Source organism: Pelmatolapia mariae, linkage group LG20 (genome assembly GCF_036321145.2).
Source record: "Pelmatolapia mariae isolate MD_Pm_ZW linkage group LG20, Pm_UMD_F_2, whole genome shotgun sequence".
Taxonomy (NCBI): domain Eukaryota; kingdom Metazoa; phylum Chordata; class Actinopteri; order Cichliformes; family Cichlidae; genus Pelmatolapia; species Pelmatolapia mariae.
This window is the reverse complement of record NC_086244.1, coordinates 30,021,766-30,143,661: the sequence shown is the minus strand read 5'-3', so window position 1 is coordinate 30,143,661 and position 121,896 is coordinate 30,021,766. Positions and strand designations below refer to the sequence as shown.

Here is a 121,896-nt window from a genome sequence, read left to right as displayed (position 1 = left end):
GTGTGTGTGTGTGTGTGTGTGTATAATTTCTTTTTTTTTTTACTGAGTTTGTTTCTAATTCAGGTTAAAAAAACAGTCTGAATTAATGTTAATGAGGTATGTTCACAAAGTTACATTTGCAGTACTCTGTACAGCTTACATTCTTTAAGAGAAATAATTTGAAGAATTAATTTGTTTTTCAGTACTCAGGCAGCAACTTAAACACTGTGTGGATAATACCTCTATATGTTGTTGACCACGATGCAGGAGCAGACTGAACCAGGACTAGAAACCTGCTCCATCTTCCCATCTCTGGAGATTTCCATTTACAAAACACCGAAAACTCGAAGGTAAACATTATATTGGAAAATCTTTTCATATATGTTATTTATATAGTATGTATAGTATATAAGGCTTTGTCCTTTTTAAAATAAACAGCTCATATCAGCTGTCAGCAGAACTGTAGAACTGAAAAAATGTAAGAGTAGAACTTGAAAGTGTGTGAGGACAGGGAAGGATCAGCTTTATTTCACATTTGAGAGATAAACTTTTCAGTTTGTGATGATTCTGTTCTCTTTGTGATTACAGGAACTGTCCTCAGATTCAGACCTCAGCACCACCCAGTGACAGCAGACAGATCATCCAACATGTTCACATGTTAACTGATGAAAACAGTATAAAGGTTAAAGTACCACATGTGCTGTCAGTGAAAGCTGCAGCTGTTTTATTGGTAAAGTTAAAGACAAAGTCAAAGGGATTAATCACCCATGTAACTGTGTCACTGTATATCAGCATTAGCACTACCTCAGCTTGGTGTTTCAGACAGCTGCTGATCTCAGACCTGCAGAGCTTCTGTTTTAAACACTGAATGTAATCAGCTGCATGAAGAGCACATGTTTTCTCTGACACAATTAAATAAAACCTGATGATGGTCAAAGGTCGTCATTTGTATGTTAAACTAAAAACTGTTGATCTGGAATTCTTTCACAGTTTTTTGCCAATAGTGTGTTATTTACCATAAAGTAATTCAGTCAATCATACCAGAGTAACCAGAGAGGACAATATATTTTTAAATATATAACTTTCTACAGGACTGAATATCTTTATGTAAAAGTCCAGAGCATCTGAGGATTATTTGAGTACTAACAACATTACACAAACCAAAGGTCTCCATCACAGTGTTCCTGAAATGCTGGGGTTATCCATCTTCTGGGGCGTTCCTACAGTGAAGTTCTGCTGTTGATAATAATGTGGACTCTATTATCAAATGAAAAGAACAAATTATACTACACTACTGAAACCTTCTGCTGCTGTTTTTAAAGTTTCCTTGATACCAGGATGTAGAGGGCTCTGAAGATTTAAACCGTTTTAAATCCATTACACTCTCAGTCTTATATTAAAATCTCAAAGGACAGCATTATAGTTTTGATATTAACAGTAACTCCGGGCCTCTGTGGAGTGTGCAGCTGATCTCATTACTGTCTAAAAATGGATAACAAAACCTAAGGCGTGCTGAATCATTCAAAAATACAGACTATTAGAGTAACAGGTGTGTAGCATGCTAACCAGCTAGCAACAAGCCTCTAATACAGTGCGTATGCTAGCCGCTAATCTAGCAAACGAATTAACAAAGTGTGTTACGTTCTTAGTCTAGCCGTGCATTGAACACAACAAGAAATTGGCCCCACTCACGCACCACCCAAGAAAGAACACAAACAGTAGTATCTTTTAAAGTGCTAAGTAGCCATTTATTTGCTTCAGCAGTGAGCAATGCCAAAAATAACAAACAAAACTCCCTAATGGTCCCTATGCTTTCCTACACAAATGAAAACCAACCAAAAGACAATTCACTTATCTAACTTTCTAACAAAAAACAGGAGAAAACTTGAACAAAAATGGCTTCTCACGCCTACTAGGCTGCTGCAGTGAACAATATGTACAAGGTGAAAAAAAATACACAATTGCTACTTTACAAATTCATTTACAGCTATTTACAAGATTAAGGTTCTAATGCCAGACACACACACACACACAAACACACAAAAGGTTGTACTTGGTTATACTTGCAAATCAATGGGCAAAGACACTCTACAAAACAACTAATCAAAAACACATGCTCTTTGTTGGATGGTGGAGGCTAGGAGAGGCCAAGTGGTTGTCATCTGGTGGTTAAATACTGGAGGTGATCAACCAGTTATCCAATCCGAGGACAGGAAGAGACTCCACCCAACTACTCAGCAGGCACGCCCAGGTGTCCACCCCCTAAGAAAGAAAAGGGGAAAAAACCCACAGCCATCCTCTGGTGGGAGGAATCACACATAAAACAAACACTGACAACATTGGATCATAACAAGTGATTTTAGGTATTTCAGAATTATAAGATGATAAGCTGTGTGTCTTTTTCATAATAATGACGTGGTTGTATTTACCTTGACCGAGTCAGTCGCCATCAGCAGATAAACTGTATCAGTCGGGCTACGTAAAAAGTGTGAGGAGCATGACCCAGTCGGCTTTGTGGTACCTTGAACACCTTTCCACCCAAAAGTTAACAAGGGATTTGAAGAAAACGTAAAAGACAGAGTGAGTCTGGAGCTCTACAGACTCTGCTGGCTGAAGTGTACTGAGGGCAGTACAGAGCGGATGCAGATGGGACTCGAACCATCGCCGCTCTAGTTCAAACTCTGCTTACAGGCCTTGTCGCTTCCCATGGGCCAATATTGCTATATTTAAACTACACACCGTGCACAGTTGCGCACCCATGTCTGCTTTTCTTATTAGCTGGGCACGAGGTAGTGGTGTGAAATACTACATATTTTGGTATCGATCCGATACCAAGTAAATACGGGCTAGTATCGCTGATACCAATACCGATACTTTTTAATAAATAAGGTGGATGCCATATTGAATTGCTAAATCTCAATTAATTTTCATGACCTTAAGTGTTTTTTTGTGATGTTTCCTTTTTTATTATTAAATAGTTAAAACCCAGGACATAATTAGGACAAAGTTTATAATTAAACTAAAAAATACTTTATTATTGTGGCGGGGTGTGGTCTGCGATGGCGCTGCAGGTGAGATGGACTCACCGGCATCTAAAATCATGCCTCGCTGGCTTAAAACCTGTGCTCTGCTTTTGCTGTTGTTGTTTTTTGGTGGTGATGTGTTGAATATACTGTTACAGCAACAGTGTGATTATTGTAAGGGTGGACAGCGCGTGGCTCGAGGTGAGCCGGAGGCTGGCGCGCCAGCGGGACCTGCCAAGCTGGAGATGGAGGTCGAGGTGCGCGGGGGTCCTGTGGCAGTGCTGAGATGGTGCTTTCTCTCACTTCTCTCTCTCCATGTCAAAAACGGGATGCCTGAAACACATGGACAGTTCATCAGAGCTGCATAATGTTAAAAAGCCACAATCTTCTGATGTTACAGGTCCAAAGCCTACTGTAGTTGAGGTTTGGAACCAAATTATATATTTTATGAACCATTATGTAACTCTTCTGGACAGTGGTCTGTGTCGACCTGGCCTTAGAGGGAAAAAAGGCCATTTTGAAAATCATAAATTTGGCCGTCCCAGCTGCTCCACGTTTGTCCCCATCCTGCTCTTGTAGCTTGTCAGTACCATCATCCTGACCATGATCACTATTGTCATTCCATCTTAGCGTCTCATCCTCTGTTCATTGTTGGTGTTTTCCTCTTCTATCCCACACTGCGTTAGTTTAGTCTGTGATATGTTGTCACTGTAACCACAACTGTTGCCACAAACATTTAACAACCTGTGATCTGACGTGTGCACTTATCTCTCAGGCAACAGACCGACCAATAGGAATGAACGGGCTGGATGTGGCAAGTCTGAGACCGTTTGACCTGGTGATACCATTCACCATCCAGAAAGGAGAGATCACAGGTAACAAGTCTTCTTTATAAACAGATAGTTTGATCATAGTGATGTGTGAGTGTCATTGTTTTTTGTCCTCTGCTTTAGGTGAGGTCCGAATGGCATCAGGCAAAGTTCTACACTTCTACATGGATTACATGAACAGTGCCTGTCAACAAGCCAGCTGTCTTTACTGTTAAAACCAAAGATGCTGGAGAAGGTAGGTAACAGTCACATGCGGAATGCAATTATATTCGCTATGACTTACCTGCTCCCTCTGATTTTAAACACACGGGACACTGTCTGTTCATATCACATCTTTGTAGGTGGTTTGTCTCTGGCCATTGAGGGGCTGTGTGCACAACCAGGACAGAACCTGCACGGTGTCTTACCTGCCAGTGCTGCCACGAGACTACAGCATCCTTGTTAAATACAATGACAAGCACATCCCAGGCAGCCCCTTTTCTGCTAGGATTACTGGTAACTGTCTTTCTACATAAGTGTAGACCATCCATGCAGCCTCTAAGATGGCAGCCCAAACGCTACAGTAAAGTAATTCATTTTCTTCTCTAAGTGACGATACCATGAGGACGTACCGTCTGAAGGTGGGTTTAGCTGCAGATATTCCACTGGACATAGGAGAGCTTGACCTCAGCCAGGGAACAGCCTCTCTTACAACACCATCAGGGCCAGAGGGGCCCTGCCTGCTGAAGATGCTATGTAACGCTCACGTTGGTGAGTGTCCGCCTGATAAGTGAGAAGTGTGCTAAACAATGAGACTCAGCAGAATCCAAATACTTTATTAATCCCTAAGTAAAAGGCAGAGGGGGAAAAGTAATAAAAGTTAAAGCATGGAGAAAGAAGCAGGAGCAACTGAAACGGGCTGCATGCACACACAAGAATAAGTGTTGTTAACCCTCATCTGTTTTGTCTGTCTGTCTTAGGAATCTCGTTTGTTCCCAAGGAGATTAGCAAGTACCTTGTTAAGATCAAGAAGAACGGTCGTCATATTCCCAGCAGCCCAATTGCTGTTATGATTAAGCAGTCAGAGATTGGTGATGCAAGCCATGTGCGTGTGAGTGGACCGGGGCTGAGCAAGGCCAGGACTTTTGAGCCTACAGACGTCATCATTGACACTCGTGATGCAGGTATATGCTCAGTGAAAGAATAAATACTAGAGATGGCAAAATACCACGTTTTTATGTCCGATACCGATATCATAAATTTGGATATTTCCTGGTCGGTACAGTGTTATCCACGTAGAAGTTGATATAGTCTGTTATGCAGGTTGTTAGACCTTCTACGGCAGCTGAGATCCTTTAAGGTGAACAGGACTCTTCTAAGGATGTTTTTTGACACTGTGGTGGTGTCTGCTATCTTTTATGCTGTGGTCTGCTGGAGTGGTGGAACGGCAGAGAGGGACAGGGGGAAACTTAACAAACTGGTCAAGAGGGCCAGCTCTGTCCTGGACTGTCTGCTGAAGTCCATTGAGCAGATTGGGGAGGAGAGGATGTTGTCTGAGCTAACATCCATCATGGACAACACTTCCCACCCCTGCATGAGACTGTACGAGCACTGAGCAGCTCGTTCAGTTGTAGACTTTTACAGCCAGAGTTTAACATGGTTGCACACACACACACACACACACACACACACACACACACACACACACACACACACACACACACACACACACACACTTGTGTACATATCTCTGTACATTTTTATCTGTACATACAAATTTCAGTTGCTTATGTATATAGGACCACTTTGTGTCTTCCTTCTATATTTGTATTTGTATATGTATTGGAATGTAAAAATAATTAATCACGATTAAAATGTGTCCATGACTTGCAAACTGATGATGATTCATCTCATTAATCATTACACACTGCTCTCCCCTACATAAGCTGTACTAATAGGTTAATCGTATCAGTATCGCCCCTGTGTTTATTTGGTATTGGATCAATGCTAAAATTAGCAGTATTTTTATATTTTGTCTTCTTTCTTTTTTTTTAAATGAACAACAATAAAAAAAATTCCTGGCCCAATTTTTCTTCGTAATATTACTGGTATAAATTTTTACATGATATAAAGCTCATATCATGATATAGTAACACCATCCGATTCCAGTTCCTAGCACACAAATTGGTGAGACAAGCCGACTCACATCTGACAGTGAGAGCTCTGTGTGGCTTTCCATGAAGATTTAATAAAAAGGGAGCTAGTTAAACAACTTCCACCACAATGCTTCTCATAATATGCAAGAAAACGGTTCTCGCTAAAGGTGGAAATGACAAATTAGTTTCACTACTTGAGGCAAAAACACACTGTTTAGGACAACAACGCATTGAAGGAGGAGAAACTAGTAGCTGATAATGTGCAACAACAAAGTAGGATTCCACCGAGCATTGCCTGAATGCTCGTTAACTGTACTGCATATGACCCGAAGACCAATTGGTCGATGGAAATTACTTGTGTGGTTACATACAGGTAAAGGATAGCTTAAAGCAGCTGGCGGTACGGTTGTTGGTGCTAGGCAGGCTGATCTGACTATTTCAGAAACTGCTGATCTTCTTAGAGTCTCTGACAATCATCTATAGGGTTTACAGAGAAGTCATTGGAGAATGATCAAACTTTAAACTCCACAGCCTGCCTGAGTATTGTTGGAGTTATGTCCATCCCTTTAGGATCACAGCGTACCCATCTTCTGATGGCTTCTTCCAGCAGAAAAATGCACCATCTCACCAAAGTTAAATCATCTTAAACTGATTTCTTGAACATGAGTTAAACAACATGAGCACTCAATCTTTCCTTTTCCTTTTTAATAGAAACTTAAATAATTATTGTTTACTCTCACTACAAATTCTGCAGTCGTCGAGCATGTTTAAATGTGATATTTTACAGCCTTTCAAAAATCCTAATGGGAGCATTTCCAACTTTGAAATCCTTTCGATGAAATTGGTAGACATTTGCAGCTTGAAATGTCAGCTGTAATTCAGCTACAATACACCAAGAATCAGTTTGTGGCTCTCATGCAACATTAACCAGTATTTGTGAATTCACATAAAAACACATTTAGAATGAAGTGATAAGTTAAAAGTGACAGAAATGCCATTACTCTCTTCAGATAATGTTTGCTCTGGCCTTAACTGAAAGAAATATCTTTAATACACTCAGGCCAGCTCAGGTCTATTCATCTAACTGACACAGACACAGAAGGACTGAGCTGTGTAATGCCCTAGAAAGGCTCAACCAAAAGGTACATATTAACCAGCAGCCCAGCATGTCTCTCAAGTGTTAATCTGCACAATCTCAGCTTTTGATGGGAAAAGTCTAATTAGCAATTTTAGCTGTAGGTGAAGCTGAAAGACTAACAGTGGTGCAAAGAGTGGCACATACTGAGTAGCCTTTAGTATAGAAGAACAAGGAGGAGTTTGTTGGAATCTGTCAAGACTCAATTTTGTTTGTGTCATCAGATTACTTCTATCATCGGTCTGCAGGAAGAATGTACTGAGCCACCTTGATGCTAATGGAAAATTTTCTGTACAAGCCAAAAGAATGTGGAAATGTGGAAAATGACCAGTTAATCAAATGGCCTCTCAACATTTTTAAATATCATACAAATACTCTCCACTTTCAAGATTGAAGCATGTGGAAGCATACAAATAGAGCATGAAAAAGCTATATATATAGTAAGTAATTAGTAGCAGACACTGCTAACACCAAGATGTTTTATAGGCTTGCCACATTTTCTTTTATCCTCCACTTGTCCAGTTTCCTCAGTTGTTGTAAGGACAGTGTGCATTATGCAGATATTTCCCAGGTTTTTAGCAATTAAGTGTTTGGGAATCATCTTATTGGTTTAAAGATATTTTTTTAAGCCTGTCAAACTTTATCTTTGGAAATTTTTGTCAAGATGTGTACTAGTAGCAAAAGTACCTAAAAATACAATTTAAAATATGCTCTTTGTTGTCTGTTATGTGAAGACACAATAACTGATTCATCCCTTGAGTTAGATGCCTTATTTATGCTTGGGTGATTCATAGGTCAGTGCTAAGGAGCTTAAAAAACAAAAAACACTTCTCTGAAAATGGTCAGATACAAGGACTAAACTGAAAGTTAGTGGAAAACCAATGTCCAGAGAAAAACTTTGAAAGACCTTCAGAGAGCTTGGAGAATTCTTGCTCAAGACCACAAGAATAGAAGAAAGTCAGATTCTTTGGAAGCAAAATATAAAGAATTGAGAGGTTTCTCAACACTTCTTCACAGTAAAGTAAAACAGCATGAAGAATGTGCATGTGAATAAATGATAGAAGCTGGTAGTGAGTTGCAAAAGTGTTGCTCCTGTTGATTATATATCTTGTAAAATTAAAAATGCTATACTACATAACTGTTTTTTCAAGAATTGGGTCCTAGGATGGGAACTGTGGATATTCTTCCATGCACCAGAGACGAATAGTGCCCCCCCCCTCTCTTTTAGAGTGCAGAAAAACATGAATGGATTTTTCAAACAGAATGTGGTAGTGTGGTAGAGATGCAGTGGTATTACATTATTATCTACCGTTCTCCTCAGTTATTTGCCATTCCTGAAGTTAAAGTAAGGAAAGTGTGCCACCAGCTGGCCATTGTTGAACACTTTCAGAACACAATCTAAAGGCTGCAGGTCTTTACTGGGATTCTTTAAACTCAACTTGATCCATTAGATAAAGTTTCATATAGACTCCACAAAAAGCTTTAACATTCTCAATTTATTCTGAACACTTGCTCGAAAAACAAAACAAAACTTTAGTGCAAATCATACAGAGAAATTGTTCAAAGACTGATAACATGATTTTTAAATTATTAATAAATATACATGACTCAATTTACACTACGAAATGCTACAAGCACTTTTCACAGTAAAATAACAGTCTCCCAAACCGTTCTGTACATCCAAGATGTTGAAGACTTTCTGAACGAAAGCAATATTATCAATAATGAGTTTGAAAGTCAAAAATGTATAAGTACCATTACTGTCCCTCAGATACAGGCCATTGTCAAGTTTTAGTTTGAGCAAATTAATAACCCTCAGTTCAGTCATAACACAATTACTACCCTGTATAGCGCTGGAGCAAACTAGTAGCTTAGAAATTTTTAAATAAACAGATACTTTACTGACATGATGCCACAAACATTTTTATATGCCACTAGAGGTTTGCTGCACAAAAAACAAACAAAACAAAAACCAACCAAAAAATGATCATATTCCCATACTGTGATTGATACATGTTGGACTTCATTTTACGCACTTCACACATTGACAACTGCTGCACAGATTATAAGCAATGATGTAATGCTTGTATGTTACAGATGGAAATATCTTAACTGACTGCACATTCAGTGGGGCCAACACTACAAAAAAAAAGAAAAGAACAAAAGCACAAAAAAGCAAGCATTTGTAGAATAAGTGCAAAATCAGGTGAGCAAATTAAGACAGCGAAGCCAAAACAAAGATTGGCTCTGTCAGTGTTCTTTAGACATGAACTTAAATGTAAAGCCAGCAGTGGTGCATCAGAATATTAGCACAGTATTTCTGTTTGGGAGTGCACTGTAAATTCACCAAACTGCAGAGCTTCCCCAGACATTAAGAATTTATCTGTGGTGTCACACATTCAAAACGGCTGCAAAGGCAGCGCTGCGTTCTCAAGCAAAAGCTTTCCAGGTACGTTTTTTATCTTGTTTTTATGACAAGAAATGTCACATCAATGCAATATTTCAAAGCAACTTCTGCAAGGCCTGAATATGCAAATTGAGCTACAGTAAGTGATGGTGACTGTATTTGGGTGAACCACCTAAGTAAATTCTTTACTTGGGAAACACAGAATACTTGTTTTCACAACTTTTATGACACATTTAGTCATATTATATACATTAGATGGCACATAGAGCATTATTAAGAGAACTCCCATACATGTATATACAGTAGCAGCTGGGCCAATGACAAAATACGGTTTTGTACTGAGAAGGCTGTAGCATTAAATCAACTTAATCTTACATTCTCATGATGAAAAATGGACTTTCCCAAGTATTAAGTGATGCTGCTCAAATCCATAGTTGCAATTTATCATGATGCTTGTCACCAGTGTTACATTACACTATGGTTTTGTATGATTCTGTAGGCTGAAGTTCAGAAACAATCATACACATTTACATTTTCTTATCTCTGGCATGTCTTCTGGGTACTTACGCTGGTTACTTCCTAACAGGCCAACAAATGATCAGAGGCAGTGTTTAAGGCCTAACTGCATCTCCAACAACAACAACAAAAAAAAAATCCATCCTAAATGAATGCAACTTAAATCACAAGCTCACAGACAGCATGCATTAAGAGTTTAAACCAAAAGGCCACAGACAACAGTTAAGAAAAAGTGCAAATGCATGCGGGAAATGATTGCCACCTGCCATCGTCTAACCTAATGAGCAGAGCAGCCCTTCCAGCTCAGTTCCCCCCCCCCCCCCCCCCCCCCCCCACTTCCTCTTCAGTTTGTGACATGTAGCAGTCAGATTAACTTCAAGTGCAAATCCAAGCCGTTGACAGAAAGTTTCTGCAATGAAGGATAACTCTACAAAACTCCAAAAATACTACAAAAGCATTCAAAGACTTGGTTATACACAAACCTACTCACTGCAGAATCCTTCATGGTCTGTTGTAAGTGTCCTGAATCCAGTTTATTATACAGTATTCTGCAGCCTACAAGTCTGCTGGGTTTACAGTGTCGTTACCAGTTTTCTCCCTTTAAAGTCACTGAAGGAGATCCATACAGCAGAGTCCTGAGAATAAAAATAAAACAGATTTCTTAACACAGCCGTGCCGAGAACTTACACACAAGCTACATGTGCTACTATGTTTGCTACCTGCTGATCCCCGATCGCCTGCTGTGTAGTCATCAGGCTGAAGCACTCTGCTTAGCACTGCTGGTAACGGATCCGGTTGCTTCTTCTCTCCTCTGGGTGGGAGGCAATTCATCCTTCTGTGGTGCTGTCTGCCGAGGTTTCACAATAGTTATTTTAATGGGAACTCCTTTGACGGTGTGCTGCACTCTGCTATACTGCCGCATGGAGGGGTTAAAAGTGCGAACAATGGGAAGCTCATTCAAGGTGGGCGTCTCTTGTTTTGGCTGCGTGCTCTCTTTTATAATGATTTTACTTCTTTTGCTTGAAAAGACAGTTTGCACTGGTAGGATGGCAGGCCTCTTTGCAGAGGCGGACGTCTGGAGTCTCGTTTTATGTGGAGGTGAGCCTTGTTGTTGCTCTTCACCATGAGGAACCCCTCTATGCAAGTGTCCATCGTTTTCCTTCGTCACAGAGATCCCACATTCTTTCCTTTTCTTTACCTCTTTAGGTTTCTTGGGGCAAACAGCCATGTGTTTGGTTCTGCTGCGACGCATTGTGAATTCCCTGCTGCAGTGTGGACACACAAATAATTCCTGCTGCTCACCCACCTGTACAGGTGACATTTTATTTGATGAATGCACGGACTTGTTCCTCTGCGGCATGACCCTTTGGGCAAACCTTTTCTTCCTTTTGTTAAGTACTTTGAACTTTACAGGTGGTTCCTGGCTAGGTTTGGACCTGTTTGACTGACTGACTCTGTTTGAAGCATTTAATCCATTTGTAGAATTGGTAGTAGACAGCACTCCATTTTGAGATTTTGCAAAGTGACGTAGAGGTATGGGATTCTTTCTGGGTGTGTATCGCCTTTTATCACTGGCATTGGCACAAGCCAAGATGTGCTTGTGGAGCTCTGGCATGTTATCAAAGCTTTTCCCACATTTGGTGCACCGAATGGCTGTACTGAAGGTCTGTGGGATGTTGTGTGTAGTGAAGTTTGTGGCTGAAGCCAACGAACCAGCAGGTGATCTGTTGTGGTAAGGAAATGGAGGGGGCTTGAAGCTGGGATAGTGCTGGTTAATGCCAAGACGAACATCAGGCCCTTTGATTTTGCCTCCATCTGAAGCCATGACTTTAATTGTTGTAAACAGTTCTTCAGCACCCACGTCTACTTCACCCTCTTCCTTTTTCACCAATTTCTTGAGTTCCTCTTGAGCTTCAGGTCCTGAAGCATCTGTGTTGACTTTAGCTGAATTGTTGTAGTTCTGAGGTCTTAGTTTGCCTTTTTCTTCTTCTGTATGAGTACACTGCTGGCCTGGATGCAATTCTTCCTGATGCTGCTTCAGATTGCAAAGATAGACAAATTCTTTTGTACAAGCACTGCAAACGTAAGTCTTCCCAACACCGTGGAGGCTTGATCGATGGTCAAGTAAAGCAGAGGGTTTGCCAAAGAGCAGCACACAGAACTCACATTTGTAGGGCCAGTCATCAGCGTGGTCAGCCACATGATGACTAAGTTCCTTCATTGAATGGAAAAGCTTATCACACACATTGCAGATGAAATTCTTGGTGAATGTCTGCTCCTGGACATCATTTTCTGGATCATTTGAGGATTCATCTTCATTAACTTTCTCAGGAGAGGGAGCGGGTTCAGATGAGATTTCAGGTGCGGAAGCAGAACTGTCAGTGGCTTCCTCAGGTTTTGTGGGTGGTGGCCCTGTCCCAACTGAAGGCTCTGGGTCAGAGTTTGACTCACCCAGAGGAGGACAATCTGATACCACTGAGGTGGAAGTGGACAGAGTTACCGATTCTGCGATGGAGGACACAAGAATAGTGGGTTCCACAGTTTGAGCACTGGGAACAGATACAAGCTGTTGCTGTTCTATGTGATTAACAACCATCTGTGTAGGTGCTGGAGGCTCAGCTGTATTTTCTTGTAAGGTAATTGCAGCAGGAACTACATTCCCTGGGGCTTCAAGAGCTATTGTACACTCTATTAACACAGTGTTACTGGCAATGTTGTAAGAATTGAGTAGGGAATCACTTAAAGTTACAGTGGGTGTGAACGGCACTTCTGTGACAGGTGCTGAATCAACTATTGGTGGGTTGAGAGCTATTTGATCAGTAAGAAACACATGGCCAGGTAAATTTAGTGTTGGGTCAAGTGGTTGGGAAAGTGTGACGAGATTTGCAGAGTTTGTAGTGGCAAATGTAGGCGTTAAATCACTCTCAGAAGAATTTAATGCATTTTCTGTGCAGATTACCAAGGGTTCAGTAGTTATATTTGGGCCCAATACCTGGATTGGTTGGCTCGAAGCGGTGGAGATAGGTGGCGGTGGTGCCAAAACTGTGATTAATGAAGGAGCAGTAGGGAGCATGGTGTGTGCAGCTGGGGAAGCAAATGCTATAGTGCATGGTGAAGCTGGTTGCAAGGTGACAGGAGTCAAGGAGGCAGATGATGGAGTGAGAGAACTGTGGGGTAGGGTAAGTCCATAGACAAGTCCATCTGCAACAGGCTCCACTGGGGTAACAATGTTTGAACCCGTTACTATGGTGAAGTCTGTGACTAAAGGAGCCTCAGAATTTGCAAGACTTAGGTTTTGGTTTCCGATTTTTATCAAGGATTTTTCCATCGCTGCTTTTTGTTCTGCTTCATTGGAAAAAGCCTGTGAACCTGAATTTGACATAGTTTCAGATTCATAAAGGCTCTTTTTTTGCAAACTCAAATCAAGCACAGCATTAGCTAAAGCTACATCTTCTTGTCTTTTGACTGTATTAGAAAGATCCAGAGGTTGTTGGTTACAGGAATTACCGCCTGTCACAGGGGGCCAGTTGTCTGGCAAAACAGGTTTCACTGCTGTCTCCGTTACGGATGCAGTAACGTCATCATTGTCACTAACTGTTTGGTTCACAGGTGAACTATGCTGGTTTTCTACCTGCCCTGTACTTACAATATCAAAATCTCCCGGATCTGACAATGATGACTCTTCATTAGATGTTGGAGTCTGTTGTGGAGAGCCTGTTGGAGAGCCAGTTCTTCTCTTAAACTTTCCTGTTCCAGAAGGTAGGACAGAGATAGAGACAGGTGAGCATGGCTTCTGGCCATCTGTAATGAGTGCAAGTGTCGGTTTAAGGCCATCCTGCTTTTCCAGGAGCTGTTTTAGCTTTGGCGACAGAAACACTGTTCTTTCTTTCTGCACAACTGTAGACTCTGTATTCTGAGGAAGTAAATTCTCTATTAACGAAGATACAAGTGATGATGAAGATGAAGACACAACTACCTCAGACTCCAATTCAGTTTTAATTTGTGGTAAGAGAGGTGGTGTTGCAGTTCTCCTCTTGGCAAGTGGTTGACCAGGTATTTCACTGCTTATAACTGAATCTGCATTTAATACCTGGCTGATATGAGAGGGGTCCAGAATCAGGGCATCCAGTCCAACTAAAGTCGAAGACCCAGAATGGACCTCAGCTGCTTCACATTTACTGACTGTACTTGTTGACACTATCTTTCCATCAATGTAAAAACTCAGATTCTCTGAAATATTGCTAGAGACATCTAACATATAATGTTCTTCATGTTCCCCTTCATTCTCCACAACAGCTGCAGGCGGTGTATTGTCACCAAGCCGTGTTTGCTGCTGAGATGATTCACTGACTGTTCTGTGAAGGTTTTCCTCTTGAGGCAGCTGAGCTTTTTCCACATGTGTGAACTGCAGCTGGTTCTCATGAACTCTACGCTCATGGCGTCTCTTGTTGGTGTGGGTTGTGAATATTTTTTCACAGTACTTGCACGCATGATGCCCCTCTGATACTTCTGATGTGTGTGGCTGATCAGCGAGATCTCCAGCTGACAAAAGAGAAGTATTAGAGCTAGTCGTGGATGACGTATGAAGCTGCGTGACTGAATCTTCTGAATCCAGAGCATTTGACTTTTCATGCTGCAGCTGACTTAAATTTGACGGAAAAGACATTTTGTTTGTATTGTTTTTGTATAAATGTGCCTCATCATTAGCCAAAGCATGGACCTCCATGTGTTTTTCCAAGGCTTGCTTGCTGGCAAACTGTCCTTCACAGTGCTGACAGGGGAATGAGCTCCCATCTTTCTCAACCTGATAATGAGACCTCATCATGTCAGGTTCCATGTTGGAGTTGACTTGGTAGATCTCCTCTTCTTCCTCCTCCCCTATCTCCTCACTGCCTCCAAATTCTGGTATGTACACATGAGGAGAGTGCTCCATCTTCTGTGATGTCTTGATCCAATTCTCTTAAGTATTTCTGTGACAAAACTTCGGCAGTTGTCACACCTATTGAAAAGAAGAAAAAAAAGAAAGAAATATTGACAGTAAATATGCCTCAGAAAACCATATGAGGGACATTCCTTTTCTTTGACACCAAACACACCCAAGAATAGATAAAAGCAGTTGGAAGCCGAGTGTTTAATGTGGTCTGAACTAGGGCTGTGCGATATGACCAAAATCTCATATCCCGATATTAAGACATCTATCGTCCGATAACAAATGTAAAATGTAACATTTTCTGTAAATTCTGTGAATCTCGGGCAACTCAACTTGCGTGATGCGTTTCCAGCTGGGCGTCGCGTACCTGGAGTCCAGTGTTTTAACTGATGCATGAAACTACACATTTTTAGACATAGGTTGTAACGGCCGCGTTTTCTTTGTGAGTATTTATTACACAGCGTGCTGCGGGGAAAAGCCTGTTCTAACGTTTGAGTCTAAGGTTTATTTTTTAGCACCTGACGGCTCTGTTTTGCTTCTCATCCGTAAACACTCTGCATCTTTCACGTGATTCAGTTTATTTTGAAAAGTCTCAACAGGATCTTGAGCTTTATTGTGAAAGGTTTATGTGGAACAAGCGGACACACCGTGGTTTTACCGTCGTTGTTGCTAACGACAACGCATAAAAACAAGCACTTGTCTGTCTGTAGTGTGGTTATATTAAATATAAGAGAAAGAGAGAACTTTAAGAAATTAATATAGCCACTACAGTGACCATCAAAATGATGAAAAAATATTGCCGTAAACAGTTTATTTTGCGACACCACAAAACAAACGATAGCGTAAAATGAAACGATAGACGTTTTTATATCGTCATCCGATATATATCGTTATATCGAACAGCCCTAGTCTGAACTATGAGGTTTTGGCTCTTGTTATTTGAAACTTTGGCCATATTTAATATGAACATGGACCTTAGACACAGTATACATTGAACAAAAATTAAGATAGCATAGCAGATCCCTTTAACTTCTACTTGACATATCTGTCATTTCAATTTTAAAGATGTAAAGCTGTTGAAGACAAATTGTTGTTTTTTTTTTTATTTATTAATAAACACACATCAAATTGCCAACACCTGATTTACCTCAAGAGAAGCATTATTACTAGCAATCAGGGTATTCAGATTAATTATACTGTAATTGTATGGGACCGTACATAACTCCAACCATGGAAATCCCTCGTGGATTCAAAAGTATTTAAAGACAAAACAGACAGACAACATATAATTAAAATAATATCTAGATCAGTCATCACTAGAATATCCTCTCAAATGTCACCACCTGCTTGCACATCAGGGGTGGTCTGACTGTTGAGGTTCACGCTCTAATATTGCAGCATCTCTGGATTAAAATTAAAAGAGTGCGTTCAAGGGCACAATTTTTGTAAAATAAAACCCAAATGAATTGCAGCATCTTACCATTTTCACGTTTAGTACAGAGCAGATGTTTTCCTTAGCAGATGATCGCACTGAGTTTTCTTTCTGATGGAAGAAGACAAAACACACGGAAAAAAAAAAAAACTATCAAGCCAGTTCCATAACACTGGATGACAGACAAACTCAAACTGCTAATGGGTGAGAAGAGAGAAGTGATCAAAGTAAGCAGAAGTGGCATGAGAGTAGTTGAGCTGTATGCTTTTATCTTTCTGGCTTACTGACTGCTGACTATGCTTTCAATGTCTTGTTAAGCTGTGCTGATGTGAGAAGGATCATGAAGCATCAAATGCAACATAAGATAAAAGACACTTAAGGGGAAAAAAAGCTGCCATGTCAAAGTTATTTTCTGTAAATGTTTAATTTCAATTACAAGTCCAAAAATACTCCTAATCTTTGTCAATGATGACCTCATTTAACCTGGGTGCCTTAAATTACCTGTTAAACTTATTACATTCAATAGACCTGGTGATGGCCGCACAGCTTTTGTTTTTCCTGCCTTTAATTTGAGAAATAAATTGGTGCATTTGGACATTCATCTTCTTGTTGGTTTAACAAAATGGCAGGCCCATCGTGTCCCTGATTTGTCGTAGCTTCTTAGGACTGCACTCGCACTAAACAGCATCAAAATTAGCATAAACCAAGCGTTACGTCTATTTAAACAGTTTTCCCGTTTAAAACATGTATTTTTATTCATTCAGCATCACTGTTGATTTACTAGCGCACTTGCACCGAGAAGAGGAAACGTAAACAAAAACTCACTAATGCACAGACAATTTCTCCTATATTGCAGATAATCCCGTGGTGCGTTTCTGTAGCACAAATATATCAAAATCGTGCCGTTTTCACAAAACAAAAACTGTTCCAGCACCATTCAAGGGCCTGCGCACTGAATAATTAGAGGCAGTCTCCAAACATTCAATTAGGATATTCATTAAAAATGTGCTGAAACGCGTTTATTTAATACATATATCACGTAAAATGTAATTATAACACACATTTGTGAATATTTTATATTACTATAATTGTAATTCGGAATATCTTTGGAGTGCGTTCGCGCACATCTGCTTCACCTGGTTTGATGACGCTCCCCGTCCTTGCACCATTGCTAACTGGTCACACAACACGTCGTCACATTACTGTTTTGCTACACAGGCTGCTAGCTCGTCCACTTAAAGGTCAACTCACTTTTTGAGTACACACATTTAACTACCCCCAGGATGCAAGAAAGTTGCTTGCAAATTATGCACTTGTAAGTGCCAAGGTCTCGTGACAATGCTGTCAGCAAAGTGAGAGAAATCAGCTGTTATCGTCCATTAAAGTATTAACGATATGCTGCTAGCATGAATGCTAGCTCGCAAGCCCTGGCTAAATTTATCGTCGAGTTCGCGACACAACCTTCAAGAATAAGTCAAATGAAAGTGCACGTAAAGGTTTCGCGTACATACTCGTGTTTGCAGACAAACCGCCGCAGATGGACTTCTAATATTCCTCTTGAGCTGCTAGTAGACAGTTGTATTTTCTCCCCTTCCTTAATGCACCAACAAGGTTCTGGCTTTCTGATTGGTCAGACAAAATGGATGTCAAAATTGGTCCAATCAAAAGCAGTGTTGTTAAAGCCCATAAAAAACTTGAAAGCAAAAGCCAAACTGTCGTTTCAGATTTAAATGTGAATATTAATGTGGAGCTTGTTTATTTATTTTTTAATAATGTTAGACATACAGCTCCAGTTCTGCTGACTTTTACTCTTTAAAAACAAAAGCACATTACACAAAGTCCCATCTTCATGTTTGTGGTTGTGAGGTGTGAGAAATCCTCTGTTGATATATTTTTTAATTTATTTTATTATTGTAATTGCTAGCTTTAAAAAATTACCCGGTTCCTCTGGTCCTCAACCGGAGGCCTGGGAGCTTGAGGGTCCTGCGCACTGTATCGAGTGCTCTTCTCTCAGCGCTTGGTACTCGCCCAGCTTGTCGTTTCCTTCTTATATTCTTACGGCCAGATCAGAGTGCAATATTTACAAAAAGACACAGTGGTACCAAACAGCCTCTTTGGATAATGTGCTGGCATCCGACCCCTAGAGTGAAAGGGGATAATGGCCATTTCAATCTTGCTGAATCTCATAATGAACGATAACAACAGGGGATATTTTAATTTCTTAAAAAAACACAAAAACCAAACAGTCAGTGCAGTGTATTCATTTGACCTGTAGAGGGCGGCATATAATAAACTCTGTGGGCTCTGGGTGCACCTTCCATGCGGGTAATTCTGAAACTTTGATCATTTACAGTAGGACCAGCGCGTTTTTAGACATTTAGAATGAGTAATTCATCCTAGTTCTAACAGTGTTTAGTAGAAGCGTAATTTCAGTTTTTAATTGATAAACGTATAAATATAACTGTTTACAAAAACGTTTCTAAGGATGGAAGGTAAATAGGCACATATTTTTTTGGTTCATTTACAACTTGCATTGATAGTTAGCTGTTAAATAGATGTTTCCACTTGAATTAGTACATTATTTTCAGGTCTCCTTCATTACAGTTGTCATGTTGTGTCAAGAAAACAGAATTCCCAGTGTGCTGGAAAGTTGAAGTTTAACGATGTGCACTGAGCACTTCTCTGTTTTCCCTTACTAGACAAGGCACTGGCTCATATTCAGCTCACATCTACATTGACAGACACTTGGCATCATGTCCACTTTAGCGTAGAGGTTTTTGAAAGCATCTGAACGAGTTCACCAGACTCTCTCATGGCACATGCATGACATGTCTCTTTTAATTTTATATGTTCTAAGGGGTGTTTCATCATAAATAGCAAAGCTTCATCTATTATATATACATTTCTACTCTATATTCCCCCTTGTAAATTCCAACTTTGAAAACGTGAAGTAGTTGGTACAGTGTGGTATGGTGAGCTGATATGCAGTGGCTCTTTAGGGATAAACAGCATTAGGTGGCACATAGCTCATTTAATGGCAAGTTGACTATGATGATGTTTATTTATAGCTTGTCATAGCGAAACTTACCCAGAGCTCCAGCATGCCTTTCACAGCTGATGGCAATTCCAGCTGTGGAATTATAATGAGAAGTTTCCAATTGAGTCTGCTGGTCAGACACATCTGTCAAGTCATCGTCTAAGCAGGTGCTGAGTGCCTGGAAGCTACGTCAAACACATGGCTAAGCAGTTGGAAATGTGGAGAGGAGCTTTGCAAATAAAAATGCGAATGAGCACATAAAATGTAGAACACAATGAGTGATCAAGCTGTACTGTCACATCATCGCTTTATTAACTCAGGGAAAAATGTTAGCTTACACATAGAAAATCTTTGCAGTGACACTATACAAAAAACCCTTCTGTGTGCTGACTTGCACAAAGATAAAGTGTGTTTTTAAAGTTGCTTTTGTATCCCTGAGTTTATACTTTCTCCACTCCAGACATTTTATCGGGGAAGAAAAATAATTTAGTCGGATTAAATTGTGAAGTGATTTTGTAATTTATACATTTAAGATAAACGTGTTTCATGACTCTATTCATTGGTTTAAACTTGGAGACAGTATTTAAAACAAGGGATACTTAAATGAGTTCATGTGACAATAGTAAATGTAACAGCTAGTTTGTGAGCTATAAGGTAAGGCAGTCTATTATCATAGTCTAAAATTATTGAAAAATATTTTCTTTTGTATGTTTTGTTTTTCCTTTACTGTTAAATACAGTTTTCTGTTAGTCTTTGTTAAATTTACTGTGCAAAAGTCTTGATCCATCCCTCATTTCTTGATATTTTGTAAGAAAACTGGGAAATAGATGGAGCAGTTCATTAAAAATGCAAACATATATGGAAAGAAATACAGTATATATATTGTCCAAAAACAGAGTTTGCATAATTCTAGCAACGTTGAAAGTCAGTGTTTGTTACGACCAAAAACTATTCTGTCTGAACTTTCTTAGACAAGCTTTCTTGTAATTTGTGTAAGTAGTTTTCATGAATAATTCTCCAGGCTTCTTTAGATTGATACTGTCTTTTGTTCTGTTCTCTGTCAAGATGATCTCACGTTGCTTCAATAATGTTTAGGTCTGGGGTGTGGTGATACCAATCCATGACTGTGTGTTTTTCTATCAGGTAGGCTTTTACTACATTAGTAGTGTGTTTTGAATCATTGTCATACTAAAAAAATGAAGCCATTGTATTCCATGGTGGATCAAAACTCTGACAGTACTTTTCTGTGTTCATAATTTCAATTTTGACAAGATCACCAACACCACTGACGGAAATTAAGCCTCAAACAATGACAGAAGCACCAACAAGTTTTGCAGACACTCACTACTATACCGCTCTCAGGATCTTCTCCGACATATTGATGATAATTTCAATCAATCAATGACCCTAAAGTTAGGGCATCCACTGGCTATGTTATGCTGTTGGGAATGCTTGAGTACTATAAATCGTATGAAAGTTGTACAGTGCGGTCCTGATTATAAAAGGAAACATTTCTATCCTGATAAGGTGAGCTTTTTTCCACAATAACAACGCCTCTGTCTACGGGGTAACTCAGGTCAGTAAATTCTCTGTTGAGTATGAAAATTAAGTTAAGTTGAGTATTAAGTTCTTATGGTCAAAAAATAGAATAGAATATTTTTTTATGTCAAAAGGTTGAACATTTGCTAATATTTTTGATGAGCGATTAAGAAAGTAAACTAAAGAAAAGTGTGTCCTGTGCAGCAGGAGCCAGTTTGTGCCAATAACACTGTGCACAATGAAACCTTCACCATCATACAAGGCAAAGAAGGAAAGAGAAAGACGTGTCCTACAACATTCTCATGTATCAGACAGATTACTGAGCAGAACACTGGTACAAAAACAAAAAAGGGTCTCTTATAGGAGATGCGTGCCACACACCCAGACAAAGACTTGCCTGTAATCAGACAACATGTCACGTCACTCGGACCAAATAAAAATTTTATTGCTCCGTGTTGTGGCATGCCAGATGTTCAGTGAAGAATATGTAAATGTCACACACAAGTACAAACTGTGCAGCATAAAAACTTGATCCTGCACACATGTGCATACAACTCCAGCCCACTGTATTATATCTTGTACTTGCACACATCACACTTACATGCTAATAATCCCCTAAAGTCCATATAAAGCATGTGCCCTTCAAAATCACAGCCCGATTTACTTTTGTATACAAACACACATTCAGAGGTCACACTAAACCCCATCAAGGAGCATGCTGTGTATATATAGACACCGTACACACATATATAACTCATAAAGGCACACACATCATCAATCTTCTACCTGCTCTACTATCTCCACCTCTTTGTGAAAGCAAATTCAGTTTTCTCCTGCATTATCCATAATATATCTCACCACACACACACACACACTGTTTCTGCATGTCACTCAACTTTGAGCACCCTTTCTTTACTTTTCCACCCCCACTTGTGGGCACAGCTGTCTGTGCCACTCAAAGGTCTATAGGCTGACATTTTTTCATGACATCACAAACCCCTGAACACTGGTGAACCGTAGGATCGTATTCATTCAACTCCAAGAGATGAACACTGCAGATGCACAGGCACTTATCTGAGAGTACGCTCATGTTTCAGCTGACATTTGGCAAGAGGTAGGTCACCAGTCTAACACAGGGCAACAAGCCAACCAGTTCAACTAATTACTGGTAAAAATTTAGTGGTCAGGTAAGGATAACTGAAACCTGTGCACCATTGCCACAACACATTTTACTCCAAGATTGTATCATGTAAGTACCAATTATAAACATCTATTTTCTTCCTCTTATCATATTCAGGGTAGCAGGGGGCTGGAGACTATCCCAGCTGTGAGAGGCTAATACAGAGAGACAACAACCGCTCACACTCACGTCTTTGGACTGTGGGAGGAAGCTGGAGTACCTGGAGAAAACCCACCCAGTAAGGGGGAGAACATGCAAACTCCTCACAGAAAGGCCCCAGGTAGATGGTGGAGTTGAACCCAGGACCTTTTTTGCTGTAAGGCAAGCGTGCTAGCCACCATGCTGCCCGCAATTATAAACAGTATAGTGACATCTTTTTTTTTTTAAAATAAACTGTTATACTTTAACAGTATTTTATATAAAAAAAGAGCTGCCAAATCTCATTAATTTCACCTAAACACTTTTATTAGTTCCCTTCCTTTTCCGTGTCTTTCTGTGTGGCGTGCTGTGTTATTTAACTATTTAGATAAGTGAATCCCAAAATGTTGATTCTGAGAATCTGGATGTAACGTTTTCAGTGGGAGAAACGTTTCGTCACTCATCCAAGTGACTTCTTCAGTCTCAGCTGACTCAGGCTCCCCCAACCTTATAAACAGCACATTTGCACAATAACTGAAAGCAGCCCACTGAATGAACAATGAGTGACGAAATGCTTCTGCCACTGAAAACGTTACGTCCAGATGAACAGAATCAACCTTTTGGGGCCATATAAGGTAAGCAGCTTCACTTGTAAACAGCCAATCTAACAGAATCAGCCTGGTGCTGATTTTCAGGCTTGTATTTAGAAATTCTTTTATTGTTATACCATCTGTGCTTCAGTTGTCCTGTTAGGATTACATTTTGCTGACCGAGCCAAACATGATCCCACAAATAATAAAGATAATCAGTTTTCTCCTTTGTGGACTACGTCGCAAAAACAGGCAGCTCACAGTCAGCTGTGAGTGATCGGGAGTGATGTGGCTGCCACAAAAACAAACTCACATCCAACAGTCTTAAGTTTAAGCGAAAGATATCACCGTATCCATCTGTCCGCTAAAGGCGAATGATTTCCTCCTTCCTCTCAGACAGATTTTCAGTTATCCCCCCAGACGCGTACAGGAAGGGGAGGCGGAGTAGGAGGGGGACTTTTTGTAGTGACTAAAATCTGATGACCACATTACTTGGATTTGGTTAATATATGAAACCTGTACAGTCCAGACGCACGGAGTGTGCCCACACAAACACAAAGCTCACATTTATGCCTGCACGCCATACAAACAGTCAGATGATACACAGACCTGTGTGCTGCTTCAACCATGCGTCATGATGACTTTGAATTGGACTCTCTCTGTAAATGACACACTTTGATTGGTGATCTTAACAGCTGCCTTCCCTGAGACATTCTGCTGCTGGATGACTGTTATAATGCTTCTAACATGTGTTCATCGGCACAAAGTTGGTGATTTAGATCTCTGTTATTTCTCTGTGTGTGTGTGTGAGTGCACATGATCAGGGCAGGGGCCCACCCAGGAAGTGACTCCACCCTGTAGCGATGTACAGAAGTCTCCCTTGCTGAAGAAAAGAGCAGCTTCACAGCCACAGCCCATAGGGTCTCCATTTGCCCTTCTCAAAAGACTCCATTGTTCCCAGAAGTCTGAGGCGAGAGAGTGAGCTAAAGAGAGTTATGAAGTAGCCGTTGGGGCAGAGGCTGGGGTGGTGGGTGTTGGGCCGCTGCCTAAAACCACACGGAGGAGAGGTTGCCAGAGACAGAGCATCTCTGTGCGGCTCACAGCCTACTGTTGGAGCCTTGCCCCAGCTTAACAGCACCGTATGAAAAGCCCCGCAACACGACACAAAAAAACACACCTAACTGTCAGAGGACTCAACAGACCCAATGATTCAAGGCCGTATGGTACTCCATATTTGGTTCTGTTTGTGTGCTTGCTAATAGGGGCTGTTTTTTTTTTCTTTTTGAAAATCTGAAGCATTACTTAAACGGGCCAATCACAGTGGGCAGTTGGACACTGCCCCCGGGGAGGGTTGTTAATAACGTTGGCATTTTGAACATGGAAACAGAAAATAAGTGTCATGTGATTTTAACTGTCGCAAGTATTTTTCCAAGTTAAGAGTGGATAAAGCTCTGATAAAGAGTAAATTCACTCGGAGGCGTTTTCAAGCCATCTATATGATCATCTGTAACTGATAGGATCCGAACAGGACAATAAACAGAAAAGAGATATTTTCCAAAGACAAAGGGCAGCTTTTAGAGAATAATTTAGTACAAAAAATATTGTGTTTTAAAATTTTTTTATTGAAACAGTATGACCAAAAGCACTGCAATTAAATAAACGTTTTGAACGAATCAGACGGCACAAATTAAAGACTCAGAAGTGATAATATGCAGCAAAGCAAAAGGGGTGGGTGGGACGGGGGACACGTATCGTTGCAAACATTTGCAGTGTCTGAAGCTTGTTCATTAAATATTACACCACTCAGTCAGTGCACATATTAAATACGTTTTTAAAGCAAGCAGGGGTAAGCCGAGACGTCATTATTTGTACATCCATGTGACACACTCTTGCAAAAAAAAAAAAAAAGGCATAACTGCCAAACACTTTGCACTAAAACAAAGTGCAATTATAAATTGTCATCCTATGCATGCAATCTAGGGTCAGGTCAACTGAAAGGACTGGATGGCTGTTCTGGTATTAACAGAAGCACTGTCAAGACAATGTCACTGCTATGTCTGATAACCAAAAGTGCGAGCCTTTATAAGCCAACGGGCCAAGTTGTTTGTTTTGGAATGGGTATCAGTTTAAAAGTACATTCAATTCACATTTTTAATGCACTTCCAAAAAAAAAAAAATCCTCTTAGCTAGCTAGAGAATACCAGAGACAGTGGCACAAACCCTTCTGCTAAATTTCACAGATATGTATTAGGTTTTTATATGTAAGTGTTAAACTGGGCAGAATGTCACGTTACTCTTGCAAACGAGGGGTGTCTTTTCGTGTCTGATGACCCTCAGAGCTCACCAGGGCCAGAAGCTTCATCCAGTTGGCCAACATATTAGGGGCTGTGGCTGCATGACAGCATACTCTATACCGGTGCTCGTGGGTGCTTTAGCCACAACAATAGCCTAAGGCTGCCTGTACATAGTGTACTGCATATTCCATAATATCAAATGCCTAGCCTATGCAAGTGCAACATATGAGAAAATGAGTAACTGAATGCTGTATAGTCTTTGTCTAGCACTGTATATACATCCAGCAAAATTGGCAACAGTATTTCTTGTTTTCTTTCCTAATCCCAGCCTCCTTATGTCTTTGATTTGTAAGTATTTCTAATTTTTATGTCATTTTTCTTTCTTGATATTAATCTAAGTCAGTCACTAAATCGCTTATGTGGAGGACTTACCCCTGTCTTGTCTTTTTTCTACAAAATGCATTTGAAAAGCCTGAAATTCTTCCTGACATCCTGTTGTCACCTTGTTTTGTTCTCTTTAACAGCTCCTCGGGATCAGGAAGTTTGCAGGGGCAGGTGAGGATTTTGGCTCGTGTACCCCTCTTGTCTCACATACATGCAATATATACATTAAAAAAAATAAAGCCCCACCCTCCCCACCCCGTGCCCCTCGCCCCTCGCTTTTGTTAACACAGTCCAGAGTGCTGGTTAGGTTTGCTTAGTTCTGGCATTGCGTGCTTGTTTTTAATAATCAGAAATGACGTCACAGTTCAGTAGTTCAGAATTTCCAGAACTTCGCACGGTCCCGCTGCTTTGTAGGCTTTTTCCTCAAGGTCTGTGGGATACAAAGAGAGATCCAGTCAGAGATGGAAAAGATTTTTTTATATGATTGGCAGTTAGGGTTTATATTATTTTAAAGTTAATTCATCGGGGGACTTGTTAAGTAAAATTAGATAGTGAACAAAGCTGGGTTTTATGCATAATTCATGGATTACGCAGCTTCAAAAGTTGAAGAGAGTTAAAAAAAAATACACAATTTTCAATTTCTGTGAAAAAGTTTTTGTTTTTTGTTTTTTAAATTTCAAACAGAACAATAACTAAAGAAAATCTGATTATTGGTTAACTTATTAAAAAAACAACAACAGATGGCTATTGCTCTGGTTAGCAACCCTGTTTCTAATGTACAAAGCCCCTGTGTTTCTAGGGATCAAATCAAGTTGTTAACACAAAACCACTCTAGCTGACGGCCATGGGCCACATAGACCGATACTAAGTCAATAAACAAGCTCATTTTAAGGCCACTTGTCACCATGAATGCTGGATTTTCCACCTAGAAGCATGGGACTCTATGTCAGCAGACAGAGGAACAACTATGGAGCCTTGTCAGTAGCTCTTGGGAAAAAGACGGCTGTAAATAGGTGTGTGAGGGGTTAAAATGATTAGCTGAAGGGGTAAAATAGAGAACTTTACAAAGACCATAACACTCTGCTTTCTGCCAGGCTTTTTGTTCCTTGCAGACCTGTGACACAAAAATTCACCATCATTATTAGCAGTAATTATCATCATATGTTCACAGGGGACAGAAAACTGTCACTTCATATGGACTTGATCTACTTTCAGGAAGGAACGTCTGTGTTCAGATGTGCTCAGGAACAATTTTGATTGAAATGCTGGTTTGGGAGAATTCGTAGTCACCTTTTCTTTCCTATGTGACTTCATTCTTGGATGGTTCAGTGATGACTCAGTGCCCAACATCTGTGTAACACTGCCATGGATTTAATCTTTGTGTTTATGTACATGCGGTGGTGAGTTACTTACGAGTATTCGCCCATCCTCTTCAAGACAACAATGACCACTGCTGTGATGACGGCCACTGCCAGCAGGGCGCCGACTACAATGCCCACAATCTGTCCAGAGCTCAGGGCCTCTGTTAGATGAGAGTTAGTGCATTTAGATCCATAGTTAATATATTTAAACAGCAATGGTTATTAAGTGTATGTTAGACTTATTAAGTGTCACCATTATATCTATTCAAACTGACCTCTCCTTTCTCCCACACTTTCCTCACCTTCTGTGTCCTCCTCAATGATCAGACCAGTGGTTTCTGTCCCAACAGGGCCCACTCTCTCAGCAGTGCCCTCTGTGTCAGCAGGGATCACTGTCCCAGTAGGGCCCATTGTCTCAGCGAGGTCGTCTGTTTGGGGCTCACTGAATACTTGCTCAGTGGATGATGGGGTCTCCTCAGATGTATATTCAGTGTATTGGGTAGGTGTATTGGGAGCTTCTGTTTCAGTGACTTGGGCTCGAGCTTCGGTTGTAAGCGCAGGCACAGTCGTATGGTCATTGAAAACGTGTGTTGTAATTTCGACATGGACCGTTGTTGGTTCAGATGGAGGAAGACTGGTGACAACAGGATTATTCACTAGAGTAACACCAGCTGTGGCTTCTCCTTCTGTAATGGCCACAGCTGAAGAATAAAGTTCTGTAGGGTCTGTAATTGGATCTGGGGGGAGGAAATAAGAAATATAAGATCACAAGCAGGCCAAACATTCAAGGCAGAAAGCTGTTTAACCCAAGCCTCCCAGGTCACAGGTTTCCATCTATCAAAATTTGTTTTTTCACTATCACAGAGTGCTTTCTCAATGGGTCATTTTTGGCTTTCTCCCTGTGATATCGATGTCTCTGCTGATTTCTTTAATTTAACTGTGAAAATCTCCCAGTATTCAAAACTCATCAAATTATAATTTGTTTTTGTTTTTTTTATTTGGATGACTCAATGTCACCATTTTTAGCAAACCATTACCTTTTTTGTATGTGTTAAACATCTTTTCCAAAGTTACGTTAAAAGTAAGTTCAAGTTTGAAAAACAAGAAAGGATGTATTTGGTGCAGCTGGGTAAAATGCACGCAGGTGCTGGGGTTGTACTGCTAATGCAATTCCACCTGATCGCGAACTTTTTCAGTGATGAAAAACGACATGTTACAGATGTCGTTTTGAATACTGACAGATAAACATCTGGCTTTTGTTAACATTAAGTATTAGCCTGATGGACCCTAGCATTAAAAATTCAGAATGGGTGATTTTAAAACCGTGAGCGTGTACTTAAAAGAACCCTGACACATTTTTGAGACTGATACTGATATTTGATCATTTAAAAACTCCAGCCAATGTTTCTTTCTTTGAGAAGACACACACAAAACATAAGCAGGTTTCCCTAACATTCATTATCTGCCGTTATTTAAGAGTGCTTACTAAGATAATATCACAATTCAGTTGAAAAATAATCTTGTTTTACAGTTTCAGTAAGTTGAATAAATTACTCGTTTACGCTCTGACAGACTACGTGGATCAGCTGGTTGTGCGTACCAAACATGGGGCGCAAAAGGGAAGTTGAAGAATGCCCTCTGATGGACAAACCGTGCAACATCAACACTCATGGTTGAAGGGTGTTTCTCCCGTCACTTGCTTTCATTTACTGCCCGATTATAAATGTAGATACCAACATATTGGTATTTATGTCATAATACCTTCATCATTAACCTGTGCATTAGTACATATCCAACACTCGGCAAGATGACAGCTCATTTAAAAGTGGACATTAAATGTTATTTGTTTAAGCTCTGTTTTCTTTGCAACTTCAGAGCACGGTTGATTGGCATGTTCATGCTGTGGAAGTATGAAAGAACTTTGGGCTATTGTCGTTTCAACCAAATTCTTGTTTATTGCATAATTCAGCAATGTTTCAGTTCAATCGTCCTATCTGTGGCCTTTCACTTTATCTAAGTCATTGTTACCCGCTGGAAAAAAAGAAAAAAAAAACACGGTCTAAGACAATGACAAACTTTATCGTTGCGACTCTGAATGCGAAGTTTATACCAATATCAGTGAATAAACGGACAATAGATCTGCTTGAGTCTGTGGGGATGGGTGAAAATGTGAAAAATAAACAGCGTTAATGTTTAGACTCTTCACTCACAACATGATGTCATTACTTGACCTTTCCCCCCTCTCACACTCCTCGTCTGTCTCATACAGGTTCTCCCATCATCAGCGCTGTATCAGCATGCGCACCCCACCCACTGACTTCATATAATATGCATCCTCCCTCTGTTCCCCCTCCCCATCCCTCTATCCTGTCTTCAGGGCCTCGTGTTTGCGAACTTGCATGCCACATGCTCTGACTTATTTCCTGTGGAGGGAGCCACTGCCGCATGTGTAAGCAGAGCGCAGGCAGGCTTGTTAACCATCAGACACTTAATCCGTGCAGTCACAGGAGGGCGGGGTCACAGGGAGAAAGCATGAAAGTTTCTTTGAAAAGGTAAAAAAAAAAGACGATATGCAGTTTAAAACATCTGAGTTCATTTGTTTTTCTGTCGTTGTATTTCTGTAGTTTCATACGTTTTCTTGACTGATGTTTAATATCTAAAACGCACTTTGTCACAGCTCAGAAGACCATCTGTGTGTCATGGTAGGCTCTTATTTTGTCCTAACTGTAAAAACATGTATTTAGCGTTTATTTTGCCTCTTTCATGAGGGTCTGGACCACGAGTCGGCCTGGGCTCAACATGATCATTTCCCACCAATAACCCGAGCTCCATCTCCCCACGTTCAACATCCTCCCAGCCACAACTGAAACTCTAGCCTGGACAGCACTGTTTCAAAATTAAGGAGGTAGATTTCAGCGTGGCACCAAAATTACAGTCTGCGTCTAACTTTCCACTGACAAGCTGCTGGCCTGAAGTTGCGCCTTTTTCTTTGGAAAAAACCCCCGATTTAAAGCTATTCATCGCACAAAGCCTCCTTACTGCAGTGAGCAAAAATGAGCTTCTGTGCGAGTCTTCCAAACTTAGCTCCTGACATCATGCTCTCTCCATCTCCGTTTTTGTCCGGTTCTTCTAAATACCTGAAATAATAGAGAATGCTTTACCCAGGGTAAAAATAACTCTTGAATGGCTGGGGTTAGTCTACCAACCGGTGCAGCACTGTGCTGCCTGGTGTGTTCATTAGCAACAGGCGGGGGTAAATATAACAAAACATTTGCTCCCACTGAGGAAGACTATTGAGAAGGGGGTTTACTAATGGCGACTCAGACTGTTTGTTTGGAACGTCTGTAAGCGATGATAAAATGGTCTGTGCTCCACTGAGCGTGGCTCTATGCTACGTGTAATCACTCCATCATTCTCCACTACCAATTGTTTCATTATGTGTACAGTTCCCACAATTAGCTCTGAGTAGTATTTCCTCCCCACCGTGCTAGCCCTTCTGGGTTAATGCAGCTGCATTAGTGAGTAACACAGTGACTTTTAACGGCTTACATACACTCTCCCCTCCTCTCCTTTTAATCTACTTCTTCCCTATCGTCATCTTCATAAACCAGACTCCCTGAGGATAGGTTTGTTGCTGATGAAACCGCTGAGAAGGCTGAATCCTTGGAGAGAAAGAGGAGGGAGAGAAAGGGAGGGGGAAAGCAGCAAGGGTGGAGGGGGAGCTCTGGGGGAATGGCATGTTGCAAATGTGAGACGCCAGGGAGCACCCCGTGTCCCGTCCAGAGTGCTTGATTTCACTGTGAACATGGCGTGTCTGCTTACAGCAAGATGTACCCCGTGTATGTACTGCGTGTGTGCAGCACATAGGTGAGCTTGTGTTCATCCTCAGGGGGCAAATGGACAGACCTAGAAAAAGGAAGCCTGACGCTGCTACAGTTTCTACAACTAGTTTTAGTCTGACTCTCAGTCAGTTAAACGATGACTGCAAAGTTGGAAGCTTTGCTTTTTCTCACGAGTTTCAGTTTTTGATTTATTTTGGACTTTTTTTCTTTTTAATTTAGTTAAGTTTCAGTTAGTTTCCAGAGCTGCTCTGCTTATTTCAGTTCAGTGTTTATCATTCTGAACATGTTTACTTTTAGTTTCGTTTTTATTACTTTCAGGGTCAGTTTTAGTCGGTTTTTATTGTTGTGTGGAGGGCATATGCCAGTGGCAGAGTTTCTGCAAATCATTATAGGTATTACTTTAAAACAGAACTTTTTGAAAGCAGTTGACTCACAGTCTTGTAAACATCCAAACCCTCGAAAAACACCTCCATCAGCCCCTCATCAGACAAGCTGTAATAACAAATTTTACCAAACTGACAAAGAGTTAAACTAAGGATATTTCTTCAATCTATATATAATTAAAATTTTAAGGTCAAAAAAATAACTCCAGTTAGTTTTCATTACATAACTAAATTTTTTTGGAAGCAGTTTTCTTTTCTTTTCAAGCCTTCTTCATCATTGCATCGGTTTTCATGTCAAGCATGCTTGAAACATCATCCAACGCCCCGAAAACCTTCATTCACCCAGTGAGGGTTAACATTCCGCCTGTGTTTGTGTGCATGTATGTGAACTTGTGCATTAAAGGGTTAACGTAGAGTAAAAAAAAAATAAATACAATTATTACTTAGTAAAACACAAGCTTACATTAATACATTAATAAATTATTTTGGTCCACCATGGTATTTTGTTCCCACAATTTCCCCTAAAAAACTGTAAGTGACGCAGAAAATAAAAAAACAGGAAAGGGAGGGCGAGGTGAAGAAAAGGGCTGAGTGAAAAGCTGTAAAGGAATTGGTCAAAATGAGGTGAGAAAGAAATGGAGGGGGGAAGTTCACTCCTTACTGATATAAATTAAAGCGAAAAAACACTCTGGAGAGAGTGAAAGAGTGATGGAGGGATACAATAATATACAGCCAGAGACAGCAAAGGTGGGAGTACAGGCTTCCATTCATTATTATCACAATTAGCTGTCACTGAAGCCCACTGCATGCACGTGTGTGCGCGCGTGCACGTAAGATGATAATTCACAGTCCTGTGCACGAGATGTGAGGGAGTGTGTTCATCTTTGGATCTCAGGAATGTTTTTTCGTGGTGTTTAGGGAGCAAAATGTGAGCGATACAGACGCCCTCCCCATCTCGCCACACCAACATGAGATGTCACATGACGTACACTCCCCTGCTAAACTAGTGGGAGTCATCTCTAAAAACACCGGGCCGTGCCACGCAGTGCACGCTGGGGACTTTTTGAAGCAAGAGTGGAATATTCTCAGCCGGCCTTATCGCAGATGCAACACAATGTGCGTTGAATGCGTGTCCACATTCATTTTATAGCCACTCGTGTTTTTCTCCTCCCACTCTAACTCAGATAAAAAAGACATGCAGCAGGTCCCATCTGGACTCTATCACCAGGGGCAGAAATTGGCACAACATCAAGTTGGCCTTTAATCTCGGGCATTACAGTTTCTCACTACATTGCCACAGCATAATGAACCGGAACAGGCGTGATGTTAAACGCTATGGAAGGGAACACAAATAAACAAGTTACGGTGCATTATCATGCTGAACATCCAGGCTTTTATTTCCTTTCTCATGTTCTCCATGTCTCACAGAGGAAGTGCAAGGCTGGCATTTGTGCCTTTTTACTTGTTGAGGATATGCACATAAATCTTGGTGTTTTTTCTAATCTTTTTGGAGCTGCTACTGTCTCAGTTTCGTCAGGATAAGGGCTTGGTCTGGGATAAAACAGTCTCCACCTCCCCTTTCCTTAAACAGATTAATCTTTCTCCTTAGGGAAATTTTTGGAAGTATGGCGGGATAATTTTTATTTTTATTTTTAACATTTTTTCTTCTCCTAATTAGATTCAGTTGGTGTGAGAAGTTCTCGGACCTCGTGGTCTTTCTTTACGCGCGTGTGTCTCATACTTGGAACAGGAGCGCAACATTTGGGTCATTTCTTCAAGCGGGCTCGGACAAAGGGCATTAACCTCTTCCTTCGGCGGCCAGATGTGAATGGGATGTTACTGGCCAAGCAACTGCAGACAAAACTCATTATAAGAAGGAGACGAGGGGAGGGGCGGGGGGAGTAGCAGCGAGAGGGCGGTGGTGGATGATTGTACAGGATGAAGATGGGAGTTAGAAAGGCTCCATTTGTGAGGTATGAGTGGGGAATGACTGATTTCCTTTGTTTTCTTAACAAGAACAGGGAAGACTTTTCGAAAACTTCAGTGGTTTCTTCCTCAGTTAAGAAAAAGAAGAAGCAAACCCCGCCATAAAACGGGACAGACACACAGACCAGGAAAAGCTTGTCGTGTAACAATAGACCCATCGCTTTTTGTGCATCCTGTGTTCCCCCAAATCTGAGGGTTACACTCATGAACCTGGAAGAGAGAGAGCTTGAGAAAGCTGAAGGGCTGTTAAGAGACGGTGGTGGTTGGGGGTGGAGAAGGAAGGGGATATTTTAAGTGGTAAAGTTTGCAACCCCACCAAAGATGGGTAAATGCCAAGGGCTGGTGTGCTGCACATGCTAACAACACACGGGTAAAAGAGGGTGGGGCAGCTCTCAAAGTTCATCACGTCTCTTGCTCCTCTCTCATCCATATGACCCTCTTAAATATAGAGCCTCCCACTATTAATACACCCACATAGACACAAAACGGCCCTGCCCTGCCCTGCACTTTCCTCAGGCTTCAGCCACAACCACTGGGCAGAGAGTGGCTGGTCAAGGCAAAAGAAGAAAGCAAGGCAAAGAAAGACAGAAAGTTAAATGATACATGCTGTGAGAACGACTCGAGACAAAGCACAGATGAAGGGGGGAGGAAAAAAACAGAGGGAAAAAGGAGAAAACAAAATCAAGTGCAGCGAGAGAGAAATAGGAGAATCAGGAGTAAAACGAGAGGAAGCAGAGGATAGGCTGTCGGATAAATATGTACGGTGTATGTTACAGTTTACAGCCCCCCCCCCCCCCTGCACATGACCACAGTTTTTGGGACGCTTCCAAAGGATATTGCTTTCTTCTCTTTTGGCTGTGCCAAGAAAACTACAGACATGAGGCACCAGAGCTTCTTGCTATTACATCATATATTTTTCCCCCCCATGCTTGCAAAAAAAAAAAAAGGAGACAACAGAGTGACAGCGAGGGAAAAATACAGCAAAGCAGGATGAGGTAATTTGTTAAAATGAACACGGAGCATTCATATGAGCTGATCCCTCTTTCTTAAATTAACACCTTCGCTTTTCCAATCACTGATCTTTGGCCAAGTTTGGTGGATTAACCGCAGATGCTAGAAAAAATATTCTTAGATATTACACAAAAAGGATTTAAGATGTGAGTACGTGTTTAACACTTGTGTATTTGCGTGTAAACAAACAATTGCATTAACTTATTAATGAATACAAATGAAACCTGGACCATTTCCCCCCATTTGAATCCAGCCTGCAAAGTGTTATTGTTCAATCGGCAGGGATTAAAGCAGACAAAGAGTAGTGTGGTGAGGGCACATGGAGGCAGAGGGAGAGAGAGAGGACACAGTGTGCTAACAGTAGGATGGTGATAGCTGAGAGTTCACTTACTTGCACTTGTGAAGGCGCACAAAAGGCCAACAAGGGCCGACAGGAGCAGCAGCTGAACTTTCATTGTGTCAAAAAAAAACCTCTTCTCTGCTCTTCTCGCCAGTCAAAACCCACAGAGACGTCCCCAGGGGCACAACACCGGAGACGTAACACACACCAGACACACACCAACCGGTGTCTACGGTAGTAAAATGTTGAGGGACCCAAAAAAGGTCAAGAATGAAAATAAAGTCTTTGGCCGGAGGAAGTTTGGGAAAGCGGTGGGCTGAGATCCTTTCAACTTGTGGAGGTGAATGTGAACAGACTCGGGCTGGTCGCTGTGGAGGAAGAGAAAGAAAGAGTGGTGGAGGGATGCAGACAGGACAAGAGAAAAGAGAGGAGAGATCTGGCCACTTTGGGTGAGTGCGGAGAGAGAGAGAGAGAGAGAGCAAGAGAGAGAGAGAGGGAGGAATGGCACACGGCAGGAAGGAGAGAGAAAAGAGGGTGCATGTGAGTGGCTGAGAGTGGAGGAGGGGTGCTGGTACTGGTTGTGGTGGCGGTGGGCTGGGCGGGCTGAGGAGCAAGGGGCAGGTTGGACTGGGAGGAGGGTGTCTGGATAGGGGCAGTAAGGTGGTTTGAGCCCTCGTGGCCCAGCCCCATGTAAACCACCTCTTGGTCCACAGCCAGAGCAGTACTCCTGTTTGCAAACCCTGCAATATCAGCAGCATGCACACACTCACACACGCCAACACACGCACTAGGTGATACAGATAAATACACACTTGACTTATTTATCTAGACAAGACAGGCACACTAAACTGCAACCGGCTGTCTTTTACAATTAGAAAGCTAAAGCAACAAACTTTCCACATGAATGAATGGAAGAGATGTAAACAGAGGTTTGGGTTGTTTCAAATAATCCTTAATCACAGGAGTTAGGAGCCAAATCTTTGGATTGACTAGATACTACCTGTCAAATATTTATCAGGATTTAAATAAATATGAGCAAACACCTGGAATTCATTTGTGCTGATCTTCTAAAACATCAGTTTTGCTCTATTTATAAAGAAAGTGGCGTTGTACATGGGTGGCTGATAGACAGCGGGAGGAGAGAGCGCTTTCTGGACCGCTTTCCAATGAAAAGAGGCCATAAATACAGTTAGAACACTGTGTGACGGTGTGTCGCAGGCAAGCATGGGTGGTCTGCCTAGTTTACATGCAGAGGAGGGCAAACAAACGGTCGCCCGGCGCTAGGCTGACACCTGTTGGACAACAAGCCGCAGGGGCCAAAACAGCACAAATAGGCTCAAACTAAAAACTCAGAAGCCAATCTCAACTGTCACATCTTCCTGCACAGCACAGCAACATGCACACAGCATTATTTCAAGACTTCAAACATGCAAACAGCTGATACAATAACGGCAGCAGATGTAAGGTTATTGCAGTAAAAATGGTCAACGACATTTTAATAAACACTGAAACAGATTTGAACCGCTGAACCGCCGTACATACACAGGTTACTTATGACACACAAAAATGCCAACGTTTTTTTTTCCTTCTTTAAATCACCTATTTACATTATACTCAAGCTATGTACATAATGTTTCTCCTGGAAGAGAAATAACAAAATACCCATCTCCATTTGCCATTTCCTTTTTTTTTCAGTCTGCATTTTTCCAGGGCAAACAGAGAAGTGACATACTGTTATTTACAAGGACAATTACACGCAGACATACAAGATATATTTATATATATATATTTATATATATATAAATATATAGATATATATATATATATATGCTGGTCACGGTAATACAGCATTTAATGGCAATAATAAAGAGTATTTATCTTGTTTTTTGTGTTTTTTTAAACATTACCTTGTTTAGACCACCTGAACAATCACTGAGATCTTTCAAAAGAGGAAAAAAAAAGAAAAAAAAAGCACTTTAAGGTCTAATATTTCACCGTGGAAAATAGGAGACCTTAAAGTGTGAATACAATGAAATTCACTTGTTTCCCATGTGTGTTTTCTTTCTTTTCTTTTTTTTTGAGCCATATAAAGCTAAAGGAAACTGGAGAGGACTATACACACACCTGTACATACACAAAATTAACATTAACAACAAAAGCAAAACAAAACAAATGATGTCGAGCATCTTGTTTGGTCTTTACTTAGACAAAGAGCATTAAAATGTTCCCGGTTATCATTTATTTTAGACTAGATGCTATCAAACTTGTTGCTGTGCAAAAAATTGCTCGCATTTTCCCAAATGAGGCATGTTAGAAATCAAGACCGAGCTGATCTGCAGGGTCATAAATGATGTGCGCTTTTGCCAGCGCTTCAGTTTTATCTCTGAAAACTATATAAGTTAATGCTGAGTCACGCGATGGCCTGATTTTCTTTTTGATTAGTGACGTTTATTGGCTCTACTAAAAGGCTCATTCTGTTACTCAGCTTATTACAGCTGACAAATGAAGACTTTTATCCATTTGACCAGAGTCCTGGGCGACGCTAACATTTAGCCAACAGGATTTGAACACTGACAGCACTACACGACACACAGTTAACCTCACATTTAGGAGATGTAAATGGCAGAGGTGCGAAGACATATGTGGACATAACACCCTGAGAACATGACACACTAACCTGCTGTTGAAAGCGCATACTGATGACAATTTTGCGATAAAATAGGCAGAAGAAGTTTACAGCTAGTGTCCTGTATGACAGAAAAAAGATAGAGGAGGAACAATTTGTGATGGATGGATAGAAGCAATAAGTACCTGTTTTAACCAGCAGGTGGTGCCCCGACTCATGATTTAGGTTGAAACGTCCTTAATTTTGTCCCCAAACTATTATCCTTCTCACCACATATGTAAAGTAACAACGAGCAAAGCAATGCTACAGTGAAGAAAGGATGAAATGTCTGGATTTGCTCAGTGTGTGCAAAAAATAAAACAAATTTGATGGTTTTCTTAAGACAGTTTGGGGAGAGGACGTCTTTTCTGTTCATTCCAGTCACAGGCTGGGAAACGTTGTAGATCACGGGACACAAGCTGCAGCGGGATGCACATTTAAGAGAAAGAAAGCAATTCAAAGAAGAACTGACAACACTTTGGCGACTTGCAACCCTGTTGGCACAACGGGGACACAACGAGAGACAATTCGGAGAGATTCGGAGCTCTGTCGCTTTGGACGAAACGTGTTTACGTCTTGGCTTCGTTCGACACAGTCTCAGTCTGTCCCATCTCCATTTTTCCATGATTGTCTTTAGATTTAATAGACCACTTTTATCAGAAAAAAAAGGCCAGCGTGTTTAGAAAAATCACTTCCCATCTTGTTTTCTGTTGGATTGTCTTCTGTTTTGTCACACAGGCGAAAGGAGCAGGTCAGCCAGTTTCGTACCTTATGTCACTATCATCACACTTTGCCTGCATCTCCTTATTAATTTCAAGTCTTTTCCTTCGTCGCTCCCTTTGACTGACGGCTCAGTCTAGACGATGGAGTCCCAGTCAAAGTCATCCTGGATGTCGTCGGCAGCGAGCATGCGCCTCACCTGAAAGTGTCCCGGAGGCAGCGTGTGTTGTTGCTGGCTCAGCTGGCTGTGATGACCTGGATATATAAGAAGATGATAATTACATCTGAATTATTTCTTTTGAAATATGTGAGTAGGACAAAGAACAGCTGAAACTAAAAGTGTCTAAAACAGAGCTAAAATATTGGAAAAACCAGAAAAAGTCAAAAACAGAGAAATATACTGTCAGCACATTACACCACGTCTTAAGTTGTCATCCACATAAAGTGTCCTAAATAACAGGTGATCATGACATGGTGACTCATATTAGTGAGTCACTGCAATGAATTTTAATGGTTACTTTGAAACTAAAATGCATATTGGATACTATAAAAACCTTCAGTGTATCTTAAGAAAATTATGAAATTAATGTATCACAGAGGTGTTAATGCAACTTTATGACGAGATACTTCAGTGTGTGGCAGCATATTGTGCTGCATTAAGTGCCTTCGCAACAATATTCTGAGCTACAAACGGATCATTTTCTGGGGAATTAAAGAAAATTTATACCAGTTTTTCTACTGGTTCACTTCATTAGGTATATCTATTAGTACTCGGTTAGACCACCTTCTGCCTTCAGAGCTGGCTTAATTCTTTGTGGCATGGACTCAACAAGGTGCTGGAAACATTCCTCATAGATTCTGGTCCAAAGTGACACGATAGCATCACACAGTTGCTTCAAATCCTGCAGCTGCACATCCGTTTAAGTACAGTGAGCTCATGGTCACATTCAAGAAATCAGTTAGGAAGACTATGGTGATAAAATGATGCTCACTTGTTGCTAAGATTCACAAAGTATGCCAATAAAATATCCCGAACACTAATGCACTCCATCACCACCAGCCCCTACCACTGATACAAGGCAGGATGGATCGATTTTGACCATCCAATTGTTCCAGAAAAAAACTCATTATAGGACATATAGGAGTGGGAACTGCTGTGGTCATCTCTTGCTGTGCCCTCAGAGATGCAAAACTTGGTTGTAACGAGTGGTTATTTAAGTTACTGTTGCCTTCCTATCAGCTTGAAGCAGTCAGACCATTCTCCTCTGGTATGACCAAGGGATAGACAGAGCTCACTGGATATTCTTTTCTTTATCAGACCATCCTCTGTAAACTCTCAAGATGGTTTCATGGGAACATCCCAAAAGATCAGGAGATCCTCATCAACAACCACGCCACATCCAAAGTCACCTAAATCACCTTTCTCCTCCATTTCCGGTGCTCAGTTTAAACTTCAGCAGGTTGTATTGAGTTGCTGATCTGTGATTGGCTGATTTATATGTATTTTTTTAATTCTATCTCCTAACTTTATGAAGAGAAATACAACATTTAACTTTAGTTCAAGCTTCCCCATTTAATCAATGAGAAGTGTGTTATCCAGTTTAAAGTGTCCTATTGCCAAAAATCTCTATCTCTCTCTTGCTCACACACACACACACACACACACACACACACACACACACACACACACACACACACACACACAAACAGACACACACACACACACACACACTGCCTCTGTGTAAGCCTGTATATACACCATGTATTTCTCCAGGCTCCTCCTGACCTGTTAAGAGAGCGATGGGAGAGTCACCTGTCATGGTGGGAGCAGTGTTGCTCATGGGAGGCATGTGAGGATATCCTGGTGGGCCCATCAGAGAAGAAAGGTTTTGTCTCGAGTCCATGTACATGTTCCCTGTGGGAGAATAGACAAAAGGGCAATGACTAACTGTCAGATTAGTATCCCGGCTTTCACACTACTCGTCTTTGCAGAACACAAGCTGTTATCATGGGCGCACACAATTTTATTATCGTTTTATGCTAAGCCAGAGAAATCCAATAGATTCTGCTGCCACTCAGTGGATTTCCCTCTGGTGAAATATTCCCCCATCTTCATATCTTTACTTCAGTTGCCATTAAACTGACAGCCTCCATAATTTCGCTGTAAATAGACAACGAGCCAACAATGACACAGCAAGCGGAGAGACTGGAAGTCAGCTGAGCTCCTGCCTCCATCCCATCAACTAACAGCAGAAACCATTATTTTGCTAATGGAGAGTTTTTTGGGGTTCCATATGTTATTTTAAGTTCACATACTTTTTTTCACACTTTTCTTTTCTTCTGACACATGAGTGGAGTCAACAGATAAAAATAAATAACAGCATTTTATTTTAATGTTTGTTTTTTTAACAGGATACTGCAGTGTTAATAATTAAATACTCACTATTAATATTAAAGAACAGCAGTCCAGAGTACGATGCTGCCATGTGTGCATGTGTGTAAAGCCCTGTGCACATATAAAGCAGCCGACTTGTTTCCCATTACTTTCCAGGTCTAAGCTGGTTACTAGCAGAAATCTCAGCCTCTGGTCCCAGATGCAACAATCTAATATACTGCTATCCTTATAGTACAGGATCCTTGGCCCGGCAGACTGACCTGTGCTGATGTGTTGATTATGTGGGTTGTGTTGCCCATGCTGATTGTGATGGCTGGGCTTTGGATGCATGGCCCCGTGCGGCTGAGCCGGGTGTTGAGGAGCGGATGGCGGCGCTGGATGTTGGACCTGAGGTTGTGGGTGGGTGGCGCCCTGAGGGGGGATGACCCCCGTCGCCATGAAGAATTGGTTAATGGAGGAACACAGGTCAGCCATCTGGGCAGCATCAAGAGACCAGTTGCTGAGCTCCGCCTGTCGCATGCTCTCCTTCAGACCTGACAGAGAGAGGAAGCAAAGTGCTGTGACTGCCACGCACCAGAGCTTTTACTGCTTCAAGATGTGACATCGTTTCATGTACTTTATTTTATTGTTTTGATTTGGTTTTTTACAGGTAAATTAATGCACGAGTTACCGAGCTGTTAATTTGCATTTGTTCAGCTTATTCTGCCAGACAGGAAAAAAACAAACAAACAAAAAACAGAAAACGAAACGATATAAGAGAAAACCTATTATTAAATTAAATCAATATGCTAAATATAAAGGATGCACGGCCAGCACTGGTTCCTGTGATTTTTTTTTAAACACGGCAAAAACGAGTCTCTCATTTCTGTGGGTACAAAAATTTCACTTCCTTCACTACTTTACTGAAAAAGCAGACCAAACGTTGCTGTTCTCTAATAGATGCTTTCTTCCTAGCAGCACTTCCACTGCCAAGAAATATCCGACATCCTCTAAGTGGGTGGTGATTGACTAATGAATAATTTTAAACATCAGGCATGCATCAGTGCTTATCAAAGTCGAGTAAATTGTATTTTTTTGTGATGTAGTGTAATTCCCTTGGTGTTTTATCTAATAAATTAGGAATATGTTTATAGAATGAACAGACAGGCTCAATTGTAGTCGCACCTGCAGGAAAAAAAATCACAGCATGCATTTTCAAATTTTGCATGAATAAAAAAAAAGTCAAATGATTTCCAGCCTGACACACCGGATCATCACAGAGGCACAGGTACAGGGCTCATAACGGGACTTCTATAGAGTAATCCAAAAGAAGAAGAAGACGCGTCGGTACAGATGGTACAGATGCACAAGAAATTGATCTTGCAGGGGTGATCACACCTTTCATATAGGGCGATTTTGGCTCAAGAGTTGGCAGTCCGTCTTGTAATCGGAAGGTTGCAGGTTCGAGCCCCGGCTCCGACAGTCTTGGTCGTTGTGTCCTTGGGCAAGACACTTCACCTGTTGCCTACTGGTGGTGGTCAGAGGGCCTGGTGGTACCAGTGTCCCTAACCCTCTGTTAGTGCGCCCCAGGGCAGCTGTGGCTACAATGTAGCTTGCCATCACCAGTGTGTGTATGTGAATGGGTGGATGACTGAATGTAGTGTAAAGTGTTTTGGGGTCCATAGGGACTAAGTAAAGCGCTATACAAATTTACCATTTACCATCTACACCACTGACAGGGGAGGTTACACTCATTCTTTTTTCATCATCACTAACCCACTGTTAGTGGGTGGGAGATATCAGGGAGCAAGTGAACATTTTGTCCTCAAAGTTGATGTGTTAGAAGGAAAAATGGGCGCATGTAAGGATTTGAGTGAGTTTGACATGCGTCAGATCTTCTCCAACACTGCAGCTCTTGTGGAGTGTTCCTGGTCTGCAGTGGTCAGTATCTATCAAAGGGGTCCAAGGTGAACCAGCGACAGGGTCATTGGTGGCCAAAGCTCGCCGATGCATGTTGGTAGTGAAGGTCATAATGTTAGACCTGATCAGTGTATACCAGCTATCATACTGTTCCCCTTAAGCCTTAAAAGCTTTAGAAGTACATTTTTACAACTGTGTCAGAAGCCTTTGATTTATTCACCAAATACATTATTTAATATTTATGTGGACTAAAACATTGATAAATAAATACATGTGGATGCTTATGGGAGGATATTAATGGGTCTATGATTTAAAGGCGTAGACACCACTAAGTCACTGCTGGGAAAAAATACAAATGTATTTTTAATAGTTTCATCAGCTGATTTAACTGCCTACAAAATGTCAATTCTTTAATAATTCTTGCATCAGTGTCTCAGACATCCTTGTCGCTTCATCATTTAATGCAATCGAGTTTCATCACTGTAGATTGTGACATTTTTAATTCTGAAAATAGGAAATTTGGTATTTGCAGGATTGTAACAGTTTTTTAAAATTAGATGTAAATTCTTGACCACAAAATAAGTTACAAGTTTCCTTTAGACTCGCTAATTATATTGAGCAAAATGTATTTTTCCCCTTCTAAATATATCATTTGCAGCATCTAAAATTGTAGTTAACAAATCATTTTTTGTGATATTTCTCCTTAATATGTGTCACTCTACATGCTAAACATCACAGCAAAAAAACATGCCCTCTTTCATGACTTTTCCCAGACAACTTCTGCAGAACTTTTTCTTACCAGCGTCAGCAAATCACGGGTTGAATAAGAAATAAATTATTTATCATCCATCACCGTGAGGACACATCCAGCACAAGAATCTCACTATGGTTTACTGTCACCGTAAGTTTCAAAACCTTGAAACTACAAACTGTCTTTTGTTCTGACGGGATGCCTGTTCACATTTAAAACAACGCAGAAGACGCTGAACTGAAATCACCTCCTCTGGTATTTACCGCTTCCAAAATAAGACAAGCTCAAGCTTCCATTTATCAAACGTGGAGCCGGATATTTTGCCCAAAAACACATTTGTATGGCTCGTATGTGGCGCCGACAGAGACAAGAGGCTCGGTCCCTGCTGTTTGGAGATGAGCCAGAGAGAGTAGAGGATGGCATTACGGCGGTGTGAGAGGTCAAGCGTTGCAGAAGTAGAGAGAGAGAGAAAGAGAGAGGGAGAGAGAGAGACAGCAGCGGCCTGTGAGCTACAGGACCAGCCGTCGTCATCAATCGTGTGTGGATGTTGCCGGCTTTGTGCGCTGACCGTGATAAGAGGCTGTTACTGAGCCGGGACCTAATTGGATTATTCACATCATACAATTGGGAGGGAGCGAGACAGCTTGTGTGTGTCTATGTGTGTGTGTGTGTGTGTGTGTGTGTGTGTGTGTGTGTGTGTGTGTGAATAAGAGTGGGAACCTCTCAGATGCAGGATAATGACTTTTATTAGGGCAGTACTATTACCACACTGGATATTATAATACTGAGCCTCAAGGGCGAGTGCATATGAAAGCACAGAGAGGAATCACAATGGTTTAATCAAAGCAGCTGATCGACATGATACACATTTTATCAATTTTCCCCGTGTTTAGGCGGGCCGCGGTAGACAGCTTTATCAGTGTTCATTTCATTTGTCCACACTGATGGCAGTTGTGTGTTTGCGTTACCTTGGAATGGGGAGAGGTCTACGTCAGCCCAGTTGTAGCTGGTAGCGATGCGGCAGCTCTCCTTCAGCCAGTCCAGGTTGGGGTACCAGTCTGATGACATGACTGACACACACACATACACACACACACACACACACACACAGACAGACAGACAAACGTCTCTTTAAAGAAACATTTTTCCAAATGTTGCAAAAGACAATCTGGAAAAAACAAAGGATTTTCACACTAAGCAACGAGGGTAAGAATCTAAATAATGTCCCATATTAATGTCATTTAACATGCATGTCTTTTTTAGCTTTTCTGAACTGACTTTGCAAGGTGGCAGTGTTTGTTTGCTCTTGTTCTGCACACTATTCTTACCCTGGAGCATCACATTGTAAAATAAAAAAGGAATCAAATTCAGAATTAAAACATCTAATAGATTAAATATGCATTTTTTTCTAAATAAACCAAATATGGTGTCTTTAAATTGCGTGTTTCAAAAGATTTCTCCCCGAAATAAATCACAGATATAAAACAGCATTGGTTATCTGCAGTGATACTGAAGAACACAACACTGTTAGATGATCCCAAACTGGTCAACTAATTCACTTTAAAAAGATCTGTCTGTTCTGCAAACAGCCACAAGGTGGCATGAGTTTACACACAAAAAGAAAGACAAAAAAAATCCAGTCATAGCTTTGCTTGTGAGGCAAAAGAAAGAAGATTCTTTTCAGCGCCTTCACCACCACAACCCAAACAACAATACGTTCTCAGGCCGTGGATCAAAGACAGAGAGGTTGCTTTCATTCATCCTCAGCTTGGTTGTGGGGAATACTAACCTAGATAAATAATGTCTAAATAGGCTTTTCCACTGGCCTGAGAGCTCTCTTGCAGAGACACGAAGAGAAAAAAAACACAAAGACTGGGAATATGAGTAGGAAAAGCCTCGTGAAGATTTGGAGAAGCCTGTTTGTATCAGCTCAGCCTCATAAAAATCAAACACTCTGGGACCTTATAGAGGAAAGAATACAATATAAATCCAATGCCCGCGTACACAGACGTGCCATTCTGATGTGTTAGGTGAACTGCAGTTACACCAATGTGGCCTTGGAAATCGCAATGTTGAATCAGTGTTTTGGTGCTGTACTGCGTCTATATATGTGAAGCTATACTTTCAGCTTTGTATGGTCTTTTCAGGAGAATTAGAAAAGAAGAGAAACTGGAGAAATAGCATTGGGGCTTTCAAAGTAAAAGTCTCGATAATAGGAGGTCTTCTCTTCTACAGCGGCATCGGAATGAAAAGAACACCGGACAATATTTTCATAATTTTGTCATTTCAACCCTGAAGGTGGTCTCCCCCACTGCTGATCACAGTCACGCCAGATAAAAAGAAACATATTCTGATTTTATTTTTCTTTTACTGTTGCACATGTTTTACATTTTAAACCCATTTTCAAATGATAAGCAAACAACTTTATTATTTCTTTAACTGCCTGTTTCCCCATGTCTAAAAGCATCAAGCCATCCATTTTTAAGACACAGAGTACACCCTGCACACAGAGGCATACAATCGTACCTACAGCCACTTTAAAATTACCAGCTAACCTGACAAGCATATCTCTGGATGTAGGTGAAAGCCGAGGGAACAAGGGGAGCAGGGGGAACTTTCTTGCTGCGAGGACGCTGAGATTACTGGTTTTCCGTTTCTTGGAAAACATAATGTGAACAGTAATAGTGAGGAAGGTTTGCTTTTGGTGTAACATAACCAGTTGTTCGCCAGGCCAGAAGAATTTTGCTTATACTCAATGCCAGCATAGCTCACTTGGTTGAGCAGGACCTCATGCCGAAAGGCCGCTGCAGAAGCCAGAGTCTGAATGCACCCGAGACCATGTGCTTCAGGTCATTCCCCCTGCTTTCCTGCCCTTTCAATAAAGGCTAAAACGCCAGAAATAGATCTTAAAAAGAATTATGGTTATCCATATCCTAAATGAGGGGGCTGTCAAGGTAAAACACCAGTGGTCAGGTCTATATTGTGTATATTAAGCACATCATATAAGCAGTTCCTGCTCCTGTGCAGTGTCTGCACAAACTTCCCCGGTTGCGGATGGAAACTGGGATATAAAGCATCTTTTGTCTGTGGTTTCTGAGCAAATTTGTTCCGAATTGACTGAATTCTGTGATTTTGAAACAAATTATGGTAATTAAGGATAAGGGTTTTTTAAAGTACATGAATTGCCTTTCACCTCAATGAGTATCTGTGCCTTTGTAACCTCTCTCCCAGAGTAATTAACTACAATCAAAGGGACTCTCGTGTTGCTTTGTTGGTGAACATTCATGTTATCGTTAAAAGAAAGCTTTCACATTCAAATCTAAAGACCTGGTATGTTCAGTGCAAGCTGATGTATTGATGTTATTATTATTACTCTGATTGGCAAAGTATTATTCAATCCCTGTTAGAAAGTTGCTAAAGTCTGCCCATGTTTTTCCTGATGTTGTGCACCAGTAGGCGACACCAAAGTCCAAAATGTTCAGATCCTACACATGCTGTAATGCCCTTTGTCTGTAAACCAGGGTTCTCACCTGTTGTGGGGCAGGCCTGCACAGCGTGACTCTGCTGGTGGGAGAGAGACGAGTGCTGCTGGGAGTGACCAGAGTGCTGTTGGTGCTGACCGTGCGCCTGGTGCTGACTGTGGGTGGAGTGAGGGGAGACGTGAGAGTGGTGAGGGTGGTGCGATGTTTGGCCATGGTTGTGTTGGTGGTGGTGCCCGCTGCCGCTTCCCGCACCAGGAGAGTGCTGGTAGGAGCAGGCGGTGCGGGCCTGTTGACTGGAGTCACCGGGCATACTCATCAAACCTGCTTGGGAAAAAAAATAAAGACACATGAAACTTTAAAAAACGGGGCAAAAATGATGGAGAAGACACCTTTTTTTCCACTATAACAGCTCAATCAAATAAAGCCAAAGATTCTCCTTCAACAACATGTTCAGATTTGCTCTCTTGAACTCATTTTAAAGTGGATGTCGATTACTTTCAGCTTGCCATTTCTAAATTATTGTCAGTCAATTGTTTAAACCACCTACATGCCTTGGTATGTCACCCACAGCTATTAGCCTCCTATTCAATCACACATGCACAACCACTGCTATGGATTCTCAGTAGCAGGAATATGTTTTATGCATCGCAATACCACCAAAGGAATTATATGGGTTTGTTGAATCCAAGTCCATTTTACACTGCAGGAATTGCAGCTCGGATTAGAAAACTGATCAGTTTACGTGGAGGCTATTTATCAGCAAGAATAATGTATCAATAAATTTGATTTCACTTTGATCTGGCAGCAGACTTCCACATCTTCGCCATCAGGCTGTGGGACGGCATCAGAGGCGAATGCACTGGCACCCCTGTAGCTTGCAGCTGTAACTTTAGACATAAATGTCAGCACTGGGTGGTAAAATAAATATATTCACTTATGAATTCACAAGATTAACGATTTTCTGCCAGCTGCTCTCTTGCCTTATTTGCAGCACCAGTGTGGGCTTCTGCCATTATATTTTTATATATTCTTTATAGATCTCTATCAGCCATTCATCTGATAATGCTTCTGACTTAAGTAGGCTTCAAACAAGCCCTTTTATGAGGGCACACACAGAGCGTGAAACAGAAAGCCTGGGTTAACAAGGATAATCACTATTGGTGATACCCATCATCTCTGATTGGGGGTGTAGGTTTTGGCGAGCCAGCCTGGCTACGTCAACCGGTGTCTCTCCTGTCTGATTTGTCATAAGAATCTCTGACTTATCCCTCACACACACAAACACACACACACTCTCCCTCACCTCTACCTATGAATTCCTTTTCATCATCGACACTGAAGAAGCTTTATGTCGGTTGCTGCCTCATTAAATTTTCAAATGATGCTGCAGCGTTTCTGGACCTCGGCTGTCCGCTTCCCGGTTTTGTGACTACTTAAATGTAAAAGGCTCTTCCAAGGACGTACAACGTAGAACTATAAAGTAAGGTGGACTGTTCGAAGGTTACTTTCCTTTGGTACATTTGTTTGAGTCGTGTTTACCTTTTCCTTTATTTGCTATCACTCCAAGATCTCTTCAGAACTTTTTGTGACCAATAAAAAGCGAATCGATGAGTGCACCACCGAGTGCAGAGTATTTTTCATTCAGTCTCTTTATTCCCCTCTGCTGTGTGTATTTTCATTGCCTTAACTGTATTTACAGTACTGCAAATCAAAGCTCCATTTTTATTTATGATTTTACCACGGCTGTGTTCCTCTTTCCTAATTTACTGTACGGGTGCATTTAAAGGGAATAATAACAGGGTTCTCTTTAAGATTTTAAGATGGCAGAAAGGGAAAAGGGCAGCATAATTTTGAAAGCCAGATTGTAAAATGAGACTTCACAAGTTGACCCAGCTGTTGATTCATTCGTTTGCTCTTTAGAAAAGGTTCATATTTGCTTCACTGTGACCTGTAATTCAGGATGGTGGCACTGCCTGAGCCCGTAGCAATGCGGTGTGTGGTCCTGGACTCGCTGTAGATACGATGAGCTCCTCTGTCTGGATGACTCATCGTGACTCAAATTCTCAAATACAATGACTACTGACACCGTTTCCTGCTAAGCCTCACACTTAAGGGACCCTTTCAAGCATCCGCTAAATCCATTTTCTTCCTCATTTTCCTTTTAGATCTCAGCGCAGTGCCGTTTTCTTCCCCACCATCTATATTCTCATTGTCTTATCTGTACTCTGCGTACAACCCTGACCACAAATTGAAGGGGACCTTGTCAGAGGGTGAACCAGGCGGCAGTTGCGGGGGTCAACAGAGCGTATCAATCTCCTTGGTTACAGAAAATTTGTTGATGTGTATCAGGAGTAAAAAGTGAGAGAGAGAAAGCGCGAGAGGGAGAAAAGAGAAGGTGAGAGGAGGTTGGTGCGATGGTGGGGTGTCCAAGAGGGAGGAGGCCTAGTGACCTGAAAGCGTCAGGAAGCAATTAGCGAGATGCTTCGCAAACTTTAGAACCAATCTAATTAGCTGCTATCAAAGCTGCAGAACCCTTTGCTCTGCTCGACTACAGATGTGTTTGAGAGTTTTTTCCCCCCCTTCTGTTGAATTCTTACTCTTAATTGCCTTTACTCATTTGACTGAGCGAGCCGTAAAACGCAGATATGCGGAACAACAGATTGTTTGTTTATTAAAACACAACAGAGTAGGAGTCGTGTGTGGTGGAGGTTAATACTGGAATGCCGGCTATGAAACCAGTGTTAAACTGTTTGAATTTATAAAGGTGGTGGTGTCGGGGGGGGGGGCTTATTCTTGTCAGTTAATTATGTGCACGAAGCCTCACACAGAAGTTTACTTTATTTCCCCGTGAACACACGTGTTATTATAGGTGCGAACAGGTACGCATGAGCAGGCACACTAATCCGCACACAAAACCACCCACCTTGCTGTGAGAAGGACTGCTCGAAGACGCATTTGTAAAGGCTGCGGAACGAAGAGCTGAGGTCCTCGAAGTCTGAGAAGCAGAGCTGCTTGTCCCGTGACTCGGGGACAGGTAAACCGTACTGGGGCTGTGGGGGAGGAGGAGGCGGCGGCGGCGGCGGAGGTTGGGCGGGCTGCTGGAGGCTCAAGGACTGGGACGAAGGTTCCGAGTGGCTGCTCACCTTCGAGGCGGATAGAAAGAAGAGACAGACCGACTGTTAAAGGCACAGGGAAGATCACAGAACGTCGTGGTTTCAGAAAAACACCTGACAAAGGCTCAATTCACACTGCGATTGAAAAGATTTAGTTCGTCAAGATGATGAGGCATTGCAGGTTCAAGTGCATATGTTTTATGTGCTTGACTGGTTCATCAAAAATAGTAATAATTTTTGGCTCATTCATAACCAACTCTTGGCTCTACTGTTTATAAAATACACAAAAAACACCACCTAATGGCACCTAGTTCTTTTATTGACTGCTGCTTGTCATACACAGAGCATTTACGGAAGGATTAGAGAGCATATTAGTGACTTCAAGAATTTCTGTGCCTCCCCGAATTACACCAAGGCTCAATTAAAATGTTTTAATTGTCAAGGAACTGCCATTCAGTTGTAAAATCTCACCGCATATGAAACTGCTTAAAATTATTGGATTACTCCTTAAGTGGATTGTATTTCATCACCATCTTCTTCCAGCACCAGCAGCAGCGCACGGCTACGAAACAATAGCAATTTGTATCCAGAGAGAGGATTCACAATTCAGATATTTGCTCCTAATGTGACATAATATAACTTGTGTCAGTCAATCTAAAGACAGGATGCAAAACAGAAGCACAAAAGGTGACTTGGGACTGCACGGATCATGTAGATGACGTATGTGTTAAACCTTTATATGATCAAAATAAATTTATTTTGATCATATAAACAAAATACAAAGGTTCCCCAAAAAAGTGGGAAGAAGTGCACATTTATTTAATCCCACCCCTTCTCCATAAGTTATCAGCTAGTATTTATCCAGCTTTGTTACTAATATAAACTCAATAGCAACAACAGACATATTTCTAATAACACAATATAGACACTATGTAAAAAAACAAATTATCACCATAAAATTATTTGATTTACAACATCATAACTTCTACCTCCACACATCACAGCCCTGTACCTCCAGTTTTGGAAGGTTAATTCTAACATCTGTATAATCTGAAGTGAGATTAATGGGTTAACCTGGTGTGAGAGTGCCTTAAACCCGAGTTCTTCTTAAATGCCATGAGGGGTCCAATAGAAGTCTGTGAGGAAACAGCTTTCTGACTTGACCTCTGCAAACACTTTCCTCTTGTATTAATGGTCTCAGTGACACACTGTGGTTAGTACTATATAAATAATTAAGAGACCAAGATGGCGACAGCAAAAAACAATCAAGGCTTGAAAGACTTGGCTTACACCGCGGTAGCTATGACACTCTTTTACACTTTTTGAGCTTGAACTCAAAATGTCGCTCTCATTTTACCTGGTTAGGTAACCATAGCAACCAGCGGGAAACGCATAACCTGGTCTGGAGCACGTTATCTTGTAGCTCCAGTTTAAAAGCAGCTGTAAATAACACATTTTCACAGATTCTTTTGATCAAACACAGCAGAAAGGAGCTCTGCGTTGGGGTTAGTTATTCAAAAATTCAACGTTTTCGTACATCCTCCTACTCTGCTGCCCTGTTGATTTTAAAAAGTTAGAATTACAGTTTGCAGAATAGAAACTGCTCAGTGTATTTGTGGGCCTGGATCAGGAAGAATATTACATGAAGACAATTAATTTCACTTTGAACTGGTCAAAAAGTGATTTCCTGAATGGTTAAATGTATTGTAAAGTTTAGCTGTTGTGTTAGAAACAACAGCTTCTAACACAACAGTGAGACTGCACTAAAGCTGAACCACACATCAGTGTATTTACATATGCAGCACTGATTTCGTTCCTTACCTGCAGCACCAGTGTTGTCTTTTGCTGTTATATTTTTATTACTTATTCTTCATAGTTTTCTGAGACCAGTCTTAAGTGAGCATGCTCAGATCCTGTCGCCTGTTGATGAATACTATTGTGAGGCCATTATTTTGCTTTTTAACCCTTAAATCAGGCACATCTGATCAGATTATATTAGCAACTTATTCACTTATCCTAACATTAGCAGTCAGGGTAAATTGTCACACAAAGGTGGTTATCAGCTTCATAACTTAACTCATGATTGATTAATCCAGCTATGAGCACGTTCACATTAAAGGGATGACGCTGGCAGCATCCGGCCAGTCACACAGATGGACGTCTCCGCTGGCAGTCGAGCCGCTGATCTTACAAAGAATGATAAAACTGTGAGAGTAACTGAAAGAAACGCTCCTGCTGTAGAGAAATCAGCGGTGTGAATGCGTGTAACAGAAAAACACAGTACAATAGTCAGCAAAATAAAAGTATCAACACTCTAGCATTGAAATACGGGAGAATCTGATGAATTAGACGCATGTGAGATAGATTTAGTTGTTATTCTTTGAGATGTAGCCTCAATTTTGTCTAAGGGTCTGAGAACAGCCTAAAGATTCAATATAAAAACATAATTATAATGTAGGTTTAGACTCTAAGGTCCACATGTATGAATAGATGGCCTGTTTTGGGATCATATATTATAGGCTATAGAACAATAAAATCATTGTCTTAAAAAAGTAATCAGGGAATGAAGTTGTGTCTAAGAATCAAAGTCTAATGCTCATCGGGGAAACAGCAAGAGTCTAGATGAAAAACTTTAGACCCTGCACGCACAAAAGTCCAAGGACGTTTCCACAAATGGTGATTCTATTTCCCAGATAACTGATTGGTTGGTAAGCAGTGATCTCATACCTGCTGATCGACAACCTGGATCGGGTCTGCAGGATAGGTTACCATGGCTACAATAACAAGTAAATAGAGGTAAGAAGTGAACGGACTCTGTAATGCTGCAAACCCAGGGTTAACCTTGAAGTTACCTGGATAATCCCAAATCCAGCTTCCTAGCACAGGCCTCAAGTGGAGAGCTCCTCTCCCTTTAAGTCAAAATGCATTAGAAACAAACCTCTTGGCTTCTTTGTCTCTACAAGCTGAACCTAAGCGAACACACCTGAATTTCAATTGGCAGACAGAAAAGCAAAATTCAATAATAATACGATTTAATTTAAATGAATTAAATTAAAACTTCAGCCGAGCCCTGGACACTTATTTTTTTATATAAATTACTGTCAGAAATCATTTAATAATTCAGCCATTCAGAGTGATGATCATACCAAATTCAATTTCACACAATTAAAATGGAATCGCTGCTGCCTCTCATTTCTTTTCACATAAAAGCAAAAACAAAATACGAAGCTTCAAATATCTGCCGCATATTGTGAATGCAGCCGGTCTTCATCCACCCTCATTTCATCCAAGCTGTCATCTTCCTCACCATCCACCCGGAGAACTCAAGCAATTTGCTGTGATCAGTGTGTCTCTGCCAATATAAGCCAACTTACGACGACACATCTCCCACACATCTACCTCCACCCCAATAATGCCAGCCTTTCCATAAACTCTCTCGGTGTCTGAGATCTCTGCCAGCAATGCCACCAGTAATCACCGTCAGTCAAGGGGATGCGGGGGGAGGGGGCTATCACCTGCTTCAGGTAATGAGTCAGAACTAAACCCGATCCCACCGGACTAGACCGCAGATGAGGTCTGAAACGATGGAAGAGGAGGGCGAAAGGTGGAGGAGCCGATGCAGGGAGGAAGAAAACAAAAGATGGCCTCTAGAAATGAGAGGTTAACGAGATGAGATTGCACTGACCTTTGCTAATGCAGGTGGGAGGTGAGCAGGGAAAAGTGATTGATGGTAAAAAGGTGAGCAGCTGTTACAAGGGAGAGATAATGAAGAGTTGGGATTTTTCAGCCCTCCTGTAATTTTGTTTTTGAACACAGACTGGCCTTTAAAACTGTATTACATTTGGTTTAGAGGGACACAGGCGCGAAAACGATCACAAATACATCAAACACAATGCAGGTCTGTCTAGTTCCCATATTTATATTTGACCGAAAGGAACTTTAGTGATCGCAGTGGGGAAAAAAACGCTGTTGTTGCTACACTACTACAAGGATTTGGAGAATAAAATGGACTGAATAGAAAGATTCCAAAAGGCACACTTGCATGCTCACAAAGGTTTATCCACTGGGAGCAAGAATATATACAGGTGAAAATATGAATGACAGTTGACACAGCAGGGAACCCCGTGGACTGCAAAGCAAGAATGTGTAAGTGAACCGCCCCTTTTTGTGTACCTTATAAAGGTCACGAGGACACCAAAAACATTTGAGCATCAGTTCTTTAAAGCCTTTAGATACTACATTAGTAGTGAAAGACAATCCTCAGTCTTTTGCACAACCCACTGTCATTGTTGCACTTTGCTATTGCACTGTTGTGTCTGCACTGTCTTGTGTCTGTATCGTTCTGTTCTGCCTAGTGTTGCACTGTTTGGGGTTTTTTTGGGGGGAGATTTTTGAAATTTTTGCACACTTGCACTTTATGCAGTCCTGTGTTGATTGTCTGTTATATGTAATATGTAGCACCGTGGAGGAACGTTGTCTCACTTCACTGTGTACTGTACCACTGCACATAGCTGGAATGACAATAAAGCCACTTGACTTGATTTGAAAGGAAAACTAACGGGAGCTGCTTCAGTTATTCAGACATCAGGTCATTCCTAATCGGGTCCAAAATCACACCATTAATATGTTGTTTTGAATCTCAATAGCTCATCATGGGTCACTTTATGTTCTGACATATTGGTTTCCTAATGTAGTCCCTCTTTAATAAACTAGCAGCTCGTTATCATGTAAGTCGGACTATTTAAGACTACTCAGTTAAATAGGACCTTGTTTTAAGGCACAAGGAATAGTTCAAACAGTCGAGAAGAGTTCCTTCTCTACTTTGTATTATCCAAGTTTCTAGGAACCATAACAGCAGACAACATGGGACTGCATCACTGTGTCCTCTGTATACAGTGTGTGGGACCTGCTGAAAAAATAGAGTTAGTGGGGTATGGTAGCTTCTCAGTGTTAAGTGGCTAAATAAAAAAACAACAAAAAAAACCCCAAATTTGTCTGAAAATGGTCAGGGACAAAGACTGGACTGGAAATGAGTGAAAAAGCAGCCAATGTCCAAAAACAACTCTGAAAGCCTAGAGAACTGTTGCTCAAGAGCACTTCAAAAAATTACAACAAAGACTGGCTTTTTAAAATCAAAACATAAAGAAATGAGGGGTGGCTCAAGACTCTTTGCTCAGTACTGCAGTTACATAACCACCAGGGGAAAAAAGAGCTAGAGTATAGTCCTTCGCTCCTTTCTCACCTCCACACAGCTGGCCAATCACAGCGTTAAGTGGGTGTGAATGTAGGATTGTCGTGTTGGCGCTTTACAAAACATGTCTGAAGTCGAAAGAGGTTTGACGTGAAGAGCTTTCAGCAGTATTAAATAATCTTCAAAACACACACACACACACACACACACACACACACACACACACACACACACACACAGCATCTGGCTCACACGAATGGTCACTCATCTAAAAACAGCAAAACCAACAAAGATAAACTTGCTTCTTGTTTTATTTTTGCATGGCAGAAGCAAGCCTCTATCAAAGCATTTCCCACAGGTTTGAAATTTATTTTGTGGTGTTCGGCCCTGAGGGGCGCGAGCGGCTGCAAAGAGTATTGATAGTCTGCGGCAAAACAAAATTCAATTCACGAGCTAAATAATCAGTGCATATGAATGCAATGTTCAACAACAAGCAACTGAGTTTTCAATCAATCTGCACTCTGAATTGCATTTCCATACCTCTGGAAGGAAGGAATGATAAAAGTCTCTTTGGATTGGGTCAGCTTCACTTGTCTGAGCACAAATAAATTCTGCACATAAGAAGCAATGACTGAAGTTGCCCATTTGATTCTTTCTATGCATGTTAAAGTAGCACTACAATAGAGAGATAATCCATTTCCCCTTGATCTTTTTAATAGGTGACCACAATTAGGCCTAATTAAAAACCAAAAAAAAGTGTCATTACTTTGCTTCTACGCACAGTGAATGTGCTCTGCTAAAGATGAGCGAAAATATATTTGGCTGCAAAATCTGAGCATCAAACACAAAATGAGAGTGAGCAGCGTTCTGTAGATCCAGCGTACATGTTGTTAGCTGGTTACCACCTCCTCAGTCTGCTAAGGGTGCAGCAGACACCTTCTGTACTGATCTGGTGTCTCGACCGGTGTCTGAATCATCCAGATTATTTCGAGTGAATCCAGGGGAAAAAAACAAAAAAAAAAACAGAGAACACGTAAAAATAGTTTTAATGCTGCTTGTTTAAAATTTGTCAGCTGTGAATGAAAAACCAGACACTGTGGCAGTGTCCTTGAATTCTGAGTGGAAAATTGTCACGAGAAACATAAAACCTAGAAGCGATCACCCTAAACAACAACAACAACCAAAAGCAAAGGTCTTACTGGTGTGTATCCGTGCACGCTGCTGCCACTGCTGACCGCGGTGCTCCGGTTGTTGAGGTTGACGGACGCCAAACTTTGCTCTGAAAGGCTGTTGCTAAGGCTGCCGCCCAGACTCCCAGGACTCTCGCTGCCTTCTGCCTCATGGTTGTACAGCGCTACCTACACACACACACAGTGTTGATGTTAATATGACAATAAAGGCTATTATACGGGGCCAACAATTTGAGCCAACGCACCACATAAACTCCTTCAAAGGCAGTGATTCATGACTTTATTGTTCCTTGTAGCCTATTTTGTTACACTGCCTCATTTTTGTTCACGCGCCAATTCATATCCAGACTGACGTGAGTGCCGCGCCACTCAAGGAGTTACCCATGCACCATTAACTGATGGAACAAGTTATGAGGAAAATGTGGAAATATTAGTTCTGGTCTATGTAAATTTGTCCTTTTGCTGTGCTAAACAAAAGAAAAAAAAAATAGACTCAAAGACCCTAAGCTTGTGATTTTGCTTTTTTTTTTGCCCCCTTGAACTTGTTGATTCTGATTAGATAAAGACACCAAGTTGCGCTTCGAAGTAACTGCGCTGTATATCTTATTGTAGCAGATCACAAAGCTTTCAAGAGCAATGCCTCAGGATTACGTTGAATCATGTTTCTCTTGTTTTATTTGACTGTCAGGACTTGTGAAGCGCAGCGCCAACATTACCTCCAGGCAACATTTAATTGTATAGACAAATGCGAAAATACAGCCTTCGGGTGAGACAACATTAAAGGCTCTCTGGGGCAGTGCTCTACACTGCAGAACATCTTGTAGTGGCAAAAAAGAAAGGATAGAGAAGTGTTATTGAGTCGTGGATTTAAGTGTTAATCCTGAACCGTTTCTGTTTGAATAGTTTTGGTAATATCGGCACTGGGTGAAAGTTTAATTCTCCTGACTGTGGAAGTAAAGGAACAGGGATTTCTTTTTAGGTTTAATGAGGTGCTTTAGGTTGAAATCTACACAGAAGAAAAGAACCGAAACACTAATCACGACAGATCATAAAAGATTTGTTTTTTCATTATGCAAACATTACAGTAACTCAGTGCAATGATCTGATCCTGATCCTCCCCCACCCCCTCGACCCCCGCTATCCTAAATTCCCAGTATCAAATTATAGGAACGCCTTCCTTCAGTAGTGCAGACTTTGCCCAATGCAAACAGAACATCGGCGAGAGCAAACGTGTTATAGAAGAAGCTCTGACGCACTGCTGTGCCTGCAGGACGCCACCTGTGCGGATGTGGGCGGATGTCACTGACGCCGGCATCGGCATCATTATCATCAAGGTCTCCGTGCTCTGAATCATTGTTTCAAAATGTATACTGATGTCTGAGACGAGTCAAGTTTTAGTCTTTCCTGGCGTAACGCGGATTGAGTGCAACCTGACACGTTTAAAGAAATCAAATGAAAATCCTTTTGTTTCTCCACCTGCTGCACGAGTGGCACGCCAAACAATAATCGCTTGATGATCTGCACCAAGTTGGCTGCTTGTGAAGCTCTGTCCTTGTTTTGTCTTAGCCATTATTTAATAAAACTGCAATACCTTTTGCGGCGTTGATTAATAACGTTATTAACGGCTTTGTTATAAGAATGATGGTGGAAAATGTGAAGGATCTGCGGTATCTACTTTTTCAGGTAGGCAAGTTAACCTACTGCACTCTGCTGTTTGCCGTGTCTCACAGCAAAAAAGGACTGAATTCCAGACAATAATAATAATAATAATTAAAATTGCATGAGTACTTGGCTACAACGCTGATAAGAAAAAAAAGTGCAGAAATTCTCATCCTCGTGTCTCATATTGACAAATTCTGGGAAGTATGAGTCAGGGTCTGTTAAAAGTCCAGAATGGAAAACTGTAACGTGCTGCAAAGTCCAGACCTTCGCATCCCATCCAGAACAAACAGAGTAATGCGAGCTGCTGCGGGACAAATTTTCTCTTTGGTTGGGGACAGGATGAAAAGGATCACCCACTGCGCCTAATTACCGTGTTTGTGTGGGTGTGTGCGTCAGATCAGATAGGTGTCAGAGGTCCCTGTCTCTGCTTGATCTCTGACCCTCACATAGACGATCACACGCAGTTTAGTGTTTAAATGCTTGTGTGTGTTTGTGTGGCATAAGGCTTTCTGCTAGAAGTGAAGACTTGTTCCGAAGGCGTCCCAGCCTCTAAAGAAGAGGCGAAAAAGAAAAACAGACACTTCTTCTGCTGCTTCTGCTGCAGTTATGTCTTACTATAAATATGTTGTGACAAAGTTTGACACATTTTCCTCACCAGCAAGTACAAATGACTAATCATTGCACAGAACTAAGAAATCAATATTCATTCATATAAATGCCAACTAAGTATGATCATTCTGAAGATTTTTACTACAGTGTTTAAAAGCTCTGAATGGAACATCTGTCGCTTCTGAAGCATACAAGGTCATCGTCAATGAAGCTAACAGCATTTAAATGAATCCCAATCCAGAAATTCCAACCTACTACTAATGAATCTCCTCTGACCCACGCCCCCTCCACCACCACGGCATGAATTCCAACCTCACAGTTATCCAGTAACCTTGTACAACAATTCTGATATGTTTGATAATAGGTCGTAGATGATATTGCTATAACAAAAGCCTCATGAACTCATGTCAAAATGAACAGTGACACGCTGATTTTTCTTCTCTTTTTGACTGTTTGCTGTTTCTTTGTTATGATGTTGGCTCTGCTGGCTCTGGATCCCTATTAGAATTTGTTGAATTTGCCAAAATGGAAGAAAAGCTCTTTCTAAAAGGAGAGTCACCAAATGCCGAACCAACCTCTGTCTGTATCTAACTGAGAATGGAAGCCACGTGCCCGGTCATATAAACTTTGTATGCCTGCGCTGTTGCGCTGTTTTGTATTGAAACAGCTGATGAACAGCTGGTGCCCTACCTTGTTGGTCACAGCATTGATGGCCAGAGTGGGAGACGCCCCTCCTGACATGATGCAGTCCATCCTCAGAGACTCGGACTCCAGGCTGTAAGGGGTCGATGCCTGCAGGAACAGGAGACTGTGTGAGAAAAATCTGCGCATAGAAAATGTTTGTAACTGCTGATTTGGGTTCAGTATCCTGGTAACCCAACCCACGTGAAGGCAACTAAACATTATTACTTTATTAATAATGTTTTGGGGTTTTTCTTACAATGACAAGCCAAAAAGTCTGTTGTGAAATTGCCTAGAATACTCGTTTCTGACTGAACTAATAATGCTTCCTAATGAAGGAAAAAAGGCAGGATAAACAGTGAAAGAGCAGAAACTGACCTGCGTAAACTTGCACAAACTTCACAAGGTCTTTTTATAAAATATGTAATGCGTATGATGTCTTTTCTGAAGTGTCCGCATTTATTCTACAGTGATTCCCTCTCATCTGTGGCCAGATTCCAGCTGTTTTTATTGATTTGGCTATAACTTTCACAATAAGCCCAGTAAACTGATTCAAATCAGTGATTTAGTACACTCTGGGGAGATTGATCACATTTACAGGAAACAGGCTAAAAACAGTCACGTAGCAAACCCTGCTTTTCCTGTTTCCTTAAGACTTTAATGTGGTGACTATTACAAGACAAATAAAAACCACTGTGCAGCAAATACATCACTGATTGCCTGATATCCCCCTGCATAAAGTTTGAATACACCTAATTCATCGTATTCTATTATATTATAATTGTGCTATAGAATAAAAGACTAGGAATATAAAATAAAAGCAGCAATGTCAGTGAACCTTGTTGGTTGGCTGGGGAATTTTAAGGTGTGGTGGGCAACATGTTTTTGGTGTCACCGGGCAAAAAAGAAAGCTACATCAACCTTGCAGCATTGTAAGTGAAGGAAATTTCAGCAAATACTCTTTATTAAGCTTTAGAAAATCTTGCACCCACAAGAGACTTTGGCTAATCGTGCATTTTCTGACCAGGAAAGGTAAGTAGTCTTAAGAGCAAAAAAACAAAACAAAACAGAAAAACGTCCAGCGTTGGTGCAATGGGTTTGAATTCCCTATGAAGCCAAAAGTCAGCCCTGGCTTATCTCTAGCCTATGCTCATCTTTTGGAAGGGGGTTATAACAGAGAATGGAAAACTGCAGGAGGAAAGCAACTTTTTAAGGTGGAGATATGTGAAGAATTCTTTAACACTTAAGATGCCGGTTGTACCCCTTTCAGATTCACCACACGTTACACTGTGTTGTGGCAGGTACAGTACTGAGCAAAGGCTTTGAGCTTTTTATCATTTTTTTTTTAAGTGGTCTTAAACAAAAGGTCTCTATGCTTTCTGAAGGTATTTCAAAGTTTCTTTCTTTGGCCACTGGCTGCTTTTTCACTCACTGACCAATGAATCACTTAAACACAAAAAAGGTGTCTAACTCAAGGAACAAAACATGTGTGTATACATATAAAGCGCATCCTTTGTTTCCAGTTGTCTAGCTGGATCTATGAAAATTGCCAAAACTGCCGTTAACAGAGGTCGACAGGCATAAAATAATATTTTTTTCACCAACAAGGTGATTCCCAAAGAGCTATTAGCTGACATCTTGGCATGGTATGTGGTGCTATTACAAAACTGAGGAAACTGGATATAAAGCTGATGAAAAGTATCTGAAAACCATGTGCATAAGAAACGGGAATAAAGTGGGGTAAAGACCTGGCAAAGAGCCTGAGGGATGCATCCTTCCCTTCAGGCGATCAATCTTCTGTTCACTAAAGCCTCATCAGAAATGGTCTCAGTGGAAGGGTGGCTGTCAACAAGCCATCTTCACCCATTAAAACCGATGGGAGCTCGGGCGAGTTCATCTGAAAGCAGCAACTCTATGCTTTTTCAGTGATATTAGCGTCTCTCTCCTTTCTCAACCAATCTTCGTCTTCGCTGGGCTGCTGCGACATCGTGCCTGTGATTACCGTAATGACTCTAATATCACTGAAAAATGCTGCTTTTAGGAAATGCTGGAATTCTTTCAATTGAGCAAATGGTTCAGGAGTTACGGGAGATACAGATGTTGAAAAAACGTTGCAGAACACCAGTCTGATCCCAGCAACAGGTTAGGGTTAAAGAAGGGAAACTGATGACAACAGGTGATGGATCCAAATAGAAGGAGGTCAGCAGACAGGTACAACAGGTAAAAGAGTCACCTGTAAAGCACTCTGGAGGCTCTGTCAAGGTTCAGGTTTGCGTTTCAGCCACTGGTGTTGGGGATCTTGTCTAGTCTTCAATTATTCCTGAAGACTACTTAAAGAAACTATAAGAAAGCTTGTCTAAGAGACTTTAGACTGTGTTGAAGAATAAAGGTGGTCATACCAAATACTGAATTTCAAGATTGTTAGAACTGTACAATTGTACAAACTCTGTTTTTGCCTTATTAAAGATTACTCTTACTTACATCTTGATTAAACATGTAAGTAAGGCTACGTCCACACTAGCCCGGATAGATTTGAAAACGGCGTTTTCGTTGGGGAAACGGCCGAAAACGCTTACGTTCCAGTGCTGCACATGAGTGAAACGCAAGAAGATTCGACCTGCCTCATTTCTGTCTGCTGTTTATTTACTTTCCGGCTCTTTGAAACGTCGTGGCAAAAGGTCGAGGAAAAGCACCGAGTTTTTTTAAATGGACTAACAATGAGGTGGAGTTGTTGCTGCGAGTAACACAAAAGTACAAAGTTGCAAAAGCGAGTGACAGTTAAAGAATTTGAAGAAAAGCTATCTGGAGCATGTACAAACTGATATTAATCTTTAATAGGGCTGTCAAAACTGAGAGCAAACAAAACAACTGCTGTATAATGCCCTCCGCTATCTTACAGGGTGGGCCATTTATATGGATACATTGTAATAACATGGGAATGGTTGGTGATATTAAAGTCCTGTTTGTGGCACATTAGTATATGTGAGGGGGCAAACTCCTCAAGATGGGTGGTGACCATGGTGGCCATTTAGAAGTCAGCCATCTTGGATACAACTTTTGTTTTTTCAATAGGAAGAGGGCCATGTGACACATCAAACTTATTGGTAATGTCACAAGAAAAACAATGATGTACTTGGTTTCAATGTAACTTTATTCTTTCATGAGTTATTTACAAGTTTCTCTTTGTTCACAGCCATTGACATGTCGATGAGGTTAACACGTGAGGAGCGGATCGAAATTGTGTTGATATCTGGTGAACGCAGTAACCGGGTCATTACAGCAGGGTTCAATGCAAGACACCCTACGAGACCACCTATCTCCCATGCTACAGTTAGCAAACTGCTTGGTAAGTTTCGTGAAACTGGTTCAGTGTTGGATTTGCCAAAATGTGGATGCAAGAAAACTGTCACTAATGAAGAAACAGGACTTTAATATCACCAACCATTCCCATGTTATTACAGTGTATCCATATAAATGGCCCACCCTGTAGTTTAATTGGTCACATGACTGCATCATATGACTAACATGTGTCATCGTTTTAGAAAGTCACCGTTTTTGCTGTCCACACTGAGACGCGAAAGCACCGTCTCCAAATGTACGCATTTTCGAGAGCGTTTTCAAAACGCTGCGTTTTCCATCAGCGAAAACGCCGTCTCAGTGTGGACGGGAGGCCAAAACGGAGAGAAAACGATGCATTTTCAAACAAAAATGCATTAGTGTGGACGTAGCCCTAAGAGTACTTTCTTCAATCATAATGTGAACACAGTAACTGTTCTGGCTGGATGAGACACTAATGTGGTGAATCCTTATCTTACTTTACTCACCTGTGATAGCATGATGGGACTTCTGATTGGCTAACTTCAATTCAGACCACTTAAATTACAACATGCTAAAAGGTTATAGTGTTTTTTCCTGTTGCCGTCACTAGATTTAAGCAGTAAATAGCATTTTTTTATTTTCATATAGAGTTTAGTGTGGTTAAATATTAGTATAAAGGGGTGCACTAATATTTTTTTAAACAGTAGAGTCTCGCCTTCTAGTTATTATGCAGAAATCATTCGTGGATGCTCTCCGCTGATTGAAAATGTCCAGAGGAGTTTGAAAACGAGGACGGAAATGAAATGTGACAAAGGTTATGAGAAATCTGAGTGTGCTGCAAGTTCATGATTCTTCACTGAGCCTCCTGAATCACCATCACGCCCCAGGCTCACACTGTGTGAACTAGTCGAGGCGCGCTTCATTTAAATTGCTGGACACTTAAACAGCCTGGAAAGTGGACACATCACTTGCACTTGATAAGATGAATCAAGCCATCCTCATGCATTATTCACGTACCTATAATGCATTCAGCAGCAGTTCATTTTCCGCTGCTGTCCTCACAAAGCGCTAAAGTAGGGTTAACTGAGTGTGAGGACGTGAGGAACTATTCAAAGATCGATGAGGGGCTAAATTGATGCCTGCCAAATGAAGAAGAAAAAAAAAAGAAGAGAGAGAGAGAGAGAGAAAAAAACAAAACAACAACAACAAAAAAAGAAACCCGGGGAAGATGGTTTTTTTCTCCTTGTCTGACTCCTTTCAGGGTTCAAGACAGCTTGCCTGCCTTCCCAAACTGCTTACAGTAAGAGGATTGGTTGGTAACAATGCAATCTTTAATTTATGATAAACTCCCAGCGAAACGGGTTGTCGGTTCCCTGGTGGAGGCACTTAAAAAGAAGACAAGAGAGAGGTGAAGAGAGGCAGGAGGAAGGCTTGTGGAGGAAGAGCAGAATAGAAGAATAGGCAGGGAGATAATTGAGTGGTGACAGACGGGCAGACAGACAGACAGGCAAACAGAGAAGCATCTACCAGAAATGAAAGAGAGTGATTATGCTTAAGGGCAATGGAGACACAGGTACTAAACTACGTGTACACTTGCCTGTCTACACATTTATACAATGCATTTATGCGGTTGACGTTTAGCCCTTCCTGCCAACTTAAAATATTTGACTGTGTAACCGAGGTGCAACAAAATCCCAGTTAACACACAAGATGTATTTAGCCCACCTTTCTTTCTTTTTTTTTTTCAGATGGTAATGCCGCCATAAATCTTAGCACTTAAAACCTCCCTGTTTCTCCTTAGCCCATGTGACAGCCCACAGTGTGTCTGCCAGCAGTGCAAGTGAGGCGTAAGAAAAGGGGTCGAAGGGCCCATCCATGTAAGACGAGATGACAAGGCTCTGAATTAATTAATGTTTGTAATAAAAAAAAAAATCGTTGGTGAAGAAAATATGTCTAACGGCAGCCCCGGGGCCTTCTGTGGTAATTAACTGGAACACAAGCCTAGAACACTTTCCCTCCTCCCTCCTCTCCCACTTACTCCTCTTACCTCTTTTTCCCTTCCCTTAAACTTGACTGTTTCTTCTCGCTACCTTGATGTCTTTTTCCTGCCTTCCGCAACCTTCCTTTCACGCTTCCTTTCTGCCCTTCCCCTCTCTTGTACCTCCCCAACCCTTTCCGTCTCTTTTGCCTCGATTCTTTCTCCAATGAGCGACACCTTACAGTGATTGTGCACTTTGTCGCGCTGCGCCTGCCAGAGTTCCCCAGAGAGGAAGATGGCTAAAGCAGAAATGCAGATGGACGAAGCGAAAGATAATGATCAAGATGCGCCAACAGTCAGAGATTGGCTGGATGATCGTGATAAAAAACGCCGTGTTTTCTTTAATGCAACATTCAGACGGTCATCTGCTTAATACAATATGTACCTGCACACTGGAGGTACACCTCCCCCCTGTGAAATAGACTTTGGGAGATCTTCTGCTTGGTCCACTACACCAGCTGATTACACTAATTGGTGGCCCCATTCTGGCTTCGGGGAGAAGTAATGCCATGTTATCCAGAGCCTAGCAATGATATTGCATGTCACCAGATCTCATATCACTGAACTGAAGCCATTTAAATGTTTTATTTTGTATTCGTTTGTGACTGACTACAAGTCTTTGTGTCATACGGCAGCCGTTTTAGTACGCATCCCTTTGCCAGGGGAGCACAGTTCATTTAAGCCGCTGAGGTAATAATCAGAGAGGAATTCAATCTGTTTAATGTGCTGAATACTGAATCTGAACCGTATTAAAATTTTGGCCATTAACCGCCGACACTAGTTTATGAGCGTGCTAATCAGCCGCTAAGAAAACAGACATCGAAATGCACGCCATACTGTAGTCAGAGTCAGGAAAAAAACAAAAAACAGAGAGATGATGGCAGACAGTGGTGAAAGCAGACTTGAAATACACGATGGAGCTCACTCTGCACTGCTTTTGTATTCACATCCCCAGGTTAATGACTGCACACCAGCCACATTCTGCCGAGTTGATGCAGGGTTACATATATTTATAGCCTCAGCTGCTGTCAATCAATTTCCCAAAACCAATTTTCATTCCTGCTTCTGTATTCTCACATCTATCCGGTAGCTTGTTCCTGCTGCTTTTATGGCATCTTGAAAATTGCTAACCCCAAAGCCTGTGGGATTAACCTGGATGAATATCAAAAAGTTGTTTAATTGCAACCATAGGCTCTGGTTCTGTTACAAAGAAGGCACGCGCACCCGTGATCGGGCATTCTCCTGCGCTAGAGCCCAGTAATAAGTTCGTCAATAACAATCGAGCAGTGCACAGCAAGAATAACCCACCCAGGAAAAAAACAAAACAAAAAGCGGATAAAGTTTGGTACTTTTGTGGCTTTAAAATGTAATAATTACACAAAAAAAATGTGTGTTTTTTTTCTACATTGCTGCAGCATCGAATATGCTGCTCATGCTGTGCCTCTTGTGTAGACAAGGTGTTACACCGTGTCCACTCAGCAGCTTCAGCCCTCCATCTGTGAGTAGACACGAGGCGTTCGAGCACAGCGCACAATCACTGTAGTTATGAGCAGCAGAAAGAAGAAAATTGACTTGAAGGGTAAAAAGATACTTTGGGCTGCATTTAGGAGGAGGTAAAGCAAGCGATGACAAGATAATCCACATTTTTTGGTCTCTGAGGTACTGTGCAGTGATTTATGGTCACCAGATGTTGAAGCCTGCTGCCTGCGATGATCCCCTGGCCTTTGAGTGAGATGTGGTTTTGAGAGAAATGTCTGAAGTACAACCTGATGGTCTGGCACAATATGGCTGTATTTGACATTTGGTAATCTCCTATCACATGGTCCACACGATACCTGACAGCCAACACACCAGTTTTACCCATGCTTTTTTGTGCAAATAAGCTAATGTTAGCTTCCTAACAAGCTAAAGAGATGTCAATTCTCACAGAGCTTCAAGTACTGCTGAGGGCTCTTACACTCATCTTTCAGAGGAGGTTTAAAGGTACATTATTGGACTGCTAGTCTTTCCATGCATCATTATAGCATGGGAACAGGAGAAAGACTGCAAATCTGTTCACACATTTCTGTAGCACCTCATTTGTATTGGGAAGCCTCTTCAAATGCCTTGTTTTTCCTGTTCATATAATTCTCTTTTCAGACATTTTACAACAATGCTCGAATTATCAGCAAAATCCAATTTTTCTTCTCCTCTGATGATGTCTAACTTTGATATTAGCACCTTAAAGGGGTCACAGGTTTGAGAATATGGAATGAAATAAATCCTTAGAGAAGTCATTTGGTACGACTTTTAAAACAACAAGCGAAACAACAACAACAGAAATACTGGCTGTTCCCTCAGCCTCCTAGTAGATGCACCTATGGTATGATTTGAAAAATCTTTAGCGATTTATTGTCTTCACAAGATTTTCAGAAAACTTTATTTCTGATCTTGATCTAGATGTCACTGAGACTTTTAGCAGATGCACCTAAAGCATCAATTTCCAAATTCTGTCACCTCATTCTCAAAGTATTACATTTACAAACATGCACGCCGACCGCCCACCCATCTGTCCGGCGGAGTGACAACAATACCCCATCAGCCTTTTGTGGGTAAAACAGGATTATACAAAAATACTAGTGTACTTACTCGTTCTCCAGAGCGTGGTCTCTTCTTTGGCCTGCTGGGTACCGTGTCTTCTTTAGGATTGGTGTCTATGGCCCAGTAGGAACCCTGAATGTTAACATCAGTAAAACAAACATTAGAAACATATTTGATGGAAGTTTTTTTTTTAGTTGTGTTGTTCTCCAGTGGTTTGGTTGCTTTGTAGGTTTGTCCAAAGCTTCAAACTTTGTCTTGAATGCCCCTCCCTGAGTTTGGGTTCGGTGAGTTTTCCCTTCCCACTGTTGCCAAAGTGCTTGCTCATAAGGGGGTCATCTGATTATTGGGGTTTTCTCTGGATTAGTAAAGAGTCTTTACCTTATACAATATAAAGCACCTTCAGGCTGCTGTTGTTATGATTTTGTGCTATATAAATAGAATGGATTGAACTGAATTGACATGAAAAAAGGAAGTATTCATTTAATGATCAATAAATGAGTTGGAAATACAAATTTTTAGTATTGATGTTGATGTTAGGTCTTTTTGTCTGGGCAGAAAAAGGAAAGGAAAGTTGATAAATTTGATTTGAATCTAAGATTTAAACTCAAAATTGTCCTTTAGTATCATGTTTGGGTAAATGTAATTATTTACTCTATGTCTCCTGAGATAATTTTATTTAATGAAATGAGGAAAAATCTACATTACTCACCCAGGCACAGTGACAAAAACACCAGGTTACAGCAGACAACTTATGAAAGATAAAGTATAACAACAGCAGTAACACTAACACACAGACTATATAAAAAAATGTATTGGGCCACCTTTTCATTTCACCTACAGAAGCTGCTCGTCTATGGAAATGCATGCCACGAAGCTCCCAGTGCACAGTTTTTGTGCTGATGTTAATGCCAGAGGAAGTCTGGAGTTCTGTAACTAGTGAATCAGCAAAGCGTTAGACTTTTACACACTGTGCAACTCAGCAGTCAGCCCTCTGTAACCTTACAGGGTCTGCCACTTCCTGTAGTTCCTAAATTCTTCAACAGCAGTTACAGTTAGTGGTGGAATATCTAGGAGGCAGTCAATTAAATGAACTGACTTCTTGCAATGGTGGTAGCTATCACAGTACCACACTTGAATTCTGTGAGCTCTTTAGAACAGCCTTCTTCATTCACAAAGGCTTTTAAATGCAGACTACATGGCTAGGTGCTTGATTTTATACACCAGTGGCAAAGAAAGTGAAACCTCTTCAACTGAAGGATTAAGAGATGCGGACCAATGCTTTTGATCATATACTAGTGGCCAAAAGTATTATATTAATGCTATATTCTACAAGTTTATAAAACAGAATGGGATAGCTGAGAATCCGGCTTACAGAGTAAATAACATTAGTGATTAATTTATACATAAACATCCCATCATAAGTTATGTAGTCAGTACAAGTAGCAACAAATATAGCCCTAATTATGCTGAATTACTGATCAAAGAGCAAATCCCTCCATCTATAAGCCACATATATAAAAATACCTACAATTTCAGATGTGGCTACAAAATCAGTTTTAAATCTTGGTAAATATGACTGGTTAATACACTTTTTATTGTTTAAGCAAGTTTTTAGAACCCCAGGCCTCGAGGGCCAGTGTCCTGCAGGCTTTAGATATCACCTTGGGTCAACACACCTGAATCAAATGACTAGTTCATTACCAGGGCTCTGGAGAACTTCAAGACATGTTGAGCAGGTAATTTAGCCATTTAAATCAGCTGTGTTGGATCAAGGACACATTTAAATCCTGCAGGACACCGGCTCTTGAGCCCTGGAGTTCCCCTGCTTTAGACTAACAACCTAGCCAACAAGTGTTTGATGTTCAAACCAAAGTGAACTCTAGTTTGAATTTTCTCAAAAAATTTGGCTCAAAAACATTTGAACTGCTGCTGCAGGCCAAGATATTTTATTATGAATTTTAAATCTTTATATTGTTCTGATAATTAACTCTGTAAAGTCTAAACCATGAAATATTTTCAAGAAAATTATAATTTTTTTAAACTGAAATTTACTGCTCACAGTTAATCTTACAAACAAAACATTTAAGGGGGTTAGTCTTAATAAAACATCACACTGATGATAGAGAAGTCTCAAAAACTCATGGATTAAATATGACCCACTCGCCACTATTTACACCTATTTTTTCCCCAAACTGTTTTAGATTATGTTAGATTTCAAAAACACAATGTCTTACAAGATAAATCAGGATTTATTTCTCTGAATCTACTAGTTGCTTCTTCTTTATTACTTCTACAAAATAATGCTGGCAGTAAGTGTCACTAAATAGAAAGTAAGTGCTGTGAGATGGACGCATCCACAGTATCCAAAAGCATCAACTTATCTGTTATTCTTCCAGTATCAAATTAGTTTTCTCTAGGTTTAGTTCTCCAGTGGTGCACGTTTCTGCATCCTTTCCCCAGAAAATCCACCGAAATCCTTTTGATACAAAATGTTAAAACACAGCAGTCTCCAAAATAAACAGATACAATAAGAGAGGAGGAAATCAATTGCTTTTAGCTCCTAGATTTCCTTCCGGTATAAATTTTTTTTCAGCCTTTCATTTTGCCTCTTCCCTCCCAAGGAGGTCCAAAGCTGCAGACTGAATTCAGGAGGTTCATCTAGGCCACACATGCACACAGCTCAACTCTCAACATCTATCTCCCCCCCACCTCTCATATTCTTTCCTCTTCTCCTCCCCCTGTCTCTCAGTCCCACATCACTGAACAGTACACAGCCAATTAACGTTAGCACATGCATGATTTAGCTTCTCCTCTCTCTCTGTGGCTTCAAACAGAGCATGTACATTCAGCTTCTCCACACACCCACCCACACACACACGCGCGCACACAGTTGACCCCCACCCCACCACCACTACGCCGAGGTATCGACCACTTCGATCCACGGTGTGAATTAAGGTGCTGGTCAGGTCCAAGTCAGGCTAATCAGGGGGGAGCCGCTCTCTTTGTGTCTTTGCAGACTATAGGCCTCCACTCAAGCCCAAGGATTTTGTTTGAATTATTTAAACCTTCTTCCCCCTAATTCATTTTTCAATGGCTCCAAAATCCCCGCAGCCGGGAGAAACTCTCCGCTCCCCCAACCCCACCTCAACCGTACCCCCCTAAACAAAATGAGCAGAGTTTTTAAGAGCTCATTGAAAAGTTTGGCTCCTCAGTTTTGTGTAAAAGTGGCGGATCGCCTCCAACATTAACCTTGTGACGAGTTTGAGCTTGTATTAAAAATATGGCATAAGGACAGGGTTCAGTGATCAGCTGCAATTATACACTTTCCCCATCTGAGCATGTCCTTCGATCTCAGCACAACCAAGCACTTGACAAATTGTTGTTATCAAACTGGAGTTGCTGAAGTGGCCGTGGCAACGCTGCTTCCTAACCACAGCAGCAGCAGCAGGAGTGAAACATATCTAAAGCTTCCTCTGATTGTGTCTGCGAGATACAGAGAGAAGCAGTTCTAATAAAGCATAACAGATGCATGGAAGGCCTTGCATCTGAGGGAGAGTACCTACATATACTTATTATTCATTACTCCCTGTACCACATTATTACTTGGCAGAATCAATATTGTAGGAGCCACAGAAAACAGAGAAAGCAGCATTAGGCATTCAGCACAGCCGGTTATGGAGTTACAAATTGCTTTTAACCGCAGACACTGTGTGTGTGTGACAAAGAAGCAGAGCAAGTGAGCACTTAAGCACAAGTGTGTTCACACATGTGGCACAAGTGCTACTAAACACGTCAAAAGTCGCCACTTACTGGTAAAGCCTGCTAAAACTGACTCGACATTTGCGCCGTGCGCCGCCCAGCTTTTTTTTATTTTTAAGTCGCACAATAAGGTTGAGAAAATACTTACTTTTCCAGGGTCGTCTTTGGAGCGAGGCACTTTGAGAAAACACTTGTTCAAGGACAAGTTGTGTCGTATAGAATTCTGCAGAGGGAGAGAAAAAAAGGAAGAAAAGAAGAGAAAAAGAAGAGAATATTATGAAGTAGTAACAAAGTGGCATCACTTTTGCACGTTTTCTTTAAATAAGCAAACTGTAATATGCTGACTATATTACAGTTACTTTCTGAATCTGCTTTCATTCTACAGTAAGGACTGGAGAATATGAGAAAAGTCTGAATTGTGTGATAACATTAATAGTAATGACGGTTACATATTTGCTCCACAGTTCCTATTATTTTTCTTTCTTTTTCTTTTACATATACCCACACAAAGACGCACCAATATGCACAGATAGATAAACAGAGAAATAAAACGTATGCTTTTTAAACATGCTCTTATTGAACAAGGATAAATGTCTGCTGCGTTATGCAGCATCTTTAGTGAAATATCTGCTGTATGTTGGCTTTGCATTAAGGATGAAACACCATTTATCAGCCAGCCTTATTCATTAGTGTCCACTGCAACAGAAGCTTTTATCTTTTTCCAGCCTTTGTCAAGACTGTTGGGAACCAATGCAAAACCATTATGGGACCTTGCCATGTCCTTCATCTCCTCCCAAAGTACAAGTTTTTCTTCACTCAGATTAGAATCTGGTCTTACTATCTTTAGCTTGGGTTTCACTCGGGTTTGGCTCCAGAACCTCGGTCTCGACATTAGCGAAGGCCTTCAAAAGGAGTCCTCTGCTTTCTACTCCGTACCGTGTCGAATAAAAACAGACACTACGGGTCACGGTTAGACAAGAGTGAAATGCGGGCTGCTACGGTGCAGATGCAGACAACTCCATTGATTAAAGCCGAAGCGTACCAGACGCTCCTGAAACTGATGATTGAAAACAGGAGGCTGGAGCGCATTTCAGTGAAGATAGGGAGCGAGACAGAGGGATGCTAGGGCAATGATTCGCCATGACCGTGAGGTGGGTGATAATGTCAGTGGTTGTGCGTTTGATGTGCTACAGGGTTGGATTTGTTTTTTTTGAATATGTCAAGAGGTTGTGTTCAGAGTAAAACTGGAGGGAGGAGGAGGAGTTTAAGCTGGGCTTAATGAAAACTCACATTTTTGTACACGTTCGGTTTTAGCCATAAAGACGAGAAGATCATATTTCTTAAATTTATAACAATCCCTATTGTTTATGTGTGTATTTGTGTGTGTGTGTGTGTTGTGAGGGTAGGAAAAGGAAAAGAAAGAGAGAGAGTGAGAGAAACGGGGGGGGCACAACAGCTTATGCTAACCTGACATGAACCTGTTCTCCCTGCAGGCTCCCGTTCTCCACTCATCTGCTGCTGCTAATTAATACCACTGGGGAGGAGGAGGAGAGAAGACAGAGGGATGGGAGGAATTTCTCGTCTCCTTCTCTCGGGTTCGTACTGCTCAGCAGCAGCTTTGTTTCTCTTACAGAAAAAGAAAAACACCTTCTCTCTCTCTCTCTCGCTTTCTGTCTCCAGTATACCATTACAGCCTAGTCCACCTCTGCCTCCCCTCGATCTCAGCTGAAGAAGAAATGCTCGAGCAGGTTTTGGCTTCTCTGCTTAGCGGGTCACTGGCTGCTTGTGGCCGTCCATCAAGGAAATATGTGGCAGTCGGGAAATGAAAAAAGGCAAGGAGGACTGCCACCAGCTACCACACTACGGTAACCATCTGTTCCAAAAACTTTCCTGCGGTTGGTGGCGGTAGATCATTAACACAGAGTCCCGTCACTTCAGGAGCCAGCCCATCTAACTTTGCTAACCTCTACCTGTTATTTGTTTATTCACACACTATATTTTATGACTCAAGCAATTTTTGAACATCTGCGCGCTACTTGCTATGTCTGCACAACCCCATCTATTTCAGACTTTGTACACTCTGGCAAATTTCACTTTTGGGGCATGTGTGTCTGTTGCTGGGCCCGCATGGTTGCACTGTGGCTTTTAAAACCTTTGTACAGCCGTGAATTTGTTCCTGTCATTTAGCTAACTAAAAAAATCTTCCAGTGTGGAATAATGATAAGTCGTCCCCTTTCAGTAAATGGAGAATTTACTGTAATATTTTTCAGATGGTTTGGAGCACGGGAGTTTTCTTCCATGTGCGCGTGTCCCTTATGATCCACATATCAACAAAAACAGCCCGTAGCCCAAACCAATCAGCATGTGAGGATACAGTTGGATTAGGATAGAATAGATAGAATAAAATGAGCCAAATGCTGAATTTAAAGACTGACATGTACAGTGCTGTTTGAAGCTTGCAAACTTGCACTACACTGTATTGCTTAATTAATTTCATGCCCTTCTTTCTTTTGTGTCTGTGCTGATTGTATGTGAGAGAAGGGTGAAAGGAAAGGAGCGAGAGTGGTGATCCTCTAAGCTTTGCTTATTTTCCAGAGTGCCCAGTAATTACAGATGAGCAAAATATATTTTTTAACTGAATTAAAAATTTAGTGTATAAAACTAGACTACGTGACCTTCTGATACAAAACCAATGTGGTGCTTATGGCGTAATCTTAACTTCTGTATGCTGTCAGCACTCACAGTGATGAGACATTTGCTTAGCAGCATTAAACAAAATATATTTGAGGTTAAATGGTAAAGGTGACAACCAGCAGGTCAGTATTTAATCTTTATATGATTCAAACTATAATATAATGTCCATATCCAAATGAAAGTTATATTACATTATATAATAGTTCATATTCAGTGTTAGGTAATGTTGGTGGCTATGGCTCAGGTGGTAGAGTGAGCAGATTGAGCTCCAGCCTTAGCTGAACTTTGCTGAGCTAACTAGCCTTTGGTGCAGCACTGGCATCGTTCTCCTCCTCAGTGGGCTCCCCCACCAGTCTTGTTGAGCTGTGCTTGACTTGCAGGTGTGCTTCTACATATCTGATGTAAAGCTGCAGCTGATAAACATTCATTATCGGCCAGGGATACATCTTCATTTCTCTTACACTTCTGTCTCAGTGGAACAATGTCACAAGTTAAGACTGAATACTAGTACAAATGCACCTGTGCATGCTGTTGGGAGGTAGAAACAAAAGAAACATAGGAAGTATGGTGCAACAGTTACAAATAGCTAATATGAAAAAGTAACAGTTTTTGAGGCTGATTGGACAACAAAGTAACCAGAGTTCTCTAATGAGCTAAATTGTAATGCATTTCCCTCCGCATTGCTCATATACAGTGTACATGTATATATTGGTTATTTTCAGCATATAACACAAATATGGTCTATGACAGAGCTACTGGAAGAACAATGGTATGCTTCACAAAGCAAAAAGCAATGCATTATATAGGAGGTTAAACACACAAGTACAACAATGCCAGCACTGTAACAAAGTAACAATGTCTGAGAGGTGATATGAGCATAATAGGAAAGGTCTGTGCAGCAGTATAGTGATAAAAAAATGCTGTATGAATTTACATATGCACTTTCCTCGCTGTGGTCACAAAGACGGGAAAAGCGCTATATTAATAAAGCCTATTTACAAATATTTAAATATCTTTACAGACACCCTCTTTAGTTTTAAGATTATGCTTAAAATGTTGTTTTTTATAGTTCGAGCCAGATCAGGTGACCCTGAACCCTCCCTTAGTTACGCTGGAGTAAGCCTAGGCTGCTGGGGTCTTCCCATGTTGCTCTGAGCAAAGTTTCTTCTTCACTCACCTTTTTTCACACTCTATGCATTCATACACCACTCTGCATTTAACCATGAGTTATTATTAATCTCTGTTTCCCTTCCACAGCGTCTCTTTTGTCCTGTCTCCCTCCTCTCACCCCTAACCTGTCACGGCAGATGGCTGAGCTCGTTAGGGAGAAAACTTTGGTGCGTCGACGTCCGCGAGCTCTTCCAGGAATGGTGATGATGCTTTCCAGGAAAAGTCGAGAGGCACTGAGTTAGTATGTGCTGATCGCAAACTTAATCACCTCCAGAGCAGGTAAGGTATTCAGCAGAAGTTACCATGGCGATGCAACAAGGTAAATGAACCACCTTTCCAACATCGAAAACCCAAGGTTAAACCCAAACTTACCTCATCAAAACCCCTAGTGAGGTTCGTCCTGGTTCGTCTAACTTCAAGTGAATGAATTCCCCTAACTTATATTTACCTCTCAATATGCTTTACTCTATACTTTCTTCATTTTATCAGCCTTTTCATCACTGTGTGGTAATTTTTCTTTATCGAATAGTATGAAGATTTCATTTCAAACATTTAATAGGCTGTTATGAACTCCATGCACACACACACACACACACACACACACACACACACACACACACACACACACACTCTCTCTCTTAGCCACCCACACGTATGCAAAAGGGCGAATGATACATAAAACAAATTCTGTTTCTTTTCCCTGACGGGATCCTGGATAAAAGAAAGAATAACAAAAAAAACCTAAATATGATTTCTCCACATAGCTCGCTACAAGGACATAAAGATGCTGTGTGTCTTTGTGCGTCTCTTCCTCGGTGTAACCACACACAGAGGAAGACCGTCCTTCATTCTGTGCCTGCTTGTCTGTGTGTCATTTGTGAATACATAGTACGTGTGAAAGCCTGCTTTCATAAATGCTAAAGAAATAAAAAGTAATCTTTCACTGAATAATCATTAGCAATAGATGAACTGATTAGCAGCGCTGTGAAGTAAGATAATGAGAGTCACTGCTGTATCTTCCTCCCACACATTCCTTGCCCTGCCTGATTAATGAGCTTTTTTTGACCAGGCTGAGGCCATGCCATTCCCGCCCAGTAGCTGAAGGATCACAGAGCGTGCGAGTGTGTGCCTGCGTGTTTGTGTGAAATGCAGGCGCTGAATAAGACTACTGGTTGAGTCCCATACCTTTGGCATGAACAAAATTATATACACAACATCGACAACCTCCATTTCCACTGAAGAAAAAAAAATGTCTGTAAACACAGTAAATCAGTGTTTGCTCTCTCCATAAGCAGCAGTCCAGACCAACTAAAGGCATAATAAGTATGTCTGTGGATGCATGTTTTCCATACCTTACTAGTTACTGTGAGTATATTATAATGCACAATTCTGTCATCCAAACTACACGAGAGTTACTTAATAATTATCTAATTACTACGGAGCCCTGAAGTCGCTTAGAGAGTACAGGCTACAGTTTTGATTAAGTTGAATGCACAAGATGCAATATGGCTCCATGATTTAGTTACTTGTCCACAAAATATCTGCATATAGAGCGAGACTAGCCTTTCTCCCTGAATTATGAAGAAGTCAGCAGGCGCCCGGGCTTTATAACTCATAACTTAAAAGTTAAAAATCCTCTTTCCATCCATAGTAATCTGCTCCAGCCTAATTTTAATCAATGCAAGCAGATCACAGTGCAAGACAAACAATACTGATCTCTATTGGTTTTGGTTAAACCTTCCAAACAAGCCAGACTGGCACTGTGTCTACACCTGAATGCATGCAAAGCATCTGCCTTCACACAGGTGCTCACAATCAGCATTAGTATTTCATGTAATGTGTTTCATGTTGTGATGGAGAAAGCTTTGTGAGGTATTTCTAAAGCTGTGAGGAGAGCACGGAAAGTTTGTCAGCTGGCCGACATTATTGTCCAATATTAGCCATTTAAGGATCGATCTATTGATCTACTGGTATCTGTGCAATAAATGAAAATTCAAAGAGCAAAGAAGGGACTGGAGAAACACCCTCCACTCCAATTATGTGAGTGTTGCATAGTCCACCAGAGGGCAATTTCCTTTCTGGTAACAAAAAAGTCAAGCAGAATGTATAAGAGAAGATAAATAAAAAACACATAACATGTTAGGGAAATCCATATATGCTTCAATTGTCTGTTTAGAAAACAAAATGATTGGCTGATATATCGGACAATATATCTTTAAATTAGCAAATGTCATTATCAGTATTAAAAATCATATATCGATTGATCTCTGGAACTAGATAATTAGAATAAGATGATAGAAAATTTTGAAAGAAATGTTAAAATGAAATGTACACACACATTATTGAAGAAGTTGTGTTTTGTTTTTCTCGCCTTCTGGAAATAACTAATTAAAAATATCAGTAATTTGCTACACAAACCAATTACAGACTTTTCTTAACAACGCTTACTGCCTCCACATAAAAAAATGCCTCTAAAAAGATTTTTACTAGCAGGTTTTTGTTGCTGCTTCCAGGATCACCTGTCATCACTGGAAGAGTCAGTCCAAACCAGCGTTTGGGGAGTGTTTAAAAATGATGACAGAAATTCCTTCTTTTGATTCCTTTACTGCAAAGACTAACAATTCCCATGGAAAAATTTATGAGGTTGCGCTTCTTAAAGTACAGAGGTGATGGAACTTGACTGGAATATTTTTTTTTGTCTACAGTAAATATGCTAACCCAAAAGTGTGCCTCACTGTCTTTATTTTATTGTTCTTCTTTTTCATATAGTGCTTCCTGGCAATTCTGCCTGTCCAGATTTATAGGCGCCGTACTGTGAAAAGCCACATCTTGAGCCACCCCTCATTTCTTTATATTTTACTAGGAAAATGGGAAACTAATGTAGCAAAACATGTGCAAGCATACATAGATATACAATATATAAGGCAACTGAGTTTGTACAACTCTAACGAGCATGAAAATCAGTATTTAATATTTGACCATATTTTTTCTTCAACTCGGATCTCACAGGCAAACGTTTTTCAAGAAAATAGAATAGTCAGGGAGATAAATGAAGCAGACACTGGGAGGCGTGCACACTGACAAAGATTTAAACCAAACATTTCCCATTTTAAGTCCATTTCTTGTATAATTTGGCATACCTCAGCCTGTTCTCCCTGATTCCCTTCCTTTAGAACGGCTTCTTGACAGCCATCCTTCCACTGAGACCATTTCTTTAATTTGGTTTCTATGAACAGTAGATGGATCAGCTGAAGTTCCAGATGCATTTCTCAGGTCTTTGCTGTATTTTTTTCCCGTTTTTTTTAAGGGCATGACTTTCAGATATTGTCGATCTGCTCGGACAGGCTTTTATTTTGAGACCTACTACTTCTTCTTCTTTCCTTCACTTTCCTCAATTTTTTTAACGACGCACTGCACACCATGCTCAGATATGCCAACTTTTTAGACAACACCTCTTCGGAAGTCATTTGTTGGCGCAAAAATACTATTTTATGTCTGTAAACCTGTTTTATCTATTTCATATATTCAGCTAAAGAAACTGGAACAGAGCATGTGTTTTCTAGCAACAAAGTGTCTAATGATACAATTTAAAAGTTGCCTGTTATGAAAGCATAAAGAAATGACGGATCTCCTAAGACCATTGCATAATACTCTATACTGATTATTTTGTTGGCTGTTTGACGTCATGTGGCTACATCCATGTTTTATATGCAGTTTACGGCTTTCACACTATTATTAGATAATGACAGAGACTTGTGGATGATTGCGTGTGCACAGTATATAATGTTGTAATTACTGTTTATGTGTATATGTGGTAAATGGATGTTGTGCTGCCTAATGTAGGCTGCAGCATCCTGGACTTGACGAGGGTAGTTATATAAGGCGGGCTTGACAGGCATGGATGACTTTTTGACAAAATGCAATGTGATATAATGTGATGTGTGACAAAAAGTCAGGTTTTGGAAACATGCTTTCGGGTGGAGAGAGGAGAGGGATATAAGGCTGTGCATATGTGTGGATCAGCCATAGAAAGAGATAAATGATCAAAGAAAGATGCTTAACAGGATAAAAAGCCTGTCTGCATGTGTGGGTGTGTGACTAGATATGGTAAAGTGCAAGGTAAAGGCCCCAGAAGATATTCTGGCCATAGGCGGGAAGCTTGCTGCTTTTGTGAATGTGTGTTTGTGTTGGGGTAGACATGCCAGAGAAGCAGGTCACATAGAGAAGAGCGAAGTTACATAAGTGGTAGGTTTGGAAGATTTGGGTCATGCCAGCAGAGTTAAATGCAAAGTGGTAACATTAGATGGCATTTGCTCAACAGAATTGAACACTCCTGAGAAGAGATGTTTCATAAAGGTGGAAACAAAACTTTTTAATATTTTCCTGCTCCCCAGGTTTCCTGCTGTAACAATCTTTTTCATTTTATGCACAGACACTGAGGTGAGTTATAGCTGAAGCATTACTGTGCACACTAAACTAAATGATTCCCCATCAGGTCTGCAGTTTGGGGAGGGTTTGATTACAGTCACTAAAAGTTTACAAGACGACATTTAAAAAATGGATGAAATCCAGCATACTGAGACACTGAGGCCTGGGGGAAAAAACTGCAGATCTTTACATTTTTGGTTGAAAATACATTCATTAATGTGCTTCAGCAGGCTGTAGTACAAAGCCTGGGAAAGCTCTAATAAGCAAGGTATAAGTCCTACAGAAACCTCTGCTCATCTGTTGTTGTCTGCTGGGAGGCTAAGGTCAAAGGCCAAAGGGCCAAGGGTATTTGCTGGCCAGCGTATTAACCTATGGCGGGAGCTTATTCGGTCTGATGTGCACACACAAATGCAATCCCACACAACAGTATTCACGAGATTCTCTCCCATGCCCTTCAAGATGAATGCATTGTTGTGTCGGAGAGGTACAGAGGCACAGTCAGAACCACAGCTAGCGAAAGAGTGAAAAAGGAAAGAAGCCAGAGCAGGAGAGGATATTGGGAGAAAATAAAGACAGAAGAGATTTTTATTAACTTTCAGCTGAACCCATACAGTGAGGGGGTAAAATGTAAGTTTTGAAAGTAAGGCACAGGAGTAGGAGCTGGGAGGAGGGAGAGAGCAAGAGGCACAAAGAAAGAAAGAGCTGAAGTCGGCTGGATGAGGGAGTATAGGGTACAAGCGCACACGGACAGGTGTCTTAGATGTGAAAGTCTCCTGGGTTCTGAGTATCATTGAGACACCTTATTATATCCTGATGGTGACGGAGTGACAGCCGCTCGGTGAGTATGCAGGGCTGAATGCAAGTCACTACTTCAAACTCCATCTGATACATATTCATTTCATTTGATGGACTCTTTCCCCACCCTCTTCACTCCCTCACTCAAGTACTTCACACAAGTCATCTATAAGATGAGAGGTATGTACGGCTGTGCAGCATCTGCTTGTACACAAGTGTGTGCGCCTGAGTGGGTGTGTGCATTTCAGCGTTTTGTCGGTTCGTTCGTCTGGATGTAAGCGTGTGTGCAAGCGAGTGTGTGTGTGTGTGGGTGTACCTGTGCACGTGAGCAGTTATGCATGCACCTGTTCATCTGCGTTAATGTGTCTACACGTGTGTGTGTGTGTGTGTGTGTGTGTGTGTGTGTGTTTCCAGAATGTACCAGAACCTGCTTGCTTGTGTGTGATGGAAAGAGAAGGAGAGGGCCTAAGTGAGTCTGCATGCTTGTGACTCGCACACACACACATACACACACAAAAAAAAACAACAACAACATCACAGACAAGGTGGAAGCAGGGTTTCTGCCGTCTCTGGGGATCTAGCAAGCTGCTCCAAAACAATAAAAATATTCAAAAACACAGTTCATCATTCCAACCAGCAGGCCCAGCTTTGCCACATCATTTTGTCTAGAGTCATTTTAGACACAGACTGCTTGGATGCCCTTAGTAGGTTGCAGGTTATACTAATCTAGTGTTGCATTTCCAGAGGCTCACATCAGTCTGGTTTAATTATTGCATCAAGACACGCACTTCCTCTGCCGCTGATGCAGCTGACTGACTGCAGCAAACCCAACACAGTCACCCCTACTCAAACAACATGGATCTGCACCACTAACTTGACAAAAGGCTTAATTCTCGGATGCTTTCTGTCTGTACCATAGCATGTTAGAAATATATTTGTTTGAAAAAATGATTTCACTTTGCTGCTTTAGCCCTCCAATGGACTGGCAACCTGTCCATGAAGTACCCTGCCTCTCACCCTGTGATAGCTAAGATAGGGTCCAGCCCCCATAAGCCTAAATTAGGTAGGCAGTACAAAAATGGATAGACAGCTCTGTCTGTTCTTCCGATGCTGTAGCATCAAAGATGCACAAAAGCCTAAATAAACAGAGAATATGAATAAAAGATTTGGTAAGGGATTCACTTGGTGCAAAACTTCATGAATCAGGGAATTTTACCAATTTGGAACCGGATCTAAACTGGAACAAGTTATCAGATCCCATGTCTACTGGTTGGATTCTTTTTTTATTGTGGAGCAGCCTCAGGAAATATAATGACTTTGCAATTGACTAGAAGAACCTCATTAGTACAACTCTCCAAAAAGTTCAATCAGAAAAATCATGTCTGTGGTATATGTATGTGTGTAAACCACATTTTCAGAAAAGGTTGACCTAAGAGCTTGAGGTCAAGATCACCAGGATTCAAACTCATTTGAGATTTTTAGTAGACGGCACATATGGTATCAATTTAAAAAATCCTATGTTGCCTTGGTCTCAAGTTACCACATTCACAAACTTCGGTGTCCAGCGGAGGGACGACATGACTGAGGGGTAAAAACTGCATCTCATTTACTCAGGTTATTTGTCTAATACTAAGATTTGTTCAATGATCTGAAACTTTTAAATGTGACAAATGTGCAAAAAGCTGAGAAATCAGGAAGAAAGCAAATACGTGTTTTTACTCTGTCATCAAAGCAGCACATAGTGGTCCTTTTTAGTCTTGTATTTGACCATTTTTCAAGTTAGACATGACTTTATCCTCGCTATCTAACCAGTTGAAAAGGCACATGCATGTTTATTAGTTCTTGAAACATTTTTTTTCTTTGCTTGTCTTTGCTAAGCCGTTCTGCCACTTGACTGCCAAAGTGATCAGCCGAACACCTTAGAGACACATGACAGACACAGGTGCAAACAGCAGTGTGTCTCAGGTGTCCACCCATGATCAGATCACACAAGACACATTTTAAAACCAAGTGTTTACAGGGTCTTTGATGAAGACTGTAGTGGGAATTGCAGAAGAATGAGCAGAAGACTAATGTATTCGATGCTTATCTGATGCCAAAACACCTTCTAATATTCACAGATAGGATTTTACAAAGCAGGTCAGTGATTATGGTGCTACTATTTTATCTTTTTTTTCAAGAGATAAACAGCAGAAATACTCTACAACAGTAAGAGATCATCCCAGTTTTCCCAGCCTTTGCGTTGAACGCTATACTCCTTCCTGTGTCACATCAGCAGGATTTCTGCTCTCACAACTAATTTAGAAAGACAAAATCCTTTCAGGTGTAATTTTAATATAGTGTTTCAAAAATAACACAGAGACCAAAGTGGGTCGCAGTGGCAGACTTCCTGTTGCTGGTTGTTTCAAGCAGAGGGCTGTGTGCGAAGTGACAGCTTCTGTCACCAGCTTTTCCGGGAGAGGAGGTGAGTGAACAGGGAAGGAGGAAGGAGGGGTAGGAGGACAGGCAGGAAGGAGTGCACTGGTTGTACTATGCATCCCAATGCCGTTTGACAGCCGCCCTTTTCTATCATGCTTACGTGAAGAAATGAAGGCTGTTCTAGTCTGATTTCTAAACTTATTAATTAGGTGGGTTGTGTTGAGCTGTTTGGGAGGTTGCGTGGTTCATGACTACTGAAACTGCAGTGGATTTCCTGTGGGTATAGATAATATCCACAACATCCATCTAAATTAGTTTTTTTTCTCCTCCTTTTTCTTTAGTTTTACAGATTTTTAATCACCGAAACGTGGTGCCTTTTCAAACAACATCCATCTAAATTACTTTTTTCCCTTTTTTCTTCCTTTTTATAGACTTTTAATCACTCAAATATGAAGGCTTTTCACAAACTATATTAATCTGCTCAGACACGTCCAGAACTGTGTAAAGGCCATGTTTCTGGTACTGTTCAGGCTTTCTGTGATTCATGTGTCAATATAACCAATGGCAGATTGCCTTGAGATCATAAAATAGAGATCAATGCCACGCGGTTATTGGTACTGTTGCTGATCTTTGATCTTTAACATAGTTATAAGCCTTGAACAAATATATTATGTGGTTGTTTATTGAGTTTAGAGCTTTAATAATGTAAGATTTTGTAAATAAGCACAACTCCTGTCAGACTCTTTAGCAAATACCGGCTGTAGTCTGCAAGTTCTTGTTTACTGATGCAAAGAGAAGCAGGAATCTAGTTTTTTATTCTTTTTCCGATTCAGTGTCACTCCCTTGTACATGAAAAATTATTTCTGGTTATATGTCAATGTGGCTGAAATGCAGCCACAAAAAATATAGTCATGTGAAAAAAAATTAGGTTGTACAACCATGTTTAGCGGCAATAACTTTCTTTATGGCTTTATTAGACTCTCACATTGTTGTGGAGGAATTCAGGCCCACTCTTCTTGGATCACTTATACCAAATTTCCCCTTGTGGGACCAAATACCAAATTTCCCCTTGTGGGACAATTAAAGGATTATTCTATTCATTCGTTTATTCATATCTGTCTTAAAGTCCCGCCACAACATTTCGGTCTGCTTGAGTTCTGGACTGTTGCAACTCTATGAGTCTTTGCTTTTTCATCCACTCTGCTGTAGATTTGCTGCTGTGCCTGGGATCAGTTTCCTGTTACAGGACCCGATTTTAGCCAAGTTTTAGATAGACAACCTCACATTTGTGTCTAAAGTATTTTAGCACGCAGAGGAGTTCATGGTTAACTCAGTGGATGCAAGGTGTTCAAGCCCAATCATCACTCTTCCATCACGTTAGTATGACGTGTGCGGATATGCTGTGGTTGTTTTTCTCCAAAAGATCTCCACCTTGGCCTCATTTGTCCAAAGGACATTGTTCCAGGAGTCTAGCGCTTTGCTCAGATGCAACTTTGCAAACCTACGTTGTGCTGCCATGTTCCTAAGACAGAAAAGACTTTCTCTTGGTAACCATTCCAAACAACTCATAACGGTTCAGCCTTTTTCTAAATGTACTAAAATGAACTTTAACATTTAACATGCTGAGGCCTTCAGAGTCTAAGATGTACTCTTGGGTTTTTAGGAATTTCTCTGAGCACTGCATCTGACCCTTGGGGTGAATTTTCTGGGACACCCACTCCTGGGAAGATTGTGGCATGCAGCTGAATGCTCCAGACCAGCAAACTGGCAAAAATGCTAATTTATACCAGTGATCACACTTGCTGATGATCAATTAATCACGTGCATTTGATTAGCAGCACCTGGCTTCCATTTACCCTCTTAATTCATATGGAAGTAGAAAGGGAGTGCTGAGCTTTTCTACGGGCCTGCAAAGAATAGTATGAAAATGTTTTTTTCAGATTACTGTACTGACTTGAAATAATTTTTTAAGATTTTTAGTTTTTTTTAGAATGTTGTATTTTCATCTACATTAAAGTTAGGTAGCTTTTATTTTCTCCCTGAATACCTCAGCTAAAAAAATCTAAAAATAAAATTACTAAATCTGCTTAGGCTGACACCACTGTCAATTTCATTTGAACGCCTTTTTATTAAAAAAAAAAAGAAGAAAAAAAAAAAAGCACCACACATGTATTACTTGCTAAAAACTGTGCCTAAGCAGGGCTGCTTTAACTTTGGTAAATCAGAAAACCATCAGCCATTTGCTTTTTTGTTCTATGACACGCTTTGACGCAACCCAGGGTCTGATAAAGAACAGGCTCGTGTCAGACAGGATGCAAACCCCATAACTAGGGAAGAAGCTCATTCTGTGGTATAACTGTTGCATTCCAAAGTGCTAGGGAAACCGGCCTAAAGCCTATTATTAGCCATATGGAGAGTGCTGCAGGCCTGACTGGTTAGAGAGGGAAACACAGTGTTGGATGAGCGCCAAATGCTCGAGGAGATAGCAAGAGAAATTCCTGGCTTTTAATTAAGAATTTAATAGTGAGACTCGTATTAGTGATTAGTATGTAATTAAAAGCTCTAGCAGTGTTTCGTACACAAGTATAATTAATAGCTGCATCTATGCATGTGTGCGAGTATGGACACAGCTTAAAACGGAAAAAAAGCTAATTATCTTAATCTGCCTTTCAATCAATAGCAGCAATTTATATTTAAATACAAATGTGGTGGAAGTTTATATATATTATGGCTTAAATCGTCTCATAAAAAGAACAGGGGCTAGGACTGCTTCACAGCTCACCATCAAAGCTGAACTGTCAAAGTCCAAGTTAAAGGAACATTTCACGCCAAAAATAAATAGAAGGTTTTTTCCCTATGGCCTGGATTATATCAGGGTGAGCTGCCCATCTAAAGAAAACCTTAAAAGCAATGTCTCTTTCCAAAAATCATGAACTGATTTCTTAAAATAAAATAATAATAATCATATTAATTTTTTTTCCAACCAAACAACACCCAGATAGATAAACAGCACTACCAGGCAAAAAACACGTAAACGTAACTTTTTGAGTAAACTACCCCTTTAAAAGTGAACAATGAACTGTGGCCACAACTGCTTGTCATTAATTTTAACAGTCGACCTTTAACAGAAAGAGGAAGTTAACAGCATTTGTTGCATGAGCGCCGTTTTGCTCCAAGCAGCGATGAGAGACCAGCCAGTTTAGTAGGGCAGTTCCCACGGCAACTTGCTCTAGTCGTGTTAAAAGTGAGTCTGTTAACACTAATTTAATTTATTGCAGTGCCCCACAGTGGTCAGCCCATGCTTTTGTTCTACTTTGGTGTCAACGCAAAGAAGAAACTCATGCAATCAAACACCATTCAGGAGTTCAGTGGGATGATTCAAATAGTCTGTCCTCTTTTTTCCTGTTTAACAAATGGATCTGTCAGGATAATGAGGAGCTCAGGTGTATTTCTGTCACTTGAAAGCATGCAGCGTGTAAATGTATACACAACTGAAACACAAAACAAAATTCTCTGCATCGGCCAATGCACATTTATTTCATATTCTCATATATTTACATGAGATTGAGGTGTTTGTTTTTGTGAAATGATAAGGTTTTTCCAGTTTAGAGAGCTTAAAAAAACCCTTTTTTAAGAGTATTTCATACAATAAAAATACTGCTGCCTTTTTCCCCCTCTCCCTATTAAACTTCACTGATTACAGCAACTCTACACGGACGAGGCAAAGGAAACGAGAGCCACTGTCAGCCTTTATTGTTTTTTCCTTGTAAGGTTAATGAACACAGCGCTCAAATTTCAGATAGTTACTGCACTGAAGCGTATGCATACCTATACTGAAGACTGAACACTACATGGTTTATCACGATAGCTTAACAACTGCTGTCGCAATGGACTTCCCTGTGGCTTAAGCCACTTCATGCACGATCACTGCAAATTTCCCATAAGACATTACATTCTAACAACTTCCTTGAAGCGAAAGCCTCGGCCAGGAACAAAAGTAACACTCCAGTGCTGCTTCTCTCATCAGTTAACCATGAGCGCAGAGCATGCGGGCCCATGCACTAACATTATGATGCAGTGCAGATGTGCACAGACACACATCTGTACAGCCGACTGGTTTAACGTGACACGCAAACGGAGAATAGTAAGGTACATGATTAAGGTAAGTAAGACACAGTTCTGTAGCTCTATGTCGCTTAGTAATGTGGGGGAGAAACACGCAGCGGCTGTAGAAACACATCCAACCCTGTACACACGTACCACTACACCGCTGGAGCTGTGCAGACACACTAACTGTACAGTGACAAAAATGGAGATGTGCTCATAAGACACAAACTTAGGTGCTTCAGTGCACCTACAGCAACATAATGACTCCCTGCAGCCAATGACAACACTGGAGTTCCTCCACATACTTAAGTACTCTTGACATCGAGCATCGACCTTCACTGCGCTCAGCCGCAGATTTCCCTTGGAGCAGGCATGAAAGGACGGGACTCAGAATAATGGCCTGGTGCTGATTCATATCAGGTGATTGTCTATGACATACAATGTTCAGCCAAAGGCCAAAGGCCACTGCGCCAGTGCTGCCCTTTACAACGTCACATTAGGCCTTGCTAATTTGCAGCCAATTAGCCTGGCTGCATGGGAGCTAGCCTGAGGCCACAGGGGTTGCAAGAGAGCAGGTGAGTAAGTGCAGACTGCCATTTGGTGAAGGTACAGGTCTAGGCGGCATTTCTTAAGCGGTGAGTAATAGGAAGACCTTCACATTTCAAAGACAATATAATGTTATGATGAGGTCTGAGTAGGTCACTTTTTTCTAGCATTATATTCAGAATACAAAATCTTAGAGAATACATAAATTTACCTTATAAATTCCATTAAAGTAAACAAAAATATACAAAAAAAAGAGGAATGTCTTTTTCTGGTTCTCAGGGCAAAAGGTGACAGTCTTAATTTGCTTGTTAAGTCAGGACCGCTATCATCAAAAGCAGATTTCTGTCTGAAGTAACTTATATTTGCCAGCGTTGACCTTCTCTGTCCTTCCTTATGTATGTGCAGAAAGCTGGAAGAGGGGGTGAGAATCAGTACGCAGGACACAGCAGACATGCTATGTTAACAACAGGTATGACATGGATTACAACGGATGGGGTGGGGGCGGGTTGCAAAGCAGCTTGCCAATCCAACAGGTGGCAAACTAAATATGCAAAATAGTGTGAGCTTTATCATACAGCCAACTCCATATGCAGAAAGTTATCATCTGAGCTATCAGCCTGTGTGAACTAGCTTTAAGATTAGCTGGTCTGCCAGTATAGTGCCATGCTTCATGTCTGGAAACCATAGATAAAAGATAAACTACTTCGAATGACATGAAGCTTTCACAAGCAACAAACTGTCACAGCGAACACAATGAAACGTGTTCCTGTTTGATTTGCTCGATAAAGACCATAAACTATTAATCCACTATCAAAATGACTTATTATTTGACTAATCCTTTCAAGATTTAACACAAAGAGAAGAACTTCATTATCCACCGAGCTAGAAAACATTATTTTGCGGGAAAACATTGTGAGGAAAACAACCTCTGGCAACACAAATAAAGGCAGTGCAATATAAAAATATTCAAACTGCATAAAATGAAAGCTAATTAAGATAAAACAAAAAGCACTAAATAGAAAACACTGTGGGCCACATGTTGAAGGTCAGCAGTGAGTTTAAAATCCTGACTGCACAGCTTGACCTGATGGCCAAGCGGTCAGGACGCACACCTCGTGATCAAAGATGCCCTCAGCAGCTGAGTTGTCCATTGCCTCTAGTTGCTGCATTTCATTAACTTGCTCTCGTTCCCATATCTATCTATCTATCTATCTATCTATCTATCTATCTATCTATCTATCTATCTATCTATCTATCTATCTATCTATCTATCTATCTATCTATCTATCTATCTATCTATCTGTCTGTCTATCTATCTTGGAATAAAAAAAAGTATTTAATTACAGATGACTTTACTTTTACAAAGCGAACAGAGGCAAAAAGGCAGAAGACAAGATGAAAGAACCCCTGTGTGGCTTCGGTTTCCTGCTGCGTCGTCATTATGAGTTATGGCAAAGGTAGATTCAACAGTGGAGGGACACGTGGGTGTGAAAAGGATGCGAGGGGGCTACAGAGGGCATGGGAAAGTAGAGCAGTGTATGGTGTGGGACGCAGGCAGGGAGAGAGGGTGAGGCTGGTAAAGATAACATAAGAGAGATAATGCTGTTGCAGTGATACAAAATAATATGACGCAGCCTGATGCAACACCGTTTGCATTCCCCTCCAATCTCCACTCCAGTTTATTCCTCCGCTTCCAAATAAAAAAAGAAAAGAAAAACAAAAATACGGAAATGCTACGCATGCATGTTACACAAGCTGAATTTAGAAGCTTTAACGAGGTCCGTAAACAAATCGCTTATGCATGCATGTGCTTTTTAATTTCACCATCTTTTTTTTTTTTTTTGGTTACACATTCTCAATCTCCTCCACAGCTCCAGAGGAAGCCTCTCATCATTACTTCTCAGATGTAAAAGAGCGCTCCATATTCTTTTTTTTCCAGCTAAGACACAAAAATCTCATGACCTTGGAAATTTACATGATTATAACAGCGAATTATTCCTCTCTTTAACGTGCTGCATTCGCAACCATGGCTCGAGTCTAGACGCCACACGTATGATAATCTCACGGCGGTCAACGACCGTATGCTGAAGTTGGTAAACGTGTTTGTGTTAGTGTTGTGCGGTGTGGTGTGTTTATGGTGTGTATAGCTGTGTGTGTGTGTGTCCTGGTTTCAACTCTGCCGTTCTTGCACTCTCACATTATCATACAGAGCAGACGGAGTGCGTGTGTTGGGTAGTAAAACTCTCCTCTGCTCTCTGACAGCACTCCCCCCTACGCACACACACACACACACACCTCCCATCTCGTCTCCTGCTGAGCTCCCCGTGTGTAATCTGTAGACTGCACACGTACACTGCTTACCTGAGTGGGACTCTCTCTGCAAGTGTACAAGCTTGTGTGCGTGTGTGTATCTGTGTGCGCGCATGCATGCACGTGCGGCAGAGGGTGAAGGAGACGGCAAACATGAGAGACCACGTATGAGGTGTTTTCTGAAAGCTTGGCTCGGTACATGCAGAAAACACGCTTCTTGAGAGCGAGCGCTTGCAACGTGGCTCCAAGACAATCCTTGTGTCTGTCTCCCACTGTGTACAGCTGACAGCAATCACCTGAACTGGAATGAACCGGACTTACGTAACTTTCCCTGTGAAAGCCACGGCTGGCCTGACAGTGAGGAGTCGGGTCATCCAGGAAGCAAAAGTTTATAGCCGTTTCCTCAAAGATGAATATAGGGGGGAAAAGAGAAAAAAAGCTTCATCATGGTGACTTACATTTACATCTATAGTTCTAATTCATCTGCAGGTTGATGATTTTGAAATATTTTTTCTCTTCTCAGATATATCAGAGTTTCAACCAGCGTACTACAAGTGGCTTTCTGGCCCTAAGGTGATCTTATACTGGACAGAAGCATCCTCGTTTGCAACAATTAATTGTAAAAAGTTGGAAATTGATTTGATCAGCCTACTAATCTCGTTATCTGTCTTTACATTTGTTTTAAAAATTGCTAGAAAGAACAACAAAGAAGTAAGAAAACGGTCCACAATAAACTTTTAGTGATATAAAAATATCAAATCCTGATAACAATGACATAGCGACACCATGTGTTTTGTTTCCTAGCAACAAGAACACAAGCCCTGGCATGTCTGAGAGCCAGATCAGCTTGTCAGCTTCCAATGGCAATTTAGTACCTAAAAAAGGGAGCTACTTCAACGTCCTCCAACAAAGCTGAATACTTTGCAAAATGTGCAATAAATATGTTCTCAGTGGAAGTGGAAACAACAAACCTTGAGGCAAAAATATAAAAAACGTTGAGCACAACCAGCCTAAAAAGGCATGTAAGCAGATGTTAGCAGCTATTGATGTGCAACAAAACGAAATAAATAAATGTGGTGCTCGCTATTTGCACTCCAAATGATGGTTTCCCGTCATTTTTGCGAATTGTGCAAAAAAGGAGAGATTTAAGCAACTGGTTAAAAAGTTCAGCTCAACGTTCTCAGATAGAAAATATTCTTCAATTTCAATTTTATTGTGCAGGTGCTTGATGAGATACAAGGTTAAAGCAATAGCAGTAACTAAAGTGTTAAGCACTTACATTATCTTTCAAACGCGGCTGCTTTTGTGCTTACATTTATTTTATTCAGTGTCACAACTATTGCACTATGAAAAGGCCATTCAGACACAACGCGACAGCGACACTGCTGCTCTCTGAAATCCACTAGTATCGATACCGATACTTTGTTTCTAGCCTTTAACTTCAGCATGTAGCCCACTGAATTGTGCTATATAGATTCTTTTTCTGGAAATGAAAAAATATACCTCAAACATGCACTATAAAAAAATGGCGGAACCTTTTTATGTTGAACGGCATTGCATATAGTACATTTGATTGTCATCAATGACAGCAGCTCATTTGAAAAGAAGGATAGAAAATGGTTTTCAAATGCTGCTGCCAGGAAGTAGCAATCACCTACAAAATGCTGTTCAGTATTTTCCCCCCCTGTATCTTCATAAATACAATTATCTCAAATTTGTATATTTTGATACAATTTTGAGGCTACATTGCTCACTTCTATGAATAACTAGGCAAATTGTATTTCCAGTGATTAAGGTAAGCTAAAGCATTCTTTGCTAAATGTAAATAACATTAAATATAATCTGCTGTTCTCATGTTGGAATATATGCGTGCTCTTTTCCCTTCACAGTTCAAAATAATCTCTATATATCTTACACTCGACCTGACTGCAACAACTCCTTCTTGCTTGCTTCCTCCATGTTTAAGAGAATTCTTTCTTTGATTGGCAGAATGTGAACAGCTGCCAATCAGCAGATGGATGCAAAGAGTGAAATGCAGCGTACAGCGTTGCGTTAGCTAACATAATAGTCTAAAAGTATACAATATATTTTATTAAATCTATCTATACTGACAAATGAAAACACGGTGTAGTTTTATAGAGCTCTGGCCTAGAAAGAATCCAACAAAACTCTGGGTTATGTGTCTTGCAAAAAACTCCCTGCACAAGTGTAGTGAACAAATGCCAGAACGTGTGTAAAGGAAACCACAACGGCATCAGCATAGCGCCTTAATGATGCTACTAGAATGCAGCTACACACACAAATCAATGAATCTAGCTGTATAATTACGGGATACTAAAACATACTGGCACTCAAATACAACCAGCAGGAAAGGCAGTCATGAGCTGCAGCGAGAGAAATCCTGGATGGTCTCTGTAACCCCCGTTCTCTCTATCCGAACAGAAAACTAATTGATTGAATCCTGCTAACTGGTAAGAAGCTCTTCCAACACAACCTGGCTTTTATCATAACCTTTTTGTCTCCGTATCTGGCATGCCTCCGTTCAGGGAACGGTGTGCTGAAGATTATAGACGGGGAACAGACACGGGGAAAAGAAGAGAGGAGGGGAGTGAGTGAGTGAATATGAGAGTGAAGGAGAATAGGGGAGAGGGGGTTTGGTGGAGAGCAAGTGTTTGGGAGATGAAGATAGAAAGCGTAAGAGTGAGAAATAATGAGAGAAGAAGAAAAATGTTCTTGCTCTCAGAGAGATGAATTGGTTGATAGTTTGCAGACAGCCTTTCCAGTGTCAGGAGAAGGACTATATCCATTCCCTTCTTCGCTAATAAGGCAGAGAATCCCCAAGACACAACCGCAGGGATCTATTCATTTGTCTCCAATAACACAGCCACCTTTCTGCTCATATTAGCCAGGATTTGCATAGCTACATTTGCATAAGGATTTAATAATGTCATCTGAATGAGACGAAATGCATCTGTCAATCATTCTTGGTTCACTAACAGGGTTCTGTGCTCTTCTGGGTTACAACTGGTTCAGGGTTATGCATTCTGATCACTAGCATTATGAGTTCTGTAGGATATGGGGGTGAAATAGCATGGAAACCTGAATTAAGTATCCAGTTTCCATTTTCAGTCCAATCCATTCCCCTACAAATCCCCTAGCAAATCTAGGTTTAGCTTAAAATGTCTAAGATGTAAAACATATAATCGATTCGACTGATATAAGATACAGCATTTAAAGAAGCATGTTGGACTGATGCTTAATAGAAGTGGGCAGTATTCTGAGCTCCAGAATAAAAATACAAACTTCTACCTGGAGGTTTATTTTACAGCATCTAACAGTGGCCATACAATGTCGATTATCTCCAGTCCTAACAGATGATAAACTTCATCAGTGTCTGTATATAAATCTTTAATTGGACAGTTAATTATTTAATCAGTTGAATAGTAAAGGGGGCAAACAACTAAAATAGAAAAATAAATGTAAAAATGCAAGAAAAGTTTCGCCGTAAAAAAACAGCCTTGACTAAATGTCAATACATCCATCTAACTGTACTATAGAGTTTAAATTAAAAAAAAAACACAAAAAACTAACACACTGGGTAGTGTGTATATATACAGCATTGTATATTGTCGCAGTTCAAGGTTGTGGAGTCTGCCTACAGATGATTATGAGACAGGAAAGACCGGAGCTTGCTGGTTAACAGCGAATGAACCTTTAAAATAAGAGGATGAAGATTGTTTAATAGTAAATCACTGACCATGTCAATGTCTTGAATGAATGAAAAAGCTAAAATAAAGTACACTTCGATGACCCACCCAGTTTAATCTTTATACTAGGCTGGTGATGTACCACATGATCAGACCTGGAGCATGTTTGGATCCTTTCAGCTTCGCTATAAATTTGACATACAAAGACGCTGAAAAACAGACCTAAATAAATCATTGAATAAATAGAATATTACAAAACTGTTAGCCGTCATAATTTGTAAAAAAAAAAAATTCCCATTCTGAAATCAGACTCACATTAGAACCAGTTCACCTGCAGACAACAAGAACAAAACACACAGTTTTTATATCCTGTCCTACCTTCCATCCGCTGCCTGCCTCTCTGTAGTAAGGGAAGTTGTCGCAGATCCACTGGTAGATCTCGCTGAGGGTCATCCGTTTGCGCGGTGAGCCGTTGATAGCAAAGGTGATGAGGCTGGCGTAGCTGTAGGGCGGTTTACCATCTCTGTGCTGTGCTGCTTCCTCTTGGTCCAGTGTGGTTCCTGGGTCCAAATGTACCATTTTCTTGCCAGGTCCGTGCCCGTGATGGTGCCCGTGGTGGTGGTGGTGCCCGTGGTGGTGGTGGCCATGGTGGTGTCCCGTGTCGGCCTTCTGAATGGTTGCCCTCATGCCGAGCTGGGGAAGCCAGTCCATTGAAGTAAGGCTGCTCTCCAGCTCAGAGGTCATAGTGTTTGTCTTGTCAGGGGTCAGGGGTCAAAAGGGAAGATGCACGGCTCAGCGACTTGGCGTATGGAGGATCTCCTGTTGGCTCACTGAATGGGTTCTGTGCAGCAGTCTTGGCTCAAGCCTAGAAGAGCAGGAGGTTTATTTACTATGCCTATTCATCTCCTTTAGCTGGAGCAGAAAGAACACTTGGCAGACACACACAGATGTTAACTTGCAGAATATTCTCCGCATACAGTGCAGCGTTGTATAATGGAAAACTAAATATTTTGGCATGTTGCTCACTTGTTCTGTCACAGTGTGAATAAATATGATATGCACCGTGAGCTATGGATATGAAAAAAACAAACAAACAAAAACTTTAATCAAATTGTTTCATTGCATTAATTATACAGTGATAAGCAAAGTTGCATGGGGGACTAGGTAAGAGTTAAGTTTCTTACTCTTCCCATTCCTTTCCATCTTTCTTTGGGCCACAGCATCTGAGGAAGTCACCGAAGTGAAAGGTAGAGCTCGTCCCTCGTGCATGTTCACAAGATCTTCATTTAGCCTCTGTAATGGCCGCTGCTGCAACGTACAAACACAAACCACACAAGACGGTGAGCTTGGACTGCCAGACAGCCTTCATAAGATATTAATATCGCACAACCGTTCAACTGGCCTCGGCGTCTGTCCAACCCGATTAAAACTCTTCTCTCTTTCTCTCTCTGTGTTCTGTCTATCTGGATTGCCTCGCACTCTCATTCCCTCCAAAGTGGAAATGGCAATTGGATCTGCCGAGTGACTAAAAGCTGGGGAATTGTTTTCACAAGTGCCTGCCAAATGGGGGGAACAGCTCGGGAGGAATTCCAACCCTCTGGAGGAGCCGAAAGGCTCGTCCCCTTCCCCTCTCTGACTACCCCTCCACACAAACACGCGTACACGCACGCACGCAGAAACACACACTCGGTGTTCTAATTCTCCGACTCTCGACGTGCCTCACTCTTCTGTCAAGTCCACAACCACCCCACTGCCTCCCCCCTCAGGGTTTCAGGTCCTTGCCAGGCAGACCCAAAAAATTGAAACCTCAATAACCCTCAACATTTGATTTTAGGAGCTATTTTTAGAGCGGCACTGGACCTAAAACTGTACCTTCTGTTACACAGAGACTGAACTATTTTTTGGAAGTGGGCGCTTTGAGCGTGATTCAGGACAAAACAAAGGGAATCATTTGGAACACCCAAGAGAAATTACTCACCAATTGTTCTGTACTTCAATCAGTCACAGAACATTTGTAGATTTGTCACTTTTGGGCTGAGAATGTCATGTAACTGTTACTCATCACAGGAGTGAAGATGTTGCATTCAAACCTCGCTCTGATTCAAGATCAGTTTCTCGTTTCGTGCGAGCACCAAGAACGAACATCATACATTTTAAGAAATACAGGTAAATCTCAGAGGCCCGGAGTCTGAATAGTTAATAATGGTTGGATGAATTCAATCTCTTATTAATACAGAAATCTACAGCCAAACCTTTATCAACATCCGGCGAAATAACCTTCCAATGTCCTTGAACAACAAAGAGCCCACTGGCCCACGCGCAGTCTCCATTCACGCTGTATATAATCAAGGTGGGAGAACTTCAATGAGCCTGCCTACCACCACAAACGTACAGACGAACACAAACCCCTCTGTCTGTCTTTTCACCAATCCCCCTGGAGAGGAAAATATACAAGGAAGAAAAAGAAGTGAAATGCCCAGCTCCTGCAAAACCCTGCTTAATTACACATGGAAATAAATACATATTTAGCACCAGACTCATCAAGCTAAACAACCCAGGCAAGGGGTGGAGGGGGGGACTAGTGCAAGGAAAGCGGCACTGACAGAAGAGATGTGCCCGATGAGGCTTTTTGCACAAAACTACCCCTGTCCCCCTCCTCAAGGCCCTGCCACTGTGGGAGAAGCTACTTCCAACCCCCTCTTCGAAATCCCAGGAAGGTATCTTAATTAGTGCACCTTCTTCTTCTTCTTTTTTTTTTTTTGCTAAAGGGAATGTAGCATTACTAGTTGCAGTGGTGCAGGGTATGTGGGGAAGGGGGTGGTGACACACAAGACACAGAACAACAAGTACTTATTTTCCCCTCATTAAAAAGGAGGCTCAAACTGCAAATCAGCCTGCCACAAGCCTCGACCTGCCGTGGCTGCTGTTGTTGAGAAGTTTTGGGAGCGTGGGCTGGCTGCACGGTGGCACGGTGTAGCTTCGCACCGCTAGCATAGTGAGGTGTTGGGATGATGAGTAATAGAAGAGAGCACAGAGAGAAGACTTGACTTGGCTTCTGGGGAGAGGAGCCCTGCTGGGCGGGTAGACGCAACCAATTACCTAGTCGGCTCAGTCAACTGGGCCCACGGTGACTAAGCTAACCTCAGCACTGTGCCTTTTATTTTATGATATCGACTGTGTTTCACAACAGGGATCAAGGAAGAAAAGTGATAACTGGAGAAAAGAGATCTCACTGTATATCTCTGCCGATCGGGGAGACATCAGCCTTCTGTAGAAATACACTATACTAGACCGAATGCATACGTGTTTGAGTGCTAGACTCTATTAAAAAGTGCCAAATATGTTATCAGAAAGGACAGTTTATTCATGAAAAGTAATTGTCCATGGTTTTCTATGTTGAAAAAGCAGTGCATACTTTCTAAAATGATGTACAGTGGCAGAGTTTGAGTATTGCTAATGCTCCTTTGGTTCAAATACTTGAATAAAACCCCCCATATAGTTCACTTATGCATGGAAAAATGTCTGCTTTTTGATGATGGCATTATATTCTCCATCAGAAAAAGCACTCCCCCCCCAAAAAAAAGAGGTTCTTCTTGTTGCATTACTTCTAATGCGGTGACTGGGCAGTGATGCAAACAACACAATTCCTGCTGATACTTGTCAAAACCTTACAAGGCTGAACTCTGCATCCCTCTTCAGGAAACATCAAAAACAACATACAGACAAGATCTATTTCAAAGAGACTGTTGTTGAAGAGGAAATAAAGGTGGCGATGAAATGAGAAGATTCTGGCAAAGGATCACACAGAAACGGCACGGGTTCATTAAACAGGATTTCAGTATGGTTGTGCATAGAAACGTGCATATTCAGAGACAGAAGCGGTTTACATTACGCTTAAAAAACAAGATATTTTAGATTTTTTCTCTTTCACCCATCAAAGAACAAAAAAAGAAGAATGTAAAATATTAACTTTCTTAGTGTGACAGTTGTGATATATTAGTTGGCAGTTAAAGACGAGATTACAAGCATTTTCTTTTTTTAAAAAGCAAGGATTTAGACATTTATGAACAAGAAATCTCTTTCCTCCTAAGAATTTAAACGCATCACTCTCTGCACTGTGGATAGAGCTTTCATGACTGTGAACATTGTCCCTTTAAAAGAGTTGAGGGTATGTGTGTGATTGAATGTATTCACCCATTAGACTTTGTAGCTGTGATGCACTCACTCAGCTGTATGCATCACTAACAGCTAACAGTCCCCTGCTGCTAGCAGGCTTTTAGACTGAGAGAGGCTTTACAGTTCTGCATTTTAATAGAGAACTTTGAATGGAGTGACGGGGGATGGGTGAGAGAAAGCGAGGTGGGCTGGGGGGAGGAGGAGGGAGCCAAAAGGAAAGAGGCATCAAAATATTTTCAGAGGAAAATGAAGTAATGACAAAATACCCACCCGGAGCGTGCAGAGCAGAGGGGGTTTCTGGGAAGGACTGCCTTGGCAAGGGTAAGGCTAATGTGTCAAAAGAAAAGTCTGTAGGCATACTGAGCGCTGTCATGTCTCGAAGTGTGGGCCATTCAAAGGAAGAAGGAAAAGGTCCAAAAAACCCGTATTGAACATCTTAATTACTTTCTGCTTCAGCACAGAAAGCACGCCCCTGAAAAGGTTCAATTATGAGATATCAAGGCAAATCAGATGCCCTCGCGGTGGCTGTTTCCTTATCCCTCAATGGAGCTGGGTTAAGCAATTATAACTTGATACTGTCTACTTGTTTTTAAAAGGAGACCTGGAGAGGCATCGATGTAACGCACTGTTTCACAGTGAGATACATTGAGTCTTTAAAGAAGAGAGTGGTCAGGAAAATGAAAGTTTGAAAGAAAGAAGAAGAAGAAGAAAAAAAGTGGATACATTCATACCAAGGATAATAATTTATCCATAACAGAACAACACTTTAATCATTTTTTTTCTCTGTGTGTGTGTGTATGAAACCTGCTGGCTGGCTCGTGTCAACCGAGTCAATCCGGTGGCATCGCTACTGAAACAGAACATTACTGACTCACACTGTTTTTCTCAAGTCTGAAAGAAAACCTGATTGAAAGAAGGCAAGAAAAATCAGTAGGTTCCACTGAATCCCTCAAGGCCTAGAATAAAATATTTAACTCGCTAAGCCCACACAGAACATTACACCTGAAAACATCTGCCAAGGTAGAGGGAGTTAGCGACCCAGAAGACTTACTAGCACCAACTAGGAAAGAGCTATCAAAATTCCAGATTCTGACAACGGCAAAGTTAAAAAGGCATATTTTGTCATAAATAAAACATAGGAGTGCAGCATTTCGGCAAAATCCCCCAACGAAAGGTCCCGAGAGAGCGATGGGATGCTGTTTGTGAACTCACGCTTCGCACAGTAAAGAGGGCTATAGCACTGCGTCACCACGACTCAAACTACATTCCCACATCCAGCCCTATTCAGCGAGGACTAGTCCTCTTTAAAAATTCATTAATTTACAGCAAAAATAGATTAAAGCGCCCAACTGCACCAACCTAAAAAGTTTGGCTTGTGAATAGCATTAATAATGGAAGCAAGCATCCAAAAACCTAGAGGCCCTGGCTTGGAGGCATGGCTTAGGTTTTGTTGCACTTTATAATGGAGAGTCATTTACATTTTTTAGAAGTATTACAGCTTTTTGATGCTTGTTTATAATTGCATTGTTTTACATGCAAATTGGCTAACAATTGTTACTCATTAAAACCTAACCAGAGTAGCAGAGCGCTCTCAGCTTGTGCAAGATGCAAGCTTTACATCAGGTTAGCAGTGGAAGCTTTGCATCTCTCGTCTTGCAGGCAACGCTGCTGGCGAGTTCAATCCAAATGACGGCCCTTTAAAAGTGATCATCCCCTATCTTATCTTTTACTTATCTTTCTTTTTTCTTTCCCCCTCCAAATCATAGCAATGCTTTTCCTAACAGAATCAAAGAGGATTTTGACAAGATAAAAGGATTTGCTACATTCGAATTCAAATTATGTGTACTTTCCTGGGGACATGACAAAAAATCACAGTGACTGGGAGCACTCAGGGAACTTAGAGGTACTTAAAAAGAGAGAAAGTCTGCTCTAATGCCTTGTCGAAAATATCGCCTTCCCAGCCAGACGACGGAGACCGCCGCGTTAGATCGCCAAACATCAGACTTCATACTGCGTGGATACGTAGATCAGCCAAAACATGAAAACAACTAACAGGGGAAATGAACAGCTATCAAGTATGACTAATAATCATCTCATTACAATGCAGCGTAATGCTGGGAAACCTCAGTTCCTACATTCATGTGTATGTTACTTTCAGATATACCACCCACCTAAAAATGATTGCAGACCAAGCTCCCTCCCCTTTGCTACAGCAAAAGACAGCACATCAGCACATGACGCCTCGCCAAATGGGCATAAGAGCTCAGAAGCGGCTCAAGGAACACCACAGAGACCCCGAGGCTTTCAAAGCTCCCCAGATCCAAATCTGATCAAGCAGTAACAGGATGTTCAGGTACAAGGTTGATGGGGTGGGGGTCACCCCAGTTTTAATCTTGTGGCTAATCAGTGTATAGCAGTCAGGGCATGACGCTTTTCATATCTACGGGTAACATCGGGTCATCTAAACAATCACTTTAATTATTTAAACAGTTGATTATTGATTTGACCGGAGGTAATTAAAGTGACCTGATGCCCTAGTAACGCAGTAATGGCCTGGTAATTACAGAGGCAGATTAAAGGGTTTTCTTGCTAAACCAAATGAGACCACCTCCTCACCTCTTTTAATAGCTACTGCCACGCTATCTTCGAGCAAGGCAGTTAAATAACAACCCCTCTAGCGGAAGTGTCCACGATAAAGAGTGGAAGATGGCTCTTAGGGATCAATCTGTGTAACAGAGGAGCGTGGGTGTCTGTGTTTGCTAAAAGCATATTGTTACTTATTAAGTTCTTCATTAAGCAAACAGATCTTTCCAGGGTTAAACACCGACCGTCTTTAACAGCACATGTGTAATAAGGCGAGCACACAGTGTGTCTGCTTACAGGCGTCAATGCTGCTGTAAATTCAAGCAAAACATTTTTCCGCGGCATGTCAAAGAGATTGGATTTTACTTATGAGCTGCAAAAAAAAGTGAGAAAAAAACGACTGAAATAATGCATGCTAACTCTGATCATGCTGGGTTTAATCAATAAAGCAAAACTCTATATGAGCACCGCCCAGGCACCAGGATGCTGGGATTGATTCTACACCAATCTGCAAGAACAATAAAACCACCTGCCTCATGCGTAAAGTTGCCGCTTGTCCCGACACAGCGTTTCCCACAGATTCTATTTGTGGCAGTAGCAGCGGGGCTTTTCTTTTTCTGTTAATGCATTATTAATTAATAGCGCATATAAGGTGCCTCTCTGCAAACACTTTAATTGCCACTTTCTGACAAATAAATATCGAAGCAATATATTTAACTGCCTCTCCAGAGAGCGTTTCATCCCACTGACAGACTCCCAACTCTTCTGACTCCAGCTGTCGATCGTAGTTCTTGTTCTGCTTTGCAGTTCTCCGCCTGCAGCAGACTCTGGCTGGTGTGACTCTCCAGCTCGCAGGAGAACAAGGAGAACCATCGGCTGCAGTCTAAGATGGTGGAGTCGGAGTAGATCCGACCGCAGGACAAACTCACTAGAGAAGCAGCTGAATGATATCGAAGATGCCGCAACAGCGACATCATCACCCTGACGGTAAGAAAAAAAATGAAATGGGAAGAACTGGTTAGCAGTGACTGAACTTTTGAAATCAGAGCAGTGAGTAAATCACAGATGGTGCCCACTTTGGACACGGGATCTCTTGAGCTGTCCTGTAATGTCTAGCAGCCGGATGCGGGGCCTCTCCATGATTTGCTCCCCAACATCCCGCTCACCCTTGATGGGACTGGGACCTCCATTTGGGATTGGGTTGTGCTCTGGGCCGACTGTGCTGCTGGGAGAAGTGCTTGCTGTCAGGGAGAGCCATCACTGTGTCGCAGTGGTTGGTCTGAAGCAATGTTTAGGTGTCGGGTATGTGTAAAGCAATGTCAACACCAGGAGTGCCAGGACTCAAGGTTTCCCAGCACAATACTGCACTGCAATGAGTGTAATTCACTTTTTACTGTCAGCAGTTTTAATGCTGAGGATGTGTGTATGTGTACTTGAATTTTTCCTTATTTATTTATTTATTCATTTATTTAATTCAACAGGGTGACGCAAAAAGACCAAGTGTAGGTTTCTTAAGAGATATAAACTGCTTAACAAAGCCCACTTTTGTCGCAAATTTGTGGGAAGTTCTGAGTCTCGAACTCCATCACGTTTTAATTGGGAGGCAAATCATTCTTGGCAGACACTGAGAAGAAAGCCTGGCTGCTCAACACGTCTTGTGAAGTCACGCAAAAAGAATATATTACAAGTCATAATGAATATGCAGAGAGACAACATCAAAATTTTGACAGGCATATACGATTCGAAAACTGGCATATGGAGTTCATCTTTATCAAAGAGACTGAAACGCCTGTAGTGCATCCACAAATAGCCCGTTAATTCAACTTTCAAAAAGTCATTACTACACTCGGTTCTTGGCATTGCATTTGCTGACATTGACGATAATTACAACGACCTTTCTGATGATAAAACACAAATCAGTAAAACATTATGAAGGGTTCCTTCTCGCCACGTTTCATGAGATTCTGCATAACGTTTTAATGAGGCATTTAGGGGTCTATGAGTGATCTACTGAGAAAGTCTACAATGGCAATCAGCAGTGAGTGTGGCAGCTGTTCAGCAATTAAAAAGCCAAATTACCCTCAATCAACACCATTTACAAGCACAAGTAAATCTCAGAGCAAATAATGATGAGAGAAATCTGTTCAGACAGCTCTCATCTTGATAGGAATTAGAGACGCATCCAAATCAGGAGCAGGGTGTTCTCTCTCTAACGCTTCCTCAGTCTGTCACACGAGCACGCGCGCACACGTACACACACAAACCCCAACTCCCCTTGTCTGAATATTTTTGGCGAGATGAAGTTGTATAGTACTGGCTAGCTAAAGATACTGCAGCATAATGTAAGACAAAGAGTCCTGTCGGTATTAGACGGTTACCTTTGATGTTAAGGCTACGGTGTCTTCATGGGCAGCCTATAGAAAAGAAATCCACAGTGAATGAGCAAAACTGGACCATCACCAAACTCAGCTCGCTGGAAAACTAAAGAAAAGTCATCTGCATGCATGGCTCAAGGGCAGCTGTGTCTGCATCAGCTAAACTGTTAAAATCTTCAAGTAGCTCAAATCATTTATTTGAAAGTATTCAGTAAATTAATTCTCTCTCTCTCAATATATATAAAGTGTATATCAGGGTTAGGTCTTTTTTTTTTTAAGTCTTAATACAATATACATTAAATATCCTAATCCATTCTCTTAAACTTGACACTGAGAGCCTCTGAAATCCACGACCGAACAAAGACATCAGCATCTACAAACACTGACAGACAGCTTCTTACTGACACATTGCCAGTGTTCATATAATCTAAACTTTTATAAAATACCTCACGCCGTTAAACAATGCCAATTACAAGGCAAAGGCTCATTTTTCCTTATACTACTTTTTCCTTCCATTGTTATGTGAGCTACAAGATTAATGTGTTTTGGTAATGCATAACTGATCCGCTATTATATATATTTATATATCAAACATAAAGCAATTGAACTGCTTTATGGATAGACCACTGCATCACTGTGGAGCTCAGCTTTCTGTAAGCCTCTGCTGCGAGGCTTCATGTTTCCCCTGTTATCACTTCAAAAGTCTTTTATTTTAAATCTCTGACCGGCACTGTCCTCCGCGTATATGCGCGTCCCGTACAATTCACTGCTTGGATAATTGTTCCATTAAGCACCACTTTCCTAACAGTCTTGTAAGCAGACAGCCTGGCTGTGCCGGCGGTAGCATCGAGATAATAACTTAGAGAAGTTGACTTTATCCAGCAGACGTGGTATAACGGCACAATGCAACGCTTGCTTGCATTCATATTGTCACAGACAGCGAACTTGTCACGGCCTGCCGTTAAGTAAAAAAACACAAAACAAAAACCGCTGGCTTTGAGCACCACCGCTGTGCGATCATTTGTCACAAATCCTAATGAGCAACATATTCAAACATTCTTGTGAACAGACTACTCACCGTCGCACGCGAATACGAGAACCGGCTCAATTTGTGCACTCTGCTTCAAGCAGCTCCAGACGCTGTTCTGCACTTGAAAATCCCCTTCGAAGACACACACACACATAAAAAAAGCTCCTGTGGTGCCTTTGCGCTGTCACTCTGGCTGCGTGCGCACGGCGCTCTGCAGGCGTCAAACTGACCGCTGCTGTGGTCAGTCGACAAGTCAAGACTGGAGGACTCGACCCGCTATTCGCATTTGCGCTCATCAACGCAAAGATCCCGGGTCTCAGTGCTCCGCTCCGCTGCTAAACCACCGGAACTACTTCCAACGCCAGCCGGAGCACGTTGAAGATAAATTCATGCACCACAATAGGAAAAAAATGAAATCAGATCCATTTAACTAGTTCCCGGTTTTAATATTAATGAGATTCCGCCAGGACATGCCTACCACTGCTATGACTAAAATAAACGCCTAACATATAATTAGAATAGACATATGATTTTAAAAATAGAAGCCCACCGTGCCGTGTATATTTGTTAAATGAGCCTGTTATTGTGGGATACAGTTCTTATCGTTAATACAGGAGCACGCCAGTGACTTTGACGCTTTCATTCCGGTTGGATACAACTAAAGAAAGAGGCTGCCCGCACCTTCCACACGCCACAAAACTCCAAATTATCTTAGACAAGCAAACATGCTTCAGTATGTTTCCCTGTCTACTTTGTGACAGTGCAGGAGCTAGATAATTGCATTTAGTGGCGCTTCAGATCACGCTGTTCTGCTCCAGCAACAAATTTGGGGCTTTGTGGTCATGTCTTATCTGTGATACTAGGTATTCCCCAGTTTAGACTGGATGCCTATAATTTCTTGATTATGAGAAAGGCTTGCATGCAGGCACAGCGCACCCACCTGGAGAGGACAACAGTTAAAGCAATTTGTTGAAACGGAATCTTTTATACATACATATACATATTTATATGTTTGCCATCTTTTCATTCAAATTTCAGTTTCCTGCTGCTATGTCGTTGTGTTACGCGTATATAAGTGCAGATACACAGCGATTACAAGTTACGCAAATGATTTTCTACCAGCATCCCAACATGTTTGTTTGAGACATTGTCCATCAGCTGTGCGGTCACATATACCTCACTTCTGAGACTCAAAACACCAGCCAGGCTTCTTTATCACTGTGAACAACGGCTTTATCTGTTACAGTACCTCATGGTATTTTCCATCAACTGCACACTCTTGCTCCCTTATGGACACTGCGAGAGTGATCAGCGCCGGGCTTATAAACGACTCACTGCTGCACTCCTCTGGATGATGGGGCTGATTGCAATGGTTTATGGGATATTTTGTCAGAGCCTGGGCACTGTGAAGGAGCAGCGGCTGTACACTGTTGCCCGTTTATTCCTGTGTCTGGATGATAGATAGATAGATAGATAGATAGATAGATAGATAGATAGATAGATAAAACAATGATTAAATTAATCGAATGTAATGTGTTAATCTACCACCAGAGGGCTCTCTATCCTAAGACAATGCGCTGCAATAGTTAAATAAAATAGATGTATTTATTTTTCTTGAAATATGTGTGTGTGTGTGTGTGTGTGTGTGTGTGTGTGTGTGTGTGTGTGTGTGTGTGTGTGTGTGTGTGTTCTTAAGTGTATTCATTTCATCAGCTGTGCCTAAACGGCGAGCAGATCAACCGCGTGGACATGACCTATGTGAAGTTCACGTATCCTTCTCGCTTACTTTAATCCAATGAAACATCTCTCGTGGTGTGTCCCTTAATTCAGATTTCATCCCAGATATATTTCATTTATTTATTTGCATTAACAAATGAAACCAGATTTCACAGTAAATCTGCTGCGGTTAATGGTATGACAGTTAAGGTGGGATGCTGGTAGGGAATACGTCTGTTGCTGACTGCGCATGGGATGTGTCTGCCACGCTGCCTTCCGCCTACTTTGTGACGATAGGGCAGCAGGACTGGCTCTACCCGGTTTGATCCTGTTGGCTCGCCGTTATAGTGCGCTGTGCTCGGGGGAGGCTGAAAAGAAGGAGATGAGGGGAAAAAAAGACTGTGCCACTTCTATCTTTCAGGGTTAATGTCTGTTTCTGCTTTAATAATATGGTTGAATCATGTGGAATTCATTTATATAAAAAAATTCTACTAAGGGGGGGTAGAAATTTTGTATAAAACCACTTCCTTGCCCCAAATTCCCGAGGTAAGCTAATATATATGTAGAAGCACACAGGTGGATAATCAACTTATGTGGAATCATAAGTTTAAATTTGGTTACGTGGCATAACGGGGAATTTATTAACAATTATAAAATTGTGTGAAGTTTTTCTATTGTTAAGCCCTGATTTTTGTGTCACTGGTGTGTGACGTAACCGGTGCATGAGGGGTTCTCGCGAGAGCAAGCCTACATCGGCTCAGTTGAGGAGGAGGAGAGCTCATGCTGCTGCATCTGTTGGTGAAACTTTGACATGTGGCCAAGAAAGGACGCTGAAATGACGCTGTTAGCGTTTGTGATTATCTTTAATATTCACGCGTGTATGTTTATGTGACGTTTCATAGAGGTGCAAAGAGATTTAGAGCGTTTGTCGAGAGTCATGCGCCCTCATAGAAACTGACGAGGAAACACGGATGTTAACCTTTGACGACCTTTGATTATCATATGTTTTGGGTTTCCTAGTATTAAACAGCTTGATTCTCTGAATGACTGCACAGACGATTACTCAAAGTCCAACTGGGTGTGCGCTGTTTCTTTTAACTCATCATTGAAAGCGAAATTGTTAACGTGTCACACACGTCTTCAACACAATAACACGTCGATCTGTAACAAACAGTAAGGAATAGAAAGTGCTCCATAAATGCTGAGAGAAGATCATGCACAGCTTTATTCCCACAGAGCCTCGATCACGTCATGGTATCAGTGTTCCAGCTGTTTGCCACCGCGAAAAGAGGGTGGTGATGGGGAGGAAACTATATATTGATGTATTGACACGCCACTGTGTTCTTATAAAGATCATGATTGCATTTTTTTAAGTATTTACTGTTAAAAGGTAAAAAGTATGCCGAATTATCTGTCAGAGGTTACTCTTTACAGTATGTACGTGTGTATAAGTAATTTTCACGGAATTGTCATCATATTTAAGTTTGTTTTGTTTTTAATTTGGGGGCTTCTCGAGCAACCCTTGTTGTAAATCCCCCTTTTCTGTGTTTTATTTAATATGGACGTCGGGAATAATGACATCATTGGAATCTGTAGGGCCTAATGAATAAAAAATAATGCCTATGAAGGCTGTTTGTTTGTGTTTCTTTGTATTATCCAGTCGCTCCAGGAATATTACTAATAATAATAATACAGTCACGAACAGCACAAGCACAAAGAGCTGTGAGGGAGAGAAGAAGTGGGTCATTCGCATAATTTCGCTCTCCTGTCACGCCGAGGTGTTCTTCCGCTTCTCAGCTGTTGGTGCTCCCTGAGCAGCGTTGGTAAACAATAGCGACTCTTTAATATTATTTATCTAAATAGGAGTGTTTAGAAATCTCCCGAGTGTGGGATAAAATAAAGGGAAGGTGAGAATGTAGTAGCTTGTGATGACCTTGTTTCATTTCCTGCCACTTCAGCTTAGAGACAGCGCTGTCGGCATTCGCCAGACCCCCTCGCCGGTCTGGTCTGAACCGGTTCGGAAAGTGCGCGGTCTCGTGCGCTCTGCAGACGTCTCTTGCTGAACTGCGGAGCGCGCGATCCCTCAAGGCTCGGCCCCCTTAGTCTTCCCTCATTGGTTGGCATTATAGCGGCTCGCCCACATCTTCCGCGTGCTTTTTGGGCAGTGATACAATTCGCGAGCTGCGATTGGTTACATCCTCTCGAAACCTTTGTTTTGGGGCAGGCCCTGATAACCGTGCACGGGCATGCGGATAAGTGGAGTTGTAAACGAAGCGTGTGCACTTTTCAGCACCAATACCTCGTGGATAGCAGCCAAACCTATAGAAAAAAAATAGTTGTTTGGGTTAGTTTATTGTAAAAAAGCCGACAGCTTTGCTATTTGCAGCACTAAACAGCCGCTGTGAACGCGGGGATTTTTTTTTGCTAGCAGCTCTGACCCGGCTAACGGAAATACAAAGCGCCAAAGCTCGTGCTTTGTTTGCCCCGGTGGCAAGAGCTGCATCCCCACATTTTTGCGGGTAAAACCGTCGCTCTCTCTTCGTGCTGTCGAATTAGCTCGGTGTGGGCTCAACAAACTGCACCAGCGAAAGACTAAATGGCAGGAAGTGAAAGAAAACAAAGGTGATAAAGAAGACTGTTTGTCCAAGTCGGTTCGGTCCAAACAGCGGTTGAGCCGCAGTCCTGCTGTTAGCCACATCGCAGCCTGTAGCCGCCGAGGTCTCCATTGTGTGACCATCTCCGCCCGATCCTCGAATCCCGCGCTGCCACCGGTCACCTGCTGCCTCCACGCCCACAGTTGTTGTATTTTCAAACGGATTTCTTTTTGAAACAACGTACGCCAAAATGTGTTCTCGAGTTTGGTTCTTGACCGACCGGCGCATCAGCCAGGAGTATCCACAAGTCCAGATCCTCCGGGCGCTGAAGGAGCACTGCGCCGACGAGGACGTAGAATTCCGCTACCTCCTCATGGATCAAATCGTGCTGACGATCAGCGAGGGCCAGCTAGGCAAGTACCACACAATCGATGCGTAAATCGATATACAGTTTGGTTTTCTTGTTTTATTTGAGATCGGTATTCCGTATAGATGGTAGACTTTAATTGTTTGGAGGGGGTTGCACACAGCTTGAAAACAGAGCGAGGGGTTGGCTCGGTCTGCCTGTTTGCAAGGAAGCGAGTAAGCATGGCCGTGACCGCCTAACCTACTTTTCCAGCTAGACTGCCTCCAGAAGGGGAAGGATGACGCTTGATTTAATTTCGCTGAATTCGCTGCAATCCCGGCACTGTTGCAAATTATCTGAATTACCCGGGCAATAAAAGCTAAAAGAAAAATGTGTTGTTTAAATACCACAGAGACCTAGTTATTAGATAAGAGCCATTCATCAGTGAGCTGTTGTAATTTTGCTACAGATTACGTCTCTTGATAGCTCAGGCTGTAGGTTCTGTGTTATTATTTATTTTATTTTTATTTTATGTATATAAAAATTGAATCATTTAAAATAGTTAAAATTGACTCCCCGAGTAATAGTTAACAAAAAGAAAAAGAATAGGGCATTCACACTAAATGCAGGTAAATGACAAGCAAATCTTTATGGCGCCCATATCGGGATTTTTTGTTATTACCTAATACTGAAACGGTGAGGGTGAAAACTGCCACCAGATATAAACATGCATCGACTTGTTCTGGCATTTCAGGGTTTTCTGTACATATTACAATATTTATACAACCAACGTGATCACCTATTTTCAACTTTTTTTCTTCTTTTATTTTCATTTTGAGCTGCTTTGTCCGAAACACACGTGATTCTGAGTGTCATGTAAGGATAACATTTCATAGAAATGACTAGGGAGGCCTCAATAAAGTGATGGCAACAGCAGGAGCTCCTAACAAACAGACGAACAGGGAATTTGTCAGGCTGGTGTGAAGTGGGGATATGTCACAAGATGAGAGGAGATGTGTGAAGGTCTCAATTAGCACACAGATGTTAATTGAGACTTTGTTAAAAACATATAATTTTAGGCTGACATTAGTGCCTGGTGAAAAATGGCAATGGTTAAGAATGTGGGTAGGGTGTACCTTACTGCACTGTTACATTAAACTGCTGTATTGTACGGCTCAGTCAAGCCAGGCTTTACACTTTAAATAGGATTTCACATGCAAACAGATGGGTATTTATGTGGCAGGCATTACATTTAAGAAGTTACAAATAATCACACATGTTATAGCACAGCCCACAGAATAATTACCAAGATAAATATAGTCTGGAGCTAACAATTTTCGACATATATACTCTGTACCCTGCACATTTTTAAATGCAGGTGGACAGCTGTCCAACTGTATAGCTTAACAAGCTTCACATGAGCAAGGCAGTTAACATGGCTTGTAGTTCGTAATCTGCCTAAAGTAAATGTCTTCTGAGCCTTGGCTTGACATCACAGATTAACAGCCAGTGAACAGATTGGTTGCGCTGTGGGATTTCTACACAGGAAGCCTCAGAATACATGGCCAGATGCTTGGATCCTGTAGTGCATTTTTTCTTTATGCACCTGGCAATAAATGCAGTTTTGTTGTTTGTTTGTTTTTTTAAAGATATGGATTAACGCTCACTGGATTACAGATACTCTGAAGTTGCAACACAAAATTCAAACTGTAATTGCTAACATGTCTGTATCTATATCTTGTTTTTTGTATCCTTCCAGGCCGTATGGGTTGTCATTTGTGTTAGCATAACACAGCAGTGCCATAGGCTCTTGACAAGTTTAGGCAAATGTGGAACAAACGCTTAAGCATATACAGCTACATTTGCAGTTAGAGCAAAGCAGTTGGTCTTGTTTCTACGCTGGAAACACAAGTGATATTTCACTATAAGTGTAATCAGTACTACGTGTTACTCCATTTCTGTGTGTTGTTTTGATCAAATTTACATTTGCGCAAAATGTATGTGCAGTTTACATTAAACATATTAGTACATCCTACTCCAAATCCAGTGAAGTTATTTCAGCAAAATTTGTATGACAGAAAACATTTGAGAAACAAAAGTCCCTCATATCACAACTCATCCAGGGATGAGCTTTGACCTGTGAGGAGGCATAAACCACTTCTTCTTTTAGCTTAGGTCATAATAATGTCAAAATCATAAAACTGATAACACCTTTACAAGTAGAAGTTTTAAAGGTTTTCTTGCTTCATTTCTGTGTCATTTTTCTTTTTTTGTTTTTAGGTCAGGTTCAGGTCCACGTTCCACACTAAAGTTAATGAGTTCAGTGTGTCCCTAGGAGGAGCTATCAGTGGAGCCACCCCAACATACACGTCATTATATTTTAATGAGGAATGGTGGCCCCTCACAGCTAAACCCAGCATTTAGCAAACTGGAGGCATTTCACATCTTGTGATTGAAAAAATTTAAAGATAGACTGGATCCATGATCCATGCCAGTGGGCACACTTTTACTGAGATGATAAATGCAACACTTCCATGTCAGTGAAGCTGGAACATGAAGGCAGGTTCGGTATCTTAATTTACCAACTGAGAGCAAGAGCAACAACAGACACTAGGGCTTGGATAGAATTTTTGTGTGGCTGTTTATGAAGCACAGACTCTACATTTTATGGGAAAAGAGTCCTTTTGATGAACAGTATTGCTGTTTACTTGATATGCATCACAGAGTGGTTTTTAATTATTGTACATTTGATAAAAGAAGTGAGTTCATGCACTAAATAAGGGCTATGTGATGGCTCTTTTTTTTTTTTTTTTTTTTTTAACTATTAGACTTATTTTATTAAACATATTCAACCACACACACTCAGTTAACACAAACTTCCTGCACTCAGATTTCCATCTTTCTAACAAAATTCATGTAAGGTTCCCACAGTTGGATGAAGGTTTCATACTTAGCCTTAGCAATATCAGCTAGTGTCTTTTTTTTTTTAAACTTTTATTTAACTTTTTTTCCCCCAACAAATACAAGACTGGTTCACATCCAAAATAGTAACACTGCACAGCACTAGAATATTACACATTCTCCAGAGTCCACAGAGAACTTGTGATAATTTATGTCCATAATTGTTGTCCATTAGAATCCAGTTTACAGGTTACTCCCAGTGCTTCCAGTGGTTTCTTCCATTTGTCCACAAAAATTCGGGAGCTCCCATCAATATAATGTCCCAGCCTGATCAGAGTCATAACATCAATGATGAGCGACTTCCATAGAGAAATGGAGGGAGGCTCAGCTCCGACCCATCTCAACATAATGCTTTTCCTGGCCAACATTAACAGTGACTGAATTACTTGCTCATGTTGTGCCAATGAGACAGGAATATATCCCAATAAACACATTAATGGGTTTTCTGTCACCTGATGACCAATGGCTGTACTAATATTGGCGCAGACCTCTTTCCAAAATGACTGAATAATAGCACATTCCCACAAGCAATGGAATCTAGTGCCTACTCTGGCCTTACACTTGAGACAATTTGGAGATGTTCCCATATTATACTTACTATAAATATACGGAGAAATATACACATTGTGCAAAATTTTGTACTGCAGTTCTTTAAATCGGTAACAAACAGAGATTTTAGACGGGAGGAGCAGGATTTTGTCCCATGCCTGTATATCTATTTCACATTTAAGTAACGTCCCCCAAGATTTTCTCAACCATGCCAATTTGTCCACAATTAGGGCATAAATCTCTGAATAAAACTTTGATACAAAATGTTTATGCTCCCTATTATCCAGAAGAAATTTCTCCAAAGAGGCTGTTGAGATTTGTAATGATTTAGCATTTTTTAACACATAATTTCTCAATTGCAAATACTTATAAAACTCAGTATTTGACATAGAATACTGGGACTTCAGGGATTCAAATGATTTAAACTCACCATGTTTAAAGAGGTCATAAAACCTCTTTACACCTACTTTATGCCATCCCACAAAGCTCGACCCTATGTTTTGCGGCAGAAGGTCTGGATTATTTATAAGCGTTGACAAAATATTAAACGGAAGACTACTGTTAAAAAGTTTTCTCAGTTTTCCCCATGTCCACATAGCATTATATATCAGTGGGTTATGCTTTATTACGTGAAGTAAGTCATTTAGGCGTTTCCCTAGAAAGTTAACAGGCGAGGATGGTTTACATAATACTTCCTCAATATTTAGCCATGGCAGATCAGAATGTTCATGTATCCAGGAAGAGAGTATCCTTGCTTGTATTGAGAGAACATAATTTTCTATATTTGGCACTCCCCACCCGCCCAAATCTTTCGGTAACTGTAGTGTCTCCAATTTAATTTTGGGTTTTTTTCCTGCCCAAATGAAATCCACCATAGCCTTATTAATTACTTTAATATCTTCTGATTTCAAAATTGCAAACAACATGCCTGTGGGATATAATATTTTGTGTAGGATTACCATCTTAATGAGATTTATTCTTCCCAAAAATGATATCGGAAGGGACCTCCATCTTGTCAGCATCTCTCGAAGATCTTGAACCATTCCATTAATATTTTCTCTATATAAGTGACCAACAGTTGGTGTAACTTTAACTCCCAAATATACAAAACCTGATGGTGCCCAGTGAAAAGGTTTAACATATAAAGGTTCAATGTCCCCTTCACTACACAGAGTCATTATAACAGATTTATCAAAATTTACTTTGTATCCAGATATAAGACCAAAGTCCTTGATACACCTAGTAAGAACAGGTAGAGAATTAGCAGGGTCAGTCAGTGATGGCGCTTTATCACAGAAATGCTGCATATCTCTGGTGCTTACCTCATAGAATCTTAGTGCAAAAATTAACAGTTACACTTTATCAGTGTTTAGCAAATGTTGCATTTTCAGATAATAAAGACCGTGCATAAACATTTTTGGGGTGTTGCATGATTGCATATGTTTTCCTCCAGGAAAATGGCTTGTTTGTCAATTAGCCAGGAGGATCTCATTTGCAGGTTTTTGCATGTGGCCTGGAAAGGGTTAATTTGCATTTTATTAGGTTTGACAAAAAGGCTCACAGTTTTTCCATGGCAACACATGGCAACATCTTTATGTCTCATGCTAGAGTTAAGATATTTAGTTATGGCTTGTTGTGTAACTCACACCCTAAAAACTACCTGAAAACGTTGTTCCTCGAATGGTAGAGACTAGTATGGCTTAGCTTTTCTTTTTATATATGGTCATTCTGCAAATCGGCAGTTGTCTGTGTAATTTGCATGGTTGCAGTAGCCAAAGAGAAAACTGTCTGCTCTATGATTATTGGGTTTTTTTACCCTTCCAATTTCATACTTTCTGATCCTGATAGATGTTGATGAACAAAGCCAAAAACAATGAAATGGTGGTGAGGCATTATCACCACCTCTGATTTTTGTCTGACATACAACATTACTGACATGCCACCAATGACAGTCATTGTATGCCATGCAGAAGAAGCAGTGCCTAGAGCAGGGGTGGGGAACTCCAGTGTCCTGCAGGTTTTAGATATCACCCTGGGTCAATACACATGAATCAAATGATTAGTTCATTACCAGACCTCTGGAGAACACCAAGAGATGTTGAGGAGGTAATTTAGCCATTTAAACTAGCTGTGTTGGATCAAGAATACATCTAAAACCTGCAGGATACCGGCCCTTGAGGCCTGGAGTTCCCCACCCCTGTCCTAGAGCAACAAAGAGCCAGATCTAAACTACTCTAGTTTTACCAGCACATCCGGATGGCAATGAAGGAGAAATTGAAAAGATAGCTCTTATATAGATAGTATAGAATAGATATTAGTGCTGGGCGATATGACGATATATATCGTGTGGACGATAGAAAAGTGTCTATCGTGCCATTTGTCTTCTATTTCTGTCGTTTCTAACCCAAATTTTATAAATTATTACATAAAATATATAATTAACCCTTTACAACCGGTCGGAGCAGGTACACTCCGTTTTACCTAACTATTTTTTAAATCCCTGTAGAACTGGAACCACGTAAGATAGCGCAATAATTTTTTTTGCATGTGAAACCGGAGGAGTTGTACTTACATCTAATGCCATTAGCTTGCCCTAGGTCACGGTTTCCTTACACATATAGCTTTGCAAAAATTGCATAAGAAGCACTTGCAGCAACAAAAACATAATATTCCAAATAGGGCTGCACGATTAATCGTTAGAAAATCGCGATCTCGATTCATACTTATGTGCGATCTCATTTCCAAATGACAACGATCTAAAAAAAAAAAAAGAAAAGAAAAAGAAAGAAAGAAAGAAAGAAAGAAAGAAAGAAAGAAAGACGACGACGATTGTACCGCATTTTGATCCGGGACATAATCTGCATGAAAACAAGCGCTCACTCTTCCTGCTCAACAAATGACAAGGGCGGAGCCTTATACCACGTGATACAGAAGCTGTGCCGTGATGTTCAAATTGGCAGGAAAGAAACAACGGAGAACACGTCAGGGGTGACGAGAAAGTGAAAGGAGAAAATTTGTCCCGGTCAACCACCCAAACATCAATAACGGGAACCTTATACAGCGCTTCCCTATACACGTCGAACTCCCGCAGGCACAAAGAAATTACTTACTTATCACCTGACCAAAGATATGGCTCCCATCAACACTGTGCAAAACGAGGGATTTAGGAAAATGATCAACACCCTAGACCAGGGGTCGGCAACCTGCGGCTCCGGAGCCGCATGCGGATCTTTAGTCCTTCTACGGCTCCGCATGGTTTGGGGAAATAAATAATTTTTTGTAAGTAATTAGCTAAAGTCTACTTTATTTATGTTAGTTCTTTTTTAACTCGTAGTTCTAAATTGGAAGATTATTGTGATATTGAAATATAAATATAAAATTATATTGTATTAGTTTTTGATCGATCAAAATAAGCGTCACACTTGCGGAAGCCGATATAGCCGCCGAAACGCCGTGCGAGACTTTCAACCCCAGGCAGGCCAATTATGGATCTTCAGATCCACATTATGTCAGCAGCTGTTCTCCAAAAACAAACACGTTCACGCCTCACAGACGACAGCTTACAGTCGTGCGTAAAGATGAAAGTGACCCCGATTGTACAGCAGACGCTGTGCACAGAGGTTCAGGAGCGGAAGTCCCATTGTAAACATATCACGGGAGACCCGACTATGTTTCCATGAACACGCTTTTCAGCATCTTTTTATTGACTACTTTTCACACACGGTTGCTTTAGGCATACAGCCGGTGTTAAAGCTCGCAGCCCGACACACACCAACACAACAGCATAGGTGGCACAGATGTTAAGGCGGCGAGGCGTGATTGCGGGTACCGCTAAGGTGCGTCCGCCTCCCCTGCAGCGGCGCTGCAGTCCACGCCCCGCCACACACATTAACCAGGTAAAATACATACTTAGGCGGAATTTTGCAAAGTTCAAAATGTGTTAATTACATAAATAAAATGTAATTTTCTCTGTAGCACTTCATGCATTTAGGCAACACACCTTAGTTGTTCACACAAAGCATAAAGGTAAAAAAAAAAAACAATATATACAGTGTTATGTTCATTTTAGATGTCAAAAAGTATTTGCGGCTCCCAGAGTTTTCTTTTGCGTGGAAATCGCGTCCAAATGGCTCTTTGGGTGTTAAAGGTTGCTGACCCCTGCCCTAGACAAACGCTACACAGTGCCCTCCCGCAACTATTTTTCTATTGTTGCACTACCTGCTCTATGCACGCACTGTCGAGCAACGGTGGAGACGGAATTTCAAGCAGTACAACATTTTGCGGCAACAACAAAATGTGAGGCATTTATTGTTTTTATGTTTATTTATTGTTTTTATGTTCAGTTTCAACTGTTACGAAGTTGATGTGCAGTTAATAAGTGCTATAAATATTTATATTGGAAAAGAAAATCGTGAGAGAATCGTGATCTCAATTCTAAGCAAAAAAATCGTGATTCTCATTTTATGCAAAATCGTGCAGCCCTAATTCCAAACTTGCAGCAACAAAAAGGTAATATTTCAGACTTGCAGCAACAAAAACATAATATTCCAGAAACACGCTTTGCCGATGGTCATAACACTTCCTACGTTGGCATATACGTCAGCGCGAACTATAGCATGTCCGCCATTACCTGCCCGAAACCGGAAGTGACGTCATTTTCGCGAAAGGGCCTTATAAGCCTATGTTGGTGTATTTAAAAGTCATGTTTGACTTTATGCTTTTCTGTATCGTTTCTGGGATGCTTAGAACTCAAATTACACTGTTGGAAATAGTTTATTTTGATGCATTACAATATTTATTTTCATTTTTCCTGTAGTATATAAAAATTAGTGTATCTCAAAAATAAAACTATGAAGACACTCAAAATAAATTTCTCGTGGTTGGAAACTATTTTGTGCAACTTTTTTGTATTTACAGTTTTGAGGGATACACCTCTTAAATTTTTCTAACTAGAAATATATGTAAAAAAACAAAACAAAAACAATTTTCAATTTTTTTGTAGTTTATTGCACTACAATTTTTTGCAATTTATGTAGTTACTATGGACTTAATGCATACATATTATTAAAATTTGGGCTATAACGGTTGTATTGATGTATGGAAACTTTAAATGCTCCCACAAATGGCACTACAGCATGTAAACACATAAAGATAAGCTCTGGCGGACTTGGTTCTATGGTAGGTCTTAAAAGGTTAAATAGCCTGTGGCAAATATATTAGTGTTGTCTTCTCACTATACATGCTCTTAACTTTATGCAAGAGAAAATAAAGTATAAAAAAAATGATATTTTTTGCAAAGAAATTCCATCTTGTGGTTTGCGACATGGTGCTGCTATACATGCACCGGGATTTGCGACATACAGTGGGGCAAAAAAGTTTTTAGTCAGCCACCGATTGTGCAAGTGCCCCCACCTAAAATGATGACAGAGGCCAGTAATTTGCACCAGAGGTACACGTCAACTGTGAGAGACAGAATGTGAAAAAAAAATCCATGAATACACATGGTAGGATTTGTAAAGAATTTATTCGTAAATCAGGGTGGCAAATAAGTATTTGGTCAATAACAAAAATACAACTCAATACTTTGTAACATAACCTTTGTTGGCAATAACAGAGGCCAAACGTTTACTATAGGTCTTTACCAGGTTTGCACACACAGTAGCTGGTATTTTGGCCCATTCCTCCATGCAGATCTTCTCCAGAGCAGTGATGTTTTGGGGCTGTCGCCGAGCAACACGGACTTTCAACTCCCGCCACAGATTTTCTATGGGGTTGAGGTCTGGAGACTGGCTAGGCCACTCCAGGACTTTCAAATGCTTCTTACGGAGCCACTCCTTTGTTGCCCGGGCGGTGTGTTTTGGATCATTGTCATGTTGGAAGACCCAGCCGCGTTTCATCTTCAAAGTTCTCACTGATGGAAGGAGGTTTTGGCTCAAAATCTCACGATACATGGCCCCATTCATTCTGTCCTTAACACGGATCAGTCGTCCTGTCCCCTTGGCAGAAAAACAGCCCCATAGCATGATGTTTCCACCCCCATGCTTCACAGTGGGTATGGTGTTCTTGGGATGCAACTCAGTATTCTTCGTCCTCCAAACACGACGAGTTGAGTTTATACCAAAAAGTTCTACTTTGGTTTCATCTGACCACATGACATTCTCCCAATCCTCTGCTGTATCATCCATGTGCTCTCTGGCAAACTTCAGACGGGCCTGGACATGCACTGGCTTCAGCAGCGGAACACGTCTGGCACTGCGGGATCTGATTCCCTGCCGTTTTAGTGTGTTACTGATGGTGACCTTTGTTACTTTGGTCCCAGCTCTCTGCAGGTCATTCACCAGGTCCCCCCGTGTGGTTCTGGGATCTTTGCTCACCGTTCTCATGATCATTTTGACCCCACGGGATGAGATCTTGCTTGGAGCCCCAGATCGTGGGAGATTATCAGTGGTCTTGTAAGTCTTCCATTTCCTGATGATTGCTCCCACAGTTGATTTTTTCACACCAAGCTGCTTGCCTATTGTAGATTCACTCTTCCCAGCCTGGTGCAGGTCTACAATACTTTTCCTGGTGTCCTTCGAGAGCTATTTGGTCTTGGCCATGGCGGAGTTTGGAGTCTGACTGTTTGAGGCTGTGGACAGGTGTCTTTTATACAGATGATGAGTTCGCACAGGTGCCATTCATACAGGTAACGAGTGGGGGACAAAAAAGCGTCTTACAGAAGACGTTACAGGTCTGTGGGAGCCAGGGATTGTCCATGTTTGAGGTGACCAAATACTTATTTGCCACCCTGATTTACGAATAAATTCTTTACAAATCCTACCATGTGTATTCATGGATTTTTTTTTCACATTCTGTCTCTCACAGTTGACGTGTACCTCTGGTGCAAATTACTGGCCTCTGTCATCATTTTAGGTGGGGGCACTTGCACAATCGGTGGCTGACTAAATACTTTTTTGCCCCACTGTACTTTACGGTAACTCAAAACAAACACTGCACCCTCGGCACTTGCTGTTTACAGACTGCGTACTTTCTAGATGACCACAGGTCAGGTGGTATATCGTGATATATATCGTTATCATGATATAAAATAATTCATATCGTGATAAATATTTTTTCCATATCGCCCAGCACTAATAGATATGACATAATTCGTGTGAGAATTTCTCAGTAGCAGATTTCATGTTTTTGCTAACAAGCTGTTTGGCCTTGTCTTTGTCAAAATGTAAGTCACATGATTCATCTTGTCTGCCTCAAGTGTTGTACAATCCAAATGTTGCAGTGGACCTACACTAAATGTTCTTGTCTGATCTGATATGCAAATAGACTCAAAGCATGGTCGCCCCAAAACCAGACCAAAAGAAACTGGTGTCTCAGTGGGCTAATGCAAGAGGATGCACAGACTGCATTCCGGTCAAACAGCCAAACACTTTGACAGCATTTGTAAGCCTGCTTTGTGATGTTGCAGTGGCATGCATAGAATGCTTGTTAGCTTTGTCAGGTGGACTGAAAATATATAATGTTTTGGGTTTTTTTTTAATTGTTTTTTGTATTACAATCATTTTGAACAAATTGCGTCTTTGCTCCTCCTCAACCTGTCCTTACTTGTCTGTAGCGAGAAAGAGAAGGTGCAAACAGAAACATCTGAAAGCTTGAAGTGCTGACATATATATACATATATCACAAAAACCCATGCTGTAATTATTGTACACCAGGATTTCGGATAGTTTTTGCAGTGGTCACATGACAGTCAGTGCGGTGCGCGTGAGCAGTTGCACAGATGAATAGGAATGATTCATCCGGGTGCCTCGCCGGTCTCTGTTTGGTCCCCCTGGAGATGGAGACGAGCACTGTGGATACTGTCTGTCGAAAACCATGAGACCACATCCCCTGACGCTTCTCACTGTAACACCACTCACATTGCACTCAGTGGCTGCACAATCAGAGCAGTGTGTCTTAAGCGTTAAATAGGGCTGGAGCGATAGTGAATCCTCCTGCTTTAACACTGAGACTGTGAGGAGGAGGAGGAGAGAAAGGGAGGGGTGGGGTTCTTTTCATGGCTTCATACTCCTTTTTTAATGCGCCACATTTTCTCTCTCCCCTTGTTCCCTTTCTCTGTGTTTGCTAGAACATACCTAGCCCTTTCATACCAGCTGCATTTCTCTTGTTTCACTTCTTTTTACCCGTCTGCGGACACAATGACCCTAAAGGAGTGTATGTAAGATGTGCATTGTGCAGGCGGGTTGCATGTTAATAGCTAGGTATCAGTTGTTATTATGCATGCAGCAGCTTCTTTTGACCTCTGATGATCTCAGCCAGGGTCATTACCACTATTGTGAGCCTACTTGTTCTAAGATGGCTGAAATTCACATCATGGTTGAGGCTAAGTGCTGGGCTAGTGTTCAATGTGTCTCCTCGCTTCTTTTTTGTACTTGAAGTTCCTGCTATAGCACAAAGGTACACATTTGTTATTGTTCAGTGTGCTGTCCATTTGCAATTGAGCCTAAAAAATCTGACAGCCTGGCTATGCTTCAGAAGGTTAATGAATGTTGAAATTAGCCGGATTTGTAGCATTTGTAGAAAAAATTATGAAGTCTGTCTAACACCAGCTTTATTGTCCCCATCACAACATGCAAGCCTTTTCATTTATTTCTCCCCTGTTTTTTATGGCTTATGATTTCAGAGCTGAATTGAAATGACCCATTCAGAAGCGTTCACTTAGCCTATTGTAGTTACTTAGATCTCATTTGCATAATAAAAGCGATGTCAAGTTAATGAAAACCAGTGTCATTTTGACTTTCAGCAGGACAGAGCACCATACATTTAAGATCTTAGATCTCTTAGATTTCTCAGGCTGTTTTTAAGCACAGTTTTCTTATGTTTGATTAAATTTAAGATTATTACCCTTGAGCTTTCTTTTGCGAGCCCACTGCCCTACATAGGGACAAAATAGTATAAAGTGTCAGTATGTCAGTGACAATACCTGTCACTCAGTCTAGGAGGAAGAAGTGTAAATGTAACTGCACATGTGCAAGAAGTACATATTTATATCAGTAGGTGCTGCAGGTTTAAATGGCTTAAATTTAGCAGCATTGGAGGTGGCTGGCCTGGTCACATGGCCCGGTCTCGTTAGATTTGTGTGATGACTAAAGGAAAAGTGTCATCAAACACTTAGATGATGGATGGAGTCTTACTGAGAACTTTCACATTGTTCCCAGGGTTGCATATGACTTTCAGGATGAATTTGAAGCTATTAACAGTGACACATTCATTTGTTGTCTTGAAAATAGAAAAAACAGGCCAGATGTCGGCTGCTGGTTCTGGTTCCATGAGTTTCAGAAACAGATGAGAAAACGGTATTTATCAAATATTTGTACAGCAACTCAAAACGATAATCTGAAGAACTTCATATATGTATGAGGTTGTTGACCAACAATCAAATAAATGAATTAACTGTTAACAAATCACAGGAGTGTTTTTCTAAATATACATTTTTCTATTTACCCCTCCTGCAATTTCCCCTCCACCGTTACAGGACTGCGAGCAGAGCAGGAATTGGTGACATCTTACCCACAGGTGGTGATGGTGCGAGTACCCACGCCCTGGGTTCAGTCAGATAGTGACATCACTGTGCTCCGCCACCTGGAGAAGATGGGTTGCCGGCTGATCAACAGGCCCCAGGCCATACTCAACTGTGTCAACAAGTTTTGGACGTTTCAAGAACTAGCTGGGCATGGGGTGCCTCTTCCTGACACCTTCTCTTACGGTAAATCAGTACTTGACTGTCTTTAAGCTATTTTCTCACATGAACGCCAGCCTGGAAGATTCAGATTGGAAATTGTTTCTTATACGTTTCTCAATTAAAATGATCAGACATCACATAGACTTCATGTGCAGCGAACCCCACTTTATTGTTTGTGGAAGTACTTACATATATATAATGCAGGGACTCTATGTCCACACTGCATATAAGACAAATGCAGAAATAAACACAGATAACCAGGTGAGGTGTCGGTCACAGTGCTCATCACTGCTTGCCCGGTGATATTTAAACTGGGTGAAACTGAAGTTTAATGGAAAACAAAACCGATACTGTCTGAGTAAAAGCAAATGCACACACATAGGGAGTAAAACTCCATCATCTACTGTCAAATCAGCATTTGTTCAAGCAGCAGTGATGTCATTATCATGTGTGTTTTACATTTAAATCACATAATTTGCATCACAGGCTTCTGTCCACATACATGTAGAGCAATCAGACATATATGGGTGAATCCACATAGTTGTCCTTCAAACCTTTTGATTGTTTTAATACTCACAACATCTGTGAAAACAGTGTTTAAACTAGTGCTAAGAAACACAGGATAGCCAAACAAAAACAACAGGCTGCTGTTTTAGTCGTTGTTCTTCTTGATTTTCTCGGACAAATCAACGGCAGACGAAAAGGTGTAGATATATTTCTCCACGGTTTGCAAGAAAATCCACAGTGAGAGCAGAAAAAAGAAGGACACAGACTGAGTGAGAGAGAAAGGAAAAAAAGAAAGAAAGCGGAGGGGGTGTTTGGCCTACATTCCATCCGTTTCTCTGCACAGTAGGCCAGGCGATGCATGCAGAGCAGCTGGAGAGCTTATGTAACACCCCCCCCCAACCATACTCACACGCACACACCCCACCTAACACTCCCCTTCTGATTTTTCAAAATAAAAGACGTCAATTCCCCTCACTCCTTTTCTCTTCTATCTCAGCAGCTTATGATCGGAACAACATTTGGTGTCCAGTCTCTCCTACTCTGAACTTTGTCTTCTTTCACCCCTTGTCATTGAAAGCAAATGTGAAGCAGTGCAGCGGAAAAAAGCCACGTGACAGGGT

General features: G+C 41.1%; 4 protein-coding genes across 15 annotated transcripts in view; 1 reads left to right on the top strand and 3 right to left on the bottom strand.

Moving 5' to 3' along the window:
* Positions 1 to 1,748: 1,748 nt before the first annotated feature.
* On the bottom strand, positions 1,749 to 18,396 carry prdm2a (PR domain containing 2, with ZNF domain a). 5 transcript variants are annotated; one of them, XR_010091930.1, is made up of 5 exons: positions 17,899 to 18,009; positions 16,436 to 16,498; positions 10,745 to 15,024; positions 10,516 to 10,660; positions 1,749 to 3,335 (listed from the first exon to the last, which is right to left on the bottom strand). XR_010091930.1 is itself a non-coding variant. In XM_063464349.1 (4 exons), exon 3 carries the CDS (start codon positions 14,956 to 14,958, stop codon positions 10,777 to 10,779), a length of 4,182 nt encoding a protein of 1,393 aa, XP_063320419.1. In that variant the 5' UTR covers positions 14,959 to 15,024; positions 16,436 to 16,498; positions 18,326 to 18,396; the 3' UTR covers positions 10,367 to 10,660; positions 10,745 to 10,776. The 5 variants fall into 5 exon arrangements, 4 of the variants coding, with proteins under 4 accessions (XP_063320419.1, XP_063320416.1, XP_063320417.1 ...); XM_063464349.1 differs by lacking the exons at positions 1,749 to 3,335; positions 17,899 to 18,009 and adding an exon at positions 18,326 to 18,396 and having other exon boundaries at positions 10,367 to 10,660; XM_063464346.1 differs by lacking the exon at positions 1,749 to 3,335 and having other exon boundaries at positions 10,367 to 10,660.
* Positions 18,397 to 24,478: 6,082 nt separating this feature from the next.
* si:ch211-156j16.1 (uncharacterized protein LOC564557 homolog) lies at positions 24,479 to 35,005 on the bottom strand. 2 transcript variants are annotated; one of them, XM_063465342.1, is made up of 4 exons: positions 34,524 to 35,005; positions 27,186 to 27,647; positions 26,963 to 27,071; positions 24,479 to 25,979 (listed from the first exon to the last, which is right to left on the bottom strand). In XM_063465342.1, exons 1-4 carry the CDS (start codon positions 34,585 to 34,587, stop codon positions 25,973 to 25,975), a joined length of 642 nt encoding a protein of 213 aa, XP_063321412.1. In that variant the 5' UTR covers positions 34,588 to 35,005; the 3' UTR covers positions 24,479 to 25,972. The 2 variants fall into 2 exon arrangements, with proteins under 2 accessions (XP_063321412.1, XP_063321413.1); XM_063465343.1 differs by having other exon boundaries at positions 27,213 to 27,647; positions 34,524 to 35,003.
* A 939-nt stretch (positions 35,006 to 35,944) lies between these two features.
* On the bottom strand, positions 35,945 to 103,226 carry LOC134619166 (forkhead box protein J3-like). 7 transcript variants are annotated; one of them, XM_063464933.1, is made up of 14 exons: positions 102,913 to 103,225; positions 101,838 to 101,873; positions 93,885 to 94,008; positions 93,079 to 93,565; positions 70,674 to 70,748; positions 66,815 to 66,898; positions 58,840 to 58,941; positions 55,888 to 56,046; positions 49,308 to 49,527; positions 46,433 to 46,708; positions 43,871 to 43,972; positions 40,513 to 40,785; positions 39,644 to 39,772; positions 35,945 to 38,112 (listed from the first exon to the last, which is right to left on the bottom strand). In XM_063464933.1, the coding sequence occupies exons 4-14, from the start codon at positions 93,442 to 93,444 to the stop codon at positions 37,994 to 37,996; spliced, it is 1,905 nt and encodes a 634-aa protein (XP_063321003.1). In that variant the 5' UTR covers positions 93,445 to 93,565; positions 93,885 to 94,008; positions 101,838 to 101,873; positions 102,913 to 103,225; the 3' UTR covers positions 35,945 to 37,993. The 7 variants fall into 7 exon arrangements, with proteins under 7 accessions (XP_063321003.1, XP_063321002.1, XP_063321004.1 ...); XM_063464932.1 differs by lacking the exon at positions 101,838 to 101,873; XM_063464934.1 differs by lacking the exon at positions 101,838 to 101,873 and having other exon boundaries at positions 93,885 to 94,005.
* Positions 103,227 to 106,694: 3,468 nt separating this feature from the next.
* The window catches only part of rimkla (ribosomal modification protein rimK-like family member A), a 19,020-nt gene continuing 3,818 nt past the window's right edge, over positions 106,695 to 121,896 (top strand). Inside the window, exons 1-2 of the mRNA XM_063463328.2 lie at positions 106,695 to 107,587; positions 120,563 to 120,793. Of these exons, the coding sequence (XP_063319398.1) occupies positions 107,425 to 107,587; positions 120,563 to 120,793 (394 nt within the window). The 5' untranslated portion in view covers positions 106,695 to 107,424. The remainder of the gene's footprint in view (positions 107,588 to 120,562; positions 120,794 to 121,896) is intronic.

What these genes read in the sequence shown, in the direction of transcription:
- prdm2a (XM_063464349.1), bottom strand. Translation starts at nt 14,958, where the DNA reads ATGGAGCACTCTCCTCATGTGTACATACCAGAATTTGGAGGCAGTGAG.
- si:ch211-156j16.1 (XM_063465342.1), bottom strand. Translation starts at nt 34,587, where the DNA reads ATGAAAGTTCAGCTGCTGCTCCTGTCGGCCCTTGTTGGCCTTTTGTGC. An exon ending in GTGCGCCTTCACAAGTGCAA is followed by an intron (nt 27,648 to 34,523) that starts GTAAGTGAACTC and finishes TCCTCCCCCCAG; the next exon opens with ATCCAATTACAGACCCTACA. An exon ending in AAGTGTGGGAGAAAGGAGAG is followed by an intron (nt 27,072 to 27,185) that starts GTCAGTTTGAAT and finishes CTCATCTAACAG; the next exon opens with AGGCCCTGAGCTCTGGACAG.
- LOC134619166 (XM_063464933.1), bottom strand. Translation starts at nt 93,444, where the DNA reads ATGACCTCTGAGCTGGAGAGCAGCCTTACTTCAATGGACTGGCTTCCC. An exon ending in GACCACGCTCTGGAGAACGA is followed by an intron (nt 58,942 to 66,814) that starts GTAAGTACACTA and finishes CTGTTCCTGCAG; the next exon opens with GCATCGACCCCTTACAGCCT. An exon ending in GCAGTCCTTCTCACAGCAAG is followed by an intron (nt 46,709 to 49,307) that starts GTGGGTGGTTTT and finishes TTTTTTCCCAAG; the next exon opens with CAGGTTTGATGAGTATGCCC.